Source organism: Triturus cristatus, chromosome 9 (assembly GCF_964204655.1).
Source record: "Triturus cristatus chromosome 9, aTriCri1.1, whole genome shotgun sequence".
NCBI lineage: Eukaryota > Metazoa > Chordata > Amphibia > Caudata > Salamandridae > Triturus > Triturus cristatus.
Genome location: NC_140592.1, coordinates 1,155,147,698 through 1,155,266,255, shown reverse-complemented (window position 1 = coordinate 1,155,266,255; position 118,558 = coordinate 1,155,147,698). Strand labels below are relative to the sequence as shown.

The following is a 118,558-nucleotide window of genomic DNA, read 5'->3' as shown; positions in this document are numbered from 1 at the left end:
AAAATTATATGTTAAAATATGACCTTTCTTAAGTAACGTGTATATCTACTCTTCAGAAGATATATTTTAAATAAGTGCTCCAGGATCCCTGTATGTGACCGTGACTATTCAGTCCTTCGGATTGTCAGGGAGAATACCCTGAGAGAGAGAACCCAATTTCTCACAGAACCTTATTGTGGTTCCTTGCTAATATTTACTCTTTAAGTAAACATTCTTGTTTATGTCTTCCACATTGTCTTATCTGTGTAGCAATTGTTTGTTGTTGGTCTTCCTCTGCTGCTATGTCCCCAGCTAGTTATTTATTGTTGTGGTGCTCCGAAAATTCCAGTTATCAAGTTCTCAGGAATCAATCCATAAGTAAAGTCAGTGAGACCGCTTGCAGCAAGGTCAGGGGTGCTCAGGCCCATGGCTCTGCAAACAGTGAAGGTTAGCTTCAGAGAACCAGGACAAGCCGTATGGCTTCAAACCAATCACAAAACAGCAAATATATAAGAAATGCAGTCATCTGACTGAGGCCTGAATCTCCCACTCGTCTGGGGACAGGGATAGGCATGCAGTAGAATTTTATATTCAAACTCTGGTTTGCACTGCACATAGGATGGCCAGATAGTAAGTAAACGGGAGGCATACATAGTGCAGACTGGCTGCATTTGGCACGATGCGATAGAGGACACCCACACTTCCACATGTTTTCAATGGATTTAATAGAAAAACACAAACAAAGTCTGAGTCCCATTGTAACCAGATAATGGAACCAGGATACATACAATACACATAAAATATACACAAACCCATTAATAAATTACACAAGACCAAGCATTAAATGGAATCTCAGGATTTTTCAGTTTCATGATAATGTGTTAAATGGATGACTGGTTACACATGTCTATGTTGAACAAGTGACAGAATGGAGATCAAAAGCTTCTTCAGTTGGGACAGTCACTCAAGCATAAATAACAGCAAATCAATGCATAGCACCACCGGAAAGGCAACCCATGCTAAACTCATGATAGAAAAATGACATAGAAAGAAGCACAGGCATTCCAGATATACAAAAGCAGAGGAATGCTTAATTCGTGGGTCTAGCCAAAGAAGTCTCTGTTGCCTTTATTTTTCAACATGGGTCATGTCTCCTAGTAAAAGAAGAAAAACATTACAATAGAGTTAAACCATGTTAATATAATGCATATGAAACAGTAATGTGCAAAAAATAGAATTATACCCCACTAGCTAGAACACTGACGATATAGCACAGCAAGGGATTTAACTTATTTCATCAGGAGAGCCACTCTTATTTTCCTATTAGTTTTTCAAGTGAGATCAATCTACCTACTGCTGCTGTGGGGGTATCATACCAAAAAGGTAAATTCATAAACTAAGTCCCTTATATAAACGTGTTAATAAACCTACTTTGTTTCATTTGCAGTGCAGCTTATCTTTGGCAAAGCATGCATTGGTAAAAAGGGAAACACGCAAATTGGGACCTTGTACCATACCTGAAGGCTTTGAAGATTAAACTGACTCCAGATTGAATCAGATTTGAATATTACACAGTGGCAGTCTCCACTGTGTAGTTCTAAATAAGTCAGTTTCTATAGGAAGGGCGTTTTTGCTGTGCTAGTCGCTTTTGCGCCACTTGACGAATGCATAAAAAAGTTAATTTACTACAGCCCTTCCTGTCAAGCGGGGGGCCAAGAAAAAGGGAGGTCAATGATTATTTTCTATGTTAATTCCCCTGAGATATTTTGCCCTCCGATACAGAAAAAAAAGAAATAGCTAAATGGAATTGCACCAAATCTGGTAAAATGTTGAGCTTTACACAGAAGGCGGGTGTTTGTGATTTGGTGTAAATCCGTTCAGCCGTTTGAGAAATTCGTGTTTAAAGAGGTGCTCAAGGTGGTCATGAAGGGATTAAAAAAAAGTTACATATATCTGAGCAGTTGATCCCAGGAAAGTCTTGCATTAACGCAACCCAGAGAAATGTAGCAACTGCCATTTCTGGACTCAATCCTCGTGTCTTAGAAATGTTAAACAGAATACAAGGAGTCAATATGACTGCTTGCTGTGTGCAGTGGGGACCCAGAGGAACCACCACCCCTATGCCGCCCCCCACCCCCCGGGCCAAAATGTAAAAAATAAATAAATAAAAAATAAAAAAAATCTGTGCGGCGTGGCTTTGGAGCCGAACTTGGCGGACGCGTCTCCACATACCACTTGGGACTGATCGCCCTGACTGGGGCTGCAGATACCACTATTGAGAGAGCGACCACGCGGAGGTAAGTCAGGGGACCTGGAGCACTCACCGGGGGCTGGAGACTCCAGGGCAGTACCCCGAGATTGGACCTGGGGTGGAGAGACTCTCACCGCCGATTGCGGCCCGCCGTTCTCCAGCTGCCTCCCCCGTCGTCCTTACCCTCTGTGGGGGCCGACCCGTTGCGGGCCCTTCGGTCTGCTCCTCCAGCCACCATGGGCAAAGACAAGCATGGTGCAGCGGCTCCCAAACAGAACAACATGGACCACTACACCACTACCCCCGCAGGTAAGGAGGTTGCGGAGGGCCTGTCCTCCGACACGGCGACGCTGCTGGCGGCGATTAACCGGTCGTGGACCGCTCTCGAGGCCCAGATCGGGGCTGTTGGCTCCGAAGTGTCGTTTCTCCGCCAGGATCTTCGAAAGGTGGTGGACCGAATCACAGGTGGCTCCACTGTGGAAGACACTTTGTCCACCCTCCAGAAGAAAGTTGATCAACTTGCCATGGTCTCACGGGAGCAGACGTCGCGGGTCAAAGACGCGGAGGGTAGGGCCCGCCACAACAATATCCGCCTGGTGGGTTTTCCGGAGGGCTGAGAGGGGACGTCGATGGATAACTTCCTTTCGGGTTGGCTTAAGGCGTTGCTGCCACCCGAGGCCGTGTCTTCATGCTTTGTGATCGAGAGGGCCCACCGCGTTCTGACCAAGAAGCCGCCGCCTGGGGAGCGTCCGAGGCCAGTGATCGCCCGGCTCCTCAACTATGCTGATTGGGATGCCATTCTGCGGCATGCCTGGCTCCATAGAGACAAAATGACTTGAGTCTCACCCCTTCATGGTCTTCCCCGACTATACCAGGCAGGTCCAGCAGCAGCGCCAGTCCTTCGTGGCAGCCAAACGACGGCTGTATGAGTTGAACTTATTCTACGTTCTGCTGTTCTCCGCCTGGATGAAGGTGATCTACAATGTCAAGACATTCTTCTTTGACACCCCAGAGATCTTCGCGTGGACAGATGAGAAACGTAACCTCAAGCCTCACTCGCTCCTCCATATGGACTCAGACCCGTCCCAGGGCTCACACCGGAGCAGTCGCCAAGATAGAGACACGGCTCAGAGGCGCCATAGATCCCACTCCAATTGGCGAGCCCAGAGCCAGGCGGGCACTGAGGAAGCTTTGGGCGCAAAGACATATCTTATCCTGTTCTTCTTCACTGGCTGGGCGAGGTTGCTGGGGGTGGCTCTAGGTTGGGTCACTCCAGATCCTGTGGGTTGGGATCTCTATCACCAGCCCTGGAAGTTGTCGGACATAGTACGCCCTGAATGTTTAGGGTGATTTTGGGTGGGGGGGGGGATCCATTGGAGGAACCACTTGGGTCATCATGTTTGGGGCCTGGGACAGGATTCCACAGCGACAGATACTCCTTGTTTTTGGAAGTATGGGGGTGGGGGGGGGGGGGGGGGGGGGGAGTCTTGTGGGACCATTTGTTGTTAGTTCTAGGTTTTACGCACCATGCATACAATTCCATGCTCCGTCACTCACATCGTTCGTCAGTATCCATTTTGAGGACTAGGAACGGCCCACACCGCAGGTAATTCTCCGTTGGGGGAACTCAACATTCTTGCCTGGAATGTACAGGGTTTGCTGAACAAGGTAAAACGGGGGGCGGTGCTTCATTTAGCGAAGCGTTACTCGGCGGACATCCTGCTTGTACAAGAGACGCATCTTCTGTGCACTAAAGCCCCTTGCCTCTCCTGATATGGGTTCGCCACGGTGTACCACTCTGGCTTCACGAGGGGGCGCGTGGCACAGCAGTTCTTATCCACCGCAGAATGCAGCTCCACGTTACACAGCACTGGTCAGATCCGGGTGGCTGCTTTACAGTTCTCTCTGGCACTATAGCCGGTAAACAGATCACAATTGGGAGTGTCTATGCCCCTTCTCCGTTAGGCCAGACATTCATAGACAAACTAACAGCTATGGGGAGATCTCCCGGGTGGTCTGATGATACTGGGTGGTGACTGGAATTACATCAGGAATCCCCTGAATAGGTGGTGGTCTAGGCCGCCAGATGTACCCCCTTCTAGATCCAAACTGAACATACTGGCACATACACTGGGCTGGGCAGACTCTTGGCGGGCCTTTCACCCCTAGGAGGCCGGATTCACATATGCATCGTCGGTTCACCCCACTCTTTCACGCCTGGACTACCTGTTCCTCCCACACAGCTATATACATAAAGTGACACACACATCCATTATGCCCCGGGGTCTCGACGATCATTCGCCGATCCAACTCAAGCTGCGCCTATAGACCCGTTGAGCTCCCTATTGGAGGCACATGTCTCCAAGGTTGCTCCGTGGTGCCGAGTATCAGGAGATGCTTCATCAGGCAATTGCCGACTATCTTAGCTTCAATGTCGGAACTTCCCCGTCCCCGGTCACCCTATGGGAGGCTTTCAAGCCCACAATCAGAGGTGCGGACATAAGCTATCGCTCAGTGGAGAAGCAGCGGCGCTTGGCACAGGTGAGGGAACTGGAGGATCGGCAGGTCCAACTGCAATCCCAGATTGTGGAGGGTTCTGACTCCAGCGCCCGTCGGAATCTGCTGCATGTTCAGCAGCAGCTCCATCAGCTGCATACAGATCGCACTAAAGAGGCCTGGTTGGCAACCCAATATAGAATCTATCAATGGGGCGAGAAGTCCAGCCAGATGCTCCACAGGCTTTGCCAGGCCAGAACGTCGTGACGCAGGTTCCCCTATTGAGGTCCCCGGACGGCGACATGTGCGCTTCCCCAGAGGCCGTGGTTCAGGCCTTTGCCAATTTCTACGCGCCATTATATGAGGAGCGCGAGGTAATTGCCGAATCCCTTATAGACTACTTCTTCACGGATATCCCTCCTCGTCACCGTTCTGATGAGCAACGCGACGCCCTGGACAAACCCATTTCCCTAGATGAACTGCGGACAACGTTATCTAATACCCACCCGGGATGAGCACCGTGCCCAAACGGGTTCCTGTCCGACTTCCTTCGCCCATATATGGGGATTCTCAGACCTCATCTGCTTGAGGCGCTGCACGAGGCCTTAGAGCAGTGCATTCTGCCTCCAGATTGGAGACACGGCGAAATTGTAGTCTTCCTCAAACCAGGCCGCCCTCCTGAAGATCCGGGTTTGTATCGCCCCATCTCCTTGCTGAATTTTGAGCCTAAATTGCTGGGGAAGGACCTGGTCGACCACCTCTACACATGTATTCAGGATCTAGTACATCCAGATCTGTCCAGTTTCATGCCACAACGCTCCACCAGACAATATCAGACAGGCTCACAACGCCGTGTCGGGGGCCCATCGTCTGGGTCACCTTGCGGCGGTCTTGTTGGCAGACATAGATAAGGGGTTAGACTCGCTGAGCTGGACTTACCTTTTTAAGCTCTTAGAAGTTGTCAACCTGGGGCTCGCTTTAGGGCCTATGTGAAACTATTATATACAGACCTCACCGCCTCGGTTCGTGCGGCCGGATGCTGCTCGGCTCCCTTCCCTATTCGCAGGGGCACAAGACAGGGGTGCCCCCTTTCCCCTCTCTTGTTCGCCTTAGCGATCGAGCCATTAGCCGCATGGGTGCGTCTGGACTCAGTCTTTCGTGTACTGGACTGGTCGCTAGAGTGCTCGGATAGGATCGCGCTTTATGCTGATGACACCCTGTTCTTCATTTCTGACCGTTGGGCCTCTGGGCTTCATGTGCTCCAAATCCTGCAGATTTTCAGGGAAACTTCCGGGCAATGCGCTAACCCGCCCAAATCTATCCTGTTCCCCATTTGCGGCGAGCAGAGGAGTCCGACTTGAGCCTCGCAACTGATCGTTGCAGACGCGGGCTTAAGTACCTCGGGGTATACATCACGCGGTGTCCTAACGAAGCTTGGTGACGCAATATAGCTCTGCTACTTCCTGCCGTCCGTGATGAAACAACGATATGGCCCCACTTACCCCTTTCGCTATACGGCAGGTCTGCCATTTTCAAAATGGTGTCTCTGCCACGCCTGCTCCATCGGCTGCAGAATTATCCGTATCCTATCCCCCCATCGTGGTTTCTCCAAACGAATGCACTCCTGAATAAGTTCCTCTGGCAGGGGGGTGTGGTCCGGGTGGCGCTTGCAGCGTGCATTCAGTCTACGTACTGTAGTGGCATCACGGCGGCCGACATTAGGGCCTATTACTGGGCTTCGCACCTCCTGCTGATCAATGAATGGTGGTATGGCTCTCAGGCAGACCCGGCCTATGCTGTGGAAAGGCTCTTTATGGTGGATACTCCGCTGCTCCATCTCTTATACAGCTGCTCAACCTTGGAGGTGTTTACCCCGGCCTACTGGACAGTTATCCAGATATGGAGGCGGTTGGTCCGGTCTATGGTTGGTGGGGTATGTTGACCGGCGCTACTCCCCTCTAGCAGGAATCACACCTCCGGCCAGTCTCGACATTAGTGGGGTTTCGAAGATGGGATGATATTGGGATCTCCACTCTTGGAGACATCATGCAGGGGTCCTCGCTTAAGTCCTTCCAGAGGCTGCAGGCGGATTTCGACCTTCACAAGACAGTTCCATAGGCACTTACAGCTCCATCACGCACTGTCCCCCCTGAAACGGCATCTCACGTCACCACCAGAGTTTCACCCGTTGGAGGGTTGGTTGTTCATGGGAGATCTAGGGGCCCACAAAATCCAGCAAATCTATCAAACCCTCACTACACACTCAAAAACCACTATACATCTGACCCGGGCGGCGTGGGAGGCAGACTTGCTCGCCCTGACGGATGACGATTGGGCCGAGGCGCTGGCTAGCCCCAGGTACTACGCTGTTTCCACTAGATACAGGCGGATCCAATTTAAATATCTCCACAGAATATATTACACACAGCTCCGCCTCTGGAAGATGGGGGCTATTCAGTCCCCCACATGTCTCCGATGTGGCTCAGACAAAGGGTCGTTCCTTCATACGGTGTGGAGTTGTGGGGCACTGCAGCACTTCTGGTCGGGCGTTTGGTCTTGCATGGGGCGGGTACTGGCATGGGACATTCCAGCAGACCCTAGATTGACACTCCTACACAGCACAGAAGACACTGGGGGTAATAGATATAAAAGACACCTTCTGTTCTTGGGCCTCACATTGGCTAAGCGAGACATAGCGCAGCGCTGGAAGGCTACATCCCCACTATGGATGGGTGCATGTCAGCAGAGATTGAGGTGTTTCAGGCAAGGGGCTGTCCGCAGAAGCATGGGAAGGTCTGGGCAAGGTGGGCGAAGTACAGAGGTATCGACTTGTCCTTAATAACACAGCCTGTCAACAGAGACCCTATTAAACGGCTAGTGATGAATGACTTGCCAGTTCAATGTAATAGAGTTACACAGATGTAAACGGAACCTCATTCGATGTGTCTAGATCATGTTTTTTATGGTATGTATGGTGCATGGGGGGGGGGGGGGGGGGGGGGGGTGATTTTCCGGTCTGATGTTCCACAGACCTCAAGGGTAGGTAATATTTAGTACCTAGAGTCTCTGCAATATGCCATTCAAATGTATGTCGCTTGCCGGGCTTGGCCCATCTGGTAGTATGGAAAATCAATAAAATAGGTTGTTAAATAAAAAATAATAATAATGCTAATAATAATCTGTGCCACGGCCAACATGGTAATGGCGCTTAAGCTTCACACCCATGATACATCAGGACCCTTAGCACTGGTATGGCGGGAGTACCAGGTTGCCCATGAAAATGTAAATAAAAACAAGCATTGAAAATGCAATAGGTCTCGCCCTCGTTTAAGTTAAAGCAATTCTGTTTGTAATTAGGTTGCTTTTTAGCTTTGCTTTTATTAGTGTTTTTCAAACTTTCATATACATAACATGCATATGTATATGTATGCATGCATTTATATAGATATGCAGATGTATATATGTATGTATATACATATACATATATAAATGCATATGTGTATATTTATGTATATGTGCATAAGAGTGCGCGTAGAGGGGTAGTAGGGGGGTAGAGTGGGGGTAGAGTGGGGTAGTAGTGGAGTATTGGGGTAGTAGAGGGATAGTGGGGTAGTAGAGGGATAGTGGGGTAGTAGAGGGATAGTGGGGTAGTGAGGTAGTAGAGGGATAGTAGAGGAGTAGCGGCGTAATGGAGTAGAGGGGTAGTAGCGTAATAGGGTAGTGGGGTAGTAGGATAGTAGGGTAGAGGAGTAGTAGAGGGGTGGGGTAGAGGGGCAGTAGAGGGGTAGTAGGGCAGTGGGGTAGTAGAGGGGTGGGGGGGTAGAGTAGTAGAGGGGTAGAGAGTGAGTAGTATGCCAATGCCAAGTTACACAGCGCGCATTTCAACAAAATAAATACTAAGTCATCAAACTACGACAAGCTCCATACAGGAAACGGCATTCCCATTGCTATAACACCAAAATGCGGCAAGCTGCGTACTTCCAAACTCTTCAAACCCCAGCATGCTGCGTACTGAAAGCAGCCTTTTTAACAACAAAAACACACACATAAATGCGCACCAAGTTACACGGCGCGCGTTTCAACAAAATAAAATACAAACTCCGTGTAAGCGGCATTTTTAAGAAATGTGCCGGATAAGAATAAATAAATAACGACCATTTTCGTTGCTAGGACACCTTCCACGCCGTACAGGAAACAGCATTTTCGTTGCTAGGAGACCAAAATGCAAAATGGCGTCGGGCTGTCCACAGTCCCTACGGACTACGGACACACGCATGCTGTTTGCTATGGACAAATGGCAAGAGCAACCATGTTTGCCCATGCAGACGCGTGCATGCAAGCCCTCGGCAGAATTGATTCCAAAAGGTACTCGCAAGAGCCACGCATGCGGTATTTTCGCTAGGCGAGACCTAAAAACTAATCAAGAAAACCACATGTGGGTTGGGTGTCCGCGGGGGATGGTCTGATGAGCTGGCAAGCCAACAATTGCTCTGAAATCATCAAATTGTCTATAGAAGAGCTGTAGTGTAATGACATTGTCATCTGACGTTTTTGCTAAGCAAATTGCCTGAGCTTTCATTTTAAATTTAAGTAGGTAAACAGTTGTAAAAGGGTTTATAGAAAGTGCCTAGGCAAACAATCATTTATTCTTTATGCAGAATGTGTGATAATCAATTTTGTTTGATTCACTTCATCCATTTAAGATTAATTGTGGTTAAGTGTTCATAGGTGCTCTATGGATTATGTACATTCGTGCTCGAACAGGAGAAAGACAATATAATGAACACAGTTTGAGATTAGCTCTCATAACCCCGACTGGCATGTTATTAAATGGATGACAGAAAAAACATTGCAGAACATATTTTCAGCTCATCTGGTGAATTCTTATCATGTGCAACAATGTCACTGCACCACAGATAATAGGTGGAGCCTTCATGATTGAGCCAAGGTTCCAACCTCCATATTTCCTCTCAAATCTACAAAGAGCATTAACTGTATTCAGGGAATTTATACATTTAATCAGATAGTTTTAGGTGTTCACCCAGCTTATAATTAACTGACGTCCAGCTATCTGTAATATAGAAACTGCTGTAACTTAATGCGGTCAAAGAACAGTTTAGAGTGTTAAACAGCTTTCCAAAATGCATAAATTGGGTCTTACATCAAGGATTACTGACTATGCTCCGCAAGTAACAAGACATTGGAAATACAAAGAGCTTAATGCTTTAGGTAAAACTACTCTAGGCCAGTATTAACTTCATATGCTTGGATTTACGGAGAAACCTGTGTGTGTATATATTTGAAAAAAAAGATGATTATATGTCAATTTCCTTTGTCCTCAAGAAACCACCAATCACAACCACCTTACGCGCCGGTGCCCATCCACATATTTGTGGAACCTGTAATATGTCAAGCCAAGATCAAATAAATCTAAGGCACTCCTCGTGGTGTAGAAATATTTATTGACATGGTGTCAAGGACAATGCGTTTCGGCTCTGCAGCCTCTCTCAACTGAAATGCATATTTTCCTTAGAAAATATATACCACAACCAATCAACATTCTGAAAGACATAGTAAGCATACACCAGTTGTGGAAATGTGGATTTTCCTGGTCAGTTATGTCCCCTATCTTGGACCCCAACGGTTCTATGTGCATGTCACAAGTACATGTATGTTCCCTCCAGTTCCAGTTTCCAAAACGCAAACATATGTGCGTCCACCGTCAACATGTTCTCTGTCAGATCCGCCATCAATGGGCTGGATATTCGATTCCTAAGTATGAAAGGCCACCGACTTTATATGGCTAAGTTACTCCATTTTTACAGTTCAGGCAAGTAGGCCCGATCCTGTCCTTAAAGCCTCCCCTGCTCTCTGTCTCTGACAGCTTCAGCTTGAGCTCGCATCTGTATCCATGAACTTTGTCCTACTCCCTGTGCAGCTAACGGTGCCTGCCTCGGCCAGTTTTTGCCTGCCTGCCAAGAAGCTGTATTTCACCTTCGAATTAGCTACTTTGCTCTTCAGCCGATGCATTCCTGTTCAGTGATTTAGGTAAACATTTCCTCTAAGCTCACAAGCAAAGGACTCGGCCTTTCCGTCCTCCTGCAAGTAATTCATAGCCCTGTTGCCATGGAAAGTTTTCTGCCCCTCGCATCTCATATAGACACTTAGACGCTTGTACACGCACACACAGTCAGTATAGAATAGATTCTGTCCGAGAGTCTTTTCTTGTGGATAACATAGTTCTCTAAACATAGGATGTTAGATATGATTTGGGATTAGGTTGACTTGACCCCCCAGACTTCTCGTCTCCACATGTAGAGCTAAATGTCAAGTCCCCTTCACCCCCTAGTTGCACGTCAATCACACGTCATGCTGTTGCGCGCGCATCTAAGTTAAGTATTATCTTATAGATCCACCTATGCATGATAATCAGAGCCAATCATGTTTCTTTCTGCTCCTTATTACGCCTAGTTTCGATTACGTACCAATATGTCATTTCTCTTATCAATTGTTACGCCTTTTGCATTCATTTCATTGTAATGTATGAACTATAAAAGTTACTTCTTGTCAATAAAGTATTGTACTTCACTTCCTGAACCCTCGTGGTGACGGAACCTGAAGGCCGCCACTCGAGTCGGCCATTTTGGAATAAAGCCCATTCAGAAAATCTCTTATACCACGGATTCTGCCTCTTGTTATTCTGAGCTATTTTACTTTAATTTAGATTCTGTCTGAAATTCAGTCAAGGTAAAAAAAGAATATTTACCACATAATGGCGCCCGAACAGGGACACTTTCTCATCTCACGCGCCGGCGGTGCGTTGCAGGCCCGGTCTCCTGCCACAGCTGGACGGACCATAAACGCGTACCAGCAGGATTTCCTGTAAGCTCCCTCCGGTCAAGCGGGGGCGACTGAGGCTGCGATCAACCCAGACGAGGCGGTGAGAAGTGCGAAGTATCCCGACCAGAGCCGAGCTGAGAGAGCAAGATCCGAGGTATACAGAGGCCCACCAGGTTTTCGAAATCCCGATGTCCAGAGGGTCCGCTGTCCGCAGTCATCGAGTCCCGTCCATTCTCTGAGGCCTTCCGTTTCAAGGAGCTACTCGGTGAGTACCATCGCCGGGGAGGCGTGTTGACAGCACATAGGTTGTGCCGGTCAAGACGGATTTGGGTACACAAATCCGGTCTGCACTGTTTAGCAGTGTATATGTACTGTTTAGCAGTATATCAAGTATTCCGAAGTATCTAGTTATTGTCAAGAATTCTGCTTGGTGATTAGTTATGCAGACTGTCATCATTGTTGGTCATTTTTAAAGGTTAAAATGTTTAATGTTAAATGTTTAAAGTGTTCAAATGTCTTGCATATTGTGGTATGAATGATTGTTCATTGTTCACCGTTCATTATTGTGTTTTCCGTATTAAGTGAATTCAAGAGTAAGTATCAGATCAGTTGTCGAGATGCCGCTCTTCTCGAAGTTAAGACAGATTACTACTAGAAAAGGGGTGCTTGAAGAAGCAGTTCCTATTCCTCCTAGGGACACCCCAGGGCATTTTATGTATCATAAGCATGGCTTAGATGCCATATTGTTTCTTGATCTATGGGTAGATTATACCAAGGGATTGCCGGAAAGTCAAAGGTGGCCCGCAGCGGGAACCTGGGATGCAGAGTGCATCATGAAAGTGGAGGAAGAGTTATGGAAAAGAAAAGTCAGACAGTCACAGAAAGACGCTGTTGAGTTATGGCGTAAAGAATCTCATAGACGTACAGAAAAAGCACGTAGACAGGAAGAGAGGAGTAAAGAGAGTTCAAAGGAAGTTCAAGAAAATATATTAATTGAGGAAGGTATCCGAGTAAAATCAGAACAAGTAGATAGACAAAGAAACGCTCTTATGAGTGGTATGTATCCCCTCCTAGCCGAAGGACTACCTAAGGCTGTTCCAGAGATGCCAAAAGACTTGCCACCCCCATTATTTCCAATTAAGGTACATCCAAAAGGGCATCCCAGAACCGCAGAAGATGTTTTTCTTTCCTCATATCTAGATGACGCAGCTCCCGAGTATGCTAACCCCACACCACATAGACCGTCTGGCGGAGGGGTTCAACGTCAGGATCAGGTATCTGTCCCCGTGCAACAGCAAGTCCCGACGCGAGCTCCGGCAAGCACGTCTGTTTCCGCATCTGTCCCCGCAATCGATTCTACAGTGGTATCGACACCTATAGTTGCTGTGTCACGTTCGACGAATCCATTCACACCCGACGCCCCTGAAGGGGCCACGGGAGGTGCAAGCAATACTTTTACGCCACCTAGAATAAATAAACTTATTTTTCAAGAATCAGCGCATTCACGTACACCCAAATTCGTAAGTGAACGTACGCTTAAGGAACTCCTTATAGATTGTAGATATGACCCGGTGGTCGGTAAAGAGGACGAAATGGTCCTGGCATCATTACGTATCAGACGAGCCGCAGAGTATTTAGCGAGGTTACCAGGAATGACTACGCATCTAGATAACATATATCATTTTGTCCAAACAGGGCGAGACCCAGAATGTATTAACAGAGCTATGGAATTCCAGAAAGTAGAGATACAGGGGGAACTGTTACGTTTCCTCATAAACTGTGTGATCAGAAATCAAGACCGTCCGGGGGTAGACCCGAATACAATGCTTATTCTTACAAGATGGAGCCAGAATATATCAGAAGGGAGACACGATAAGAAAAACTGTATAATAGCCATGTGCCGAAAAATCCGTAGAGAAATAGAACGCATTCACGAAGAAAGATTGGAAATAGACGAGTTCGAGCAAGATGAAGTCTCCGAATCAGGGAATTCCGCAAGACAGTCAGAAACCATAGCATACGTAGGCAGAGGAAGATCCTGTGATAATACTAGATGTTTTTCTGATCCCATACACTCTGTATGTCCAAATAATAGCAGAACGTATCCGACGCCTGTAATAAATTTAAAGTCTCCTGAACATCTGTTCCAAGCCGCAGATAAACTACTACGAGAACGAAGGGGTTACCACCTCCTCGATTCCATGGATGAGCAAGAATTGGCCAGATCAGCCGTTCACTGGATTGACAGTCCTGAAAAATACGGTGATGAGACCGTAGCACACACGTTTTTTAACCTTAGTGCAGATGAACAACGTTTAGCTGGAATCTATATGATTCAGCAACTCCTTATATTATATAAGAGCCAACATGCTGACCCTGGTCCTTTACCTGATATATTAACGGAACTACTCACGAACAGATGGAGAGGTTCTAGTAACAAGTTGATTAAAGAAATATTAGTATCACGTAAACAGTATGTCCTTTTTGTAAATCCGGATTCTTTCCCGCTGCCCCGCAGAGAAAGAACGCCGTATTATATGGATAGACAAAATCCCTTACGAGAAGTGCACCCAATAAAAGGCGAAGACAATGAGTTTCACCGTGTATTTGTATACACACCCATATCAAAAATTGAATTGTTAGAAATGAAGAAAGTAGTACCAAGTCATGACAAAGACCCAGCGGGTTTCCACCGAGAAATTAAGGACATGTTGCTGATGGGAGAGTATACCTATCCTGATATTATGACGATATTAAAGGTGCTCTTACCTGCTGGTATTTATGAAAAACTGAAAGAAAAAGAGTGGGAAGTGGGAGACCAAAAGATAGATTGGACAGCATTAGAAACGGAAGAAAAGGCCCGAGCTGCAGGTTCAGGGCTCGGGGATAAAGTCAAAGCATTACCAGGTTTACTAGTACAAGTACTGCCACGTTTGTTAACTACGAAAAAGGAAGATTGGGGTGCAATCACGGCCTGTAAACAAAAGCATGATGAAGACACAAGTGACTACTATGCCCGATTTGAAAAATGTTTTGGAATAAATAGTGGTATAAAAACAAGTAGTGAGTCGTATCCACATTTATTTGTGACAAAATTAGTAGAAAATGCATTACCTCCAGTAAAGAATAGAATATTGAAATTCGAGAGTACCTGGCAAAGTAACACTCCGTCACAAATGCTACAAATGTTACAGTATCATCACAATAGAATTAGAGATGAACAAGAACACGAACAAAGACGTATGAAAGATACAAAAATGAAAATGCTAGTGTCTCAGACAGTACCGGCTGAAGGACATAAAAAGGGTATGACACAGTCCGATTCAGCAGGACCGGTAAAAGGGACATGCAATTATTGCAAAAAGCCAGGTCATTACGTACACGATTGTCCAGTTTTAAAACACAATATCGCCATAGGTAAAACACAAGAAAGATCACGGCCACTCAGACAAGATCAGAATGAACAAGGAGCTATGCCACATTCCCAGGCCATGCCAGCCGCACAACAGCCAATACAGTTTGTGCCAGCTGCACCACCGTTGCCTGTTACTGCCACACAAACCACCACACGACAAATGTATCAGACTGCACAGTATGAATATCCTGAGTATCAGCGTTACGCATGAACCAGCCTAGAGAGGGAAGTTGACTTACCGCTTATCGAGATTCCTGTAGATCAAGAAGGACCTTATGTACATAGTGAATTATTAGGTCAAGATAGAAAATTCTTACTCGATACAGGGGCAAGTCGTACAACTATAAAACGTAGTGAAGTTCCAGGGGCACCCCTCTCAGGCTCTCAAAATGTTTCCCTTGGTTTTTCAGGAAAACCTATTGTTAACGAAGTATCACAGCCTCTTCCACTTACGATAGGACCTCTGACACGAACTACAGATTTATTGCTTACTAAATCATGCCCAGAAAATTTGTTAGGAATTAAAACTCTGAAAGCCCTAGGAGCCATAATATGTTGTTCTCCGGAAGGAATAAGGTTGTTTTTACGTGATTTTAAAGGTCACTATGTGTCTAGAGACATGGATCCCCGACTACAGACTTTACCAGCACATCTATGGGCACAAGGCCCTACTGATGTTGGTTGCATGAACATTACACCATACCGAGTTACACTCAAGGCAGGAGTGGTATTACCACGAATACGACAATACAAGTTACCGCAAGATGCTGTAGTGGCTTTGCTGAAAATCATTGATGAGTTAATTGCCCAAGGAGTAGTTGTAGAAACAGACTCCAATGTATGTAATTCACCGATAATTCCGATTCTTAAACGAACTGACCCTACTGCTCCGCCAGTATACCGATTGGTTATTGATTTGCGGGAACTAAACAAGTGCATTGTGCCACAATTTCCTGTGGTCCCCGATATATCATCATTATTGACAGCAATTGATTCCGAAGCAACATTCTTTACTGTAATTGATCTCAAGAATGCCTTTTTAGCGTCCCAATAGATCCGGAAAGCCAATATTTGTTCGGATTCAGTTTAAATGGGCGCAGCTTTAAATTCTCACGCGCTCCCCAAGGATTCACAGAAAGCCCCAGCATCTACAGCCAAGCACTGAAACGAGAACTTGACAGTATCCACATGCCAGTCAATACTGCACTGCTTCAATATGTCGATGATCTGCTGATCACCGCGAGAAGCGAACCTGAATGTGAAAAGGCTTCTCTGACAGTTTTACATTTTCTAGCCGACAAGAGGCACAAAGTGTCTCCCTCTAAGCTACAATTCTGTGCCCAGCGAGTTATTTATCTTGGTCACTCGCTGTCCAAGGAGGGAAGGCAGCTTACACCAGATCGCATCCAGTTAATTGCTAACATGTCAATACCCCAGACACAAAAGGAGGTGCGGGCTTTCATAGGCCTCACTTCATATTGTAGGCAGTGGATCCCTCAGTACGCATTTCTAGCAAAACCACTCATTCAGTTAACCACACAGGAGGCAGCCACATCGACTGTTCTCCCTTGGACTCAGGAACATACACAAGCTTTTGAAAGCTTAAAGGAAGCTTTATGTCAAGCACCTGTTTTAGCAACACCATGTTATAGCAAACATTTTACACTCTTTGTCACAGAACGCGAAGGTACTGCTTTGTCAGTACTCACACAGGAACAAGCAGGATCACGCAAGCCATGTGCTTATTTTTCCAGTACATTAGATCCCGTAGCTCAGGCTTTGCCCGCATGCCTGAAATCAGTGGCAGCAACAGCTTTAGCAATCAGACAAAGCGATGCCATAGTGTTAGGACATCCATTGACAGTACAAGTACCACATGCAGTAGAAGTTCTTGTGAACCGAACACAAACACAACACTTGACCATAGCAAGACTTACCGGTTATGAACTGACATTGTTTCAGCCACACATAGAGATCCGACGGTGTAATACATTGAATCCTGCTACACTATTACCTGTAATTGGAACAGACCCACTAGCTCATGATTGTGTTGAAATTATTGAAATAAAGACGAAACCTAGACAAGACTTGACAGACGTTCCATTGTTAGATCCAGACCTGACGTTGTATGTAGATGGATCGTGCATGAGAGCAAGTACAGGAGACTTAGTGGCCGCGTATGCAGTCACAACGGACACTGAAGTTATTGAGACAAATTGTATAGATACTTTGTCAGCCCAAGCAGCAGAACTTATTGCTCTAACACAAGCCTGTATTCAAGCCACAAATAAGAAAGTTAATGTATACACTGACTCACGTTATGCATTCGGAGTTGTACACGACTTCGGCGTGCTGTGGCGAGAGAGAGGTTATTTAACCTCCCATGGTGCCCACATTCAGCACGGAACCCTCATTCATGCCTTGTTAGACGCAATACATCTACCAACTGCCATATCGATTATGAAATGTAAAGCACACACGAAGGTTACTGATATCATTTCTCAAGGCAATGATTTAGCTGACAGAACAGCTAAACAGACTGCTCAGAATCGCACATTAGACATGACAAAGCCAATAGTTCAGACACCAACACAGTGTATGACAATTAAGGATCCCGCACTTGACGTAATTGACATACAGACACATGCTACTGCAGAGGAATTAAAGAAATGGACTGAACTAGGAGGGATCCAGACAGATCAGGGATGGATGACGAAGGAGAAATCTGTATGGTTTCTTCCTGACTCTATGGTCCAGGCCATTATAGCTACAATTCACTGCCCAGCGCATTTAGGAGAGAAAGCTATGCTAGATAGCATTCAACACATTTGGTTCAACAAACATTTACGAGCAGCAGCTAAACAAAAAGTCCGTACCTGTATGATATGTTGTCAGTTCAACCCAGGAAAAAGTGTTCCCGTAGAACAGGGTGGATTCCAGACTCCTGATCATCCTTTTGAAGTGCTCCAAATGGATTATATCCAGATGGAACGATGTCGAGGATTCAAATATGTTCTGGTAGTTGTCTGCGCTCTCTCCCGATGGACTGAGGCGTACCCAGTATCAGATTACACGGCCCCGACTACTGCCAAACAGTTAGTTCGAGAATTCTTCCCGCGGTACGGTTTACCACGTGTTGTATATTCAGATAACGGCCAGCCTTTCTCATCCGAATTAATGAAACATGTCTCACTTTTGTTGGGATATCAGTGGAAATTCCACTGTGTCCGACACCCCGAGGCAGCAGGTCTCGTGGAACGACATAATCAAATTTTGAAAATCAGATTGTCTAAAATATGTAAGGAGAAGGGTGTTGACTGGATAGTAGCATTACCAGTTGCACTATTTTACATAAGAATGGTAGCACACTCTCAAACAGGGCTATCCCCGTATGAGGTGATCTTCGGAAGACCACCAAATATGTGGGGGACGCCTATACCACGTAAAATAACTGATGTTAATTGTAATATGCTGACAGATTACTTGGCTTCCTTGATGTCTGCACTACAATCTTGTCGTTCACAGGTAACTGCAGCTTTTCCTGACAACACTGAGGTGAAACCCCATGACGTTGCTCCGGGGGATCTGGTGTTTGTGAGAAATTTTGATCGGAAGACCCAGTTGGAGCCCAGGTGGAAAGCACCGAAGCTAGTCCTGCTGACCACAAGAACAGCCGTGAAAGTTGAGGGCAGCAAGGGCTGGATACATTCCAGCAACATTAAGAAATTTCATGGACTATCCTCGGATATAGACACTGTGCCCTGCACTCCCTCACAGACTGATTCAAAACTTCCTTTTGTTGAACAGAATGACTCTCAGTGCTATAAATTAAAGCTTAGGCCCAAACAGTCGAGCAATTTGATTGTTTAAGTCCTCTCCAAGGTGAAGCGGTTGAATTGTCTCCGACATGTATCCCTTGGACCTGAGTAGAGAAAATACCCGAGAAATGTTGAAACGACAGGCGTATTGTAAATCACTGCGTAGCTACTGTATGAGGACATTATTAATTTTGTTTTTATTGAGTGTTTTAGTAATTATTACGAGTGTGATTTTGCACATATATCATCCTATTTCTAGACATGTTTATAATGTTGCTGCTGAACATTCTTTTAGTGACCTACCGCCACATGAATTATCTTATAGACTTGCGCTGCGCAATAACACTTTCATTAGTATGTTACATCATTCCCATCAGACTAGTAATGCCACCAATTGTTGGGTGTGTGGCCGACTCCCTCCCTATCAGAATAACAAAGGAGTTCTGCCTTTCTTTCCACATCCGTTCACACACAATGGCTCCTGTGGAGCATGGTTTAGTTTACTAAACTCCATAGACCCAGACACAGCAGTTTATCAACAACATTGGATATGGGGAAATCTGAATCTAGTTTTATTCAAAGTCTGTCATCCTAATAAGGAGGGTCGCCCCAGTAGAACAGGAACTGATCTAGAAAATGAAGTGTATAAATTAGGTAATTTTACACCTAATCTTATGATTCTGAATGTCAAATCCGAAGTTGAACTAATTCTGCCCACTATGTCAGTATTTTCAGTTAAGGGTGAATTATGTGTAAGAAAAGTTGGTTCCATACATATGGGCCATAGCCAATGCGTTACTACAGTAGAATATAGTGATCAAGGTAAATCTTCATTTAGAGCTTCTCGCCATTCTTACTTTATATGTGGTCAGACGGCATATATGCGTCTGCCTCTAGATTGGGATGGTACCTGTTACATAGCATTCCTTCTGCCACCTGTTTTCCTAGCTCCACCTGATTATTATCGGAATGTTCATTTAGTACACAATAGAGAGCGAAGAGATCTCCCAGTTGTCGATTATACTGAGACGGCATGGGACAAGTATGTAGATTTCAATAAAGGTATCTTTCCCTATATAGGTACAATATCAAATAGTAAGCTGATACGTAAACTAACCAAGACTCTCGAAGCTGTAGTAAACGAGACTATAGCCGCCCTAGGCAATCTGACAGAGGAACAATCAGTAATGAGAATTGTTGTTCTCCAGAATCGTCTTGTCCTTGACGTCATCCTGGCCGATAGGGGCGGAGCTTGCAGGGTCATCGGATCCAGCTGCTGCATATTCATACCAGAAAATTCGCCATCTGTATATAAAGCTATAACACGCCTTCATAAGATTGTGAGCCAGATACACGAAAATCCAGGCACTTGGACGTGGTCCGGGTGGTTTTGGAGTGTGATATCAGCCTGGGGATGGAGAGTTCTATCCTTCCTAGGTATTGGCCTTCTTATGCTCTTCAGTTGTTGTTTATGCCTGCAATGTGGACCAGCGATTTGTGGTCTGTGTGCCACATCATGCATTCCATATCAAGGTTCTCGTTCAAAATGCCGGAAGAAGAAGGAAGAAGAAATGATGCTCCATGAGCAAATCGATGGAATGATGAAGATTGATATCTCTTGAAGGGCAAGTAGGGGACAAGGAGGGAATGTGGAAATGTGGATTTTCCTGGTCAGTTATGTCCCCTATCTTGGACCCCAACGGTTCTATGTGCATGTCACAAGTACATGTATGTTCCCTCCAGTTCCAGTTTCCAAAACGCAAACATATGTGCGTCCACCGTCAACATGTTCTCTGTCAGATCCGCCATCAATGGGCTGGATATTCGATTCCTAAGTATGAAAGGCCACCGACTTTATATGGCTAAGTTACTCCATTTTTACAGTTCAGGCAAGTAGGCCCGATCCTGTCCTTAAAGCCTCCCCTGCTCTCTGTCTGACAGCTTCAGCTTGAGCTCGCATCTGTATCCATGAACTTTGTCCTACTCCCTGTGCAGCTAACGGTGCCTGCCTCGGCCAGTTTTTGCCTGCCTGCCAAGAAGCTGTATTTCACCTTCGAATTATCTACTTTGCTCTTCAGCCGATGCATTCCTGTTCAGTGATTTAGGTAAACATTTCCTCTAAGCTCACAAGCAAAGGACTCGGCCTTTCCGTCCTCCTGCAAGTAATTCATAGCCCTGTTGCCATGGAAAGTTTTCTGCCCCTCGCATCTCATATAGACACTTAGACGCTTGTACACGCACACACAGTCAGTATAGAATAGATTCTGTCCGAGAGTCTTTTCTTGTGGATAACATAGTTCTCTAAACATAGGATGTTAGATATGATTTGGGATTAGGTTGACTTGACCCCCCAGACTTCTCGTCTCCACATGTAGAGCTAAATGTCAAGTCCCCTTCACCCCCTAGTTGCACGTCAATCACACGTCATGCTGTTGCGCGCGCATCTAAGTTAAGTATTATCTTATAGATCCACCTATGCATGATAATCAGAGCCAATCATGTTTCTTTCTGCTCCTTATTACGCCTAGTTTCGATTACGTACCAATATGTCATTTCTCTTATCAATTTTTACGCCTTTTGCATTCATTTCATTGTAATGTATGAACTATAAAAGTTACTTCTTGTCAATAAAGTATTGTACTTCACTTCCTGAACCCTCGTGGTGACGGAACCTGAAGGCCGCCACTCGAGTCGGCCATTTTGGAATAAAGCCCATTCAGAAAATCTCTTATACCACTGATTCTGCCTCTTGTTATTCTGAGCTATTTTACTTTAATTTAGATTGTCTGAAATTCAGTCAAGGTAAAAAAAGAATATTTACCACACAGTGACGATTATTCTCCCCCTGAATTTAATAAGAAAGGGCGACGTTACAGCTCCTCATATTCAGGCTCCAGCTCAGAAGATAACTCATGTGATGAAGACTCTGCTATTCAAACCAGACAATATTACAGAGGGCGTGGCAGGTACAATAGGTTAAATTAGCGAGGAGGTCCTCCCACTCCACAATTTCAACAGTGGTGGCCACCAACCCCTTGGGGCTTTCCTCCAACCCATTTTCAACCTCCGATGCCTCAATTTCAAACGCATCAAAACTTTCCTAATCTGCCTTTTTTAGGATTTGGCCCAGGGAGACCAAGAGGAAGACGCAGAAATACCCAATCTCAGCTACATTGGAGTCAACCAGTAACATCACATATAGGTACCCGCAGTCAGACGAAAAAGAATGCACAACCAGGGACCAGCACAGATCCAGTCTAGTAATCAATCTCAGTAAAAAAGAATTGACAGATCATGAAATTTTGGTTTTAAACAGAGGATTAGGCTTCGTAGAAACCAACCCAGGTGAACTGTGAATTGGCACAATTTTTTCGAAAAATACGCCTCTACTATTTTTTCCGTGATAAAGAACTTACAACTAATTCATTGGAAGAAACAGTAATAAACACTGGCTTAAAAAGACGCTCCACCTTTACTCCTCCTCCTCCTAATACTGTCCCTCCAAAAGTCTTAGCTTTTGAAAAAGCTGTCCAAGAAGAAATGTCTACTCTATATAAACGAACAAGAGGCTCTTTCCATAATCTACCCAAAAATGAACAAATGGCGTTCCGTTCGTTGATGGAAGATTCAACCATTATAATTAAGCCTGCCGACAAGGGTGGCTCAATTGTAATTCAAGACATTGAGACATACAGAGCAGAATGCCTGAGACAGTTGTCAGATAGGAAGTTCTACCGCCCTCTAAAAGAAGATCCAACAGAACGGATAAAAAAAAAAAAAAAGACAATACTTGGTTTGGTAGAAGAAGGCTTAAATGCAGGCTGGATCACTTCACATGAAGCTTCGTTTCTTTACAAACCAACTATCCAGTGATGCCTTATTTTTACTGTCTGCCGAAAGTACACAAACCACAACGGCCACCTCAAGGCAGGCCCATAATATCAGGCATTGGCTCCATTCTTGAGCCTCTATCTACTTTTGTAGATTACTTTTTACGCCCTATTGTTAAAACCATGCCCACCTTTTTGCAAGACACGAAAGACGTGTTACGTCTATTACCAGATATAGAATTTGACCCAGAACAAGACTTCTTGGTGTCAGACGTTGAATCACTCTACACGTCAATTCCTCAGGATGAGACTTTGGACACCATATCCTCCATTCTGACCAACACTATCTTGGACTCCATTACTCCGGTCCACATCATTAGGTCACTAGCTCAATTAGCTATGAAAGACAATGTTTTCAAACATGAAGATACCATCTATTTACAAGTGTCCGGTACCAGTATGGGCAGTTTTTTTGCGCCAAGTCTGGCGAATCTATACGTCCATGTATTTGAGCAACAACATGTCCTGACTAGAGAAAATCCATTCCATGAGTCAATCCGGTATATTCAGGGGTGGGGGAATCATATCGCCCGACGCCCGAACCAAGTTGTTTTTAATCGGTGGGCAAGAAGATTTAATGTCTATTTTGTCCGACGGACAAGTAGACATTAAATCACGTAAATGAAACAGGCTGTGGGCACTCTGGGGCTCACAGCCAATCAGAGAAGCATGCCGGGAGCTTTTGGAGGCTTCTGATTGGCTAGCAGCCCATAACTGGGCTCTAGACAGTGATTGGCTGAGGTAGTGAAACGCCACTCAGTCCCAGCAAGCAGGAGTTTGTGGCCGCCGCGAGGCAATACATTATGGTAAAATAAGCACTATCATAGTGCCCGCCATAGCACTTGTAGAGTGTTCAAAACGGTTATATTTTGCTCAGCTTGCAGATCACTCCGTAATTAGAATAGAACTGGTGCGCCTGCTGTGAGAGACCGTGTGTAACCTTGTAGTTCCAAAAAGCGCGGGCTCTCATCCCCGCTATTGAAGCGTGAGACTGAGCATAAAACGTGGGGGCGCTGAAGTAGAGGGCACAGTAAAGCGACGCAGCAGTACCGGGGGATCCGAAAGAAGAGGTAACTCGACCCGGCCTGACCAAGGATCTGTGGGCATGGGAGAGACTGCCGATCGATCGGGCCGGAGATAACAGAGTATTGGAAACAAGCTGCAGACCAAATTAGCTGGGAGGCCGTATCCCACTGTCCAAGAGAAGTCACTGTCCCTTTACCACAGCCACGCTAACTTCAACTTACTCCGCATACCGTGGCACTATCAAGCGCCCCTAACCATCCAAGGGATCCGCAAATAAGAGGACATTCTGCCCCCCACTGGTTTACACAAGGCCCCCGTTATGCCACAGGACCCTGCCCCCGCCTCTACCTAGTCCTCCTGTCTCATGGGCACCCGGAGATCACTGCTGCTGCCGGCTTCCTATCCTCGTTGCTTCGGGGTTGAGTGAGCGAGAGCAGACTGTGGGGTTTTGGAGGGGCTGTGGCCGAGGCGCTAGCAGACCACTGTAAAGATCAGTGGTTTCAACTTAGAGAAGCCCGCCAAAGGATCCGGATAACGCTGCATTTGCATCAACCACGGTAAGGTGGTGTAGTCGGATCGGCCTTACCAGCCAACAGCTCTTCACGCTGCTGCCCCTGTCTTATTGGTTCAGGTAGGACGGTTCCATCTGTGTGCTTTGAGGCTGCAGCCCTACCTCCTGTCCCCCAACCCCCTCTTCCACCTACCATCCCGTTACTGATCTGTAAGATGATGATGATGGGGCGCACGAGCCTGTCCGAAAACTACATGTTGACTGCAGCTAGCTAACGCCTCCATGGTTGTGTGCACGCCAGGGGGTGAGGTGGGGACGTCACCTATATTCTAAAGAGCATGTCACTGGAATAGAGCAACACCCAAAAGGAAGTGGGGGGGAGGGGGTGGGAGGAGTGTGTCTAGCTTGAAGCTAAATGAACCCGATGCGTTTGGTTAATGTAAGGGAGGAGGGCGAGGTAGCAGGGTGGATATTGCACTTGAAGGGTTATCGGGTTTCAAGCCTGGCCTGACCATGAACCCACTGAGTACCTATTATTGGGGCCAAGTCACTGCCTGTTTACTACGGCTTGTGACCTTTTACCAAATCCTCCCAGCACTACGCTGCCTCCGTTTGTAGGGTTGTGAATATTAATATATAGCTGTTAGCAGCACTTTCGGCCTTGCATTTCAACTTCACTGTGCCCCTGCAACCCCCCCCCCCCCCCCCCCCCCCCCCCGTTTTGTGCTGTTGACAACATATCAGGAACGAGTGTCTTTGTTGCCCATGCTGTTCAGCGTCGGTGCCCTCGCTCTGGGAGCCCCAGAATTCAGTTAATTCCACACCTGAAGTACCAACAGATGTGACCATCCGCTGCTATTGTAGCCGTGCTGTAAGTCGTGCCAACTGCGCACGTTTCCATTGCTATGCAGAGCGCTGATTAGAACGCCCTTTCACACCAGATGTGTGACACAGAATTGCCATACTGGGTAATTTCCCTCACAAATGGGCGATATCTTTCCCATTTGTGTGAGAATATGCTCAATTGGCCGGTGCCTAGTATTTTAGTGTGTATAATTAAGCTCGTTGTACGCATTTCTTTTAAGCTGCCGCGACGCTGCAGTTTCTTTCTTGAGCTGCCAGTCTTGCTTAATTGCTAACTTTAACTGTAAAAGGACACTGGATAATTAATAGGTAAAGAGGTTGTCCAGATTATACCACGTTGGTAAAGCGGGGGACGTGAGCTTGGATTAGAAGGCGCATTTTGGGACTCTGCAACCAAATGTCCACTCTGCATAACACATTTGATTTACAGTGCAGCTGCGCCAATTTAATAGTGCTACTTAAGAAAAATAAATGAATGTGACAGTCCTTGTGTAAATGTAACTGGCGCTCATGTAAAGCGCTCCAATACCTTCAGGTCTAGTTCGCGCTATATAAAACCGCAAAAAAATGCCATTCTTTATTAGCACTCAAGGTCTTATGCAAGCATATTCAGGCCATATTAAAATGCACATTGATCCATAGGGTGAAGAAAAAGAAATGTCCTGCATTTTTTATTTAATAACCAAATGCCACTTTAAAGTGCGTGCGCACGACCTACAGTGCAAGTGGCTGCCAGGCCATCTGCTCGGAGTACGGATACCCCTTGAGAAGCAAGACATTCTTTCCCTCCTTTATTGTGCCCCAAGGTGAGAGAACCGCACAGGGGGTCTGCATGAGGGACATTTCTGCAAGCCTCACTACCCACGGGTATTTCCACAATATCTGCACACAGCAGCAGAAAAGGCGAAACTTGACCCGGACGAGAACAGGCAGCGCAATGGCTCTATTTCCACTTCAAAAGGTTGAAGCTATTTTTTCCTCACCTTCTTATCCGTAACTCAGTGGTGTGGTGAACCTTCTCCCACCCCCTCCCTCTGTCAGCTGTAAGAAGGAGTGAGGGCTGCTACTGGGCCCCACTTAGCCTGTCAACCTCAAAATAAAGAGCAATGAATTCTACAGTGTGTGAAGTGGAGTGAAGTGCTTGTGTGCCCCAAATAACTGAAATGTTAGGGGTGTCCAAGTTAGCTTCTAAGCGTAGAGCAGAACTACATAGTGGAGCAGGAACTCACTGCTACCTGTTTGCAACTTCTCACTTTAGCCGAGACCTCAATTGCTGCCTTGAGGCACTCATTGTTCAGACATCTTTAACTTGTGTTTGATTAAAAATAATCATTAAAACTGCTTTATTCATCAGAATAACGTATCCCTGTCCAGTAGACTAGTCAAGTCTTAAAATGACTTGACTCGTGAAATGGTGGTGAGGAAGATATGCAGGGTGCCATTAAAGAAGAAGAGAAAATGCTGATTTAACTTAGCAGTAGTACAACAATCTGGTGGTTTGTTCAGTTGGTATGGTGTGCTAGTTTATACACATATGCAGAGCTCTGCCAATGAACACAACTAGATCACTCTGACTGCGTGTGTGAAACAGGGGGGCCTCCATTTAATACTCAGTTTGTGAAAGAGAACCTGGCTAGATAAAAATTGGCTTCCATGCTTAAATTGTGTGATCTTAGGCAAATATTTAATTTCACCAAAACTTCAACTTTCTTTTCATAATCAAGAGAAGCACTTTCAAATGCATGCGTTCAGAAAACGAGCAGTACAAAAACCTGTTTTTGAAATAATATAGAATATAATGTTGCTCTATATTCTGGTCACATACAGTGTTCGCATCTGCCGTGCCTCTTGGTTCACTAATGGTACTGTCATCAGTGCGGTAAATCGTCAATTCTTCAAGAATATCAAGACAGATGGCACGGGCAAATCGATCATGAGGGTTCCGTTTTCTCCTTCTACGGACAGTTACATACTTCGGTGAGATTCTAGATCCTTGGCAGGGCATGAAACATGCTTCTGTCTGTCTATAGGCATGCCAAAGGATGTTCATTTTTAATTAGTAAATAAATATTTTCAAAACATGTACGTAGGTGCATGCAATTATGGCGATGCATACACTTGCACACATCCTCATACATTGTGTGAGTCTAGGAAATGGGTCCAGTCATCATTATGGCCGTTTGCTTTTCCTCTTATTTTCACGATGCTACACGGCATCAGCCAAAAGCTTTTTGCGCATGATGCACTGCGTGGGCAAAAGCACTGGCAAAACAAATAGGTCAGAAAAGCAAGATCTTTCTCGGATCAGTAAATTTAAAAAAACATGGCACTGGAGTGATTCTGCTCGTATGCTTTCTGATGCATGAACATGATCATCACGCATGCATGTGTAAGTGGTGTGAGTGGCATGCGATTGCGTCATCACTGCTTTTTAGGTCTGACTTTAGCCAAGACCGTTTGATTTTACCGAAATAATATGTATAATATTACTTGAAGGGCTTTCGGCCACCTCTTTTCACCCATTGGTCTGTTGTTGTCATTCCCATTTTGCTTCCGGCCACAACAGCATATACCGCGGGGCAATGGATCGGCATAATTAAAGCCTCTGGTTAAAGTCGCTTTGTGTGACTGCAGTGCATTTTTCTCTTTCACAAGGTGCCCAGATCTGCATACAACCTTAGTACCAATGTTGCCCGATGTGATCGTAGGACACATTTGACATGAGCCCATGGCATATTTCAGTTTGATCAGTTCCTATCTTCTTACAACACTGTTGTAAATTCCGTTTGAAGTAGACTGATGCTATTTCATGGTTTGGATAAATGGGACAATATTGCTTGTCAAGTTTTCCTTAGCATTATTATTGCAAAGCATTTAATGGTTTACCAATATTAATAAAACAAAAATATATTGCGTTTCTCTGTCAGCCCTTATGTTTGATGTGTGGACGGGAGTAGGTGGGACAAGTGGATTTTACAGGACATGTAGATCTCAGTGGCATTTTGTCCCTTGGACAAGTAGATTATTTTGAAAATTCCACACCCCTGTATATGGACGACGTTCTAGTCATCTGGCGGGGTAATTCTGAGTCTTTCACATGTTTTAAAGACTGGCTCAATACACGGAACAATTTTCTAAAGTTTACTGTTGAAGCAGACAAAGAAAGAATAGCGTTTCTAGACCTGTCCATCTTCAGCACACCTACGGGACTGCAAAGTGAATTATAGCGAAAACCAATGGCCCGTAATTCACTTCTTCATTTTGATAGTCAACATCCGAAATCTCTTGGAGAAAATTTGCCATATGGTCAGTTCCTCCGGGTTCGGAGAAACTGTTCCACCTTGGACAAATTTGAAGAACACTCAGCAAAACTTGCTGAACAACTCAAAGAAAAACAATATCCAAAAAGATTAATCAGACGAGCTCACAAAAGAGCTCTTTATAACAATCGTGAAGCCTTATTAGAACTCTCTGTAGCAAAACCACCATTAGAACGCCTCACTTTTGTAAGCACTTTTAGTTCCTTAACCAATGACATACAGAAAACATTGGCGCATTTTGAACTGCTGTACAGACAAGATACCACTGCCTCTGTTTTCATTAAAAAGAGGCAGAAATCTGCGAGATAAACTTGTCCACACACGACCTTTTGGCAACAAACCTTGTGTAGTAGGCACATTGTAGGACTCACCAGCAGTACAAGGCCACCATCCATGTGGCTCCTGTGCCATATGTCCCCAAACTCGACAGTCCAAATCTTTGAATATTGGGACAAACCGACCCTGGATTCAAAGAAATTTCACCAACTGTAATAGTGATAATCTAATACATCTTATTACATGCCCTTGTAATTCACGATACGTTGGTATGACAACTAGAAAAGTGAAATTACGAATGCTGGAACACAAAAACACATTCAGGTGTAAAAAACACAATGACCAAGTTAACAAGACACTTTGTAGACCAAGCTCACAGTGCAGATGAGTTTTTTATGGACTGTATTGGAGAAACCTTTCATTCCGGTCCATATCAGTAGACATATCTAATTTTCTCTTCATACGAGAACAGAAGTGGATATACAAATTATCCAGTGATGCCCAAGGACTGAATGATGCAATACCATGGGTCTCTCTTCATAGACGATAATGACAATTGCAACAATGTGATAATAAACAAATAATGAGCAGCCTCTCTTTAGATCCGAGAGCTGAAGTGGTTAACCAAGTAATTTGTGCTGTACTTATAATGCATAATTTCTATAGTATTGATCAAATAATGACTAAGCCATTTGCATCCTGGCACTTTATCCTTGGCTGTTTATGTGAGCTAACATATATTTTTTTTAAAACCCTCTTACATACCGTTTTTCTCTCTGACTGTTATAAGCCTCTAGCAAGTACGAGACAACATCCTCGAGTAATGATCAATAGGGTCCTTTTCTTGACAAATAATTTTTTGTATGAACTATGTTACTTTTTTAGAAACAGAATCATAGAGATAATTATTATTGACGATAAGGTTCACATCTCTAGAAGTTCCCCGATGAGGACTACCAATTCCAAGCCTAGTAACATCATTCAATAGTTCTCAATCTTATATTAGGGCCAGTTAAAACATTACTATTACGATCACTATGCTGTCATAGAAATTGAAACACTGTTTGCATCAAGCAACACAAACTTATCCAGATGACAACGCAGCCGTCAAGATCGCGGAGATTCGAGATAGCAACATACGCTATTTTAGCCTACTCCATACACAATCTTTAGTAAGCCCACGCGAAGGATAATGCAGCCGAGAAGATCGCTTCTATTGAGATAGCATTTTGATCTTAATTTACTTTTTAAACCTTATTGACATTTGAGAAAGTCACAAAACACACCCGTTGAGTGGATCCATGAAGAAAAAAACTACAATTTCCGACATGAGTGACGTAATTGTGTAGTTTATTAAGACGTTTTTTTCCCCACGACTACCCAGCGTCAATGCACTCCACCTGGGGGCGTTTCCAACAGTTAAAAACAATGGCTGGTTACCGTCCTCGTTACCTCCATTCCAGCTATGTCGAAACGCGAGGCAACGACGGACAGGTAAGGTTGAAACCCAGCACCTTTTCTTGGTTCTTTATAAGTGTAGTCTCTCCCAGTGTAGCAATTTTGTTTCTCAGTAACCTTTCCGAAAAAAAACGGATGACTAAGCGGCGATACCAAGATCTTACACTGATCTTATTGGTAGTACATTACTCTTTGCCTAAATAAACTATTGCTTCTCAAGATGTACAAAGCAGGGTGCCGTTCCGTGTTGGTAGACACAATCAACTACTAAGTCTCCACGACACGGACATCATTCCGATAAGAGATATGACTATACTTGAACGTAATCTGACATATTATTGGATGTTTACTATATTTTGCTAACTTTGAGACAACGCGAACGCGTATTTTCATACTTTCCCACAAATTGCAGAGAACATATGTTCCAAGATGTGGGGTTTACTATTTCTGTGACACTAAATGTATATAGATGACTGGAGATCATCAGAGAGCCTTACGCCATTTTAGCCATTTAAGTGGTGAATGTTGTAATACACTTTCCATTAGGGATACACTTGATTGACACTTAATAGTTTCAAGTAATAAAGGTGATTAGGACACCAGTATAAAACGCATTGAATTCAGTTTTTACATTAGTTTTTCATTATTACTATTTTTTCATTCTTTTCATGTGTACCTTTATGGACGCATTACAGAGTGGGCCTCATTGACTAGAGCTGGAGCTGGGTGAGGTCTATTCCTCGTATTTAACGGGTGAGCATTGGACTTTGTTTGTAAAGACTGCTCTAAGATAATAAGAATAACTGTATTCTAAGACACAGATCTGACTTCTATTAAATTTGCAATCTCATTTTTGTTTTAGATGTTCAACACATCTTGTAAATACTGGGGGATCAGAAAAAGACAACTATATCCCATCTGTATGTATTTTTACCTCTATATATTCAAATGAATTATTGCAGTAGCGGAGAACGTATTATAGCGAGGTCGAAGAAAGCCTGGGAGAGTTATCCCGTTGGCTGAAACATGTCGACCCAATACTAGCAGTGACTGGTTTGAACTGCTTTTTTCTTGCACTCTTTTATATAGGAAAGCAATTGAGATAACTGACATGAATAGACTTTAGCATCTCTTGCTGATCCTATTTTATTCACACTTTTGTTTGCACTGCACAACTTTCATCTGAAAATGATTTTGAAAGACTTTAGTATTTAATTTTGACCTTTTCTTAAGGTCTTTTTCCTCTGTTAAGAATCTAATGAGAGGATACAACTCGTTCAATACTCCACCAATGATTAAAAAAGGAGGAGATCATATGAGTTGTTTGGTAAACCCAAATGATGACACTGGTCACTTTGGTGAAATGATGGGAAACCAATAATCCTGTTTAGGTTCCGATCATTCTTTTCTGGTTTTTCTTTGTCTCTTTTTTCTTTTGTGATTGCATTAGGAGTACTAGTACCTTTTGTGCTTATAATTTTCCAAAATCGACAGTTGCACTTACAGACCACAGATTATCTCTAATGTTTAGAAATATTTATTGCCATGGTGTCAAGGACAATTCGTTTCGGCTCTGCAGCCTTTCTCAACTGAAATGCATATTTTCCTTAGAAAATATATACCACAACCAATCACCATTCTGAAAGACATAGTAAGTATAGTATGTTAAAAATAAGCTCAACAATGACATCACTTTAAAAATAAATTAAACTGGAAATGAAAAAAGTAATATATAGTGCATTCTTAACATTGCTAAAACATACATGTGCCAAGGAATGATATTTCAAGCATAGTCAAATCCAGTCCATTGTTGAAACCATTTATGTAAGGTCACTTCAGAGACTGTAACTACCACAATGCACCACGTCTGTAACTAGCGCCACTCCACAGTCAAAAAATGTATTAAACTGCAATTACTGGTCAACCAACCCCGACTGAATGTTGAGAAGTTGGCCTGATGTATGATGTCACTAGTTATAGTGTACACCTTATATCAGTCCAAATACCCTTATGGTGATTGGTTGTAAAGTCAACCTTATAGACCAGCTATCCTAGTGGTAGCATGGACAAGAGCAGTCTTAGGCTAAACTCTGAATGGCATGTGAAGCCAGCTGTGATACCATATATAATCCCTTGAATACCAAATGAAAGGACACCACAACAGATATATATATAAAATAAAGTGTATTTATTCTAAGCAAACCCTCAGCACTCTTTATGAGATTAGAGGTAAGTACAACAGTCTTATTTAAGCATACATTAAGTCACACAGGTAAGTAATACAGTTAGGCCCTAGGGGCCACGCAAACCATATACTAAGTAAGTGGTATAAGAACCACTGTCACGGAAATAGAATAGGCCTAGGGAATCGCTGGGGCTACACTACACTAGCGTTAGTTAGGAAGTGGGAGGCCCACGGGATTCGTGTGCAGAGTGGAAACACTCACGCGTAATGCGTAAAAGTTAATAGCAATAGTACAGTTTAGAAAACGGTAGATTTAGGACACTTCCGGAGTAGCTAGGGAGTTGAGACTTGAAAACTAGACACTAGGATAGTCACTATCCTGATGAGCACCGGAGTACCCAAGTTACCTAGCCCACAGGCTGCGGGTGCATAGGGGTGAAGATGCGTCGTTTTCGTCGTCGACTCCTATGGATGCCTGAAGAAAGATGCTGACAGGCAGTCAGTGAAAAGTGTCCGGTGGATCCCAAGGCTGGGATCAAGAAGAGAAGAAACCTGCAAGCAGAAGGGACAGAGTCAAGGTCACTAGCCAGTGACCACGTGGAACCAGGAAGGAACCAGGCGATGTCGTGAAGATTGCAGGTGGAGGTGAAGCTTGTCGCTGCAGCCAGGAGGACCAGGAAGCGTCGAGGACGACCAGGACCAGGAGGCGAGCTGTCCCACGAAGGCTCTTGCTGTCGGCGGCGTCGAAGTTGGACTAGGACTCACCAAGCCTTGGCAAGCGGAACCCACGAAGAACGAAGGACTTGCTTCTGGTGCAGACCAGGAAGGTCTGGGGTGCTTCTTCTTTGCAGAGAAGCGGGAGCCAGTCTGGAGGAGCCAAACCAGCGCAGAAGATTTCAGGGTGCGTCGTCACAAAGGCCACTAGCCAGCGGGCAAGCAACCGGACAGACGCGGCAAGCAGGAAAATGCTGAAGGGCCCCACGCAGGACTCGTGGAGTGTGGGGGGCTGATCTTCGGTGCAGATGGTGCTTGGGGTTGGGGCTTCTCAATCCCCGGGGCACAACTTCGAGGGTACCTCAGAAGCTGCGCTTTAAGTTACTAGCCACTTTTTCCAGGTAGCCGGTCCCACGTCGCTCGTCGCCTCCACGGATCTCAGCTCTGCTGTAGATGTGGATCAGGGTCGGAGAAGTCTGGAAGTCAAGGCTCTGGTCAGGCTCTGCAGTCGGTTCCTCGTAGAACGTGGGCAAAGCAAAGGGTAGTCTCTTGATGGTGCCTGTTTGCACAGGGTAGCCACTCCTTGGCTACAAGGGAGATTCTTCAGTCTTCTTCTTTCGTCGAATGTCGAAGGTCCAGAGTTTCTGTTCAGTTTAGCAGGTTCAGGATAATCTAAAGTCTTGAGGCCCAACTCCCACTCTTATACTAATCTGGAAGGCTGGGATACCTGCTAGGTCACGCCTTATGGGTGGGACCTGGGAGGGGGTGGTTACCCCCACTTCCCTTTGTCCAGTTTCGCGCCAGAGCTGGGGCTGGAGTGCCCCAGCGCCGGTTTGAACTGGACTATGCAAGGAACACCTTGTGTGCCCCAGGCATGTCTCATTCCTTTCAGCCCACCCTGCCCCAATACACTAAAGGCTGTCTGGGGAGGTGCTAGCACCTCCCCAAGCAGGAAACCTATTGTCCAGGCCTCCCTGGCTGGGATCACTCCCAGCTGCAGGAGGTCAGACTTGTGTCGTGGCAGCAGCATCCATTTTGTGATGCTGAGGCTTTGGTCAGAGGCTAACAGTGAAGTATGATTTTAACATGTCTTTCCCTCTAGAAGGGGGGAATAATATCCTCATGTCCAGAAATGGCATGGGGGTATTATTCCACAGTGTTAGACACCTTACACGACATGTTTCGATAAAGCCAAACCATAGTTACCATAACCGTCTAAGATTATAAGGCACTTTAAGAGTATATGGTAGGCTATATCATAGAACAGCTATAAGGACTTGGTTCCGAAAGCTGCAGACAGGCTCAGCTCATGCTAGAGCACCATCTCACATGTTACCAAGCACTCTGCCTCCAGGATTGTTAAGGCCTGCCATAGGAGTGACTGATAGGTACACATGTGTCTATATGTAAGTTAGGTATAGGAATACTACACCTAAGCAAGGGGTGATTACACGACCTTGCCCCAGCTGAGTGATCAGCCAGTTGTGTCAAAATGGAAGGCCAGGCCAGGGGTGGCATAATACATGCTGCAGCCCCTGGGAGGCCTAGGGTACACCTATGCCCTGGGTACCTAGGGTACACTGTACAGGGTCCAATCAGGTGATCCTATCCAAATGGGTTATGCACCTAAAGTACATAGTATTAATTTAGAGAGAGAACAGCAGGGCTGTGGGTCTGATTAGCAGGCCCACAGCCACATCTAAGTCGAAAACCAGTAAAGCAAAAGCAAAAAGTGGGGGTGAACATAGAAAGCAGACCCTACTCTCCTACAAATGTGGGCAGCGATATGTCTAGATACGTGGTATTCGAACACTCTTACGATGATGTGCTGGATGAGTTGAAGGCAATAACACATATTTTATGCAACCTGCAGCAGTGTGGCTAATGCATGCCATTGTCCTCGCACGCGTCCATGTGAAAACGTTCGTGTTGCAAGTCCATGGAAAGCCAATTGAACACTGAATAATCTTGTTTGTCCGCTGCCGGTCCTTCTGGCTATTCTCATTATTCTCTATTGAGAATAAAAGACCATGATATGAAATAAAATGGTGTCGGTGTATATAATTTTGTGGACTTAACTGCAGATACGGACACTGTGTGATAGTGTAAATTTGGACATGCCTGGTAAACTCCAATCTAATTCATAATACTAGGCTGCTCCCGTGGGCAGACTTATCTACGTCAGTGCTGGCAGGTAATTCCATCATGCCCGGAAAGGGAATATATGTATATGCATTATACAGTGCCAATGTGGGCAGACGCATCTACGTCAGTGGGTAAATCTGCCAATGCCGATATGTCATATGAAGTGCACATGTGAGCATACTAGTGTGGACATGTGGAGGCATCATGGTCAATTTGACATCCATGAATCCTTATATACTGAGGTATAAAACTTATCGTGGTATCCAGTGAAGACAGGCTTATAATTCTTATACATTCACATATCCATGTATGTGAAACCTAAAAAAAAGTCAACCAAATAATACGTACACATAAATCGCATGCATCAATTTCATGCAGAACAGTTGTAAACAATGGATTAAATCTGACCATGCTAGAAATATCATTGCTTTGCACATATATGTTTTAACAATGTCAAGAATGCAGATACTATTACTTTTTTCATTTCCATTTATTTTTAAAGCGATGTCATTGTGGAGCTTATTTTTAACATAGTATACTTACTATGCCTTTTAAAATAGTGATTGGCTGTGGTATACATCTTCTTACGAAAATTGCCACTTCACTTGAGAAAGGCTGCTAAGATGAAATACGCAGTCCTTGGCATTGTGGCAATAAATATTTTTACCTTCAGCATTATCAAGATACAATATTTACGTATGGCAGCTGCTCCACCTCCTATCCTAGCTTTGAATACAAAAAACTACTCTAATGCTGATCAGAGTGGAAGTTCATGGAGCAAATAATATCAGCTGTTCAAATCGACCCTTTCCATTTATGCCCCTTGGGAGCCCATGAAACTGCAGGTTGTTTCACTGATTCACCTTCAAAGTGGGAAGGGTAATTTTGGGGCCTTTTTAGAACAGCAACCAATTACACCATTATTTCTTTCACTGTAAGACTTTTCACACAACCTAGTTTATTTTCCACAGGCATGTATACGTTGTGGGGAGGTGGAGTACGTCACAAGTAATGTTATTCAGGTTAAGTCAGCAGTTGATATCAAGACAAACTGCCAGAGGCTACAGACTGAAAGGAGGGGTTCCTCAAAGAAGCCAAGCCTTGGTCACTGCTACCTAGTTCGCCTTCCACAAAGATTCAGAGTGGATAGGAGTGGTTACAATGACCAATTCAAACATCCAAGCTAGAGAAGACTTTCATTCTACTAAGAGCTATGTGGTAGACACAATGATGCAGACAGCTGTTCAGAAGCCGATTTGGATGTAAAACGTGCTGAAGCCAGAGGCTTCTTCATGGAAGTTTTTTTTGGTGGCAGAACTGAAGATGAAGTCCTCAATGAGGAAACTGAAGGAAGCCTGTCTAAAGGCCGTCTCTTCATCCATTGAGATGCGAGGAGGAAATCATGGGTGGTGAACTGTAAGTCTGTGCCAAAGTGTTTTTTTCCTTTTTAGCTCACCTTGGCAAAAATTCCAATTTAAAATCTTGCATTGCATTGGTCTCCAGATAACTTAGATGTTGCAGCTGTTTTTCTTTTGGGATTGCAGTGAATAGGCACTTACTTGTCTGATGAGGAGGCTGCCCTAAACGCAAAGTCGGGGAGTTTATTCCTCAAACATGGCAGACATTCTTAGAAGATGCATTTTTTAGAACTTGGATGGCCTTCATATATGGGTCACCCACAAAGATCTTTTGTTACACATGTAGACTAAGGCTTAAATCCAAGTAGAGACAGCTGCTCAACGAACTCTGAGTGGTGCAGAACTTAAGTGACCTTATAAGGATCAGATGCATGTTCATGGTGGTTGTTATAATGGCACACCTGTTAGGGTGTCATGCTTCATCATTGGGCGCTCCTCGTCGGACCGGCGCTGCAATGTCCAACGGGCCTGGTGGCATCTTTAGCGGAGATCTTTTGATCTGAGAACGCCGTTCATGTGAAGGCCATGTGTGTGACTGTGGAGGGTAATAGCTCCTAAAGAATGTGGGGATTTGAAAAAACTAAAATAGACCCTGGCCCCTCAATAGTTTTAATTAGGTTAAGTAGGGCTGGGACTAAATAAAACCAGGGAGGCTACTCAGGTGATTCTAGGTATCAGGGTAGCCTATAGTTGACAGGGGTCAACATGTTTCGTGTCGAGGATGCTCAAAATCGAGCGACACTTCTTCAGGACCGTGGGACCAACTCTAAGTACATATACCACAATTCTTTTAAAGGGGTATCTGGGGTCAACCACACGTAATGCTGAACCTAAATATGGTCCAGAATTGAAGGCTCCGCCTAAACAGAGGGAGACAAAAGGTAGAGGACAAGCAGAAGCCACCCATTAACAGCTTGGTAAAGAGAAAAAGGTCCAAACATCACGAAGAGGTGTCAATTAACTCCTCCAATAGGACCAAGGTTTCTACTCTCAATGACGAACTAGTTAGAGAGAAACCAGTAAAAAATATATAAAAGCTAGTACACGTAAAACACAAATGAGTTAAGTCAAGCAGTAATAAAAGACTAAATTAGCCTTACATGCCACAGGGGGTTTCCAGGATATCAGTTCTTACCTCAGGATGAGGGGGTCAGAACTTCATAGGTGAAGGAGTAGCAACCGGATCACTGGAACGGTCCCACTATGATAAAGATATAACAGAGGCATCGCAGGATAACATGCTGTACAACACGTGAATGAGATCCTCTATCAATACTATGAGCGTGGGAGGTGTTGTTCGGAGTGGTCAATATGCTACTTAATTCGAATCGGTTCTCTCCTCACATCAAGGAAAATGCAAGGTCCGAGGTGGTAGGGGCTAGGTGGTCTAGCACACACTCGTGATGATTGGTGTCTAGATAGCAAGTGACGACTGTCATGGAACTCCGTGAGTGGGGACCGAAACAATATTACAAGGTCCGAGGTGGTGGGGTGCTCGGCGGTGTAACACACACTCGTGGAAGAAAGTGTCCGGATAGCAATTGACTGACACGATAAGCGAAGTTAACTATAGGTGCGGTATATAGGGGGAGGTGCCTCCGGTTAAAAAGAGCTTATAAGTTCTGGTGATAAAGAAACACAAGCACCCTCAGGAGAGAGTACCAGATAGTAACGGACCCCTATCGGGTTGAATACTGTGACCGGACACGTAAAGGCAGTACAGAGACATAAGCGGAGAGCGTGGTGCTGGTAATTAACCCTCGACTAGAACTCCGGTCGGGACTCCGTGGTGATAGTGTACCGTACAGTAAACGTAACTAAAGACTTACCCGAAAGTGGCGGAGGGCAGGCCAAAACAGGACGTGTCTGCTCCTCACCTGAATATTACCGGTACTGGAGTGACTTCCTGTATTTGACCGACAACTTCGTTGCGAGGTCTCGCGAGACTACTCGGGAGGGAGACATCCTGTCCCGAGAGTGGTGCCTGACCTAGGAATAGGAAACCCTTTGCGAGCTATGGTGGTATGTTACGAGGAAGATATAATCGTAGGGGTACCACGCGATATCATTACAGACTGTTGTACTTGGATGGAACCATATTGGTTTGCACACATCAGGATATTAAATGTGGCGTATTGCAAGCCCAATTTCAGCGGAGGGTATTCGGGGCTAATATTGGCCGTGTAGTTATAGGTGACACTCTGGTAGAATCCAGAGGGTGCTCTCCCATACACAAGTAGCAAGGTGTATATGGAGAAACATAACATCAATGCCCAGGGGAGGAGACGTTATTTAAGTATAAAATACACAGGGTATAGCTATGTGATATATACCAATGGGTTATAGACACATGTTTATATACATGTTATTTCTATGTATGTATAGAGACACGGGGTTCTGATAAAGAATCACAAAATACCAATAGTGGCCTCGAGATGGGCCACCACCGTCCATGGTAGCAAAGGTGTGGTACCGACAGAACCAAGTATGGTATGTGTGTTATCAAGTTAGTTCTGTCCACGGGATTTCATCATTAAGACCCCTTTCTTGAGTGGATAAGCGAAAAATCCATCTCTGTTCAGTTTCAAAAAGTTTATCGTGAGACCATGAGGGATTGCTTTCAATCACGGTCCACTGTAAGTCATTGTGTCCATGTGGGTGAGTGAGGTAGTGTGTACTCAGTTTTGTCGTGGATCTTCCACACCGTATGTTGCTACGGTGTTCCATAATCCTTGTCTTCACTGGGCGTGTTGTCATGCCGACGTATCTTAATTTACAGGGGCATGTAATCAAATAGACGCAATTGCTGGAATTACAGTTAGTATGATTTTTCTGAGTCCAGACTTTGCCTGTTTCAAGAATAAGCTCTTTGGTTGCCTTGGTAAGGTCACACACTCCGCATAGACCGCAGGGGTAATGTCCACGTACAGGATCCATATCCCACAAGGTCCTTTGTTTTATTGGTTTTTCAATCTTAGGACGGGTATGTACTAGGATGTCACGTAAGTTACTTGTGCGTTTATTTGCAAATCTTGGAGGGGGTAAGGCCACTTTTCCTGTAGTCAAGATCTTCCAGTTCTTTTTGATGATCTTCTGGATCATGTTTGATTCTGGTGTGAACGTTGTCACGCATGTCAGTGATTCATCAGTTTGCTCTATTTTTGGTTCCAGCAGAGATTCTCGGTTGTTGTTGAGTGCTCGTTTGTTAGATCTTTTTATGATAGATGTGGGGTAGTCCCGAGTCTTTAAGTGGTGACTGAGAATGGCCGCTTCTTTTTTGTAATCGCTGGTCTTTTCGCAGTTCCTGCGGAGACGGAGGAACTGTCCGAAGGGCAGGTTGTCCCTTAAGGCTTTTGGATGGTAGCTTCCATATAATAATAAGCTATTCCGATCTGTGGGTTTCTTGAAAGTCTTGGTTGATAACCCGCCATCTTGTAAGGTTATGGTAAGGTCTAGGAAGTGGATCTCTGTGGATGATACAGACCGGGTAAACTTAAAGTATGGATCTAGGGAATTGACCCACGTGAAGAATCTGTCACACATCTCGCTGTCACCTTTCCAAAGGATCAGGATGTCGTCGATGTAGCGTTTCCACAATACAATGTTGTCGCGAAAGATGTTGTCTGTCAGGTGAAGACGTTCGAAATCAGCTACATAGAGACAGGCCAGGCTTGGAGCAAAGGTACTGCCCATACAAGTACCTTGGGTTTGGTGGAAGAACTGGTCAAAATCCACCCCCTGGACGCCCTATAGTGTCAGGGATCGGCTCAGTATTGGAACCCCTTAGCAAATTTTGCGATCACTTTCTTCGTCCCTTAGTGAAACGCATACCATCATACCTACAGGACACAAGGGATGTTTTGAATCTCATATCAGAATTCAATACCAACAACCAAGTGAACCTCCTTATGACATTGGATGTGAAGGCACTCTATACGAATATTCCTCAAACAGAAACCCTTAGAGTGATTGAGGAACTTCTCCTAAAAGAAAACTGGACCTCTACTACACCAGTGTCGTTCATTATGGAGTGCGCAACGATAGCCATGTGTGAGTGTTACTTCCAATTCAAAGACCAGTTCTTCCACCAAACCCAAGGTACTTGTATGGGCAGTACCTTTGCTCCAAGCCTGGCCTGTCTCTATGTAGCTGATTTCGAACGTCTTCACCTGACAGACAACATCTTTCACGACAACATTGTATTGTGGAAACGCTACATCGACGACATCCTGATCCTATGGAAAGGTGACAGCGAGACGTGCGACAGATTCTTCACGTGGGTCAATTCCCTAGATCCATACTTGAGGTTTACCCGGTCTGTATCATCCACAGAGATCCACTTCCTAGACCTTACCATAACCTTACAAGATGGCGGGTTATCAACCAAGACTTTCAAGAAACCCACAGATCGGAATAGCTTATTATTATATGGAAGCTACCATCCAAAAGCCTTAAGGGACAACCTGCCCTTCGGACAGTTCCTCCGTCTCCGCAGGAACTGCGAAAAGACCAGCGATTACAAAAAGGAAGCGGCCATTCTCAGTCACCACTTAAAGACTCGGGACTACCCCACATCTATCATAAAAAGATCTAACAAACGAGCACTCAACAACAACCGAGAATCTCTGCTGGAACCAAAAATAGAGCAAACTGATGAATCACTGACATGCGTGACAACGTTCACACCAGAATCAAACATGATCCAGAAGATCATCAAAAAGAACTGGAAGATCTTGACTACAAGAAAAGTGGCATTACCCCCTCCAAGATTTGCAAATAAACGCACAAGTAACTTACGTGACATCCTAGTACATACCCGTCCTAAGATTGAAAAACCAATAAAACAAAGGACCTTGTGGGATATGGATCCTGTATGTGGACATTACCCCTGCGGTCTATGCGGAGTGTGTGACCTTACCAAGGCAACCAAAGAGCTTATTCTTGAAACAGGCAAAGTCTGGACTCAGAAAAATCATACTAACTGTAATTCCAGCAATTGCGTCTATTTGATTACATGCCCCTGTAAATTAAGATACGTCGGCATGACAACACGCCCAGTGAAGACAAGGATTATGGAACACCGTAGCAACATACGGTGTGGAAGATCCACGACAAAACTGAGTACACACTACCTCACTCACCCACATGGACACAATGACTTACAGTGGACCGTGATTGAAAGCAATCCCTCATGGTCTCACGATAAACTTTTTGAAACTGAACAGAGATGGATTTTTCGCTTATCCACTCAAGAAAGGGGTCTTAATGATGAAATCCCGTGGACAGAACTAACTTGATAACACACATACCATACTTGGTTCTGTCGGTACCACACCTTTGCTACCATGGACGGTGGTGGCCCATCTCGAGGCCACTATTGGTATTTTGTGATTCTTTATCAGAACCCTGTGTCTCTATACATACATAGAAATAACATGTATATAAACATGTGTCTATAACCCATTGGTATATATCACATAGCTATACCCTGTGTATTTTATACTTAAAATAACGTCTCCTCCCCTGGGCATTGATGTTATGTTTCTCCATATACACCTTGCTACTTGTGTATGGGAGAGCACCCTCTGGATTCTACCAGAGTGTCACCTATAACTACACGGCCAATATTAGCCCCGAATACCCTCCGCTGAAATTGGGCTTGCAATACGCCACATTTAATATCCTGATGTGTGCAAACCAATATGGTTCCATCCAAGTACAACAGTCTGTAATGATATAGCGTGGTACCCCTACGATTATATCTTCCTCGTAACATACCACCATAGCTCGCAAAGGGTTTCCTATTCCTAGGTCAGGCACCACTCTCGGGACAAGATGTCTCCCTCCCGAGTAGTCTCGCGAGACCTCGCAACGAAGTTGTCGGTCAAATACAGGAAGTCACTCCAGTACCGGTAATATTCAGGTGAGGAGCAGACACGTCCTGTTTTGGCCTGCCCTCCGCCACTTTCGGGTAAGTCTTTAGTTACGTTTACTGTACGGTACGCTATCACCACGGAGTCCCGACCGGAGTTCTAGTCGAGGGTTAATTACCAGCACCACGCTCTCCGCTTATGTCTCTGTACTGCCTTTACGTGTCCGGTCACAGTATTCAACCCGATAGGGGTCCGTTACTATCTGGTACTCTCTCCTGAGGGTGCTTGTGTTTCTTTATCACCAGAACTTATAAGCTCTTTTTAACCGGAGGCACCTCCCCCTATATACCGCACCTATAGTTAACTTCGCTTATCGTGTCAGTCAATTGCTATCTGGACACTTTCTTCCACGAGTGTGTGTTACACCGCCGAGCACCCCACCACCTCGGACCTTGTAATATTGTTTCGGTCCCCACTCACGGAGTTCCATGACAGTCGTCACTTGCTATCTAGACACCAATCATCACGAGTGTGTGCTAGACCACCTAGCCCCTACCACCTCGGACCTTGCATTTTCCTTGATGCGAGGAGAGAACCGATTCGAATTAAGTAGCATATTGACCACTCCGAGCAACACCTCCCACGCTCATAGTATTGATAGAGGATCTCATTCACGTGTTGTACAGCATGTTATCCTGCGATGCCTCTGTTATATCTTTATCATAGTGGGACCGTTCCAGTGGTCCGGTTGCTACTCCTTCACCTATGAAGTTCTGACCCCCTCATCCTGAGGTAAGAACTGATATCCTGGAAACCCCCTGTGGCATGTAAGGCTAATTTAGTCTTTTATTACTGCTTGACTTAACTCATTTGTGTTTTACGTGTACTAGCTTTTATATATTTAATGGTTTCTCTCTAACTAGTTCGTCATTGAGAGTAGAAACCTTGGTCCTATTGGAGGAGTTAATTGACACCTCTTCGTGATGTTTGGACCTTTTTCTCTTTACCAAGCTGTTAATGGGTGGCTTCTGCTTGTCCTCTACCTTTTGTCTCCCTCTGTTTAGGCGGAGCCTTCAATTCTGGACCATATTTAGGTTCAGCATTACGTGTGGTTGACCCCAGATACCCCTTTATAAGAATTGTGGTATATGTACTTAGAGTTGGTCCCACGGTCCTGAAGAAGTGTCGCTCGATTTTGAGCATCCTCGACACGAAACATGTTGACCCCTGTCAACTATAGGCTACCCTGATACCTAGAATCACCTGAGTAGCCTCCCTGGTTTTATTTAGTCCCAGCCCTACTTAACCTAATTAAAACTATTGAGGGGCCAGGGTCTATTTTAGTTTTTTCAAATCCCCACATTCTTTAGGAGCTATTACCCTCCACAGTCACACACATGGCCTTCACATGAACGGCGTTCTCAGATCAAAAGATCTCCGCTAAAGATGCCACCAGGCCCGTTGGACATTGCAGCGCCGGTCCGACGAGGAGCGCCCAATGATGAAGCATGACACCCTAACAGGTGTGTGAGGGCAACAAGATCTGAAATTTAATTTTCCCCTCCCAGATCAGACTTAACAGCCAAAATCACAACGATCCTTTCCAAATTGGCCATTTAGAGGAACTGCTCTTACCTGTTTTTCCTACGTAGACCCCCGGGAGCATTAGAACAGGACCTCTCTAAATAACCAGCTCTCCTGTCCCCCCTCTCCTGATTACATGTTATAATGGCACCACATAGTAAATAGATTCAATTTGAAGAAAAAAAATATCCAAGATGTAGTCTGCATGCTTCCATTAAAGAATCCACATATTCTGGTGGCAATCTTTTCGATATCTAAATGAATTTACTTCAGGAACAATTCTGTCAAGTTCAGCAGCGAAGGCTATGGATGTGGGAGTCCTCCGTTCCGTGTTATTAATGTGAAAATAAGGCTGTGCTTGAAGCTACAATGAGGAAATGTTCATCAAGCGAGGCAACCATGGTTGACAAGTTCATGCTCGTGTGATTAATATTAAGATCATGTTAGTCACCCTCCATTTGTTCACAATCTGTAATATCACACAGTTTGGGGCATTTGCAAAAATATGTGATCAGTTCACTGGCAACGCATTACCCTTTGTAAAAAACCTTGAATTTGAAGTACTGGCACCTCTCTTTACGCAAGCAAGTTTGTTAAGGGTGTTCCCATCATGAACAAATGTCTACAAACCCAATGTAATTCTCATTTGTGTAGAAGCCCAGTCTTTATGCTTAATATGTCTGCAACAATACATTTGGCAATATACGAATCAATTCAACTCCTTTTTCATTTTCAACCAGAAAAAAAATGATACACACACACACACACACAATATCCCACCCACCCCCACCCCCATCCCCCTCTGAGTCTCTGGAATACACGTTTGGGTTGGGTGACAGCTGGGTTTTGTGCATTCCCTATAGACACACCAAGGAAGCAGAGGTGTGCCCTGCATATTCTGATAGCCCATTGCCAGGCTGATGGGTCTTCCTGAACCAGAGTGAGACGGAGGTGCTGATACTTGCATCTGAACAGGGCTGTGCCTGTCCCCACAAAAGAGCTGCATACCCCCCTAAAGTGTGCCTGGAGCCAGGGCACGGACTTGTGCACCGCAAAGACTTTTCATTGAAGTCTCCCTACGACACTCAAAACACTTCTGGAACTCAGGACATTCTTTCAGGAACAAGAGCTGTTGTGTTGTCCGGAGATGCTGCCACTTTGCTACTTGCTTTCCTTGGTTGGCCTGCTGCTGCTTGCCTTGCAGTGAGAAGACTGGACGTGACTCTACTGGCTCCCGTTTCTGAAGTCTCAGGAACACCAAAGACTTCACCTGCATCTTGCTACCAGCACCTGGGCTTTTCTGCGGAGAGTCCTGCTCTGCCAAGTGGTACCAAATCCAGTACTGGGCCCTTGGAATTAAATGTTTGGTGCTGCAACCCAAGAAACCAAAGCATCAACTCCAAAGTGTAGTTCGGAAAAAGCGCATTTCCCTACGATATCGCCGCTGCCTGCACCAAAGCCGTGATCACCACTCGTGCAACGACTTCGACTTGCAATGCAGTCTAGTCTTCACCGATGCAGTGCATCCAAATCACCACTGCTGCATGAATCTCGGACACCGCACAGCAGACGCACCATTCCCGACTCAGATTCCTGCGCAACTTCGTGCCAACGCATTGCCTACAGCCCAGCGGTTCGACATCAACAACTTGGAACCTACACTTGACGACGTTACCCAACTTTGAAACCGATGCGCGTTTGACAGCAACACATCCCTCAGTTTTTGAACACAACGTCCCAGTGCCTGGACGCATCAAAGGTACTGTCAGCGGGTCTTTGTGAATCATGGATCCAGCGCGAGCTCCATCAATATTGGGCGGAACTTTTGGATTTGCCCCGGCCAAGCGCGACCAGCTAGCCCCAGTTGGAGCTATTTACTTCTAAGCACTGCATTTTGATTTCATCTTGAAAAATTCATAACTTGAGTTATGTATAGGGATTTTTGTTGTATTGATCTTGTTTTACTCAGATAAAGTGTAAATGAATGTTATCTCAGTCATAAATTTATGTGCATACAGTTGCATGAAAATGCTGCTTATGTTCAGGTTTATTTAACTGTAATATATGTATATACAGTTAAACGTAAATAGGGTCCCCCGGGGCCCGCGCACCCGAGGCCTCTGTGAGCTCGGCTCCTGGGCATCAATTGAGAGGGCAGGTCGTCGATGTTGAGATTCAGAACTTTACAAGCATCAGTCAGGGAGGAAACCTGGTGTAGGCCCCCGTTGGTGCGGAAAATGAGACGGAAAGGGTGACCCCACGCATAAGAGATTTTCTGAGAGCACAGGTGGTTGGTAATGGGGCGAAAGTCCCTTCCCTTTTGCAGGGTACTGGCAGCCAGATCCTGATACAATTGGGGAGAGTGGTCTCTAAAGCGTAGCGGCTGGCTCGAACGAGCCACCTGGAGAATCTCCTCCTTTACTGTGAAGTCGTGGACACACACTAAAATGTCTGCGGGAGGGTGGTTCGGCCGCCGCGACGAGCGCACACGGTGGCATCGGTCAATCTTGATGGTGGAGTCCTACGGCACATTCCGGAAGAGGTCCTGGAGATAGCCCGCGAGGTCCTCTCCCTCCGCCCCGGTTGGGACCGCTCGAATGCGGACGTTATTCCTTCTTGACCTATTCTCTAGTTCTTTGGCGTGTGCCTGGAGGTTTAAGTGTTGGTCACGGAGCCGTAAGACCTCTTGTTGGAGCGCCGCTACCTCGTCGTCTCTGGCGGTTGCCGAATCTTCCAGGCAGGCGACCCGATCCACCACGACATCGACGTCTCTGCGTACCTCCCATAAGTCAGCCTGCAGATAAGTTTTGATGGCCAGGATATCCTCCCTCTGAGAGGCGAACAGGGCCTCCAGGAACTCCCTGGTGACCGCCGTCACTGCCCGCTGTCAAAGTAGATCCGGAAGCGTTCCAGGCCGATTTGAGGAGGAGGTCCCGGACGGACTGGTCCTTCTTGGCCTTGGCGGCAGCCATCGTGGAAATCCAAACTGGAGGCTAGCCAAGGATGATGGGGCTGTACGCACCAGTCGGGGTGGGGACGAGCAGTGATGGAGGCCAGACGTCACTGGAAGAAGCGTTGCCTACCTCCAGGAGCTCCGTCGGGGGCCACCAGCGCCCAGTAGAAGTATGATACAGGCGGGGCGTCAATGGCGGGCCGGGGTGTTGACCATGCGTTAGGCCATGGGGGCCCAGTACCCAGCTGGGCTTAAAGTCTCACGGAAAGCCCTGTGACCAGGATCCGCCGGACGTGAAGTGTAGGTGAGCCAGTCGCCGATAGTCCCAAAGGTGTCTCCGAATCCAACCCCCCCCCCCCCCCCCGGTCCACACAGCACGACACCAAGCAGCTAGCAAGCCGGTCCCTCCGACACCATGCGGAGACAACTGCAAGCAGACCTCCGTACCTGTGAGCTCAATGTCCTCCGTCGTCTGCACACCACTGGACAGGGAGGGGGGCCATTCCAGGCCGCCAGGGGTGCCGTCTGCTAGACAGGCTCCAGCACTCCTCTGGAGCGAGGGCCCAGCAGATGCTCCTGGCCCCAGGGCGTGCACACTACCTTGACCGCAGTCTCGGTCTGCCTTCAGAGATCCAGTGCTTCATAGTGCAGGACAGTGGGGACGTTGCGGTTGCTGCATGCCCCACACTGCCACTCCCCCGCAGGCGATCGGGCACCGTCAGAGTCTCTTCCGGCCCAGGTCTGGCACCATGCAGCGTTGCTGCGCTGTCTGGGGCCTCGTACCCCTCCTTGGGCCCAGTAGTGTTTTGCCACTGAGACCGTGGGCTCGCTCAGAAGTTCCGGTCGGGAAGGCCACGCCACCAGCCCTAGGCCTCACCAGTGTGCTCCGGCCGGGTCTAGGCCACCGCCTGTCAGCAGGTCCCCGGACGGTGACCGGGAGCGAGGGATCGCCGGGTTAGCAGCAGGGGGGCACCTCACCTGTGCCATCAGAGCGTGCGCCGCGAATCTCCAGCTGCAGGAGGCCCACTGATGGAACGCGCATCAAGTTCAGCGCGGCCCCGTCCGCCACGCTCCAGCCCCGGGAACCCAAATGTCTGTCGTGGCAAGCCGATCGGTGGGGTGAAGCGCCTCGGTGTCTATGTTCCCTGGTTGCAGTCCTGCCGGTGAGTTCTCGAAAGGGGAGCCGGGTGCTGAGGGATGCTTAAACAATGCTTGTAGGCCCGGCGAGAGCGGAGCTCAAGGCCAGGGCGTCCGCTCAGTTCGCCATCTTAGACGATGCTGCACACGGATTTTAGAAAAATAAGCTTCTTTCTACGTTTTTTTTTTTAAAGACCCAGATCTACGTTCAAAGGCGAGTACATTTTTCAGAAAAAATACTTTTCACTTTTTTAAAGTGGACACTGAAATTGACCTATGACACTGACCTATGGGAGGAAAACAAGAATGCAGTTTTGTAGATAAATACACGACTTACAAATCCAGTCTTCTGGGTTTCAGGTCAACACAAGGATAGGTTCAAGTTTGTAAAAAGACTGCACTACCAGTGGCACAGGAGTGGCAGGGTGCAGAGATCAAAGTTGGAGTTGGGTGCCCAATGTTAACCAATAGAGGAAATTGGTTTTAGAAAAAGGCTGCAGGCTGAGGCCAGGAGGCCGGACGAAGAAAACCAACAGCTGCACAGGTAAGTACTGATGCTTGGGGATGTAGGGACACTGTTGGACGAGCCACCTGGGACTTTAGGTGCAGGGGTGTATTTGGACATCGGAAAAGGCTTACCTTAGCAGGTTGCGGTTAGGGTGTCGTCGTGCAGAAGCTGCAGGCATTGACTTGGAGTTAAGCAGGGGTCAACCTACGATGGACACTTGCGAGGAATCACTGGGGAACGTTTGCAGGACTGGTGGGCCACTTGGAAGTGGGCTGTGGGTGTTGGGTGTAGAGGTGGGGGGGCTGCGCAGTTCCTCAGGGCAGGCCTCTTGGGCTTTAAAGATGTTTTTTTCTGGAGAAGTCCCCTGTCCACGGGAGTTCTTGATCTTTATGTAAGGTAGGCACTCCTCCTGGAGCTTTGGAGGCCACTGGACCTGCAGGACAAGTAGACTTTGCAGCACGAGCAAAAGGCAGCTGACAAGCTGGCAGGGCTGGTGCCGAGTAAATCACTAGTCCTCCTTCTTTCTTGCTGTTGAAGTTCTTCGGCGACTGGTCTTCGTAGGTCATCAGGAATCTAACATTCAGGGTTTGGAGTGCCACCTAAATGCTAGATTTAGGGCCATTAACCGGAAGGGACAGGTAGGGACCAATAGGTCCCTTACCTGATGGGTCTACAGCCTTTATTATGCCACCCACCAGTGGGAGGGGAATAGTCCTAGCCGTGATTGGATAAGTCCCACAATCTTTAGGATGGTGGGCACTGAAAAATGTGTTGCATTCCGCCTCCAGCACCTTAGTGGTGGAGTTGGCAAAGGGGGGCACACCTCCTATTCTTAGTTTTCCACCAAAAGTGGGGGTTTGAACCAGAGGCTGGGGTCGGATTCCAAAGGTAGCGGGCCTTTCAAGCTTCCCTCTCTTGCACTGTGCCTGCCTGGGGAGGAGGTGTGACACCTCAGTTGAGGAAGGACTTTGTTTCCGGTCTCAGAGAGCAAGGGCTCTCACCGCATGGGTCCAGAAACATGTCTGGTGGTGGCAGGCTGCCTAAAGCTAGTCAGAGAGCATACCAGGGTTGATAGGTTTTAAGGGGGCACCTCTAAAGTGCCCTCTGGGTACGGGTTTTAATAATTACAACACTGCCATCAGTGTGGCTTTAATAACCCCTTCGATGCGCATGACGGAGCGGTTCCGTCATGTGCATCGGTTGCACTGTGCATATGACGGAACCACTCCGTCATGGCCCCGTCCGCGCAATAGAACCTTCAGCACAGCGCGGTAATCCGCGCCACGCTGAAGGGGTTAAGGGAAGTTGTTTGGTACCAAACACTCATGGATTCAGTGAAGCTATCATGGTGCTGGGAAACTAGAGTTGTCAAGTTTTCAGCCCACATACTCTCTAAGGCTTTCCTGGCACTTACAATATTAAGAACAGACTTAAATATTGTAGGGGCGTATCTGCTTACACAGATATGCCCACACATCAGATATAGTGCACCCTGACTTAGGCAGGTAATGCCAGGGAGAGGGGTGACTTACCTATACCTTAGGCAGTGCTGCTTGACATGGCACACACGCAGTGTGGCATGGCGACTTTGTTATTTTTTTTGCTGCATCAAGGCATGCAACTGCAGTGGGAGTTTGCATGGCTTTGGTCAGTGGTTCCAAGGGAACCCTTTACAGTCCCAAGGCCGTAGGTACCACGGGGTACCATTTACTAGGGACTTGCAGGGGGCTGAAGTTGTGCCAATCGTGGTACAGTTTTGGGGAAACACTGGCACTGGGAACCTGGTTAGCAGGGACCCAGTACTCTACAGTCAAAGTTGGATCAAAAGCCAGGTAAAAAGTGTGGGGCCCAGAAGGCATTACTGCAACAGAAACCCACCTTCCTACAATCTCGAATTGGCCTCTTTTATGGATGCTTCTGAGGTGAGAAGTTGTGGGTCCGTTCCGGGAGGTCCAGGAGAAGTCTGGCTGCAGCGTTGTATATGGTCTGTGTCTTTTGAGGAGCCGGGTGGGGATTCTGGTGTATAGAGCGATGTCATAGTCGAGGTGGCTGGGGAAAAGGGCCTGCGTCACAGTTTTTCTGGAGTTAGTTGGGACCCATCTGAAGATTGTGTGGAGCATGCAAAGGTTGTGGAAGCAGGAGGAGGAGACTGTGTTGACTCGTCGTTTCATGGTCAGCTGGCTGTCGAGGATGATGCTGAAGTTGCGTGCACTGACAGTTCGTGTGGGTCAGAGCCACACCATTTCAATTTGGACCTAGCCATATGCAAATCAGTATTGACCCTGCTCTCTCATGGGAAAAGTAGTGAGCAGGAGACCCGTGTTGCTTTACGTCGCCCTTAGTGGGAAGGGTATGCCCAGACGTGGGTCTTCTGCTTGCTATGCCCTGGATTCAAGCTATCCTGGCTTCGGAACTACTGTTCAAGCCCTTGTTCGCTCACAACTGAAAGGTGGTAATGTGCTACTCTATCGCCTCCTAAACTCCACAATGGCACTGCTTTGGTGAATACTACACGCTGCAGCAGGTCTGATCTAGGACCTAGGGAAATAAAAAAAAATCACCCCCACACTGATGGATCTCCATTGGCTCCCTTTGCCAGCCCACACCATAGTTAAACGTAGCTGCCTCATTTACAAAGCCATCACAACAAACATCCCTACTCATCTTGCAGACAAGCTCTCATCACCTCCGTTGGTTCTCAGCTCAACGCAGACAGAACACCATCACACTCCAGACTAAGAAGTGTAAGAGAGGGAAAAGCAATGCACCCAGTATCTTGAACATCCCCGTATCTATTAGGACTGCCCCAACTCTGCTCCAATTTAGGAAAGAGGTGAAGACTCCCCTCTTTAAAAAAAAACACTACATCACAATACATTAACCGTCCACAACTCCGCTTCCTCTACTCATTGACTTTAATTTAGTCTTTGACCATATACAAAGCTCTGCTGCCTTTAGGCTAGGTTCCTATAGAAATACCATATACATACATACATTCTAGAGACCTCTTCATGCTCTTGTTCTCTGTTCTATTTGATAATTTAATCACAAATCATATGCATTATTATTGCTTTATTCCCAGCGCACACTGTTCTAAGGTGACCTCCCATCTTAGGACACCCTTTTTATGCCCCCCCCACCTATTTTGGATTGTGGGTTCAAGGGGAAGGAATATTATGTCACTTTGAAACACTAGCCAGAACCTCTTGGGCTCGGTATTTTTCCCTTGCTTCCACTATGAAGGGCTGTGCTTGGCTGTTGGCCATAATGAGACTGCTGTTGTACACATTCTTACAGAGTATGTGGCTGCCTCCCCTGCACCAATCAGGTGCTCCCTATCTTATGGTATATGAATTACAATTGCATGCGCGTGTGGCTTCAGCCCAGAAACCTGGAGGCAATCATGCCTTCTAATGACTTAACCTGTGCACACTTCCCTACCGAAAGGACCTTTATTGGAGATGGTAGTTCCCATCTGAACAATAGCACCAACCTGATCTTATGCTCCTTGAATAGATTATGTAAAATCTTATCCATCTCTTACCACTTCTGGTGCTAATATCGGCTTAAAGAGCAGCAGATATTGAGATGCACCTTTGCGTAGCTAACATTTTCCCAGTTTTCTTTCCAATTGCCTCTAATTATAATCTGGATGTGGACTGGACCTGTAGCAGCCAGGTCCACCTCATGTAAGTTTTCTGTGTCTTGGACACAATGAGACGTTTTCATAAATGCACAATATTAAAAGATAGAGACTTGTGTAGTAATGTGCTTTCCTCCAACTCTTGACATTTGAGGAATTTTTAACTTTCTTTCCCTCATAGAAAGACACTAAGAAGCCTAGGGCAGGTCTTGTCTTTTTTGAAGAGAACATTATTTCTTGTACAACACAGGATTCTTTTTTTGTCTTCTCCACTTGCTTCCCAGAGGTAAGCTCCTCTAAAGGACCGCATATTATGTGGAAATTGGTACACATCCTAATAATTGCTTGACAACTGAGTTCTTCTCGCATTTCCTCATGCCCTTATTTACCCCATTGTGCTCTACTCATTCTTAAATATTCCGTTTGGAATCCAATTTTCACTTGTGGTGTTATGGTGTATGGAGCAGTATTGTCCATATAGTGTTTCACTAGCAGCGTTTTCCTCTTTAGGGCTTTTTTAGTTAAATGTAGGAATTTAATGCTTTATGATTAGATTACTTTAAAATCTATTTCCTTTTTCTGAGGCTGAATGATTGCAAAGGTTTTTCAACACTGGATGTTTGGGTAGCACTTTAGATGTTCAGTCGGTGGACATGAGAGGACTTTTCAGTGGTATAATTCTCTTGGCTTTGTTCAAACATGATCAGCCTTTATCAGAGTTGAATATTGCCTCTTGTTTTCTTTCATTACCAATACTTTTTTGGTTTGTTTCAACACCAAAGATGTTTTTCCCATATTTGTTTTTACAATGGTTTTTCAACATCATCAGTTTTAGTCAGAGTATAACAATTCCGGTCCGCAGTTCTCAACTTTGAAGCCTTGTGAGCTAGAACTATTCCAGATTTGAGTTTTTGGACAGTGTCAAAAAGTCTGGGACTGAAGCTGAAGCCATAATCTTGAACTCCTCCTCCCTTTTGCTCCTCCAGACTCAGAACTGTTCTCCACTGTGTCACTTTGCTACATTTTGTCAGAAGCAGTGGCAATACTCAAATATTCAGATCTCGGTTAGGAATTCTAAAACCCTCCAAAGTTAGTTTGATGCCTTGCACACCAATTAGCCCACAGCGCATCTTTCGAAACAGGACAATCTCCCGTCACCTTGTAGTAGCCGGTAATCCAATGGGAGAGAAACTGCAAACATTGCTGGTCTACCCAGGGTTATCAATTTCTGCAGAATCTAAAAGTTGTTCTGTCCATCACCAAAAGCAAAAAAACGTCAGAAAACAAGAACTCATACAAAGGTCTCTACATACTATCTCACCCTCACCTCTGAGGGTAGGCTGGTAACAAAAACAATTAGTAAGAAAAAAAGAAAGAAAAATTAAAGTGCTGCATCTGTTTTCGTTTCCTAGCTTTGTGATGACACAGGATCTTCCAGCAGATATTTTTCCTAGACTAGTTCACAGTTGCACCCATTCATAGTCAATACGCGACCTGAAACAGGCTTCTGAATCCAATACATACAATAGAATCCGACCACAGTTATCAGGCAGCTGAAGAATATAACTTTACATTAGATATCATCTAGACTCCTACTGACATCCAAATAAAATGTTCTCTCTCTACATTTTTTTCTGAGGCCCAACAATAGATGACCGAATACTGAACTGCCCACAAATCTAGAGTAGGTTTACACTGCAAAACTAGGAGACCTTCTCACTGGTCAAGAATCTGAATGGCTGTCCTTTACAGAACCTTTTCCTTGAAGTTGAATCCACGATTATCCATGCCAGAAGCTCTTTAAACTGTTATGTAGAGTGCCCACATCACGGGGCAAATTGTCTAGTGGTATTCACAGGAAGCCATTATCTGCCCTAATTCCAGACAACCTTACTTTCAGCCCTCTCTCTCCCAGGATCTCTCTTGTGCAAGGATCTACCCCTTCTGAAGCAGTGGTCCAAAAACAGGCAGGAGATGGGCAACAGTTGAAGAAACGTGTTAGGGTATTGGAAAAGACTGGGAATACATACATTTTTCCCCACACAGACTGGGCATAGGAGGAGGGTATTGGGGTCCCCCATTATGTTATGGGAAGTTCTGAAAATCATTTCTAGCAGGGAGGACAAACTGCATGGGCTTCTGTAACACAGGGACATCGATCTTGGGACACCCTGGTGTCTCCCAATTAGGTTCTTCCTCAGCTTAACAGCCACCTCAGTAATCCTGCTGATCTTCCACATCATACTAGGAGCTTAAAATGCCTGATCATCTACTGTCACATTAACACTACTAAATGCCATTTTTAGACACTCCTCACACGAGATACATGACAAAGCGGATGCAAAGAGGCTTGGAGTGGGAGAAACAGGATAAAGCTAAAGTTCTCATTAAAGAAGTAAGCTCCTGTGTCAATGGCATTTTAAAAAGACTTTTGCAGAGACTTATTGACCAGAGGGATCCTGGATGGAAGCCTCATAGAAGAAACCTAAGATACTGATCGGAATGGACTGCAATTTAGCATGGGCTTTGAGAAACAGCTTAAAAAACATAGGCTTGGAGGACCCGGTGACTATTAGCAAGTTAAGTCTGCAGATGACAATACGGTTTGAACAAACAAACACACAAATAAACACACACACCTTTTTTTAGATCTACACTGTGCCTTTAGAGACAGTCATGCAACTTCTTGAAAACTCCTTAATAGCCCAGCTCCCTCAGATCCTACAGCCTCCTTTCCTCTTTTTTGATGAATCTGTTAGGAATGAGTTAGATAGCTAAATGTTTCTAAGGGACATGAGATGGACACCGGTAAATGTACCTCTAAGGTAGATCATCTATAAAGTTTGTGAGTCCACAGTACAGGTAGCTCCTGAAGCCCTAACTCTTTGTCTGTTTTCTCAGCTTTAATCAAGAAACGTAGGCCTGGAAGTTAAGTGGAAAACCATCAGATCACAAAATATAAACAAGCATTTGCAATGCAATAGGTCTCGCATTTTTGAGAGTTTGAGCTTTTGGCCTTGTAAATGAGAATGCTTTTTTTATATGTTTTGAAAACGCACTTTGTACTTATAGTCCTTGCTTTCTAGAAGCAAGGCTAACAGTCAAAAAGGCCAACTTTGATTCTCATAAGCAACGACTAAAAGTACAATGTGTGTTTACGCACCACTTGCAGGTTTTGAAAACACTAATAAAAGGCATTGTCATTTACAATGGCAATAGTTCACACTCTCGCAAATGCAAGACCTATTGCATTGAAAATGCTGGTTAAATACTATGAAACTGGCTGGCAAAAGGTTTAGTTTGGCAGGTTGAAATGGCAGTTTAAAACTGCAATAAAGGCTGCAGCAGCAGGCCTCTGTGATAGCTACTTTTGTGGGTGGTACAATGAGTACTGCAGGGCATGGGTAAAGGTAGTACCAGTTTTCTAAAGACTTACAAGTAATTACATTTGCTAATTCGGGGTAAGGCATTGTTACCATGTTTGAAGGAAAGAGCATAAGCCTTTAGTAGTGGTTAGCATTGGTAAAGTGTGCACAGTCCTAAAGCTAATAAAAAACAAATTCACCAAAACTGACAGTATGAAGGCAAAACATTTTGGGAAATACCATACTACGGATGTCAGATCAAATTGCCTGCCCTCTTAATGTTCCACTGTGCACCATGTGATCCATTATAGGAATGCGGACAGTTTCAGCATACTGTTTTTAAAGCTTTCCAGACAGGTGTACTATTTAAAATTTGAACAACTATTTGTGTTTCTTGATTTCTGCGTATAATAGGTATCCACATTTGCCCAGTTTCCTGCCACTTGTCTATTCCAAGATTGATGACAGGTAATTTTAATGGCTGCACTAAAAGGGACTTTGCAAGTTTCTTCCTTGAATGTTTGAACTAACACCTAGTAACTCATTAGGAGCTGAAGACGAATGCAAGCACTTTTTAAATAATTGCACAGCTTTATTATGGCTCATCACTAACAACACTGAAAGAGTCTTGAGTTATGCAGCCATGAATATGGGAAAACAGAAAAATGTAAGATGGAGGTCAGGGGTTATATGGTTTGTTCTGCTTTACCTATCTTTAGTGTGCCCTTTCCCATCAGTGCCATTTGCATTCCTGGAGTTAAATTATGAGATCTAAGTAACTAATAACGAAAAGCAAATATGGCTTACTTTTGAATTAAAGCTTGGAAATATCATGACTGTTTTATTAGAAGGAGCACAAAAATCTCTTACGCGCAGACAAGGGCCCACAGACCGGAAGTTTAAATCAACTGGAAATACATTTTACACACACAAGAGGGAGTGGTAGATTAAGCTGAGGTATGCAGCTGATGTTTTGAAGAAATTGTGCACCTTTCAAAATATTTCACGCTGTAGTGGGCATGGTTTATCTCGAGCCAGCACACGCGGAGGAAAACACAATCCTTTAAATGCCAATGCCAGTCACTGGCGATGCTGAGAAGAACCTACAAATTGCCCTACAAATTTACCCCTTTTGTAAATAAAGAATTCCTTGAGCACGTAATGGAAGCGGTTATTCAAAATAGAGCAGGATACCAAAGCGACACAGCATGTTTGGGGGCCTCTCTGCAAATAGGGAAATGCTGCGTTTATGTGTAAGGGCGCATCAAAGGGCTAAAATAAATCAAATGAAAACACACTGCTGCAGGGGCTGTGTGCGCTCGGATGGTGGGTGGAGAGCTTAAAATGAAGCAGAAGGGGAATCAAAACGGCCAGTGATGGGCCAAAATCATAAACATACTGGCATCACGGTGCGAGGCTTTCACACGGGAGAAACAAAGGCAAGCTCTCCGACCGCGTTTCTCAATCCAGAATTCCCTGAGAATGTAGCAGAAGTTATTATTCAAAATAGAGCAGGATACCAAAGCGATGCAGAATGCAGCGACCTCTCGGCAAACAGGGAAATGCTGTGTTTGTATGGAAGGGCGCATCGATGGGCTAAAATAAACAAGTAAATTAAGTATTAAAGCACGAACCTCTATCATTGCTCAGTGGAGTACTGTGCAGAAGGCATATCCAGGGCAAACCAACTTAAGCGTCTGGAATGAATTAAAATAATACACAGAAATAATTCACGGAAAGAGCGAAGGGGGCGGGAAAGAGAAATTAAAACAAGTTGAATTGTGTCTTTATATGTTTAAAAAATGGACAAATCACTTTGAAGTTAACATCGGTATAATTGTGGGTAACAGTTTCTATCTGGCTACCCTTACATTAAAACATATTTAAAATGCGCACGCACCTAGATGCTTAAAAAAAGGTGTATGCGTCAACAAGTCTGTGGTAGTGGGAGCACTCTGTATAAATTTAAATGTGCATTTTAATGGTGAGAAAAGTAACACTTTCCATCAGGCTACCATTATATTGGAAGCTCTTTGAAATGAGCACGCATGTAGTTGCTAATGAGAGGGTATGCACGCCAAAGAGGAAACAATCTCTCGGCATGCTGTGGTGGGGGGCGGGGAAGCGCATTCCAGGCGGGGGAGCGGACCCTTTGAAGTATGATGCCGAGGCTGTGGCTACACGTGCACGCGCCAGTGGGCTGAAGCGCTTCCCCAAACGGATTGCATGGCGGCACGATGCACGCGATTGTGCGTGTGCTCGCCATGCAATCCACTTTTGGGAGCACTTTGAAATGCCCCTCTTACTAGAGTCTCGCATAGCGATTGCGTAAACGCAATAGCTAGGCGAGACCTAAAAATGTGATGTGCGGCCAGATTGCAATTAATCCTAAAGATCATGTTTAAAAAGACATTGTGTATCTCAGATGCCATTGTTCTTTCGATAAGTGTACTCATATGATGGAGCTACATAAAATCAAGATAAGGGGCGGGGAATGTTATACTGGCTGGAAATCGAGCAACTCGCTTGAGCACTCACAGCACTTTCTCCAGAGTTCCTGAAGAGGAGCTATCCACAATTTAATTAATACAATCAATTAGTACCACACTACCACTCAATCAAAGCTAACTTTCACCTCGTTGCAACCGATTGAGGGTCTGCTAATCAATTCATCCCTCCTGTAAGAATCTCAGCCTACCATCTAATTTCAAACCAGTTTCCAAATCCACCTTTGTTTAGGAAAGCAATCCAAATGGTGCATTCTCCTACCAATTGTTTACATGCACTAATGAAAACACCTACTTACTGAATACCAATCTGTGCTTCAATCTGACTGCATCACGGAGGCTGCCACCTTAAAGTTCAAGATGACATTCATTGTTATCTAGATAAGGGAGTCTCATGCATGGCCATTTTACTTGATGTGTCAATACAGTCGAGCACCATTGGCACTATGCTAGAATATAAAATGGGTTTTGAGCTGAACTTGTTTTCTTCCTTCATCTCACTGTTGTCAGTGAGGATGAGTAACTACATACTCAATACTTGTGTCCACCTATCATATCTATAGTTTAATCTGCTTATTTTTATCTGGAAACCATGCCTTTACCGGTTATATCCCTGCTCAAGGCAGATTTCCACTTCACAGCCAGATTCCCAATTCAAGAAGTAATTCCATCAGATGTCCTATCGATTCTGAGAGTTCTAAACTGTGAAGCTAATTGGAAATGTAAAATAGGATATCTCATGTATAAATGGATACACTTAAATAATCCAGTTCATCTACTTTCAATCTGTGGTAGGCAACTGTGTCTTAGGAGCTGGAAACTAATACATTCAAAACCTCCCATCACAACCTTCCAAGCTTCCACCCAACCTATCATTAACAATCAAACCAACCTATTGAACTTTCTGTTTTTACACATGGTAACTTATTCTACCTCCAAACATTCAGAAACTAAAAGTGCCTCTTTAGTATTTTTGACCTTAGAAGATATACTGATTTCCTGCTTGCAATTCATCACCTCAGATTGTTAATTGCAATTCTATTTGTAACTACTTGTTTGTTGTTAAACATACTAATGAATCCCTCAATGGTGCATTTGTGCTCTGGAAAACTATTCAATATAAAAACATAAGGGAATCCAATAATGTTTTTCTGTTGAAACAACATGACTGATGCTGGTGTTTATTATAGAACCCATTAGCGCGGCTGCCCACTGCCATAGTTTATGCGCAAAGAGCAGAAACCACTGGATGGGTGTCTGTTAACCTCCTTTCCCTAGGTTAATACCCTGGGTGGATGGAGTAAGTTGTATTTTTGCTAGTTATGCACGTAAAGGTTGCTCTGAAACATTGTGAAATGTTAGCTGTGACTGGCATACTTTGTGTTATCAAGGTCCAGTTGGAGACAAGCATATGCCTTTGGCTGCAATATATTGAGCAGATCTCCAGATACTATCTACGATGTTGTACTATAGCTTTTCTGCATCTGATGGCTCAGTGGACTAACGTACTCACTGTAGGAATCAGTGTTTGACTTCCATATCAAAAGGTTCGAATAATGGTGGTCCCACTGAGCCTTTCACCCTTTTAAAGTTGATAAAAGGAGTACTATTGAGTTATGTTACATAAAAAGAGAAAAGGCAGTGCTAGAGATGCTTTGAAGAAGTACAATCCTTTGCTTCACACATCACAAATGCCTCAAGCCAAAAACACAAAAAGGTAGATATCTTTAAATGTACACAGATGCAAAATGGTAAAGAGTAAATATACTAACCCATTTCCTGAGTGCTCAATCCACAGTGCATAGTCTCAATACCCAGTTCTTCCATCCGTCCTTTTAGAAACTGTGCTCTACAATAGGCTTCAACAAGGGATCCTTTCAACTGAAAAATAAAGCCAATTAAACAACTTTTGAAACTTTGCAATGCTGTTATCTCCAACAAATATAACATTATTAAATCTCACAAGGAATCAAAACATCCAGATTAATTACTAATATATTGTTCATGACATGTGGTACAGACTGCTGTTTCTGTATATATATATTTTTTTTAAATCTCAATAAAGACAATATATTTTTTTTTAAAAATCTGAATGTGAAGTTGCAAAACAAATTGGCAAGCACACCCATGACCCCATAGGATAAAATAAATAAAACTCCCTGCACAAGGAAATGTACTCGGTCCTAAAGATCAAAGCATCAACAAACTGCAGTAAATTTGGCAAAAAGAAGGGTGTTGGATGTTTTAAGTCTAAGTACCTGTTTTATGTGGATGTTGAACTAGGAGGTATACAATTAAAAAAGACTAAATGCTGGACTATAGTACGCCTGACTGCCTGTTACAGGAAGGTAAGACACAACCCACACCAGCTGGTTGATTTATGTATGATTTTTATTGATAGATGTCATCAAATGGAGCCGCTAAGCTATACACACCCAACGGCTCATCTAAAGTTCTCTCTCCATGATCTTAGGCCTTCCTGGGATCTTCTCCTTGCGACTCCCCTAGTGGTTGGACTACACAGAAGTTGGAGGCTTTGAATATCGGGTCACAATGATAAAACAGCCTGTCACCAATAACACGTAGTGAGTTTATCTGCCCGAAAGGATCCCCTGTCCAAGATGTAACCAGAGCAACCACACGTAACAATCCTTCGTGACAAGAATGGGCTTTGCAACACCCTCCCCAGCGTTTCAGTGACACGCGTTCACCAAGTACATAAAACTTGCACACCCCTTAACACCACTCCCTCTCACCGGTGAGGGATTAAACAAATATGGTGATTAAAACCAAACAATGAATGTGCCAAACGAAACCTAAATAAAAGTGCTCCTAAAACATTGGGCAGATATCCGATGCCCAAGTATGCCCATGCTACTAACCACCAAGCTACTGTATGCGCCCTCTCCCGGGTCACTTGCGTAAAGCTGTGACTCTTTTGAAGAGCTGCAACTGCCTAGTCCTTCTGGCCTTTCCCCAGGTGGTTGGGAGCAGCACCAGCTCCTTAGGACAGCTCCCCCAGCTCTCCGGTCGATTCAGCAGTCTCTAGGGTCAACGCTGCCTTGATCAATGACGCTGTAGCTGGCTCGGGCTCCTCTGGATGGTTTTCTCCTCCATCTTAGTCCAGAACACCATCCGACCCTTGTCTTGTAGACACAATTTTCTTTGCCTCAGTCTCCTCGCCGCACCGAAGACGAGGCAGATATCCCTCTGAGTTAGTAGTCACATGCCTCCTTCACTTGCACTCGCAGCTTACCAACCTGCTGCTGCTCATGAGGGTGCAGGGCCTCACGACACAACTAGAAAGCTAAATCGAAGTTCCTGCAGTGCCCTCAGGCTCCCGGCAATGGTCAGCTACACCAGCACTGCCACAATTCCATGTTTTTAGGTCGAACTAGACTGTGTATGCGCGGTCTCTTCGAGACCTGCTGTAATCAGTCTGTGGACTTCAAGTCCATTCCCTTTCTTGCCATTGCTTTTCATTTGTCTACGTCGGTGTCCTTTAAAAATCCTTGCTTGCTAGTGGTCAGTCCAGCTTCTGTCCCTCCTTTCTCTCTTCTGTTCCTCCCACAGATCAGGGACTTAGTACTGTCTCATTACACTATGGTTCTTTATCTGTACTTTGGGGTGATGGGGCGGGGGGAGGCAACTATTGTTTTCTTTGTTTCCTGCGCGGTTACTGTTTGTCTGTGTTCAGCTTTATTGCCTTCACTGCTTATATTTAAATATAGCATTCTTCCTCCCACTGTCTCTTAATGCCACAGTTGTGTTACTGCCGCCTCCTGCCCCATTGCATGTCTTTGTTTTCTGCGTGTCTTTGGCGCTTGTTGACATTTCCATCTATGGCGCACACATAGGAAGCTGTGGGGATATTCCAGACGTATCGCTTGTTTTGTTCACTCCGCGTCTTTGGTGCTTCTTTACGATGAATGTATAGGAGGCTGTGGATCTCCATTAACATTTGTCACACCAAGCGCCATTCTATAAAAGATGGGTTGCCTTAAGTCCTCCTCAGAGATAGACTACATTTGGTTAAGGAGCTCTGTGGCATCGAGTGGGCACGGTGACCCGGAGCTATTTTATGAGACCGCTGGTTTTAGTTTACTTTCACTTAATGCTTACTAGGACCTTTAATGGTGATCCAAAAACCTAGAGTTAGAAAGAATCACAATATTCAATTCCTGTGAGGAATACAATGTGGGCTTGTACTTTCGTACAGGATTGTGGGTATGCAGATATTTCATACAGGATTGTGAGAATGGAGACATCAAATCCTCCACAGCTTCATTTCAGGTGGCTCCCCTCCTTCCTTCATTAGCTCCACAACCGGTGGCACCTCTAAATATCTCTCCTGCACTACAGTATTGGAAGAACCTGAGCAAAGCAGCTCTTTATGGATTGCTTTGTTTATTGTTGTGCCAGAAAAGGGCCATATCTGTTACAGAACTCTCATCTCTCTCGCAGAAAAATATGTGCATTTGTTTACTTTAGGATTGGAATCATGCCACCTTACCACAAGGCCCAAAATGTAATAAGTGTTGTATTTCCAAACACAATTATAATCATAATGAAGAAAAAGAACAAAATGTAACTCCGCCTCACTCTCCAGGAGCAGCAACCATTTGTTTTTCAGCTCATTCGGTTTATAGAATAAGCACAAGATGTCCCTGCAGAGTCAGCAGCGCACTGTGCAGCAGACCTCAACCAGCCCTCTGCCTGCTAAGTTTAGTGGCACTCCCATTTTTAGCTTTTAATTTTTTTAATATAAGCAATTTGTCAATGTATCGTGTTGGCCACAGAATTTATGGGCTACTGTCAAAACACGTTTTGTATTTCGAATGTTGCTGCATCCTTTTTGACAGATACCAAAGTACAGTGAAGGGATGCAAATTAAATAATACCATTTGAGAGTGAAAATGGGGCAAATAGAACCAGTGGGTTTCCTACAGTCAAGAAACTGGGAAACAGGGTTTTGAGTTCAGAAAATGTTTACAAAGAACTATGCTGACACCACCACATCTTCGGATATTTTTAATTCAAGAGAGGACAGGGAATCTCATTCTTATAGTCATCGCATAGTTGGGAAATGATACAGCTGCAGAGCAATTGGATTAGCCTTACTGAAATCACTCCTTGAAACAAGCATTTGCAATACAATAGGTCTCGCATTGCTGAAAGTTTGAACTATTGGCGTTGCTATTATTTGCAACATCAATAGCTCAAACTTTCAGTAATGCAATTGCTATTGCATTACAAAGCAGTTTGTGCTATTCATGCTGTATTATTATTAGCAACGCCAATAGCTCAAACTTTCAGCAACGCGAGACATATTGCAGTGCAAATGCTGGTTTACTCATACTAACTATGCAAGACACTCAATAGCATTAAAGACAAATGAGTTAGCATAGCCAAATATGGTTATATTATTACTTGTAAAGGTCCTCTTCTAGCTACCTTGTATTCTTTGTGAGAATTTGGTCATGTGATTAATACTAGCAAACGTCTGAAATACACAATAAATGAGCATTTTGACTTCACTGAAGAAGCTCGTCTCCATTTGATGGTGCACAGGGATCCTCTTGCGAGTGCACCAAGTGATTCACACACCACTCATTTTTGCAATAAACACTTTACAAACAATCCAAAAGGGAACTTTTTTTGTTTTAACAACAGATATTTGGGTGCTGGCTGAGAATTGCAAGGACTTGACCAATGAGTGGTGGGTAAATGAAGCTTGACCAGACCGCCAAGAGACAAACCCATACTGCTCGGGCAGGACGTCCTTTTACTTGACGTGCCAATGAGGTCAGATTTACACATTTTGGAATGTGAAACTGCTTTGTATTCACTGAATATGCAGGGGGTCTGAAGAAAAGAGGTGGAGTAGGTAGGATTGAAGGAGTGGAGGGAATGGTATTTATTTTTTTGACATTTCCATCTGCATTTATCAATATTTATATAATGATTTTATCTGTATTTATCCATCTTTATTTTGGGTTTTGTGAAAAAATTAAGCCGATCTAGTATTTTCTACATTTATTTAACCAAGTGTATATCTACAGCTGTTTAAGCCTCATTAGGAAACTCTCTTTTTTGACTCCCTTACCTGTCAATCTGCATTTCTATTGGACTGGCAGTAGCAATTGACAGCCTTTACAATCACTCAAAAAGCAACACAAATCCGGGTTTTATCTATATTTAAAAATAAATAGACAGGAAAATAGATTGAAAGAGGGCCCATTTGCAAGCACAGGTTCACTTTGTTACCTCTCTTTGTGGGTTGAGATTGCGGTGATGTTGAACGTCTAAATAATCTTAAATTGAAAGCTGAAAGATATCATAAACAAACACCATCAGAACAGTGGTTGGTTTTCATGAACCAGCATGAGGAAGCCTAAAGAGCAGGAAAGAATTTCTTACGAGGCATATTCTTTAAAGCCAAGCGAAACTGAGACACTAAAGTAATTACTAAGAATCCATCACTTCAGTTTCCTCGGATTCTCTTTGCCCAGATTTCTAGTGAAGTCCAGAATACAGAGAGGAGAATCTATATAGATCACAATCCGGCTGAGAAGACTGGTGAGCACCAGGGGCAATATCTGTGGATGGAGCACCAACAGCGGTGGGATTCCAGGGCAGCGCAGGTAGAGACTGCAACAAACTTGGTGAACTGAGCAAGTGTCAGCACAACTGGCAGTGTGGCACTAGACAAAAGGCCAACATGCCAAACCCAACTATCCTTTTTAGCATAGTCTCATATTTACCTCACCATTTCGATATACAGTCTACAAAGCAGTCGGGTGCATAGTGAGACCATTACACAGGTTAGTATGAGACAGGCTAGACAGACTGCTGATCAAAGGGTTCAGGGCCCAGAATGTGGACTCCAATTCTGTAGACAAAAATTACAATCTTAACTGGGTTTGCATGTCGTTATGACTGTAGAAGTCTAGGCCTTGGTGGTCAACAAGGCCAACTGGTTGCAACAGGAAACAAGTTATCCTTGACAACTGCTAGAGTTACAGAAATGAACTCCGCTCTACTAAAATAGATAACTGAAAAGTAACAGTTGCTTCACTGTCTTTTCAATATTATGAATGCTATTGAAACTCCTAAAGAGGCAGTGTGTTGCGGTTTGTACAAGGGTTGTTACCGAAAGTAGACGAACAGCTACAAACTCTCTTTGGGTTAGCAAAGCAAGAGCCTAGCTGAACTGGGTTCTGTGGCTAGTCATTGTGTAGCAGTTCAAGAAAGAAAAGATTCTACCAAACCAAAAGTAAGGCACTTGCCAATGCAATTTTCCAACAAGCGTTAAGAGGGAGGGAGAGAGGGAGTAAAAGGATGAGGAAGACCAGGTAGGAGAGTTTGCTTCACCCGATAACAGCTTCCATTTCAATTGTGGTCAGATGGAACATTAGAAACAAAATTGCCTGAACCAATCAAAGGGCACTATCACAGGGCACCCATTCGCTGTATAAACAGCCTAACTTTCCTCCTCCCCTCTTCCAAACAGGTTGCCTTGCCTCCTATTTAGGACAACACAAGGGAAGTTGACTGCTTATACACAAATTTAATAGTGAGACCATAAAGGGCCGTACATAAAATGTGCCCCAAGTGGAATAACCTCTGCCTGCCTTAACGATACTGCCAATAATTGATCTGCCTCAAAAACCTTAAGAGTTCCAACCTGTTCATCGCTCAGGAAAAATGAGTGATGCAGTTAGCACACATGTTCCTCTTTCCATTTCTTTGGGTCCCATCAAAGACCAACATACTTTTCTTCAAAGCCCCACCTCCCCAGCAAATCTGATGAGGAGAGATCTTTTGTCTATCCTGAATAGTACTGGGTGTTCTACTAGTTCTGGTGTCTTGAAAATGAAAGTGGAATTTTGGGTATGCCAAATTAAACTGAATGTTTTCTCCCCCGATACCAGTATCATTGTAAATAGGCCTCAGTGTTTTATACCGGGTAAGTTAGCATAAGTCCCTTCGTGGTCTTAGCATGCTCGAAATGTAGGCTGTAATTTCACTGCTGATTCTATTAAGATTAGTTTACACTCAATGAGGAAACAGCAACACACACTCCATTGCCCGCTTTACCCTGAGGTGGAAGCAGCTGCTTTGTTACCCCTATTTTGCCCATCATAAAGCTTGGTAAAGACATAACATTTTCTGCAAGACTTGCAAGCCATTAATGGCGCTTTCTTTTTAATGTTTCCTGTTGAATCAAACCAAACTGCCATGCTCTCATGTATTTTGTCCTGAGATATAGTTTGTGTTGATTATTGTTCTGCATTCTGCACTATTAATGTAGTTGAGGACTTGATGATTGCATCGGTTTCTGCAAAACAATGCAAGCTTAATTCCATCCACCTGCCCATGGAATTTATATCAAAATGTGGGCACACTTTCTAGAGAAATTCTACACCTCTGTTTACCCATGGTATCGATATCTGGCTCACAACAGCCCCGCAGGAGATCCACTTGTCAAGCCATTCCTATGTTACCTTGTTAAGCCAGTTTCTCCTCAAGCATTCATTCTTTTTGGGCTTGGTAGATTGCTTTCTTCAATGGATTTTAGGCTCCGCTAACTTTGAGAAACCCTTATAACATCTTTTGAAATGGTGTTTTCTACCTTAGTCTAAATATACAAAACCATTTAATCTGTATGGTCACAAGACTGAGGGTTTTGCTCCAGAAGTGATAACGCAAAATCATATGACAAAAAGAAAAAGATTGTTTATTCTTCCGCTGTGGGGATACTCTGGCAGCTCGGTTGCCTCTATTCCTGTGCACTGTATCAGATGTAGTCCATGTTGCTGAAGTCCCTGAAATTCTGTTCTCGATTCCCCTCTTTCTGTTGCTAGAGCTCATGCTGCAGTTCCTCCATCGCTGACCACTAAGACACCACATCCTTAAATGTCCAGATTGTCAAGATAGAAAATATTAGTGCCATCTCGTAGTACCTTGGTAAAACGACCAGTGCTAAACACAGCCTTACTGTTCCTCATATAGTGACGAACGTGGCAGGACTTTCCTGATAATAAATATGTCACATACATATCAGGCCAGCTATGCGCTAAACATGAGGCAATAACTCTTAAGTAAAACTTGGAGCTAACATTCTGGTAGGAGAGTGTGCGAGATCACCATACTATTTTAGTAGCAGTTTGAGGACTGCGCTAACACAAAAATAAGCAGAGAGGAATCCTTCATTGGGCTGTCCAGAGAGTGATTAGCATTGGAAGGCTAAATGGGCTAATACGAAACAATCTTGGAAGGAAGCAAAACTGGTTTCAGTTGCTTGCCTTTTGAATGAATCTCCGATAGGGACATTGTCTGTAAGCTACAGTGCAGAGGCTCCACACCCGCACCCCTTCCCCACAGGACATCATTGGAGAGAAGGATGTCGAGAGACTTTAAATTTGAGAGGGGAAGACGAGACAAATTGCTCGACCCAACAGCGGTCTACTGTTTGGGTCACATGGCTTCGCATAAAGTAGTTGAGATTAGGGATTGTTCAGCCAATACAATAACCACAAGTCTGATAATTATTAGTGTAGGTAGAAATTAGGCCAATGTATTACAGGAAGTAGGAATGTGTAATGTAAAATGCTTTGGGTTTTTCCAATATTTGTTTAATTTTGCACAATCACAGCTCACATTACCATTATTTCAATAATTCTGATACATAAGCCTTATATGCAGCTTATAAAATACTGTTTAGGGGCATGGCAGAAGGTTCAATCATTTACAAATAACTCCCTGCAGTTTCTCTTGCAGGGTTGTCTGACTCAGATCTCTCTACTCTCGATGACCCCAATTTGTCAAAGAAAAGTGAGAAACCCTGATTTGTTCCTTTTTACTCCAGGGAGGGATTGACAAGCCCGCATTTTGATTTCCTTGTATCAGTGCCTTCAAACAGGAGGTGCCTGGCTCCTGCACTTAACGGGCACCAACTTTGAAGGGTATTTTACCCTGTTCTGATACTTTTATGTGTTCTTTTTAACACCAATATTTTAATTAGAGTTCGGTTTCCAGTAAGCTATCCTGCCCAGGGGAGCCTAGGGAGGGGTAACTGGGGTAGCTGGACCACGGTTAGGTTTGATCTCCAGTCATCCTGTTTTTCTGTCTACTTTTGTGCTCTATAGCGCATGCTTTCTGGGCCACACCCACCACCATTTAATGGCCCTTACAGCGCATCCGTGCTGCTCCTGGCAGAGGTAGGGGGAGGGGTGTGTGTGTATATATATATATATTTATAATCCGCCCACATTTTAATTTCGTGGAGTTCGGCACATCGGTGCTTTCAAAACAGAAGGCGACTGGCTCCTGCACTCAAGGAGCACCATCTTTGAAGAGTATTTCACCATGTTTTAATACTCATGTGTTCCTTTTAACCCCTTTATTTTAATTAGAGTTCGGTTTCCAGTAAGCTATCCCTTCATGGGGAGCCTGAGGAGGGGTAACTGGGTTAGCTGGACCCCGGTTAGTTTTTATTTCCATCCGTCCTGCTTTTCTGTCTACTTTCGCGCTCTACAGGACGCACTTTCTGGGCCATGCCCACCACCCACGATCACCATTTAATAGCAGTTACAGTGTGGGCACCCCAAAGGCAAGTCCACTTACGCCTGTCGATACTCTGACCGCCCTCAGCGCCAGCCCCTCGACCATTTTATTCTCCAAGGTGTACTTGCCTTTAACCTACTCAAGCTGTCAGCTTTTGAAACTAAATACAAAAAGGTAAGGCTCATGAATGCTTATGCCTAGATCCTTCTATGGGTACCAATGATAACATTCTTAAATGTACATACTGTGGTGATACTATTAACGTGGTTAAACACCGGCTGCAGCAAACAGGGCAGTCCTTTAAATAATAGTTCCAGGTCAAACCCCTTTAAATTTATCAAATGTACGCTTAATGTAGTGCTAGAAGCACTCGTGTATTGGGACCACGTGATGACCTTTGACTACCATTGTCTTAATTTACTTCCACGTTTTGAATGTACAACAGCAGGTTTCCTGCATGTGCCTTTTTCCTAGAAGATTTCTTTCAAGTCTCCTTGTAGTTTCAGGGGGGAGGGGGGGGGGGGGGGGGGGGGGGGGGGGGGTGAGACGTGTTCGCTTCTTACGGCCCTGCCAGGAACAGAACATGTGGGATGTGCATTTGAAAGCATGAGCGAGAGAGAGGTGTGAAATGTACTTCTTTCTTAGAGTGTAGTGCTATATATAGTGGTGCTCAAATGTACATTATGTTGTACATGGAGAGGTTTTATGAAGTTTTTACTATTTACTTTGACATGCCCTCATGCAATCTTGTCTAGCTTGTGCTTTGTGCGCACAGGCAGGCTCCCAGATCACAAAAGTTGTTTAGGCTATTCACGTTCAAGGTTGTTTTCTGTACTTAGGCTACGGAAACCTGGGCTGACCAGTCATCGGGACACGAAATTCTGGCAGCTATCCCTCCTAGTTTTGCTCTCCATCATATAGATAGACTACTAAAACTAGGAGGAGGAATTGCTTTAGTTATAAGACATACGCTGCCAGCAGTCATTAAACAAGCTATAGTGGAAGATTGCAAAGCCTTTGCCTTTTCGATCCAACTCTGCTAAACATTCTTTCCAGAGCGGACTAATTTATCGCCCGCCTAGTCCCAGGAAACATTTCTTATATAATATCAACTCATTTCTTGAAATAGGATTAACAAACAATGAGTTCACTAAGGCGATTTTAACTTCCACTTAGATACATTAGAGGATTATAACACCAAAACTTTAATTGATACACTTAAATCTTTTGGCCTGATTCAACTGGGGAACAGTGCCACCCACTCAGGACATACCCTGGGTGGGCTGTTCACTAGTAATCCTTTGGTGACCTTTGTTCACTCTGTTAACTCTATTCCTTTAACTTGGTCAAACTACTATGCAGCTCATTTTCACATAAATCTGACAACATTACCTACTCCCAATACACCTCTCAAACATAGAATTGTCCCCCACGCCTGGAATAACATACATAATGAATGCTTTACACTGTCCTACAATACCAACGATCCTGAAGCTGATAGAGCCAATTATACTAATTGGTTACAGTCCGCCATAACTAACAATCCCTGTCAAAACTACTACAACTAGTAGAAACAAACACTCCACTTCTTGGTTCTCAGAGAACGTCAGATTTTAAAAGCAAGCCTGCAGAAGGTAGGAGATAAGCTTGAGGAAGATCTAAGACAATGATGATAGAGAAAAATACAAGTTATGCCTGAACAAATTCAAAGATATGTTAACCAAATGAAAGATACCTACTTACACAAAAGATACTATCCTCGGATAACTCTTCCAAAGAAATCTTGGTGGTCACTAACCTAACGTCCGCTCCCAAAAACACAACCTCAAACCATGGCCAATATTTCTGTGATAATTTGTCCGACTTTTTTGTAGAAAGTGGTAAATCTTTTTAATAATTTCAACACCGCTGGTCTCAATACTACCGCTTATGAGATGGATATAAACAAACCCAAATTCTCATTTTGCCCCTCAGTACATCTCTTATGATGACATTACTTAGATCCATCAAATCAGGGTCCCCAAATGACCCATGCCCCCCTACTGTTGTCACACAAGTAGCTGACACCATAGCAATATGCCTCACTGCCATTTTTAATTCCATGCTCGCGTCAGGTATTTTCCCCAAAAATTTGAAAACGGCGTCAATACCGCCTCTACTGAAAGAGAACAATCTGGATCAAAATGATCCAAATAACTACCAGCACATCTCCCGTTTACAGCTCCCTGCAAAGGTAATAGAAGGGGCATTACATTCAGAAATTACACCATTTTTGATCAACCACTCTCTATTGGACACTACCCAATTCGGATTTCACTGTACTGAGACCGTACTTAACATAACTACGGAAGAAATCAGGTCCATAGTGGATGGTAGCAGAAACGCAGCACTGGTGCTCCTCAAGCTTTGACACGGTTGACCACAAGCTCCTCTTATAAAGTCTTCAGGCTGTCGGGATCGAGGGGAGGGCCCTGAAGCTGCTGGGTTCCTTTTTGTCAGACTGAACACAGGAGGTCGCTTTGGACCCTTTTGTATGCAAGTCATTCATCCTGCCATGCAATGTTCCACAGGGTTCTGCTCTCAGCCCAACCCTTTTTAATGTCTACTTTAAACCGCTGGCATTTCTTATTAGATCCTTTGGATTTGACTTTACATCCTACGCAGAAGACACCCAAATCGTGGTGGCACTGACTTCCCCTAACAGCCATGAGGCCTCAAATTTTTGTAACTATGTCAGCCATAGGAAACTGGATAAAGCTGAATTGCCTGAGACTGAACTCCGCTAAAACAGAGGTTATCATTAGAAATACTACCGCTTTGTGGTCATCTCAGTGCTGGCCTGCAGAACTTGGTTGTCTCCTTACCCCAGTATGCAAAGCTAGAAATCTTGCTGTTATTATGGATAATAGACTCACCTTCGGACCTCAGGTTAATGCGATCACTTCACCTACTTTTTATGTCCTCAGAATGATTTTTTTTTTTAAAAAAAGCTCCCCCTCCATTCTAGTATCGGCTAAAGAAATTGTAACCACTGTGCTTATTCTTTCTAAGATAGCTTGTTACAATGCCTTATACCTCAACATGCAGCAGCAACAACATCTAAACAAGTTGCAGGTTCTGCAAAATGGTGCCGCAAAAATGATTACCAGGAACCGAACTTGCAATCAGCAGCTCCGGCCATCAAATACTTGCATTGGTTACCTGTCTGGCAGCGAGTTAAGTTTAAGGCTCCCTGCCTTGCCCACAAAGCCAAGCATGGAGTTGGCCCGGATTACCTTAAGCACTCCTTTAAGTGGTATATTCCGGATTGTTGCCAACACTCTTCCGGATCTCAATAACTTGTAACAAAACAGATGCAGGAAAACCAACTGGGAAGGACGGAGTTTTTTCATATCCATAGCCAAGGAATGGCGTACACTTCATTTCATTAGAATAATCCCAGATCTTCTTCAGTATAGGAAGAACCTTAAAACATGGCTGTTTCCATAATTCATCACACCGTGATCTCTCCCGAAGGATCAGAGCACTTTGACACCTCCGGGTGAATGTTTGCGCTGAATAAATCTTTTCAACATAACAAGCTTCACCCTCACTGCACAAGATCTAAACAGATGTGCCCGACCCTCTCAAATCGGGAAGTTGACATACCTAGTTGGGAAATCACAGGGCTGTCTTCTGACCACTGTCAAACTCACTAAAGCTTTTTAGATCTCACCGAGACACCTTTGTCCGATTAGGATATTGTAATAATACTTTATTTCGGTAATCCAGAAACGTATACATAAAAAGGATGCAAATGCATATCAGCAACAAAAAAAGTTTGCAGTGCCCAGAGGTTCGTTGTTTTTTCCTTTATAAAAAGGTTATTATACAGCAAAGGAATTCATGATAAATACACACTTGTATCCCAAAATAAAAACTATCATTATGATAAAATCAATTAAAAAGTATTATGCAAAATGAGACATGCTCAGAAAGTGCCATCGCTACTTGAGTCAGAGGTAAATACATATGCGGAATAAATGGCACATTTCTAGCTCTAAAAGGGGCTGCATGAGTAAGACATACAGTACATAAGAACCAAAATATTAATGGTATACAACAGTAGTCACAAAGTGGTTAACGTTAAAAGCTTGCTGCTTTTGTACCAGTTAGTCAAAATGTTACTAACTGCAAACGCAATTAAAAGTGAAGTATCGCTTTTCAAAATTCTCTGGGCCACAAAATATTTAGACACCCCTAGATTCAAACAGATTGGTCGGATCCACTTACGACAGGACCCCCGGTTCTCCAGGCAAAAGAACATAACATGCACCTGTCTCAAGATCCAGACCGCAAGCTGGGCACAGGCTCGAGTCCAATTCTTTTTTCCATTGGCCAATAAATGATCTAAGTAGGAGAGTACCTAGCCGAAAGCGGACGTGCACATTTTCAGCTAGAGGCGGGGAGACTGCATCCAAAAATGACTCAAAGCATGGGTAGAACGTATAGAAAAACTCCAAATACTTGCTTATCCGGTAATCCTTATATCCAGTTAACATATTGTTCATGAATGTATGTCCAACAGCAGGATTTCAAATCGTCAAGGTCAGCTTTACAAATGGAGATTGGGTCGTCCCATAATCTCTTCAACTTCAACCTATCAAACCAGTCGGAGACTAAGTTTACCCAAGGTACTCGCATGGCATTAGTGGTTTTTATTAGCTCCCTAAGAGAATCTCTATAAATCACGGAGTTTGGCTGTAAACCGGAGACAGACCCAGTACACAAGAAGCTTAAGAGAAGACAAATCAGCAATTATTTTTCAAAGAAGAGTGGAATGAGAGGGGTGCTGGGCAGTACAGAAACCAGCTTCCGTGCAAAGTGGTTCTCAGCAGTGGCCAGTCGATCAGTGTCAGTAGAGCCCCAAACCTCGGCACCAAAAAGCGCAGTGCTTTGTGCTTTTACACTGTACCCTTCCAGTGCTGGTGATACCCAGGGAGAGCTCATTATTATGTACATCCTTATGTTGGCGTTGGATTAACAATGTATTCTTAGTGAGTTGTGCAACCCTTTAAGTTCATTTAACCCCTAAATAAGTTAGTCGGAAGGTGCAGTTACACCTGAACACAACCATTTGCCTACAACCACAGGGTCCGGCTGTGAAGAATTTTTTGTTGAATTAATCGAAAGCGAAGGGTAATGGCAGCCTCCCTAGGAGACATCAGTGCTATCTGCCAGTCCATGTCTTCAATTTGCCCAATGTCAGCCTGCTACCTATCCCGTAGGGATTGGAAGGAGTCTAGCAAGTGGTTACAGAGTTTGATACGTTAGTGATATGGCTTTGTCTGGAATAGGCTCGAAGAGCAGCCGATCCTCGAGGGGGGACGATTCCGGTATGTTACTGGGGTCTGGGAGTGCCGTCATAAGTGCATGACGGATTTGCAAGTATCAAAAAACCTCTCTTGGGGACAATTCGTATTTCTGTTGTAGTTTCCGAAACGTAAGGATTTTACCCTTCCCTGATGAGATGACCTATGGTGGAGATTCCAATTGTGTCCCACTTGTTAAAGCCCGGTTGAGGACTCAGGAGCCCGAGTTTTTTAGTAGACCATAGGGGGGTGGCCTGAGTCAACACCCCGGACCATCCCAAGCGTTTAGTTACCGGATGCCAAATTCCGATCGTCTGTGTGGTAGGGCCCACGTACCTCCCCCTCCGGACCCTCGTGTATAGAGCTCCTAGACAGCCCGCTCTACCCATCTGATATCTATCCAGCATATACGCTGGGTCCGCCGGAGAACAGTACATCCAGTGGTTTACAGCCACTAGTTGGGAGGCCCAGTAGTAGAGTCATAGGTCTGGAAGCGCTATCCCCCCATCATACCATCCTTTAGTAAGTTTTTGCAGCGCTATACAGGGCGTTCCCCAGTTCCATAACACTCGGACCTCACTTTCAATACTTTTAAAATAGGAGTCAGGGACCCTATATGGTCAGTTATGGAGGATATACAGAAATCTCGGAAGAGTCCACATTTTAAACAGGGCGGCTCTACCCAGCAGAGAAAACGGCATGGATCTCTAGTATTTAACATCTTTACGCAGCCTGTCCAGACAGCTAGGTTCCTATCGTAGAAGAGTTGGGGATCCGGTGTAACATAGACCCCTAAGTATCTAAAACCACCCGAAACCACCTCAAGCTCACATTCCGGAGGGAGTCGGGGGACAGGACCCCCAAGGACAAACAGTACAGATTTGGACCAGTTGATGGCGTATCCGGAGTACTTACCAAAAAGGTACAACAAATTTAAAGTCTTGTACCCCACTGCTGCATCACCAATGTAGGAAGCTGGCTCTGTATATGGTATGCCACAAGGTGGTTATACTGCGCACAGAGTGCAGAGATTCCTCCAGAAGTGTAGAGGGCTCAATGCAAACCCAAAGTGCTCCAATTGTGGTAGTGTGGGCGAGCAGCCTTAGGCCAAACACAGAGTGTAAGAGGTTTGTTGGGCACACAATGACCTTTAAGGACCCCCACTCCAAAAATGAGATACATGCCAATTTTATAAAAATAAGCTTTACTGAAGATTAAATTTTAAGACCAACATCTTCGCAAAAAGGCAAGTATGTTTTTAAATAGAAATTGTTTTTAAGTTCAAAAGTGGACACTTAATTCAGTTTTCAGTTTTTGCAATGATATCCTATAGAGGAAAACAATTTGATTTTACAGGTAAGTGAACAACTTACAAATACAGCGTTCGGGTTGCAGGGGCAGCAGAGGGCAAGATTAATGTAAGCACAAATACAGCACCACCAGCAAACTCTAGGTACATTGGATGCTCTTAAGCCTCTAGCAACTGTCATAGAAGCTAATTTAAGAGTGGTGGCAGAAATATTACACCGTGGTTTCCCTGTCAGAAGGGTACTATTCCACAGTTAATCCTCCGAGTCTGTTATCTGATTGATGTACGAAGAGGGTTCAAAGGAGGTATTAAAGTCTCCAGTTATCTGTGTGTTCAGATGGGTGGACTCAATTACCTCGTCCAGTAGGGACAAAATGGGAGACTCCATGCTAGCCTTAACAGATATTGTTAAGGCTAGCTAGGTGTTCGCTTCTTACGGCCCTGCCAGGAACAGAACATGTGGGATGTGCATTTGAAAGCATGAGCGAGAGAGAGGTGTGAAATGTACTTCTTTCTTAGAGTGTAGTGCTATATATAGTGGTGCTCAAATGTACATTATGTTGTACATGGAGAGGTTTTATGAAGTTTTTACTATTTACTTTGACATGCCCTCATGCAATCTTGTCTAGCTTGTGCTTTGTGCGCACAGGCAGGCTCCCAGATCACAAAAGTTGTTTAGGCTATTCACGTTCAAGGTTGTTTTCTGTACTTAGGCTACGGAAACCTGGGCTGACCAGTCATCGGGACACGAAATTCTGGCAGCTATCCCTCCTAGTTTTGCTCTCCATCATATAGATAGACTACTAAAACTAGGAGGAGGAATTGCTTTAGTTATAAGACATACGCTGCCAGCAGTCATTAAACAAGCTATAGTGGAAGATTGCAAAGCCTTTGCCTTTTCGATCCAACTCTGCTAAACATTCTTTCCAGAGCGGACTAATTTATCGCCCGCCTAGTCCCAGGAAACATTTCTTATATAATATCAACTCATTTCTTGAAATAGGATTAACAAACAATGAGTTCACTAAGGCGATTTTAACTTCCACTTAGATACATTAGAGGATTATAACACCAAAACTTTAATTGATACACTTAAATCTTTTGGCCTGATTCAACTGGGGAACAGTGCCACCCACTCAGGACATACCCTGGGTGGGCTGTTCACTAGTAATCCTTTGGTGACCTTTGTTCACTCTGTTAACTCTATTCCTTTAACTTGGTCAAACTACTATGCAGCTCATTTTCACATAAATCTGACAACATTACCTACTCCCAATACACCTCTCAAACATAGAATTGTCCCCCACGCCTGGAATAACATACATAATGAATGCTTTACACTGTCCTACAATACCAACGATCCTGAAGCTGATAGAGCCAATTATACTAATTGGTTACAGTCCGCCATAACTAACAATCCCTGTCAAAACTACTACAACTAGTAGAAACAAACACTCCACTTCTTGGTTCTCAGAGAACGTCAGATTTTAAAAGCAAGCCTGCAGAAGGTAGGAGATAAGCTTGAGGAAGATCTAAGACAATGATGATAGAGAAAAATACAAGTTATGCCTGAACAAATTCAAAGATATGTTAACCAAATGAAAGATACCTACTTACACAAAAGATACTATCCTCGGATAACTCTTCCAAAGAAATCTTGGTGGTCACTAACCTAACGTCCGCTCCCAAAAACACAACCTCAAACCATGGCCAATATTTCTGTGATAATTTGTCCGACTTTTTTGTAGAAAGTGGTAAATCTTTTTAATAATTTCAACACCGCTGGTCTCAATACTACCGCTTATGAGATGGATATAAACAAACCCAAATTCTCATTTTGCCCCTCAGTACATCTCTTATGATGACATTACTTAGATCCATCAAATCAGGGTCCCCAAATGACCCATGCCCCCCTACTGTTGTCACACAAGTAGCTGACACCATAGCAATATGCCTCACTGCCATTTTTAATTCCATGCTCGCGTCAGGTATTTTCCCCAAAAATTTGAAAACGGCGTCAATACCGCCTCTACTGAAAGAGAACAATCTGGATCAAAATGATCCAAATAACTACCAGCACATCTCCCGTTTACAGCTCCCTGCAAAGGTAATAGAAGGGGCATTACATTCAGAAATTACACCATTTTTGATCAACCACTCTCTATTGGACACTACCCAATTCGGATTTCACTGTACTGAGACCGTACTTAACATAACTACGGAAGAAATCAGGTCCATAGTGGATGGTAGCAGAAACGCAGCACTGGTGCTCCTCAAGCTTTGACACGGTTGACCACAAGCTCCTCTTATAAAGTCTTCAGGCTGTCGGGATCGAGGGGAGGGCCCTGAAGCTGCTGGGTTCCTTTTTGTCAGACTGAACACAGGAGGTCGCTTTGGACCCTTTTGTATGCAAGTCATTCATCCTGCCATGCAATGTTCCACAGGGTTCTGCTCTCAGCCCAACCCTTTTTAATGTCTACTTTAAACCGCTGGCATTTCTTATTAGATCCTTTGGATTTGACTTTACATCCTACGCAGAAGACACCCAAATCGTGGTGGCACTGACTTCCCCTAACAGCCATGAGGCCTCAAATTTTTGTAACTATGTCAGCCATAGGAAACTGGATAAAGCTGAATTGCCTGAGACTGAACTCCGCTAAAACAGAGGTTATCATTAGAAATACTACCGCTTTGTGGTCATCTCAGTGCTGGCCTGCAGAACTTGGTTGTCTCCTTACCCCAGTATGCAAAGCTAGAAATCTTGCTGTTATTATGGATAATAGACTCACCTTCGGACCTCAGGTTAATGCGATCACTTCACCTACTTTTTATGTCCTCAGAATGATTTTTTTTTTTTTAAAAAGCTCCCCCTCCATTCTAGTATCGGCTAAAGAAATTGTAACCACTGTGCTTATTCTTTCTAAGATAGCTTGTTACAATGCCTTATACCTCAACATGCAGCAGCAACAACATCTAAACAAGTTGCAGGTTCTGCAAAATGGTGCCGCAAAAATGATTACCAGGAACCGAACTTGCAATCAGCAGCTCCGGCCATCAAATACTTGCATTGGTTACCTGTCTGGCAGCGAGTTAAGTTTAAGGCTCCCTGCCTTGCCCACAAAGCCAAGCATGGAGTTGGCCCGGATTACCTTAAGCACTCCTTTAAGTGGTATATTCCGGATTGTTGCCAACACTCTTCCGGATCTCAATAACTTGTAACAAAACAGATGCAGGAAAACCAACTGGGAAGGACGGAGTTTTTTCATATCCATAGCCAAGGAATGGCGTACACTTCATTTCATTAGAATAATCCCAGATCTTCTTCAGTATAGGAAGAACCTTAAAACATGGCTGTTTCCATAATTCATCACACCGTGATCTCTCCCGAAGGATCAGAGCACTTTGACACCTCCGGGTGAATGTTTGCGCTGAATAAATCTTTTCAACATAACAAGCTTCACCCTCACTGCACAAGATCTAAACAGATGTGCCCGACCCTCTCAAATCGGGAAGTTGACATACCTAGTTGGGAAATCACAGGGCTGTCTTCTGACCACTGTCAAACTCACTAAAGCTTTTTAGATCTCACCGAGACACCTTTGTCCGATTAGGATATTGTAATAATACTTTATTTCGGTAATCCAGAAACGTATACATAAAAAGGATGCAAATGCATATCAGCAACAAAAAAAGTTTGCAGTGCCCAGAGGTTCGTTGTTTTTTCCTTTATAAAAAGGTTATTATACAGCAAAGGAATTCATGATAAATACACACTTGTATCCCAAAATAAAAACTATCATTATGATAAAATCAATTAAAAAGTATTATGCAAAATGAGACATGCTCAGAAAGTGCCATCGCTACTTGAGTCAGAGGTAAATACATATGCGGAATAAATGGCACATTTCTAGCTCTAAAAGGGGCTGCATGAGTAAGACATACAGTACATAAGAACCAAAATATTAATGGTATACAACAGTAGTCACAAAGTGGTTAACGTTAAAAGCTTGCTGCTTTTGTACCAGTTAGTCAAAATGTTACTAACTGCAAACGCAATTAAAAGTGAAGTATCGCTTTTCAAAATTCTCTGGGCCACAAAATATTTAGACACCCCTAGATTCAAACAGATTGGTCGGATACACTTACGACAGGACCCCCGGTTCTCCAGGCAAAAGAACATAACATGCACCTGTCTCAAGATCCAGACCGCAAGCTGGGCACAGGCTCGAGTCCAATTCTTTTTTCCATTGGCCAATAAATGATCTAAGTAGGAGAGTACCTAGCCGAAAGCGGACGTGCACATTTTCAGCTAGAGGCGGGGAGACTGCATCCAAAAATGACTCAAAGCATGGGTAGAACGTATAGAAAAACTCCAAATACTTGCTTATCCGGTAATCCTTATATCCAGTTAACATATTGTTCATGAATGTATGTCCAACAGCAGGATTTCAAATCGTCAAGGTCAGCTTTACAAATGGAGATTGGGTCGTCCCATAATCTCTTCAACTTCAACCTATCAAACCAGTCGGAGACTAAGTTTACCCAAGGTACTCGCATGGCATTAGTGGTTTTTATTAGCTCCCTAAGAGAATCTCTATAAATCACGGAGTTTGGCTGTAAACCGGAGACAGACCCAGTACACAAGAAGCTTAAGAGAAGACAAATCAGCAATTATTTTTCAAAGAAGAGTGGAATGAGAGGGGTGCTGGGCAGTACAGAAACCAGCTTCCGTGCAAAGTGGTTCTCAGCAGTGGCCAGTCGATCAGTGTCAGTAGAGCCCCAAACCTCGGCACCAAAAAGCGCAGTGCTTTGTGCTTTTACACTGTACCCTTCCAGTGCTGGTGATACCCAGGGAGAGCTCATTATTATGTACATCCTTATGTTGGCGTTGGATTAACAATGTATTCTTAGTGAGTTGTGCAACCCTTTAAGTTCATTTAACCCCTAAATAAGTTAGTCGGAAGGTGCAGTTACACCTGAACACAACCATTTGCCTACAACCACAGGGTCCGGCTGTGAAGAATTTTTTGTTGAATTAATCGAAAGCGAAGGGTAATGGCAGCCTCCCTAGGAGACATCAGTGCTATCTGCCAGTCCATGTCTTCAATTTGCCCAATGTCAGCCTGCTACCTATCCCGTAGGGATTGGAAGGAGTCTAGCAAGTGGTTACAGAGTTTGATACGTTAGTGATATGGCTTTGTCTGGAATAGGCTCGAAGAGCAGCCGATCCTCGAGGGGGGACGATTCCGGTATGTTACTGGGGTCTGGGAGTGCCGTCATAAGTGCATGACGGATTTGCAAGTATCAAAAAACCTCTCTTGGGGACAATTCGTATTTCTGTTGTAGTTTCCGAAACGTAAGGATTTTACCCTTCCCTGATGAGATGACCTATGGTGGAGATTCCAATTGTGTCCCACTTGTTAAAGCCCGGTTGAGGACTCAGGAGCCCGAGTTTTTTAGTAGACCATAGGGGGGTGGCCTGAGTCAACACCCCGGACCATCCCAAGCGTTTAGTTACCGGATGCCAAATTCCGATCGTCTGTGTGGTAGGGCCCACGTACCTCCCCCTCCGGACCCTCGTGTATAGAGCTCCTAGACAGCCCGCTCTACCCATCTGATATCTATCCAGCATATACGCTGGGTCCGCCGGAGAACAGTACATCCAGTGGTTTACAGCCACTAGTTGGGAGGCCCAGTAGTAGAGTCATAGGTCTGGAAGCGCTATCCCCCCATCATACCATCCTTTAGTAAGTTTTTGCAGCGCTATACAGGGCGTTCCCCAGTTCCATAACACTCGGACCTCACTTTCAATACTTTTAAAATAGGAGTCAGGGACCCTATATGGTCAGTTATGGAGGATATACAGAAATCTCGGAAGAGTCCACATTTTAAACAGGGCGGCTCTACCCAGCAGAGAAAACGGCATGGATCTCTAGTATTTAACATCTTTACGCAGCCTGTCCAGACAGCTAGGTTCCTATCGTAGAAGAGTTGGGGATCCGGTGTAACATAGACCCCTAAGTATCTAAAACCACCCGAAACCACCTCAAGCTCACATTCCGGAGGGAGTCGGGGGACAGGACCCCCAAGGACAAACAGTACAGATTTGGACCAGTTGATGGCGTATCCGGAGTACTTACCAAAAAGGTACAACAAATTTAAAGTCTTGTACCCCACTGCTGCATCACCAATGTAGGAAGCTGGCTCTGTATATGGTATGCCACAAGGTGGTTATACTGCGCACAGAGTGCAGAGATTCCTCCAGAAGTGTAGAGGGCTCAATGCAAACCCAAAGTGCTCCAATTGTGGTAGTGTGGGCGAGCAGCCTTAGGCCAAACACAGAGTGTAAGAGGTTTGTTGGGCACACAATGACCTTTAAGGACCCCCACTCCAAAAATGAGATACATGCCAATTTTATAAAAATAAGCTTTACTGAAGATTAAATTTTAAGACCAACATCTTCGCAAAAAGGCAAGTATGTTTTTAAATAGAAATTGTTTTTAAGTTCAAAAGTGGACACTTAATTCAGTTTTCAGTTTTTGCAATGATATCCTATAGAGGAAAACAATTTGATTTTACAGGTAAGTGAACAACTTACAAATACAGCGTTCGGGTTGCAGGGGCAGCAGAGGGCAAGATTAATGTAAGCACAAATACAGCACCACCAGCAAACTCTAGGTACATTGGATGCTCTTAAGCCTCTAGCAACTGTCATAGAAGCTAATTTAAGAGTGGTGGCAGAAATATTACACCGTGGTTTCCCTGTCAGAAGGGTACTATTCCACAGTTAATCCTCCGAGTCTGTTATCTGATTGATGTACGAAGAGGGTTCAAAGGAGGTATTAAAGTCTCCAGTTATCTGTGTGTTCAGATGGGTGGACTCAATTACCTCGTCCAGTAGGGACAAAATGGGAGACTCCATGCTAGCCTTAACAGATATTGTATAAACATTTATAAATACCAGTTGGGTACCTGAAGGGAGTGTAAGAGATCCCCATTATAAATCGGGACAGTCTACCTGGCAAAAGAGTGTGGGAGCTAAAAGGAAATTATTTCTAATCAAGATCAGAAGTCTACCAATAGCCCTCCCAGATTTCTCTGTTGGTTTGGCATCCACATTGTATGAATTATACCCATTTAAATACATTTTTTTCTGTAGCCCAGGTCTCTTGAAATATACAAACGTAACACCCACCAAAATAGGATAACCAATCGGAATCTATCAGCCTTGACTTTATCCCTGCCAAATTCCAAGAAATCATAATGATTCTTGCTTGGGAAGCACCACTACCCCCGGAATTAACAACGCTCGGAGGACAGAGAGCTTCCTGAAGGCATATCAGGTGCACTATCATTTCTGCCCAACGCATTCACATTATTTCTACCACAGATCAACGAGCACAGTAGAATTTGGAGTCTGCCTGCCTGATTTAGAAGAGTTCTTGGGTTGGCCTGTAGCTGGACTAGAAGTTAGAGGGGAAGCCTTTAGCCGGATTGCGGACTTGTGCCCCCTTTCTAGAGGACCAGTGTGCAGTTAAAAGTTAATTAGATTAACAGCCAACAAATTAGTATTAAACAAACAAGATATGATCATATGTGGGTGAGTCGGTCATATCCTGGCATAAGCAATATCTGATCTAACTGAAAGGCAATTACGCTTATTCCTAAGTCAGTATATGACTCTGTTTATCAATGCATCTGTGTCCTCAAACGATCCTGGGTTCAGTTTGAGCACCCGGGTCATATAAAATCGTTCTCTTGGAAGTGATCTCACAGTTAATTGGCAGTGTATATGCTGAGAGACACTCGAAGAGATGTGTTTCTTGTGCTGGCGTTTTCACCCTGGCTCAGAGTGTGCTGAGAAAACAACGGGATGTTAGTTTGAGATCGAGAAGAAGGCTGATGGCTGGCCTGAAGACTGGAGTCTTGCCCTTGAAAGAGTGAGGGGACTTGGCCCCAAAGACAATGTCAAATTAGAGTCTTTTAGAGTGGGTGCCCCCCACGCTTGATCGAACAGATTGCTTAATGGCAACTGGGTCCAGCCTCTGGTTTGGGTTCTGTAGGGTTGGCTGGGAAGATTCCCCTATGGGGTATTTTAGTCCTGGGTGAGACATTTGGTGGGTTCTTAAAGACCAAGCGCTGCATGAACAACTGCAGCAACTGGATTTGCTTTGTAGAGTCGTGTTCTGGTTTATTATAGAGGTAAATAAGCTCTTTAGATGATCCAGCTTATGATGGGAGTGCTTGGTAATAGTTAGCGTTGGTGAGCAGCATTAGTTTCACTAGCAGTTCGAACTGTGCTATTCTATGGGGGGTGGGGGGGAGGAGTTCCATAGAGTTTAAGGAAGGCTGGACAGCATCACTGTAGGTGACAAGGCAAGCAAATCTGTTAGAGCACAGTACATTTGAAACAATGGTGATTTTGGGGATAGAGGTTGTCGTAGCGCAGCCTGTGGATCGCTAGATGGAGGCTCGCTATGCTGAGCTAGATATGATTCGGTGGTCTGTGGAAGTTCTGGAACAACTTGATTAACAGTGGCTCTTTAACCAGAAGACCCTGCTAGTAGAATTGAAGCAGGTGATGGATTCTTAGCTGTCTTAAACATGTCCTGCACCTTCATTTGATTTTCATGGGGTTTGGAGCTTTAGCATTCAGCAGCAACTCTACCTACTCAATTAGAGTAGAGTATCAATGTCATCAAATGTACAAGCATAGGTATTATCAGGAGGCGGCCCAGATTTACCCCCTGATGGCTTTCTGGGCATGGAATGCAGGTTTCGCTAGTTCCTCAGCTTTCCATTTCTCCAATACTGATAAACACCGCATATACAAGTTTAATTAGTTGTGTGATTCAGATATAAAAGGACTTTCTAGATACAGCCAGCAGTAGTCAATGAGTTGTAGAAACAAGAATAGGCCTGGCCTCTTCCGGGCAATGGCAGGCCCGGGTACCTTCTGCGCATGTGCCACACTGCTGGACTGTACCGGCACTTGTGAGCTAATCTAGCCTCTCCTGGCCCTTCCTTACAGCCCAAAGGCATTCTGGGGGACAGAGTCCCACCCCAGTTAGCAGGCGCAATGGGAGGGAGCAGAAATTGGGGTCGTGGAAACCGCTGGCGTTGTGACATATATAATGATGATAGTTTTAGTCTTCGAAAACAATTAAGGAAAATCAGTTGTAGGAGATGCAGCATGCCCCTTTGTCGTGTAGTTCCTACAAATCTATAAAGGATCTGCGTGTTTAGACAACATAAACTAAGGGATTGGTGTTCAGACTGATTCCAGACACCCCCACAGGATATGTTAGTCATTAGACCAGCTAGCTCACAGTGCCACTATAAGACCCCCAACCTTACCAAGGAGCGAACAGTTTCTGGCAACTATCGAACATGACAACCCGGACCCCTCAGGGATTGTGGAAACAATACAGTACGTTTCGCTCAGTCACTCGTGCTCACTTTGTCTCAAAGAGATACACAGAATAAAAGAGTTGACTTTTTCAATAAGTATTTACTGAACCAGCGTCATTCTAGTATAAAATAAGAGTGCTTCAACAACCATTAGACAAACAGGTATATACGATTACAAGCACCAGAGTAAATAAAAGATAGAGTTCTACCATGGTGCTAAAACAGTGACTATGCAAGCATATAGATACATGGTAAGCATACGTACTCCTCAGATGCTAACCCTGGCTAAGTGTACCTAGCATGTATGTAGGTGGAAAGCCAAGAATCTCCCTAAGAAAGAGCCAACCCCATTTACCTGATGGGAGAGGACGAAGGACCCCTTCTTGGTCTCGAGTTGGACACCCTGCAAGGGATGTCAGACCACTGTGTGCAGGGACATCAGCGTCTCGTGTCAGCATGGCAGTTTACTCTTCTGTTTTGCCCAGCGAAGATGTTGTACTTTTATACCCGAAAGGTACACTCAGGTGTTCTACCTAGCTGAGTCATGGTTTTGTGGGCCTGTCTTTCAAGGATGATGATACAGGTGACCTTTGTACAGCGTTATTATGCAGAAGATGGTAGTCCTGCTGCAATACTGAGAATCCTCATGCATAATAAACGAGGCTAGTTTTTGAAGAAAACCACACATTTATTCGGCATCTAACTAGGCAAAAGGTCAGCGCCAGAGCAGTTATGTAGAATAAGGTAGGACAAATGTAAACAAAATGTCATGCAACTACCTATGCCTATATTGGGGTAGCTTGGAGCTCATAACACCTTACTTGAAATAGTTGAAAGTCAATGTTTAATGAAAGAGCATTCGCCCCAAGTTGCTCAAATAATTGCTCTTACCCTTGCTTGAAGATTACCCATTTAGAAAAGTGTCACCATTTTGACGGATACAAAAACTGCCTTTGAAATCGCTCATGACATCGTACTCCTGTGGCTACAAAGATGTATTCTCATTTCTACAGGGGAGTTGGGGGGTGAGATTTGTCCTCAGGAGAAATTTAAAAAAGTGTAAATAAAAAATAAAAGAAATTCAATACATGTGGGGGTGGCGTGCGGGATGTGGGCTTGGCCACCCTTGCGTGCAGGCTAACCCCCTTTGGGCCCAAATATTTTTTTCATGCGTTTTCCCTGGCGTGGTGGGGATCGTGGCCTCAGGGGAAAACATTTGAAAAGTGTGGGGTGTGGGATTTGACCTCCAAGCATATGGCATCCCCGGCCCCAATAGGGGAAAACAACACACACATTTGGAAAAATATATTAGTAGAGGGTTTGTGCAGAACCCTCTTCATCTATTAGTGTGTTGTGTCATTCACATTCTTTCCCCCAGTTATTGAAGCCAAAACATTTATAAATCCTAGGTTTCAGGATATGTTAGGCTGAGTACACATTGACCCCTGCCAAGGGCCAAAGACCTTGGGGACGGTACTTGGGGGTGAGGGTGGTGGTCAAGACCTACTTGAGCAGTGACCAGCAGCAGAGCCAAGGACTTGTTCAGATGGAACTGGTCAGCTGGGCAATTTCAGGAATGGCCTATTGTAGCTTGTTGAGTCCCTGTAGCTTGAATAGGAGGTCCGCATTATGACCCTTAGAGTCCACTTCTTTCACCTGGGTACAAGACGAACAGCAGGTTATTTTCTAGGCTCTTCGCAAGAGGGGTTTGATGCAGAAACTGCAGACACTGCATCATGAGAAGAGAAAACAAGGGGAGTGGTTCAAGTATTAACCAGTAATGGTCATGTGAAGGGGGAACTGTGTTAGGGTGGTGGGAGGGAGGTGGTTGGGGGTACTACTGCTAGTATATTTAACTGGGGGTCACAGGTTACCCTCCAAGCAACAACCACACACATCGCCAATGTCTTCTACCAGTTGGCATCATCCATTCACCTTCACTACACTCCCATAATCATTCCAGCCCTCATTTCACCTCCCAAACTCTGCTCTTTGAACTCCTCAGTCAATGTTCTATGTACCCCCAACATTTTTCCTTCCCCTCTCTTTTCTATCCTATCCACTATCACACGTCTTTCTTCTTCCCTTCTAACCCTCCATCACCTCCCTCTCCCCAATTAACATGGCACAATGTTTGCAGCACAGCTTACAAGACTGCAAGTTAGAGAGCAGATTTCCACATGTTGGCAATAGAAAAGGCCGGAATATGATTCTCTTCAATTTTTCAATAAGGGGACTTGAAGAGTGGATTGTGTAGGTGTTAAGTGTAGGAACATATAAAGGGGTCCAACATTAATTTTCGGAGCTGAGCTTGACAGCAACTAAGGCACAGGAAGTCTCCTGGTCCCTCACATCCTAAGTGCAGTGAACTTTGGGAAAAAAAGCCAAGAGCAACACAAATCCAAGTAAGATCAGGTATACACAGAGTGAAAACAGTGTAATAGCACTGAGCTGACATATTTATGGGAGCAAGTGGAAATTAAAAGGACTTAAGGGCTAAGACAGTTCCAAAGAATTGAGGGCAGATGTTACGAACAAAGATGTCAACTCTCAAGCAGATCAGGTAGGTTAGAAGAATCTTCTGTAGGAATAGCAGACTGCGGATACAATTTTGCAAACCAAGTTGTTGGAACCTGAGAAGGAATCAGAAGCTTTGTGCAGAGTGAAGGTAAGTCAAAAACACAAAAATTATAATTAGATTCACAGGTAACAGCTAAACAGGCACAGGGCTGATTATGAGGAGAGAAGAGTGAAGGAAGCGTGCTTTAAGAAATCACAAAGAATGACTGCTTCCCAATATTAAAAGAAACAGGTATAAATAACCTTACTTCTGCAAATTTCCCCTTCAGGCTCGAGAGGCTGAAGTTCAGGTCAGAGGCTGGCAGAATTTTTTTGGATTCCAAAAGATAACTTAAAGAAAGGAGAAACATTAATGTAAACAACTAGAACACTTCAAAGCAGGTTTATTGTGAAATCATCTAGATCAAGCTCAAGTGAAAGTTCCAATATACCGTAAGAGGCAACATAAGTAAAAAACACTTAACAGGAAAAAGCTCGGATTTAAGAGGCCAGAAATGTGGATCTTTTCTACTGGCCTGAGTCAAATATCAACATAGTGTTTATTCTTACACTTTTTGCTGTCACTGTCAAATGTTCAGGTCAGTACTGCTAGCTATGGCGAGAAGGAATGGCAAGCTGTATGCTACACTTCAAGAACACAGATTTGTTATTAGGGATCTATGAGGTGCAATGTGACTGAGGATATAGCACACTTATTTGGTTGATTTCCCCCGCCCCTTTTTTTTTTTTTTACTTCTGCGCTACAGAAACAGCAACATACTCCTTGGGCTGGTTTCTGGTAGACTGCAGTCTTTCCCCATCATCAATACCTTCACAGAATAATTTTAACTCCTCGTCACACTATGCCCTGTACTATGCTACTCGGATTTGCTTTTATTCTAAATGTGCTTTCCCTTGGAGGTTGCCCACCTCGACCCTTTGTGCCCTAACAGGCTTCACCATAACCCATTCCAAACACTCCCATCAAATCTTGCTTGACTGTTCATTGTTGCAACGCTCCCTGCAGCTCTCTGCTCTTTTGGTGCATCCTTGACCTACCATACTCAGGTTCTCAATGCACCTGGCCCCAGCCAATTGTGATAGGAAGAGGGAGACCTATGGCAGTAACTAAGTCTCTTCTTTCCAGTTCTTCCCTATTGTTACTCCCTTAATTGTCCCCACCAGATGGTCCCTTATCCCCAATGCATAAGCCCATATGTCTCAGTGTTGGTTAGGTCTCCCACCACTCAGTTATTGGCTGTGTTTGATATACCCTATCCTCATTTGAACACCATGCCTACTTAAACCCCTATTTCTAGAACCATCAACACCACATGCCTGACTAGTATAGAGCTGCCGCGTTCACAACGAGAGGGAGAAAAAAGTAGTCTCTAAATTTCCCAATGAGCTTTTCAGGACCAGTACTTTAGAATTAACCTCCAAACTTACCAGCAGACCTTTTCTTTAGAGAGGCAGAAGAGCCTTCGCAGATGAGCCAAGGACGTGATGGTAGAATAAAGACAAAAACCTAGAAGAATCCCACATGAACGGCAATACAATGGGTTGTAGGAGCTGAAAGACAAGAAAAACACAAAAAGGTATGATAATGAGCTAAAATTTACACATATCTTTTCAGGGCTCAAAATAATTTAATATATTTGCCGGTTAAAGGAAGCCTGAAAAAAAACATATACGGACGAAGAAAAATTGCTTTTGTATTAATGACACATTACGCAGTAGTAACGGCTGCTCTCTTGAGTGGGCATTTTAAGTCACATGGCATTTAATCTATCACTCAGTGTCAGGTGAAGAATCCCAGAATATAGATTATTCATTTTGTTTAGCATCTGTTCCTCATTAGGCACTGTACGTGCATTGTGAACCCTGGTCCATTAGTGTAATCTTGGATTGCATTTTGGAGCAGACACTGCGTCATGCGTTTACAACATCTGTACATAGTAGGGGGGCAAGTAACAACAAAACCCAATACCCATGTGTCAGAACTAAATGCTACTGTTTAGGTCTGCTCTTACATGCCCATCAAAGTCCACCCACAAAGAAATGCCCATGTACACTCCACTATGAATTGTGTACAGAAGTTAAATCCCCCTACCTTACTAATCTAGTCATTCAGAACTAACAATGAAAGTAGATGCATGCCTCCTACGCATCATTGTCAAACATTTAAGCCACAAAGGCGTCGCCTTGCATTTAATCCTTATTTACCCACAACTGTTTATTGAACTCTGCCCTCAGACCACCTGTGTACCTACCAGCTGATGCTCATGAATTAACACTACCATAGAAACTGTAAACAAAGGGAATTGACATAATATTGGAAAACTGTGGGACAAAATATTGTGTGAAGAATATGGAGGACAACAACATTGTGAAGGTAAGTTTCTATAGGTAAGCAAAGTTTTACTATAACTCCACATCTACATACCCCGACTGTACACATATCGTCAAGGTACATAGATGTGGTGTTAAATCTATATTTACCTTTGATATCCTCGATATATTTGACACAATATTCTGTCCGCACAATTTTTTTGTTCCTGATTTTCTGTCAGTAATCCAAACAAAGCGGAGTCAACAACAATGTTTCAAATAGATGTCTTGTCTACATTTGACTCTCAGGGCACATTTGACATTCTAAAGCGGTACAACATACTCAGGATTTTAAATCATTTTAAGGATCTAGTGGGCCTGAATCTGGGGGACCTATCGAGTACCCACTTCCTCACGGATAGTAAAGAAATGAAGGAATTAGGAGAAAAGATACTATTTTATCACACTGGGCAATGATTAACAAACCTGTAACTAGTATGCAATATCCTGATTTCTTAAAAGATGATTTCAAAACCACTCAGGCCAGAGAACAAAAGCAGCATGGACCACAATTTCCAACGAGGTAAACAACCTCACAGTCCCCTTTTCAAACAATGAACAAAACGCAAGGTTAGTAAAAATACCAAATAGGATCAGGAGAAGACTCACAGTTAATTCGTAGCTCCTGATCAAAGTAGGGTACAGGCCAGCAAAATAAAAAATAAACTTTCCCAGTTTGACTGGCTGCTCATGGAACATCGCAGACTTGGAACAGCAGTTAAAAAACAAAACAAGAAAGAAATGGCAAAGTATGTGCATTCCTGAATGCTCATCACATAATTTACCTCCAGGAAACCTAAAACAATTTGTGAAATTATCTTTCAAAACTATATTTTGAAATACCAGCTATAAAAGGATCAATGGAGACGGCTACTGGTGGACTATTAGTATTACTCAAAATTAGCAGGAGATTGGAAAAGCACAGACTTCTATTTAAATTAAAAAATATAATAGCAATGCCGGTTAAGTTTGGTATCAATCTCCATATTCACGTAATCAATATATGTAAATATATAAATATGTACACACACACCACCCATAGTAGCAAAAGATAGGAAAGACCTTACAACTATAATAAGTCAAACAGAAGTTTGAGTGTGGACAACAATAAAAAAATAAAAAAAAACACATTTACTGGTATTGTTAACTGGGAATTTTGATGGTATGCATAGTGTGGAGGACTTGGCAGACTGGCGCAGTATTTGACAGACAAATCCCAATTGTTCAAGTAGATTAATTAGTTCTACACAGTTTAATCTCTGCCTCTGACACCTGAATGGAAGATACAAAACAAGCATTGGCATAGCCAATAGGTCTCGCTTTTGGGACCTTATAAGTGTTTAGCCATGCAACAGTTGCATAATTAAATACTAATAAGGTCCCAAAAGCGAGACCTATTGGCTATGCCAATGCTTGTTTAAATTAGGTCTCTGTGTTTGTGAGAGAACGGAGGAGCAGGTGGGCAGGCGGGGGTATTACAGGATGATGACTAATATGGGGCATCGGATATAAGCAGATAACGAGAGATAGCAACAAAGGGGATAGGGTGTAGAGACGCTACCAGGATAAAACTAATACAAGTTTCGTCAGACTAAAGAAATGTAGATGGGAGTGCTGCCGCAAAAAGATGTTTGGAAATGCAGTCTGTTGACAACACGCAAGGTAGGAGTCTGATGCCAGACTTAACGTGATAAACGTAGTTCCAGTCATAAAAGCGGATGGAATTAGCAATTGGGTCTCAGGAAACCATAACAGAAGCACACACCCCCAAAAAAAAGCCATAGCCAAGACAAACAGAGGAAAGCAAACTGGCAAGCACACAAACATAAGAAGTGAAGGCAGGATGATAATTTATTTTAATATATATTAAAAACAATAGATTTCACAAACACAGCGCAAGCAGAGCGAAACCTAAAAATGGTATGAAATAATGGCTGTTAAAACCTAAAACATTGTGCTATGTACTTCTCTTTCAGTACCAGCCGTGTCTGAAAAAAAGCTGACATAACATACCTGAATAAAAATCAAGGTAAACGATCACTGAGGGTTGCTCACCATGTAAATCACATCGGCCGCTGTTGGAGTAGTTGTCGAACGGTATTTGTTGTACGTATCCACTACTTGTTTAATGAAGGCAGGGTCCTTGTTATTTGGTATCAGAACACAGGGACCGAAAAGTTCTAGCAGTATAACACACACCGATAGTTGTCTGCTCTCCATTCTCTGCCAGTGACAAATTTCGACGTGTCTGTCAGCATCAAAATTAATTCACGCCACTAAAATGATTGAGGTCTGGCAGTTACGCAAGGCGTCCGGGTACGTCACAGGAACTGCAGATTAAAAGCTGTCGGTAGGATTTTAAGGACTGAAAGCAATTTGAGAAAAGTACATGCAAACTGTTTTAAGCTGCCATGCTCCAAAGTGTAACGGCATATCTGTGTTATGACCGAGCGTAGTGCTGTTGTTTAAGGATAGCAGATATTCCGGCTAATTTATTGAACGCTTCTTGCTCTTATGGAGTCTTAGCACGAGCGTAACTTTTAATGTTTAATTTGCTGCCGGCATTCCTCTATTTTGTGGTGCAATTATTGTTTTCTTCATTACTCTAATTTTGGAGTGTAATACGTCAGCACCAACGGATTCAGCGAAAGGTGTTTTTGGTGCTTTGGATTCTGCTTACATGGCAACAGAATAAACAGGAAAGTGGGAGATTCTGAAAAAAAAAAAAAAAAAAAAAAAAAAAAAAAATCGGGGTAATACATTTTCCCCACTTCTATTTAAGCGGGGGCGCTTTTAGTCAGGAGAGCACCCACATAATGCAATTTTTGGTTTCAGAACACAGCTTCTTCTCCTGTCTGAATCGGGTCTGTTGGGAGGTATGGTCCAGCACAATTCAAGATCAGTTGACCCCCACGCATCGCCATCTTGGAGGTATAACCGATGCAGCTGTACTCTTGGTTAATAGATTCTGTCAGGACCGCAGGCTCCGATTAAAGCTTATCTCAATTCTTCACTGCAACCAGTCAGCATTCATGCAAAACCTCCCGATTCAGGAGATTTGAAGGTTGGTCTCCAGCCTCGCAAACCATGTATTTAACAAGACAAGCCCGGCGGAGCGTGGCGCGCGCCCTTGGCGGGGGAGCGCATTCCAGGCGGGGTAGCGGACTCTTTGAAGTGCGATGCCAAACAGATTGCATGGTGGCACGATGCGCATGATTGTGCGCGTGCTCGCCATGCAATCCGCTTTTCGGAGCACTTTTAAATGCCCCTTACTATAGTCTCGCTTTGCGATCGCTTACGCGATAGCAAGGCGAGATCTAATGACCAATCCGCACGACCTTCAACGCCAATGGGAGGAATTCCCTAATAGACTACAATTTTATATCCTATACGGATGTCACTATAATTAAAGGAATACTGAATTATAACTAGATCTGAAAGTGATCATAATGAACAGTATATTGTTTTAGGCCTAAAAACAAGGTAACGAAAACAGAACCTTACCGGCGATGAAATAGTGATCAAAGGAGATTGGACGACGATTGCCTGAAATTGAGTTCTTGACAACATATCTCGGACTAAAATATAATAACAAATCTGTAAGTACCCGAACACTACCTTATTCAGCATAACCCTAGCCATATGGTCCCCACCAGCCATAAACACTTGTCAGAAATAGTGAACTTTTTGAAGACTAGAGATTCAAGGAAAACAAGAAATCAAAAAGTACAAAATTCAATTATCTCAAAAATTCAAAAGGTAAAAATAACTTGCAGGACAATCCTTAAAATAGAAACAACCACAGACAAAGAAAGGTCCATAAAAAAACCTCAAAACAGGCTTAAAAAAAAAAAAGGATATTCATAAGATCAAAACAAAATAGATAATCAAGAAACGGTATGGTTGAAACTCTAGATGGCAATACTGACAAAAAAATACTAAAAGATTCTGTGTCCTGGAACCAGCTCATACAGAACGGGTTGAGATTACCACATTCAACGTCAAACATGGAAAGAATACTTGTCAAATTGGTCAAAAGAGACACCTACAATTGTCAGGTTCAGGATGGAATAAAAGGTTTTCCCAATGGCACGAGTTTCACACTGGAAACAGAAGCTATTACTCAACACCAGTACCAAGACACCTCAGGGTATGCATGCGCTTAACAAACCGCATTAACATAACATAACACCAACAATTCCGGGGCATAGGGCCCAAATGGCCTCCTAGCAGCCTTAATGAAACAGAAAACGTCCTTTAGGACGAAGCCAGAATCACGCTGTGCCTTCACAGGGCCGGTAGCAGAACAAATTAGTTTTTAGCACGTAATTGTTCTGCACGCAACTCGTTACTACGACTTGCCTTAGGGGGCGCAATGGTGGAGTGATGTTGGAATAACAGTCCAACACCTTCCCTACTGTTGCGCTGACTGGAGTTGGAATAGTAAATTAAGCTTTTCCAATATCCAGCACCCCCCTAAGGCAAGTTGTTGAAACGACTTGCGTGTAGAACAAATGCATGCTAATGGCGCATTCGTTCAAATGACAGAGTTCCTAAGGCATGCGTGAAAAACGAATGCGGAATTCTATCATACATTCCATGAAACTAAATCCAACAAACAGGTATACTAATAACTGTAATAATCAATTCAGCAAATTAGTCAGGCTGCGTATTACCATCCTGGAAAGGCTCCAATATCCAGCCAATCTAAGAAAGAGGCCGAAGAGACTCCCTACACAGCTACGGGCTGATGGCACTGTTGGACACAGATGGGAAAAAATCACTGCAAAACGTCTTGTCCCATCTACAACAAGCATTTGGAATGCAATAGGTCTCGATTTAGGAAAGTTTGAGCTTTTTGTATTGTAAATGGACTAATTTTTTATTTATGTGTTGGTATTGAAAATATTGAAATTACTAGCTTTTTCGTGTACAATGTCAATAGTTTTAACTGTTGCAAATGTGACACCTATAGCATTTGTAATGCAATATGTGTTGTATTTACGTGACTTAGATGTATTGATATTACAAATAACAATGGCTTTTAATCTTTGCAAATAATTAATACTTAAATAAAAGTTAATGTAAATTATAATGGCAATCGTTTAAACTTTTGTGAATAACTCGTGAAGATTATGCTTAGTGTATTTAATTGCGCCTAAATATTATCATTTTTTGTGCCATTTGTAATAAAGCCTAAATATTGAGAGAACATATTAGAGCCAGTTCTTGTTGAATGGTGGTGTCGAGTGAGACAGACAGACAGACAGTAATTATGTAGAATATAATTATGTGGCACTGAGTGGTTTTGTGAGGAGTGTACGTTGATTTTAGTTGCGTGTAATTATGTGGCATTGAGTGTTATTTTGAGTGTATCTTGCATTGTAATTAATTGGCACTGAGTGTTATTTGGAGTGCATGTGGCATGGAGTGTAATGTAATTATGTGGCGCGGAGTGGTATTTGAAGTGTATGTGGCATTGAGCGCTGTGTAATTATGTGGTGTGTAACTATGTGGCACTGATTGGTTTTTGGAGTGTCTGTTGTATTGAGTGCATTGTAGTTATGTGGCATGTAATTATGTGGCTCTGAGTGGCATTCGGAGTGCATGTTGCCTTGCCTTGTATTTCTATGGTTCCTTAAACGCTTAGAGGCAATTCTTTTATTTTAACTAAAAGGATGGTAGTTAAATGGTGTTTATGGCAGGATGGTCGTTAAATGGTGGCTACAGAGAAGCTGTGTGCTGAAAGGCAAAGAGAACACAGGCATGAAAGTGAAAGCGAGGATGAAAATGGAATGAGTGTGGCAGGATTGTCGTTAAATGGTGGCTACAGAGAAGCTGTGTGCTGAAAGGCAAAGAGAACACTGGCATGAAAGTGAAAGCGAGGATGAAAATGGAATGAGTGTGGCAGGATGGTCGTTAAATGGTGGTTACGGGGAAGCTGAGTGTTGAAAGGCAAAGAGAACACGGGCCAAAGCTGGAAGAAAACACGAGATGCGAGAGGCATGTGTGTGTGGCAAACACTGGTGGGGCTCAGAGCATTCTGTTGCTGTCTTGATGCCTGTGTGTGTGTGTGAAGTGCCTAAAGTTGCAAGAAAGCATATGGTTATTTAAATCCTTAGACGCAGAGTTAATGGAGCTAAAGTTATCGACCTTAGAAGGATGAAAAGGGAATGAGCACGGCATATGTTAACTTTGTAAGCGCAGAAAGCGTGCAGGGCAAACTTATTATTTTGGTTGTTTGAGACTCCGATCTGAGCAAAGCTGCAAGAAAACACGGAGGGGGTGGGGGGTGTGTGTGCTGAAAGGCAAAGAGAACACGGACATGAAAGTGAAATCGATGGATGGCAATGCGTCCGTGAGACTAGCCCTGTGGTGGGGGAGGGACAGTTGTGAGAGGCGCCATGAGGAAACCAATCTCTCGGCATGCTGTGGCGGGGGAGCGCATTCCAGGCGGGGGAGCGGACCCTTTGAAGTATGATGACGAGGCTGTGGCTGCACGTGCACGCGCCAGTGGGCTGAAGCGCTTCCCCAAACAGATTGCATGGCGACACGATGCACGTGATTGCGCGCGTGCTCACCATGCAATCCACTTTTGGGAGCACTTTGAAATGCCCCTCTTACTAGAGTCTCGCAAAGCGATTGCGTAAACGCAATAGCTAGGCGAGACCTAAAAAAGACCTTGGGTCTATGAATGTTTTAGCATTTGAATACTATTTTGTTGAGCACAGTCTACACTGTTAACTGACAGCTTGATTTACTGCTGTGCAGATTTGTGGTTAATCCTAGCTACATTAGCGTTGCAACCAGCATTTAAGAGGCCGGGCGCAACCCGTTTACAGAATAGATCATCTCTTCCCAGAAGGCGCTGCATACCCTGATCTCCCTTCAAAAACACTGTAAGGTGGGTTCACAAATTGTTCTCAAGCTGCCATCTACGCATTTTGACAAGGATGATTCCCAAAAGTGTGTGAGAAAGACATGTGAGTGAATCGTACTTGCAAAATAGTGGCAATTTCTATGTGCAGTCCAAGTGAGTAGTTTGGCAATTGCTAAACCACCACTTTATGGCTTTCCACTAACAATTTACGGTGCATGTGTCAAACCTATCTGCATAAGATGGCTCAATTACTTTAACCTGTCCACTGCAAGCTGATGTGAGGGTCATGCGTTCGATTCCCGCTAAGGTCAAAGATTCCTTTAAAATGCCAAGTTGATAAATTGAGTCGGGACCTAGTGCAGCTTCTTTTTAACAGGGATTAGAAATGACAGGAATGTGGCGAAAAGGTCTCAGAAAAGCACGTTATTACTACATCTTTCAGCCATAAGCGACAAGGAAAGTGTGAGAAAGTGCATCAAAATATACAGGATTCAAAAGGCGTCCGTGCAGGAAATGAAGAACTGACTATGAAATACCGAAAGCAGAAAAGAGTAAATAAAATTAATTTCACGTTTTCCCTAACCTTTACTCCCTTCGATGCCTACAGCCGGCAGGAGTCCGAAAACACGAATGAGACAGGCCCGAAGCGTCTCTATCAATTACGATGACTAGCCGGATTGGTGCGTTACATTAATACCTAAACACTGATTAAATTTAGCTAGATATAGGTGAACATTAACTAAGAAGCATTGTCAAAGACAATAAGCCTAATCTTTCGTTGGGGGATTTGCCAGTGCCTTTGTCTACGCTGCTTCACATTGACAAAAATAAAAAAACTGCTCATTTGCAAATGCAAAACAGCATCAGCAACAAAATAGCAGCCACGTCATAGTAATGTATATGCCCGCAGGCATCATTAAGTGTACGCAGGAATGTTATGATTTAAAAAAAAAAAAACTTTTAATTTGTCACTGCAAGACGTGAACGCTAATGTTGGAGCAGGAAGTGAAAAACTAAATATTTGCAAGAGCACATCAATGACAAAAGAGCAACCCTTTTGCAAATTGCAGCCAACAGTAGCTCACAAAAAAATCTTTAAAAAAAAAAAAAAACACAACCAGGAGAGGTGGGGAGAAAAACATGAGCGGGTGGAGGGGGTGCAAGTCAATGCCATAGTGAGAGCAACATAGAGTGGCAATCTCTCGGCATGCTGTGGCGGGGATGGGGGGGGGGGGAGCGCATTCGGGGCGGGGGAGCGCATTCCAGGCGGGGGAGCGGACCCTTTGAAGTAGGATGCCGAGGCTGTGGCTATACGTGCACGCCCCAGTGGGCTGAAGCGCTTCCCCAAACCAGGGCACAAGTCCTAAAAAAAGAAGTGGGGGGGGACGCTCCAAGTTAGGTGGTGTCACCGGAAGTGACCTCACAGCCGGAAGTGGCGTCACGAGATGGAGTCCCCACTAATTAACAAAGGTTAGAAGGCGATGGGGGCAGGTTCAAAGGGCAAAGGAGAATGTTTACGTTGGAATTAGTCACCGTATTGACACTCAAAGGAGCGGGGAAATTAAAGATGCGCTTGTTCGGTGCGTATTTATTGCCCACAGTAAATTTGCCGGTCTCCATCTGAAATGCATAAACACATACTGACCTTTTCTAATATAGGGCCACGAGCGTCCGTCTGTCATACTGAACGGCTCCATCAACGTGAAACAACTTAAAGAGCTCTATTCGCCCTCTCTCGACAATAGAAGGTTAGGTTTGGTGAGTGCTGAGCGCGCGCGCAGGCTCGGGTACCGGCTCCATCTTTTGGGCAGGGTGGACGGCGTCCACCCGGTAAAATAAGTGGGGGGACGCCGTCCACCCGCGTGGTACCCCGACTCGAGCCCTGCCCCAAACGGATTGCATGGCGGCACGATGCACGCGATTGTGCGTGTGCTCGCCATGCAATCCACTTTTGGGAGCACTTTGAAATGCCCCTCTTACTGGAGTCTCGCATAGTGATTGCATAAACGCAATAGCTAGGCGAGACCTAAAAACTAGTGGCACAATTGAACAAAGTCATATTCCATCAGGTGGGTTTTCACCAGAATTGCTCCACAGATAACTTCATTGCTTTAGCAACACTGGCACAAAAGGTGTGTTTGTCTACAGCCAGTAAACTTTTTGAATGCTTTATAGACTTCTCAGCTGCTTTTTCAAAGTTATCAGAGCCAAGCTGGACTCATGGGGCAAATACCAAATCCAATAAAAATTTGAATTGATTTACAGAGCAATACTCAAATAAGAGTGAGAAAATGCTACACCTTTAATGGCCTGAAACAAAGATGAATCTTGACCCCACTATTTTCTCAATCTATACACCTCAAGCCTTTCCAGGCCCTCATGGGTGACGCATCAAAAGTAGCTGAGGCAAAAGTGACATATTTTGCATATGCGGACGATCTTGGAGCCTGATATGGGAAATAGTCAGAATGACAAGATCTGATTACCACAGTACACAAGTTCAACATGGATCATAACTTGGAGGTCACCACAAATAAAATAAAGGTATTGTCTTTCAGACACTATAAACTGAAATTTGTCTGACATATATGCCAGAATAAAATGTAACAAATATCAAAATTGTAGGAAAGTGCCCTTTTTGTATGGTCACTCTTCCCCTTCTTTTTGCCCCAATGCTGATGGTTAGGACTCTGAAAGTGCACTGGAGCCTGCTGCCTGGGCCCCCAGTGCCAGTGTTCTCTCCCTAAAACTGATTCATGTGAATTGGTAACTCCAATAGGCATGGACTTTACACCCCTTATAAGCCCCTAGTATATGGTACAAGTGGTACCCAGGGCACGGGAATGACCGAGTGACCCAAGTAAATTCATAAAAGGAACAAATGATGGAAGGAATGCTGAACAATGCAAACATGCACCCACAGTCACAAAGATCAGAGTTTAATACATGTCACCCCAGTTTGGACCCAGCCATATGCAAATCAGTCTTGACCCTGCTTCTCATTGAACAGTCCAGTCCGAACTGCCAAGCCGGGCCCTCCCAGGACCAGAAACAACCATCCTGGTACCAGTTTCGGGGGTAACATCCCTCGTCAGCCAAGCTAGCTTGAATCCAATGGCAATGCAAGCAAGGGACCCACCTATGCCTATACCCACTGGATTTTGACTATGACTATATAATGGCACCTTTAGCAGCTCTTTGAAGGGTCCAGGAGTAGAGAGGCACCACTTGGAGGCTCAGGACTCACCCAGGCTGGGTCCAGGTGCAGGTTCGAGAAGCTTTGAGCCTTTTCTGCTTCCCCCAGGGGCATCGATCTTGCCCCCACAGAGGGGGATGGCAGCCGAAGAGTTACCGCTGCCACCCCCGACCCCCCCCCACGCTTCATCATGACGTCAGCGCGTGCCGATGTCATCAGGAAGTGCTGGAAACCATTTGTTTCCAGCGCGTCCACGGAGAAAGAGGTAGGTTTTGGTCTTCGGCGGGGGGGGCCAAATCTGGATGCCTTGAGGGGGAGAGGAAACCGTGTTTCCTCTCCCCTGATGTCTCAATGCACGGCATTCCTGGTGTACGATTGCGCACAGCGTCGCGATCGTGTACCAGGAATGCCCCCACTAGACACCAGGGTTGTCATTTTCCGTGCAAAGGAAGCGACCCCTTGGGCAAGGGTCGCTTCCTATGGGGAAATTTAATTTCAGACTTTTCTGACCCCCACCCCGCGACAGATCGGACGTTTTTGGCCGTTTCTAGACCTGGGGGGAGAGGGGGGGTGCAGAAAGCCCACTAGAGCCAGGGAATTGGTATTTTTTTTTTTTTTAAATCAGAAGCGACCCCAAGGGCAAGGGTCGCTACAAGGGACCCAAAATCATTTTTAAGTATATTCTACCTGATCGTTTTTTTAATTTGGCCTTTCTGCCCCCAGGGGGGGGGGCAGAAAACCCCACTAGACACCAATAAATTAATTGGTTGCTTCCAGGGGACATATATGTGTGTGTGTTTTCTGCACCCTCCTGGGGGCAGCTCAGCCCGTTTATTTGGCCTTTCTGCCCCCATTTGGGTAGTGACAGTGTGTTATAATGTGAATTGTTTTTATTTCTTGTGAATTGTAATTGTAATGCTTTTTGCTCCCTTTTTGTTCTAGTTCAAGGCTTTTGCTCTTTAGACTGTTGCAGGTTGCGGTTTCGTACAATGTAAAGGAGTTTCATTTTTCTGCATGAATGAGTTTTTTGCAAATCGTGTGATAATACCAGTATGTTTGGCTTCTGTTTTTTGAGTGTCTAAAACGTTTTGGGTTTGTGCTTGATGTGTATTTTGTTGTCTTTTGAGTAATTATTATTTATTTTTTCCAGAGGGATATCGTTGATTTTTACTGTGTCTTTTCAGAGTAGGTGCTAGTGAGTGTAGCTGTCTCTTGTAAGTGAATCATATAGTTTGTGAGTATATAGATCTTTGTGATAAAGGAACACCTTTTTTTTTACTTGCTTATTTTGCACAGTGTTGGTTGTTGTTGACTTGTTTGTGCAGTCTCCTCTCTTGGTAAGGATAATGGCTAGCCGCAGGATAACTGCTCAGCAGGTTGTTGGTATGCTTTTTGAGACTTCCTCTGACCATGGTCCAGAGACTAACTGATTCTGAGGCAGAGGTGGGAGGGGAAGAATCAGGCAGTGAGTTCTCTCCACATGGCCATCATCTGATGATGAAGCTACTCTCAGTGCGGATGAAGCTACTCTTGGTGCGGATGAAGTGCCTGTGTTAGAGGAGGACATTGATGTGCCAATAGGGCGGCAAGAGGCATCTGGGCCGCAGCCTGGGGCTGCAAGACTTCCGGTTGGTATAGTGTGGCAAGAGGCATCTGGGCTGCAAGGCTTTCCGTTGGTATAGTGCGGCAAGAGGCATCTGGGCTGCAGCCTGGGGGTGCAAGGTTTCCCGTTGGTATAGTGCGGCAAGAGGCATCTGGGCTGCAGCCAGGGGCTGCAAGATTTCCGGTTGAAAGTGCTGACCTTTGGGTTGCCCCAGGCATGGTGCAGCCGGCATTGCCAGACTTTACTGGTGTTTGTTTTTCAGTTGTTTATGGACGATGTGTTTTTGGCAGAGATTGTTGAGCAGAATAATTTGTATGCCGAACAGTTTTTGAGGGACAACAGTGCCAGCCTTAAGCCCCACTCTAGAGCTACCTGGAGGGCTTCCACAAATCTGGACGAGATGAAGAAGTTCTTAGGTTTCACTTTTTTGATGGGCTTGCTAAGGAAGCCATCAAGGTCTTCATATTGGTCTACTAGTCCCTTGATGGCAACTGCTATATTTCCGGCAGTCATGAGTCGCGATAGATTTGCTTCTGCTTCGGATGATGCATTTTGTCGATAATGGTTTAGCATTGCCACAAGAGGATTGTGAACAAATTGCAAATAGATACAAATCTACTAACACAAAAATTGAAACTAAATACACTACACAAAGGCCAACCTTAAAACTGAACAAAAAATATTAAACAATAGAGGCCAGGCAGTTCACTTTACCACTCATGGATGCTCCCAAAAATTATTTTGCTTGTGGTGCATTCTAAAACAAGCAGGCACACACAGCCCAGGGGGTAGAAGGACACTCTGGGCAGTACATACGAGTCTCCTTCCGCATACCTCTTCGCCAACAGACTCTACATCTCCTACTGGGAAAGTCTTTTGAGGGTGTGGGAGGAATGTGATCAGGAAAGTAACGATCTTTCAATCTAGCAACATCCTCCACCGCTCCAACTCTAGGAACACTTGCCTGTTCAACTAAAACAAGGCTGTCTATTACAGACTCCTGAAACTTACAAAAAGTCATTTTTGACTCAGGACAAGAATCCTGGAACACAACAAAAGAATTAAAGGTTGCCAAGTGGAAAAGATGGATAGCCAGCTTCTTGTACCGAATGTAAGCCTTACGAAGAGCAGCGTAAGGTTCCAACCTCTGATCTACTCTGTCAACACCACGCATGTGCCTATTATAGTCGAAAATGCACACAGGTTTGCACGCTTCAGCAACCTGACCCCAAACAGTCACAGGTGTAGTACTTTCATCACGGATGGTAGTCAGCATGTAGACATCTCTCCTGTATGAAAACTTCACAGCTAGAAGCTGCTCGCAACGCAACACACTGTCCCCGCACAAGCTTGTGACAAACAAGTTCTTTTGGGAAACCTTTACGGTTAGAGCGGATTGTGCCACAAGCAACAGTGTCCACTTTGGCCAATTCCCTGAACAACCGCACACCAGTGTAGAAGCTATCTACATATAAATGGTGGCCTTTGTTAAAAAATCCTCGACCAAGTTCCCACACAATTTTCTCAGTCACTCCAAAAGTGGACGGACAACCAGGGGGGGTTAATCCTGGATTCCTTACCGGTGTACACCCTGAAATTAGAGACATATCCAGTCCTACTGTCACACAGCATAAACAGCTTAATTCCATAGCATGCCCTCTTACTAGGAATGTATTGCCTAAAAACCAAGCGGCCCTTGAACACCACCAAAGACTCATCCACTATTCCCCTTGTTAAAAATGATACCTCACTTGTGTGGGTGTCCAAAGCAGAATTGGCTAAAAACTTTTTTTTTTTTTTTTTTTAAATGTAGCGCTTAGAATTCTTGGTGCTCTACTCTAAATCCCTATGTTTTGGGCTCTTCCTAGCCACTGGCCCACCCACACAAGTGAGGTGTCATTTTACTCGGGAGAACAAGGGGAACGCAGGGTGGTGGAACATTTGTGCCGGCACGGTGATTCCACACAAAAGTGTGGAAAATGTGTTTTTTTCAGCTAAATTTAAAGTTTGCATGGCATTCTGGGTAGTAAAACATTGGGGGATCCACGCAAGCCATACCTCATTGGACTCCCCCAGGTGTCTAGTTTTCAGAAATGTTTGGGTTTGGTACTTTCCCAAGATGGCCAAAATCTCAGGGGGCCTCCCCCCAAACCAGGTAGTTTTGCTATAGGTAATTTTGAAGTCTCCACAGTACGATTTGGGCCCTTTCCTGTTGCAGCCACTATGCCTACCCATGCAAGTGAGGTACCATTTTTATCGGGAGACCTGGGGGAACACTGGGTGAGAGGAAATTTGTGGATCCACGCAGATTCCAGAACTTTCCACCACAGAAATGTGGGGAGAATGTGCAGTTTTTGGGATAATTATTTAGGTTTGCAAGGGATTCTGGGTAACAGAACCTGGTGGGAGGCAGTCAAGTCACCCCATCCTGGATTCCCCTGGGTGTCTATTTTTTAAAAATGTATAGGTTTGCTAGGTTTCCCTAGGTGCCAGCAGAGCTATGGTTCAAAAACTACAGCTAGACAATTTGCCAAATAAGGATCATTTCTCACTGCGAAATTGAGGTGTGTCCACGTTGTGTTTTGCGCCGGTCGCGTGCACTAGGCCGACCCACACAAGTGAGGTACCATTTTTATCAGGCGACATAGGGTAATTCAGATTTGTAAACCAACTATTACCTATTGACTTTCGATGCATTTCTGCCTTCCCAATGAAAGACATTATGTAAAAAAGAAGTCATTTTGAAAAATGCCCGCTAATTCTCATGCTAGTACGAGTATTCCAAATTTCGAAAATGTACAAATATCTACTGTTTGTAAACTCTATAATTTGTTCCCATTTCAGAAATACATAGGTGTCTTTCATACAGATGTCTCCATGTAAACATTTTCGCACAATAATTGCTATATACCTGGTACATAATAAAAAGCCATTGTAAATTGCTGCTCAGTTTCTGACTCTGGGTTTGTCGGGTTCTTGGTGAACCTACAAGTCCTATATATCCCCACAACCAGTAAGGTCCAGCTGATGTAACGGTATATTGCTTTCAAAGAGCTGGCATAATTAGAAGAAGTTACAGGTGAAAACGTTGACACAAAAGGCTGTTTTTTTCAACTAATTTTCAATTTTTCCTATATTTAACTGTTAGTTTTTATAAAGAAACCTTGATGGATCTACACAAATGACCCCTTGCTGAATTCAGAATTGTCTACTTTTCTAAAATATATAGCTTTCCAGGATCCATTAGTGCTTTCATACCCATTTCTACCATTAACTGGAAGGAGGTTGAAAGCACAAAAAAATAGCAAAAATAGGCTATCTCCTAGAAAAATGCCAAAATTGTGTACAAAATGTTGGTTTTCTGACAAAAGTCTATCATTCCCTAAAAGCTGGGAAACTTGTGATTTCAGCCCCACAAACCCTTTTTTAATACCATTTGCAAGGGAAAACCCAGATGCTTTCATTTGCAGCCCTTTTTCCCCCAAAAAACCAAATTTAGCTGAATTTTGGCTAATTTCTGGGACCCCTCTAGGGGAATCCACAAACCCTGGGTACCTTTAGAATCCCCGTGATGTTGGAAGAAAAGGACGCAAATGTGGCCTAGATACCTAATGTGGTCAAAAAGTTACAGGGGCCTAAGCGCGCACTATCCTAAATAGACAAAAAAAGGCTTAGCACGGTGGGGAAAAGGCCTAGCAGCGAAGGGGTTAAGACAGCCTGGCCAAAGGGGCCAAGATACTCCTCCTGTTGTGTGTAGATTTAGATTCAGTTTATAGGTATCCCGATTTATGCCCTTATATAGGTACAATTTACATTGCCCTTATTTGGACATAGAAATCTGGCCCTTATTTAGACATTGTCCGTACAAACCAAATACAGGCATGGCCACCTACATCCGTCCATCCACGTCACAACGAATTCTTGGAAAACCAAATCCTTAAGCCTTTGGCAATTTCCCTCAGCTTGAATATTGATTTCTTCAAGAACTCATTAAGTATGCATGAACATCTATTCCTTAGAGGTTCATTCATGACGTTCCTCTGCCCGACTTTTACGTCAATACTGGCATTCCTAGACACCTTCAAGGTATAAATATACCAGCACTTGCCTGGGCAAATTGTGGTTCCCGGAGGATTTGATCCAACCTAGACTACGCGGTTTGCCACGGCAAGTTCGGAAGAAGATCGAGTTCCAGCCTGATGCACTGACCAGACGCGGTCATCCTCCTCGAACAGAATCCAGCTCCTGTGTTCTCCGACTTCCCTTGAGGGGGTATAGACTATCGAGTCCAGAAAAGAGATTCCATCCTCTCTCATTCTCAGGTATGGAGCTGACTAGAACTTAGAAAACGTTTTGGCAACTCTTGGCTAAACTAAAATATAGCTAGCTATACTTTAGAAATAGCACCTACTTCAAACCTCGTACTGCACTTAGGTTAGGTACACTAGGGTAGAACAATTTAGAAGCATCAGATGAGTATCACATTTAAGCATATGTTATTTATGTATGTATTTTGATAAATATATATGTCATAGCAACAAACCATGCTATTGCAGTATTATTTTATCTTACTGCTAACCTCGTACATATTGTATTTCGCAGTCTGTCTTACGATTGTAGCAATTCATATCTCTTGCATGAGAAATAAGACTGTTCAATAAATCCTTTATTGAAAACGCCCGCCTTTCTATTTATGTGCAACTCTGTAGAAACGAAGCATGCACGATTGACTGAGTGAAACGGTTATCTTTTGTTTCCACGATTCTGAGACTGTTCCGAATTTAAAGGGAAACAAAGTTGTCATGTTTATGCGGTTGTCAGAGACTAATCCCTTCTTGTATATTCGAGAAGTTTCTAGTGACCTCTGGCACACACAAGTAATTACGTTTAATATACTCGACAGAGACATACTGACCTTAGTCCTACGTCAAATCTATAGTGTATGTTATTCCAATGTGCAGAACCTATCAGGGATATAGGAACTACACTTCATTATCACTGGGAAACACCTACATTCAGATGAAACACCTTCTTAGAATGGGCTCAGCACAATACTTATTACAGAAGGGACCGCACACAAAATTGTGATCCCTTTTGTAAAACCAAAGTGCCCCGGGGGGCGGGGGAAATAATCAGATGAAAAGCCCCTCTGTATATAGTGCACTATTGCCACTGATTTCCATTGTTTTGCCACCCGAGACCTTCGGCTCACCCACCGGTTTGGTATGGTAGTAATTTTCTATTCCGGCTCACCCACCGGTTTGGTATGGTAGTAATTTTCTATTCCTGCCACTCGTCACCATCCATCTAGTGAAACATGACCCAATCTGCAGGGGGTTAGCAGTCAGTATTCGTTGTGTGGATCGAAGAGGCAGAAACAGGAGAGCAAAGACAAAGCTACAAAAAGAACCTGGCATTGTAATGTGCTGAAATTCAACAGCGGGTGTGGGACTTCTAAAAGCCTACCCATGTGCAAAATCAAATAAGGAACGTACTTTATTTTCTTTTTAACATGGCAGATCTGCATTTGATCAATGTAAATGTTTTACACCAGAAAGCATTGAGCGTAAGTTTGGAATAACCTACCTACCTTCCTGCAAGGAACCCTTCCACATCAAACATGAGGTATTCTTCTATTATGACATCATTGGTTACTCCTAAAGTAACAGGAAAAAACAATTTAGAATGTGTGTGCATGGAGCACCAAAGATACTAAATATAACGCTATGCTTAAATGATCATCCTCACTAAGACCCATCAATTGCCCCTCATCCCTTTCTTTTCTCCAACACATTCCACTGAGCCATAGCACCAACGTGCCTCTCCTTTAACCCTTTGACGGCTGGGGTGTTAGTATATGCCAGAGCCAGACATTGAATGCAATGTTTGGCCACACTTTGAATGCAGGGAGGGAAAATGGTGGGGATGGGATAGGAGCAAGGAAATGTTGGATGGTATGGGGAGATATATGCAGATGGTAGAAAATGAGCTTTTCTGAGTTGTTTCAATTTCTCGCTCTTTGGTTAAAATGCAGTTGTTGGCAAAGAAGTCCTCTGCGATGCTTAGAAAAGCTGTGCACTCCTGCACAGTATGTTTTTTCTATGTATCCTTTGGTTATTACTCAAGCAAACTTTACAATAAATCTGACCGCACTAGATTTTTTTATATTTTTTTAACACTTGTATTCCTCACCACAGCACACCTGAGATGACTCACAAAACCCCCAGGTGTCAACCGAGTCAGATTGTTTTGAGATGACTAATCCGTAGTTCCTTTCTGAGTGAGGTTGGCTATTGACCCTTCAGCCCAAGTTACTGTAATTGTATTTATAAAATGCTTACAACCCCTAAATAAGGGTTGAAGCGCTTTACACCAGGCAGCATGCTGCTCCGGAAACCAAAGCTAGCGGTTAGTCCAATGGTATTGTTGGTGACTGGGATAAGTCTTATGCGCTCATTAAAAACATTCACTTCAGTTGCTTAGATGAAAATAAAAGAAGTTAGGTGTGATCATTAGTGGAGAAAGGGTGACGTGAGTTCATGCAGATACTTGTTGGGGTTTATAGACAAGCAAGAGGAGATTAGATAGTGCGGCACAGCCAGGCGGAGGTACTGCACACCAGTCACTGGTGATGGAAGCAAATAGATTGTCCAGTGGCAACAGCATTTTTTATTGTATCTGGGGTGGGAGTTTACGGCCTTTTAGTGAGAAAGCCAGAAGGCAATTCCCATAAATGGATACTCTTGCCTTTATCAGCGTGGGACTTGCATGTGAGGTGTGTGGGTGCATCCTGGATGACTTGGTGAATGGCGAGTCCATTCGGATCCAGTGTGCAAGCCGCACAAGATGGTCAACTTGTAGCAACTTATAGCAATGACCGTGACAACCAACATATACTCCTTTTAAGGTCCCCTTCCGGACGCCCATTTGTAGCTGGTAGGTTGGCCACCAGCCTGTTCCTATAGCTACAAAAGGTTTCCAATATACAAATCACACATGACCAGGACAACTAGGCTAAATTGTGTTTCTTAGATTCACAGCCCATGAAAGTTGAACAAGAGACAAATGCACTTCTCCAAGACTGGCAGAATGCTAAAACTTTTTTTCCCTTCCTTATAAATATTTTTTAAAGCACATACGCTTGCTACATCTAAGTTCTTACCTGGACTAGCAAGGAAGGATAAGTTGTGTCCACCTCAACTAGGGTTTGGTAGATCTGTACATTTAAGAGGACAGCATTCCAGCATGGGAAAAAGCCACCTGGCCAGCAGTGAAACCTCTGTGGAGTTATTATCCCTACAAACTGAGCCCATTTCTGGGAAGCCAGTGGAAATTCTTGTTGTCATACGGCTATTACCAAAAATTAAGCATTCAAGGTGTATGAGAAAGATGGCCATAACAAGAGATTTCAGAGAGCTAACTGAATTTTCGACATGTCAAGACAACTTATTGGCCACCAGACAGCACCATTTATTGCTGGCATGTTCCCCTGTGTAAATAAGAAGGTTGCAAACACAAGGAGATGATGGACGGAGCGTCAAAACTTTTCAGACACTCACCCCCAGTCACTATTAGATCTGGGTTGAACCCATCATCGTTCTTTAGCTCACTTCGCCATCCCAGTTCAAACCCAGCCATATGCAAAATCAGTCTTGACCCTGATCCTCATTGGAATAGTCCTGCCCGAACTGCCAAGTCGGCTCTTCCCTGGATCAGAAACAAGCATCCTGGCACCGGTTTCTGGGTAACACCCATAATCAGCCAGGTTAGCTTGAATCCAGTGGCAAAGTGAGCAAGAGACGCATGTCTGAGCACATCCTGCCAACTTAGGGTGAACAGAGCAAACAACAGGAGCTGATGGACAGAACGTTGTTTGCTAAATTAGAACGTCGTCAGAGTAGTCGTCTTCCACAGGGGTATGATTAACCAAGAAGCAGGCATGCTCTCATTGCTCCATTACAACTCGCCTGGTGAGCACGATTTAAAGGCCCTGTGAAAATTAAAACTTGTTTACTGCCTTTTTTATATCGTTTGCTATACAAACTATTTTGATGTTGAAATGTATACAATACGTACAAGTTCCTTAGAAACTACCTCATGTCAAAGTACCCGAAACCATGGCCATCGTATTTCAGGCTCTAGTACCCTTGTCAATGTGATGATCGACAGCACGCCAACCAAAAAAGCCAGTGTTGTAAAACTTACACACCTTCAAGGCACTGTATTTAACTAGACTGTTTCCATGAGGCACAGGTGGGTTCAAACTGGAATGGCATGGTGAGCAAAAAAACGATGGATTTAGGCCCAGATCTCTGTACTGGGGTGAATGTATGACTTTGTTCTGCATTCTGTCCATCAACTGTTGTTTTTACTGTATTTAGCTATAACATCTAGAATCAACATCCAAAGTCCAACCCAGTCCCATGCCACTGTCCGGTCTCCACGCTAGCGTCTGACTCCAAAATATCAATGCTATTTATTGTTGTGCTCCTACAGCAGTTTCCACATAATAGCAACACTTTCCACTACTTGCATATATTATCACAATATTTCTTCGTCCTCACATGATCAAACGTTATTAACATGTCCGTATGCGACGAAAAATGCAGACAAGCACTTAACAAAAATAAACAATTATTTGCTTCTTGCTAGAATATTCGGCGTGCACATGTCGCGGTTGTAAAGCTCGGTCTTATTTGCAGAGTCCCTTCATTGCCGAATAATTGCAGTGATTCTCGACCACATGCCCGAGACTCTTCAACGCTACCCACGTCACTCACTACTACCTAGAGGTGGGGGGGGGGGGGGGGGGGGGCAACTGAAGGCTCGAGCCAGGACCCTGGGTAGGTCTTGTTGGAACCTCGAGCCCTTAATGAGCTGCGCTTTTATGTGGCTTCTGCCTGCCACCCTCCGTCTAAACATCATGTGGGTTTACAGCCAGAGCCGCCGACTGTGCAACTCGGCTCCACATCCAATGCTAATCACTTAATCTCCCATTACCTATCAAAAACGCATGTGACCTTGTTGAGTTTGCGCTGTATTTTAAAAATGTCAGAAGAGCGCAGTAAGCGGTTAAAACAAGGCCTCAGCAGGTCAGACAAATAGATAACCATTTACTGGCTGGTTTGTAGGGTGAAACCATCAAACCTTGATAAAAAGCGGTTGGTTCCCCCGCTTTAATTGCCTGACCTAGGGCACATTTTGTATTTCATTAAAACTTTTGTTTCCCCATTATCGGCTATGACCGCACTTGTAAATATGGGAGTTCATACTACAAGTTGAAGTTGTACAAATCTATCCCTTTTAATAAGTACTTCTCAGTGGAGAGCGTTAATGTGCCCTATTGATGTCAAAGCTTCCACATGTTACCGTTTTTATTTTTTAAACTCTGAAGACACTTTATGATACTTTACGAAGTTTGATGTATGATTACATAACTCATCTTTTCAGGACTCCAATCGTGAACTGGCTCAAAGATCCGAGCCAGCCCCTTAGCTTGGCTCGGTCTGCTTCCTTTGCTAATGCGGTAGCTCGCCCACCTCCATCACTACCAAACACGACTCTGCTCTGCCTAGCTATCAAAGCAGCCCTAAGACACGCCCCACTCTACTAAAGTGTCTCGCCCACCCATCTGACCCCCGCCCAGTCTAACTCACGCAAACAGATGACGCAGTCAAGTTTCTCGTCCTGGCCGCACATTTGCAGAGAGTCCCCCAGCACCGTGTAGCACTGGTTGCACTGAAATACCAGAAGGTCGCGGAGCCTGTAGCGGCCACATGTCGTGTACTGGGAAAGCGCGCTGTCGCGCTCCTCCTTCGGCCGCTGGATCTTCTGCTGCTCCGCGAGTTGTTCTTTCTTGCTGCGCTCGATGCTTAACGCTCGCCTGGTGACTCGCGACATGTTCCGACGTCACCTTTCATCCAATCACGCTGTAGCCCGCCCGCAGTTCAAACCTCGACTGGATACGCCCACTCTCAGATCACTCCCTCTCTCATTGGACAGCGGCCGCGACGTCAATGTGTCACTCACATTTTATGAACTTCTTGTCTTCAGCATGAAACGCTCCCGTTAAAGTTCACGTTGGGTGGTGAGAGGGCTTCAATGTCTAGCCCAAGTTCTGCTTTATTTGATGACTAGCTTTCTATTCTCGTTTCTACCCCATTGTAATTGCATTTATATAGCGCATACCCCCAAGGAGGCGTCAAAGCGCTTTTCGGCGAGCGCTATTCCCGAACCCAAAAATGATTGGTGATGAAATAGCATAGGGAAATATGAAATTTATTTGAGTGGTGAACATGTGAGTCTGTTATTTGGGATTGAAAATGGATAGTGGCGCGATAACAGAGAGAAGGGTTTGCATTTATATAGTGCTTGGCAGGGCTTTAAGTGGGGGAAAAAACCTGAGGTGCTCTAAAAGAGGCGGGGCAAACCTCGTAAAGGGGTGTGGCCTATCTATGTATGAGTGAGGTCTTAATCAAGATTACTAGTATTGTGTGCTTAGGAAAATCATAAAGTCGCATCCAGCAAAGGATAATAAAATAGGGAAAAAGGTATATTTATTAAGTATAAGCCATAAAAATACCAGACCCCTCCAATTATCCTACCTTTGGAAAACACGATGTCCGAATCATTAAGTGAGGTCGATTTCAACTTCTAACTTCCTGGTGCTGTTAAGGCTGGGACAGGGTCACACAGTTCCTCTCTCTGCGCTTCACTTGTTGCTGGATTACACAGCAGCCTTGACGCTCAGTGTGAAAGGTCAGAGCAGGGTGGTGATGGAGAAACAGCAAAAATCTGTGCACACGTAAAAGAGTAAGCAGTATCAATTACTGTAAGTGATGACTAAAGCACACAATAACAATTTCAATAAAACAGTGATCCGATGACGTGTTTTCTTTCTGTGTAGATTTATTCGAAGACCATGTGCCCAGCCAACACGTGTTTCGTTGGGGAATTAACCCTACGACTTCTTCAGGGCTTCAGCTACACTCCTCTTCTGTCTGGCATACTCACAAGGCCTACCCGATACTCTTTGAAGAGTGATTTGATTGTGGTACTTACCGATACTTACTCAACACCCATTCTGGGACTGAACTTCCTTTTACCAGCCGGGACGGCATAGTGATTTACCATTCCGGCCTTTCTGCCCTTGAGCCCTGAAGAAGTCGTAGGGTTAATTAATTCCCTGACGAAACACGTGTTGGCTGGGCACATGGTCTTCGAATAAATCTACACAGAAAGAAAACACGTCATCGGATCACTGTTTTATTGAAATTGTTATTGTGTGCTTTATTCATCACTTACAGTAATTGATACTGCTTACTCTTTTACGTGTGCACAGATTTTTGCTGTTTCTCTGTATAAGACTTCGGTCTGCCTGGGGGGTTTAGGGTTATCCCTTCATCTGTGGCACCGTATTGAATTTCTATCTACTACTGACGTTTACACGCAGAGGCGCCTTCATGCACCGCATTATTAGAAACCCCACGTGAGACAGGGTCGTGATGGAGCAGGCTGCCTGTGGCCGTCTCTCTCCTAATCATCCCACAATGTCAAGGCTGGCACCACCACGACGTTGCTCCTGCGCTGCAAAAAGAGAAGGGAAATCCTGAGAGAAATGGCTCTCTTTAAAGAATTTCCCTTTCTCCTACAACGTGGCTCACCTGGCATGACGTCATGCCTTGACCTCCACTACACAGTAGTGAGCAAAATGAGCATGCGCACATCAATGTGCATGCTCTCACTGCAGTCCAAGAAAAAAAAGAAAACGGACTACCTCTGTGAGGCCCAAAAATAGAGCCCGATAGAGACCCGTTTCGAGGCCCCCTGAAAATAATTGCCGGTGCTCAGAACTGGACAGACCCGGACCACTAAAAGCCCTGGTGCTTGGTACCCCTGAAGATGCATCAAAGAGCTTTTCAGCCAGTAGCACCCTATTCCGAAACCCAAACAGAAATAGTGGAGAATTCGTATTGGGAAATACGAGGCATGTGGAAGGGGTGGTGGTCTTCAGAGTATCTCAATAACTGTGGCCATATTCAGTTTATCTTAAATACGTGCACTCTTTTTCTCTCCATATCTCTTCCATATGTATATTTTACACCTTACCTCTTTCCTCTCCAGCACCCTTTTTTCACTCTCTTCTGAATGCATTTCCTCGCATCGCCTTCACTTCAGCACCCCACACACACAACAAGCTCACTTACCTGTAAGCACTGCATTTTCTTTTGCTTTCGCCTCATTGATATTTTGACAATGGTGTACCTCCTTTGTAGTAGCTTTTTCTGGGTTTTTATTTTCGTGAGTGAATGATGATGGCTGTTGGAACGGAAAAGTCCTCTGCATGGTAATGGACGTGCCCCCCTACCCTAAGTGCAGAGCTCTACTGATGTCTGGATCCTTATTTCTCTTTTGTGTTGTGATAGACAAACATTGATCATGCATGTGTGCTGTAAGAACTTGGGTTTCTGGTTGGTAGAGGTATGCACCCTGCCCAAGCCGGAACCATAATCCTAGTCAGGGTAAGTGTAGTACACGCTAAAAGTTTACCTGTGTTCACCCTCTGGTAGCTTGGCACAGAGCAGTCAGGCTAAACTAAGGTGGCAATGTGTAAAGTATTTGTGCGCAGTAGCACAGTAAAAACACCACACAAGTACTCTACACCAGTTTAGAAATATAGCCACTATTTATCTGAGCAAAACAACACAAATCCTACATACACAAGTCAAATTATGAATTTTGCAAGATTAAATCAAAATGCATTGCTTAGAAGTCAATAGCTCCAACTGGTGCTATCTGGTCATGCTTGACCGGGGCAAATTCAAAAGTTCAGTCCAACCTCGATGGAGCGCGGGCTATATCCAAGAGTCACACATACCCGCTGACAGTACCTTGGATCCGTCGGTGCTCAGGGACGATGTGTTAAAAAACACAGGGGATGCGTCGCTGTCGAAAGCGATGCGTCAGTTCCGAAGTCTGGCTGCGTCGTTGATGTCAAGTGCGCCGTGTGTCAGTTGCGAGGAGTCGATGTCAAATGACTTGACTGTAGGTGCGCAGAGCCGGGAGTGCATCGAATTTGGGAATGGTGCGTCACAGGAGTCGGTGAGGCGGTGTCCAAGACTCGTGCAGCAGCGGTGATTCGGAGACGCTGCATTGGCAAAATCAGGGCTGTGTTGTAAGTTGAGGTTGTTGTGTTGCGCACTTGGTGAGCGGTGTCCACGGCTTTGGTGCAGGCAGCAGCTAAACATCTATATCGCAGGAAATGCGCCCATTCCGAGCGACACTTCGGTGTTAATGCGTTGCTTGCTTGGGTTGAAGCACCAAACCCTCACTTTCAAGGGCCCAGGACTGGATTTGGCACAACTTGGCAGAGCAGTGCTCACAACAGAGCTCCCAGATGCTAATAGCAAGATGCTGGTGAAGGTTTTGATATCCCTGTGTAACGCCCTGAACGTCTCAGGATCGTTTAACAGACACGATAATGAGAACGCAACCACTTGTGAAGGTTTAGTTATTTTAATGAAGGCAAAAATAATACAAGGAATAAACAAAGGTTATAGTCACTGGAATCCTCCAGGCTAAGTACGTTACCAGCCCACAGCACGGATGGTCCTAACCGTCCTCTGCATATACGCCGATCCCGGCGTATGCCAACAGAGGGCAGAAATGAAATGGCCGACAATGCCAATCGGTAGGCTGTGAGGGGCACGAAGAGTGTTGGGGAGAATCGAGGAGTCAGGGAAACACCCAGCCGGGGTCTCTACCTGAAGGGAGCAGCCGCTCAACCTCTTCCTCAGACTGCACCGGGACGCGGAGTCACCTCCTGGTGATGCGTCACCGATACCCCAATCACAAGCAAAGAAGACTGAACCGAGAGCAGCCGCTCGATCGATCCTGTGGACTTCCGAGTCTGTAACGCGGCAAACACCTCCTGGTGTGCGTTACAGCTGGCAGTCCCTGTATCTCTGGTCGGGCTGGGAGTTACGACTCCAACCAGCAAAAGCGCCACTGCGCTTTGACTCAGCCGAGTCAAAAAGCGAAGCTCAATGGTTATCCGGTAGAGCTTCCGGGTCCTTCACAGGTGACGATGGGGCAAGACACGGCCCAGGGAGTAACGACTCGACCTACCTCCGTTCTTGCCTTACTGGAGCACCACTCCGGAACACTGCTCTTCACTAAGCAGGTACGTCGGTGTAAACACAATATCCGACAGCGTTGTACCTCCCGGTTCCTCCCTTTATAGGGCGTGTTTCCTTGAGTTATGTAACAGCTCTCCTGTTTACATAAGGGCGTGTTTTCCTTGAGTTATGTAACAGCTCTCCTGTTTACATAAGGGCGTGTTTTCCTTGAGTTATGTAACAGCTCTCCTGTTTACATAAGGGCGTGTTTTCCTTGAGTTATGTAACAGCTCTCCTGTTTACATAACCTCTCAACCGCTAAGCATCCTGGGAGATGTAGTCCGTTTTCGCTGGTTACCGTTTTCCTCCCCTCGCATGACAGGAATTCTTGACACCCTGAGACGTAAGAAACAAGAGGCAAGCCCAACAAACCCTTGGAGCACCTTTAGAAATGCAGGATGTAAAAAGTAAAGTCCAGTTCTGTCACTCCCAGGTAAGAAGCAGCAGGCCAACACGGGCAACAATGGCAGTCCCTCCTGCTAACACAACAGCTCTTCGTCCTGGTAGAATGTCCTCAGTTCCAGAAGTATTGTCAATTCAATTCATGGTGTCAGAGGTCCAGTGCACAAGACCATTCCCCTCTTGGCCCTGGCTCCAGACAGACTACATGGGGTATGTAACTCTTTGTATGGGAACAGGCACAGCCCTATTCAGGTGCAAGTGTCAGCTCCTCCCTCTCACTGTAGCTCAGGAAGACCCACAGCCAGGTGATGGAACATCAGGCTATGCAGGGCACACCTCTTCTCCCTTTATGTGGGACTGTCTAGAGGGAATGCACAACGCCTAGCTGTCACCCAACCCAGATGTGAATTACAGAGGCACAGAATGGTTAAAGTAAGAAAATGTAATCTTTCTAAAAGTGCCATTTTCAGACCTGCAATTAAAAAAACAACTTTACCAAAAGATGTGTTCTTAAATTGTGAATCCAGAGACACCAAAGTTACTCTTCCTATCTTTTCCCAATTGGAAGTTACACTTGTAAAGTGTTACAAGGCAGCTCCAATCCTAAGCTGTGGGAGAGATAGGCTTTCTGTTGTGAAAAATGAATTTAGCTGTATTTCACTAACAGGACATGTAAAACTCCAAAGTACATGTCCTACCTTTTAAATACACGGCACCATTCCCAAGGGGCTACCCTGGGCCTACCTTAGAGGTGACATGCATTTAAAAGAAAGGTTTAGGCCTGGCAAAAGGTTTATTTTGCCAGATCGACATGGCAGGTTAAACTGCACACACAGTGCAGTGGCAGGCCTGAGACAGGTTTGAAGGGCTACTTATGTGGGCGGCACTATCAGTGCTGCAGGCCCACTAAAAGCATTTGATTTGCAGGACCTGGGCTCATGTAGTGCACTGTACTAGGGATTTACCAGTAAATCAAATATGCCAATCATGGAGAAACCAAATGCCATTACATTTTAGACACAGAGCACATACACTTTAGCACTCGTCAGCTGTGAGAAAGTGCACAGAGTCCTAAAGCCAGCAAAAACAATTTTCAGCACACAGTCAAAAACAGGAGACGAGAAGGCAAAACGTCAGGGGAAACTATGCTAAAAGATGCCAGGTCTAACATGCTCCATGACATAGGCCTCACAGATTGCAGTATTGTGTGACCGGGATAGGCGCCCAAAGCGCTACCCTTATAGGGGTGAAAGGCAACTGCCTTTACCACGAGTAAAGCAACGCAAGGGGGGTTGCGGCGGCATACTGTGTAGTGATCAGTAGGAGTGAAAAGGTCCTTTTTAGGTCTCGCCTGACCCAGCGCATGCGCTGGTCTGGCGAGACTTATTGAGAGGGCTCCAAAAAGTGCTACCAGGCCAGCCTAGAGCTACAGTGCATGTGCGCGGGCGCGCGCGCCACGCTTTACCGCGACTACTTTCACTTTAGCGGCCGCACGGCCGCTTTGCATAGCCAGTAGGTCTCGCTTTTGGGACCTTATAAGTATTTAGTTATGCAACTGTTGCATGGCTAAACACTTATAAGGTCCCAAAGGCGAGACCTATTGGCTATGCCAATGCTTGTTAACCTGTGTCACTGGAGTGAGGGCTAAACGCTCCCTCATTTTAAAGTTCTACTGCTTCTTGTCCTACATCGGTTTGGTGTTAAGTGCTGTGCTGCGCAGAAGTAGTGTATATGAGCTTGGTATATGTGTGCCTTGAAAGCATACAATACAGGGATAATGCACTACTGCGCAGTGTGTACATGTTAAATGCATGTCTGCCTTTGAGTGGTATAGCACCTGAAGGATGTTGTGCTGTGCAGTGCATTCAAGATAAATGCATGTGCTGGGTGTATGTCTACCTGTGAGTGGTGCAGTACATGAAGGATACAGTGCTGGGCTGTGCATGCATGTTAGATGCAGGTGCTGAATGTACTGGATTACTTACATTTGTGAGTTCAAGATTTCTGCTGTACAAAAATGTGTGTTTGATTTAGTAACCAAACTTTTGATCTATCTATGATAACAATCTAGCTTACATATCGAGTACACATGAACTCTGACTTGCCTTTCAGTTAACTAATAGCATTGTCATCAGGGCATTGGCAGGAATGTTTCACAGTTCATGTTTAAAAACTTGCTTTTAATTAATTTATTACTAAAGCATGATGTGGTAGCAGAAACAGCACATTTTCCTTTGAAATGGCCCCAACCTATCCCACTAAGATGCAGTTTTATTGATAAAACTATATTGCAACAAAAAGAATTCTCAAATTGAGTTTCTGCAAAAATAATTATCATTTACATATCACCAAGTAGTGTTCTGATGTGTTTTTATCCTAGTTAAATCTTTTTTCATCACAGAGAGTTACAATAAACTGTGCTTTCATAACAACCGAAATGTATTTTGAAATGCTTTGAGACTTCATTTAAGAGCCATTTAAATGAGTGTTAGAAAAAAACGGACATCCTACATCCTTTCAATTCACACTCTTTG

The 118,558-nt window shown here is 44.3% G+C and overlaps 1 protein-coding gene and 1 pseudogene across 2 annotated transcripts; one reads left to right on the top strand and one right to left on the bottom strand.

The window, feature by feature from the left end:
• Positions 1-685: 685 nt before the first annotated feature.
• On the bottom strand, positions 686-111,382 carry OIP5 (Opa interacting protein 5). Of its 2 annotated transcripts, none has more exons than XM_085628079.1 (6): positions 111,102-111,382; positions 107,036-107,102; positions 88,825-88,947; positions 87,645-87,726; positions 59,949-60,057; positions 686-1,133 (listed from the first exon to the last, which is right to left on the bottom strand). In XM_085628079.1, exons 1-6 carry the CDS (start codon positions 111,343-111,345, stop codon positions 1,108-1,110), a joined length of 651 nt encoding a protein of 216 aa, XP_085484205.1. In that variant the 5' UTR covers positions 111,346-111,382; the 3' UTR covers positions 686-1,107. The 2 variants fall into 2 exon arrangements, with proteins under 2 accessions (XP_085484205.1, XP_085484206.1); XM_085628080.1 differs by having other exon boundaries at positions 111,193-111,361.
• LOC146799546 (protein BTG2 pseudogene) lies at positions 24,035-24,501 on the top strand (annotated as a pseudogene).
• Positions 111,383-118,558: the final 7,176 nt, after the last annotated feature.

What these genes read in the sequence shown, in the direction of transcription:
- OIP5 (XM_085628079.1), bottom strand. Translation starts at nt 111,345, where the DNA reads ATGTCGCGAGTCACCAGGCGAGCGTTAAGCATCGAGCGCAGCAAGAAA. An exon ending in TGAAGGGGAAATTTGCAGAA is followed by an intron (nt 60,058 to 87,644) that starts GTAAGGTTATTT and finishes TTTATTTTTCAG; the next exon opens with TTGAAAGGATCCCTTGTTGA. An exon ending in ATTGAGCACTCAGGAAATGG is followed by an intron (nt 1,134 to 59,948) that starts GTTAGTATATTT and finishes TTCTTTTACTAG; the next exon opens with GAGACATGACCCATGTTGAA.